Raw genomic sequence first — 121,896 nt, forward strand, 5'->3', positions numbered from 1 at the left:
CTCCCCTCCTTTCCGGGGACACTTCTGGCCCTTACAATGGGCCTTTTGTCCCCTCCCCGCTTTTTGCCAACGTTTAACCCTTCGAGTCTGCTCCTTTTTCTGCCTCTTCTTTCTGTCTCCACTAGAAAACAAAACATGGTTGAAACCGCGACTATTCATTCACCTCCCTCTGCTTCTGTTTTTCATTATGACTTTTGGCTCTGTCTCTAGCTGTGCACTGCGCTGTTTGCATGAATGCGTTGAGACGCTCTTTATGTGCTGCATGTGCTTGTTAGAGAAATGAGAGGTGGAGGATGGAGATGATTCCTGCACTCATTCCGTGCTGCCTACATGAATCAAATAAAAGCCACATAGTCTGGGTGATACTCCAACAGGTCTGATTTTGCAGCATGTGAGTCCACTGGCCTCAGCACAACATGGCAGTAGCCTCTGGCACTTGAGACATGATTGCAGCTCAATATGCTCCTTAACCACAATGGTGTCCTCTTCCCACCAGCACCATTGTGTTTCAGCCAGGTAGCCACGTTTCCAGGAAGCGAGAACACCAAGAGGTTGTCATCACACACTTACTGCCCGTTGATGCGACACAAATCACTTCCCCTGTGTGATACCTGGCAGTGTAGTGAGCAGTCTGTGTACACGAGTGACAGGAGTTTAGGTACTGTGAGACTCTGCTCAGTAACATTGATTATCAAACCCATGATGATGTAAGGACCACAGCTCTGCACTGGCTAGAATGTAATTATACTTGGATCCTTGGAGCTGTCTCTTTCTCAGTGTTTTCAACACTCATCAGCCTGATGTAAATTGCAAATTGATTTTTTCCCCAGCCTCTCATTCTTAAGGACTTAAGGGGTTCAAGCTGGTCTGCAATTGATTGGTCAGATTGCAATTTATTATTGCTGTCAGCAACAAGACTTTTCAAGGGGAAACTTGGCAGTCCACTGGGTAAACTGAACTCATCACCTCTGAGTGCCAAGTTGACAAAGCAGAAACCAACTGAAAGACTAAAATCTCACTATGGTATAGACTAAACTTGTGTGCTGCCCTGCTTTGGGTACGACCAGCCTTGAAAAGTTTCCAAGTTAGGTGTGTATGATTAGGGGGTAGAGATTCCACGGCATCTATCACAGATCTAATTTACAGCCCCCGGCGCTTGTGATTCCGCTCCCATGCTTCACCCTGCACCATAATGGACTGACTGGCATGCTGGACTGCTGTGTCCTGTCCTGGCAGCTAATTGCAGCCAGCTGCCAGGGGTCGGGGAACAAAGGGCTGTTTGAAAAGGTGATCTGTTGATTGGAGAAGCTGTCCACCCTCCTTCTTTAATGGGATGTGCATCACATGAGATGTGGCATCTGTGTACAGTGCTGCCTCATTCTCGCACACATGTCCCCGGGGCCCAGCGCACAGTAACACCAGCCCATCTGTGTTGTGTAAGTGAAGAGCCAAATGAACTCAGAGAGTGAACAACAGGACAGCGTGTGCCTGATTAAGGTGAAGGTGGTGCAGGTCATTTCATGTGGATGGAGAGGGGAGCTCAGAAGAGTGTTTTAACATTTTTATTAGGGTCGTGATTCCTTCCCTGACACTTTTGCAGCCATTTTATCACATAGGTAGATTATGTTAATATTCACAGCACCCAATGAAAGCAGTTACAGACATGTGAGGCGATCTTATCTGGGTTCTTAATCTCTTCACTGGTGCACATGACTTTTTAACTAGCTCTAAGTGAAGGTGGAGGGGTTGTAGGAAGCAAATGTTTCATGTGAGTGGCTGAGTCTGAGCATGTGTTGATATGGAAGCACGTCTCGTTGGAGATAACATTCTTGTCTTTTCCGTGTCAGCATAAATATTTAAGTAAACCTGTCAGTGGTGCTCCCTCCCTCTCAGTGCTCTCTCGGAAGAAGGGGAGAAAAAGGGGAAAAAAGGCACCGAGAGAAAGATAAAGGCCCCTGACTGATGGCTGTCTTTCAGCAGGGCTGTACTCTGTGGCTATAACCAAGACCTCTCACATGCAGACAGGGTGTGTGTGTGTGTGTGTGTGTGTGTGTGTGTGTGTGTGTGTGTGTGTGTGTGTGTGTCTAACACCTCTCCGAGCTGTCTGTCTGATCGAACGGCCCTCCAGGCGTCCTGTTATGACAGCTCTCTCTCCGCCTTGAGAGACCTCATCTGGGGCGTGTTCTGACAGGGCGGCCGCTTGGAATAGCTCTGATGAGAGGCAAGCACAGACCTTTATCATTCTGCTGCTGCTCCCTGTCACTCTTGCTTTCTGTCTTTGTTTCTGTGTGTGCATGCTCTCCGCTGTTGGTTTATGTTTGTGTAAGTGTGATAGCATCAGGAATAATTGCTGTGATTAAGCTGTAACAATAAAACGTCTTTGACACAGTGACAGTGTTTACATGTACATAAATATATAGCTATAGATTTTCACTGCAGCCATAATAATGTCATAATTAAAGTATAGATCATGTACGGCTGAGGCAGATCATGTTTGATGAACTACATTTAAGTCCTCTGATTTAATCTGATATTTACCAACATATTAGAGTCTGGGATTTTCAAGATCCGCCTAAAGAGAAATGAAAAAAACATAACTTTTAGGATTATGTCTGTAACTTTTATTAAATTTCTGCAATGCCAAAGTTGTGGAGTGCAAAGGAGTTTACTTATATGTTTTTAATATAAGGGTTAGGAGTCAGGAGTTGGAGGGGGTGTTACCTGAGGAAAGGCGTTTTCATTCTTTCTGCTCTTCCAATTAGCCTTAAGCCCTTTTTACACAGAGATCCTGCGTGGGGCCGCAACAAAGTCCCTCCATTACACCAGCTTTTCTTTTCTACACAGAACCAAGCGATGGTGGCATTATGCTGCTCCGGTGTGTGATTTTGATTACCAAGATAGCACCTTCTTGAAGCAAATCAGGCGTGACAACCACGATGTGTAACCCAACAGCATCGGCCTCCAGTGTGGTATATAACATATGCGTCAGGCAGCACTTACATTTTTAAACAATAACAATAACATAATATGGCAATGACAAACAATTACCGTCCCGGTTATATGGTGGTTGGAGGAGGAGCTCCCGGACCTCATTGTTTTCCCAATTTGCAGACATTTTTGGTTGCTGTTCATCTTCAAGTTAGCTGCTAACTGCTGGTAGCTGCCTTTTAAATCCTATAACACGTAACACATCGTCAAAACGTCACACTGGTTGCATCCTACCGGCTGTCCCTTTTACACAGACGTAGAATCAGCAGTTATGTCTTCTGCTACTGGCTTAAAGGCACAACATTCCATTCTGTTATTGCACCTTTTATACTGAATGGCGAGGCAGAATAGCAGTGTGACATCATTTTAAAGTGTACAGTTCTGTATGTTTGCATCTTCCATTTTGACTGAATTTATTTCAGCTTTCAGGCATTTTGTATCTCAGTCTCTGTGTAGGAAGTTACAGCTCTGAAAACTATGGGAATAAAATTACTGTAGTTCATGATCAGTGAGTTAGAGTCAGAACGGTCTGATTACTGTGCACACCAATGTTTTTGTGTACAAAAGTGTGGCTGTTCTATAAGAACTGTTGTTGAACACTTTTTTTTTCTCCATCAGATTTGATTATCAGCCATTTCATAGTGCATGTTTCTATAGTGTCACTGCTCAGCAAAGAAAATACTAAGGTGTAATGAATTAGACATGAAGTCATACTATTCTGATTGACATCGTGGGGATGAGATAAGGAGATCAGAACCGTAAAAATGTCCTTGACAGAGCTGTGGCCTGGCCATAGTTAACAGATCAACCAGCACCATCTGTGACAACCCCAGAAGCAATTATCCCCTATCACATCCTTGCTGACCATCTATATTAAAACCTGCTCACAACACCTGAGATTAACCCACACTCGTACCTCTCCTGCCATAATCTTGCCTGTCCGCCAGCCCTCCGTCTTCTCTTACATGGCTGAGCCAGTAGTGTGGGGGCTGGTTCAGGGTCAGCTTGCACCTTGTTCTATGTATTCAGCCATTCTGCTGCTGCCACTGGCCTGGTCTACAATCATAGCTATGGCTGTCATAAAATGTCCTATAGCTGAAAATGACTATAAGCCGCGCTATTACAGGCAGAGGTAGAGAGGAGAAGGGGGAGCGGCGGGTGGCTGTAAAAGTAACATCATGGACTTGTCCCTCAAATGACACCTGAAGGTCAGTGGCCAGCTGTGCTCCAACCCTCTCTTAGAGACACTGCCAGTTGTATTTGCTTTGCTTTCCCTTTATGTTTGATTAATACCTTTGTTTGCATGTAATGCAACATCAAACAATTGTATAAAGCTCAAATGCACCCCTTCACTCAACCTAATTCTCTACTGTTCTCTATCTACTTTGCATTTGCAGAGGGACTTTTCTTTGCTATTTAAATCTATCTTACATTTATCATAGTGGCTGGAACTTAATTTTTCTTGACCCTGATTCCAGTTACAATGTTATGTACAATTTTACCTCAAAGTGCAATGGGTAAATAACTGAACTAAGAGGTCAAGGGCCAGACACGGGCTCATTGCTTAACAGGTATTTTAACCTTGTCTACCACTCACATTGGGTTAAAGTCCCAATAAAACAGAAGTTAGAGCATCTTCTGTACTGAGATGAATTCCCCGGTGAAACAGAATATTTAAGTGGTGTACAGTTACAATTAGGGGTTTAAATCACCAGTTTCATTACGATACGATATTATATTGATTCTTTGGACAATGATACAATATTTTCAGATATTACAAAGTCTGCCAAGATATGATTTTGATGCGATACGATTCAGGGGTCTGCGATCAATATTAGGAGATATTAAATGCCCATTTAGAAGCTGCCACCCCTTTCTTTTTTACTTTTAGCCATAAAACACTTAACACATAAATAATACATACAGTAAAGTTCACTTTAAACTGACTCCATTAACACATAAAACAGCAAATGGGATAAGTTAACCTTCACAGCTTTCTATCAGAGAGACCCTTCTGGAAGAAATCTTTTCATTTTAACCCAAACCATCATCTTTTTCAGGAATATCTGGCTTAAAGCGCTGAAGGAAAACTTCTCCAAACAGTCATAAAACACAAATTAACATCAAGATCATTCAACAGAAGTACAACATTCAGCTCAGTAGTAACTGTCAAGGTTCACGAGCAAAACATTTGTTTTTTGTTGGTCACCCATTATTAGCTTTAGCATGTTTATATTGCATAAGGTGACGTTACGTCATGCTTCATCTTGTGACGACATTGTTTACGTACAGTATACCATGTGCTCTGTCTGTTGATCCTTATTTTCTCCAAAATCCAAATGTTATTAAATAACATTATCCTCATCGTCTTTCTCTTGGCTGTTTGCCATCTGCCTGCGCCGTTTGACAGTGACGCAGACTTTTAAAATAAAAGCATACTCTAAAGATGACGATATAGATTGATGTTTTCACTTTTCATCAATGATACTGGATCATTGATCATTAAATCGATATATCGATCCAGATCGATGGTTCATTATATCCCTAATACGGAGCTACAGCGGAGTCCACTGCTGAGTGGACCGTTGGCTATACGCACACCTCCTAGTTGTTGGATCAGTTGCTGGATGAGGGAGAGATGAATAAATTAGACTTTGGCCACATTGTTTTGAAAATTAAAACAAAGGTTTTGCCCACTGATATTGAAACACACATCTTTTCCTATCAATCTCCACGTTGCTCTGTTAGCTCCTACAGTATGTTGACCAGTGTGGCTAGCTTGTTGCCCCAAGTCTTGTTTGATAGGGTGAACTTTCATTAATGCCCAGAGTGCAGAATGAGTCATCAAACATTTTAAACTGTTTTACCTGGTCTTAGAGGAAGAGAAAAGACAGGGAATTTTATATAAACCTACTGATACTGATTTTCGATATATATTTGGAATATAACAAGAGATAAATGATTGATTAACATGGTGACACAGGATTAAAACTGTGAACATGTATTTTTCATTATATAGGGTCTTGAAGAATTGACAGCCACCGGTCTAGAAACTAGCTGGATAGGTTGGTGAGCGAAGGTAAAAAGCAGAACATTTTAGATGTTTTGCTTTATGATTGTTGTCCCATTCCGGAGCAGCGGAAATCCATCAATAAATCATTACTTTATCTTTGGATCTTTTCAAATGCATGTTTTCACATCTTCCAGCGCACTGCAAAGCCCTACAGTGTGAGAGATTTTCACTCCTTTTCAAGCATAGCAAAATATTGTCAGATGGAAAGATCAGTGGGTGCATGGCCACTCTCTGCGTGTTGTGCCTTCAGCCTAGAAAATGAACAGACCTTCAAAGTAAAGAGGGCCACATAGGCTGTGTGCATGATGTCTTGTGATGATGTCAAAGGGAAAGGTACTGAAATGGCCCTGACAAAGAGCAGAGCTGCCATGGCTCAATGAGAACTGGAGGTGAATAAGGAGATGGAATTGAGTTCAAGCTGATTGTGTTTTTCTTTCACTGCTGGACAATGCTCAGGGCTCCTCTCTCTTTGTGCACTGTCCTTGTGTTTCTAGCTGCAGCCTGTGAAAGGTACATCTAGCCGAGCCCGCTGAGTAATATGGACTTGGATGGAAAGGGAGTCAACATGTTTTTTTCCCACTAACACAAAGTGGTTTTGCACATTGTATCACAGGCCCAGACAAAAGTGTTGAAACTTTGATTTTGATATTGAGGATATGACTTACAAGCTCCATGTTTCTCAGAGCATGTTCTCCTCTTAGCAGGGGCCATTAAGCTATCAAAGATGAAGCCTGTGAAGAAATGAAACATTGTCCAGAGCTGGAGAATTCCTCTGAGCTGGGGGAGGATAGGGAGAGAGAGAGAGCGCTGTGGTGGTGCGTGTATGGGGGGGGGATTAGAGGAGGTTTGGAGGTGGAGGAGAGGGGAGACGATGATGATGGACAGACACGGGGGAGCCCCCCCAGTATCAAAGCAGCAGGAATGTACAGCGGGCTGGTAGGACCTGGAACGCTCTTCTAACCCTCTGATCTGATGTGATGTGTGAAGTGGAGGGGTGAGTCAGAGCTTAGCGCTGCACACAGCACCCGAGATACAGACCAGGGCCGCAGACGTACAGCTGGTTACCAGACTCGGGAAAAAAAGTGGCCACTTTCACGGACTGCAGTCATTAATGTTTTGCTGTGTGGATACATTTTGTTATATGAGCATTTGTTATGCTGTGATGGATGCCCTCTTTTTTGTGTTTTTGCAGAAAAGCACAATACGCCTCAGAACGTCAATAAATCTTTTAACCTTGTGATGCCTCTTGCAAAATCCAAATCCCATATCTATTTAGCAAGAAAAAACACCCGTTGGTCAATGATATTTTCTATTTAACCCGCAGTGATGATCTATGGGCACTACCTCCTGTGTCTCGCTGGTGTTTGGTGGTTAATATGTATGGAGGAATCAGAGTTCTGCTGCTTAATTGACCAGGGCAGCTCTCCATCGTTGCATGGGGTCACGAATTGTGCTGGAGACTCGGTGCCTCCACACCATTTTATTTCCCGCTAATAGACAAAGCCGAACTCCCTCTCCAAGTGTTCAGTCACAATGAGGGAGATACACATGGAGTGTATCTCTTTGACCTGACTCATACTCCTGTGAGCACACAGACAGAGACAGACAGAGAGAGGGAGGACGGTGCTGTCTGTGGTTAGCCATTACAGAGATGCTTAGAGCTTTTACAGTATCTGTCCAATTATGGCTCTACATCCGCATCTGCTTAAGTCCATTTGCTTTTACTTAATGCCCCAACTATTCCCTGATGCTTTGTTCTTTACTCTAAATACAAATCTCTCTATCCATCTCTTTTTCGCTCTCTCCTTTCGTCTCCAGGCTGAGTGGCTCCTTGCCCTCTCTCCCCACTGAACATGTAAGCTGCTTCTCACTACTGGCTGCAGGGTCATTAGCCCACCGGAAATTTTGGCTTTGTTTCTCTTGCCTTTTTTCTTTTTTCTTTTTTTCCCTTCGCCTGGAACAAAGGGACAAACATTCAATAGTTATTGATTTGGAGACATACAACTTTTACTGGAGATCCCATTTAATCACAAAAGCTGATTTATTGTAGGCCCTCTGACAATCCCATTAAATTGCTGTCTAGCTAATCAAGTCCATTCTTTCTCCTGGAGGACTAATCTTTTATAGGGCCAGCAGAACAAATCCTGGCAGTAACAGGATTGGTGGGGAAGAGCAGGTTCAGGGCTGCCTCACCTTACCGTAAATAAAAGAAATCACACAAAATGATGAAAAATATTCACACTGAGTTTGGTACTGTTCATCTACTCTGCTAAATGATTGTGTCTCACTGATTAAATAAACAGAAGATGAGTGATTCTCTTCAAGTGATTCTGTTTAGATAAAAACATTATTTTTTAAGGGGGGTAATAAGTTTACTGCATGTCTTAAAAGTCCTCAGTTAATATTTTTTATTAATGTGATAGATTATCTAGTGTCTCAGAGACAAATGTAAAATGAAGATAAACTTTACAGTTTGACAAGTTTAAACATTATCGATCTTTTGAAGTTTTCATTTTAGACTTTAGGATAATCCCACTGCAATGAACCACTGCTGGTGTTCATTGCATTTCTCCAGAGATGTAATTTTCTTTTTGCTCCGATGCCGATTCCGATACCTGAACTTGCCTATCAGCTGAGTACTGACGTTATGCCGTTGTGTATATATTGGTATATAAGGTAAAACTTCAATTAATAGCCCAGACAATTATTTGCTTAAATCACTGAAATCAACAAACCTATATTTTGGGCGTCAGGAAATACAGTCAAATTATTTATTTAAATCACTTCTTTAAAAATTAGACTTCAAATAATATATCAGTTATGAATCATTCATTTGATCTAGCTCCAACAGACAAGACAAGACAGCAATCACGACACCCAGCATACCGAAACAACACCACTTCATGCTCTTGAAACAATACTTAAAACTTGGATTAATCTTTATGAAAAACCCTTTTGATTCTTTTGTTATGAGGACCCTTATGGACTAAAGGAATATGAATAACATTCAGGGTAATCGAGGAATGGACACATAATTTGAGGTAGACAATAACCTGGGTTTATACATTCAAAGAACTTCTATAAAAAAGAACTGCTTGGCATCCAGACCAGGTGTCTAATTGAGACAAGCCTTTATTTGTCAAAATGTGTGGCCGCACCAGGCCAGTAAAGGGGACTGGATGTTTAATTGGAACTGGGCTTTTAATTGAAGTTTTGGGGTATATATCCATGGATTGCTCAGTAGCCTACGCCCTGGGCGCATGCCTTACAACACTATCCAAGTGTGCAAGACATGATCTACACATTACTTATACACTCACAACATTCTACGCATTATTTCGGTTGATACCCAAAGAGCAGAGATCTGCTGATACTAGAATTGGGTGAATGTTTTTTTATTGCGCATGACCTCTGGGATTACCACTATTTCGCACTCAGAAACAAAACTTCTGATTTGTTGACTTGATACAGTACATCATGCGATACATCTTGCGCTCAGCTAATGTCTAATAACATCAAGTCCTTTTAACACCGATAACTAGATAAATAATCATAGGAGATGTTCATTTTTGGATTTAATAGCTTTATAAAGTCTCTAAAAATCACTGCTGTTCCATACTGGATTACTAAACTTCTAAAAGAGATATGATCTGCACCAGAGTGCACATTAAAAAGCTACAACAGTAACGAAGTGGAGACAACCTCGACAACCCTAATGTTAATTTATGAATTAAGAAGTATCGGATCATTGCATAGACTCCTTTACTCGCCCACATCTGATCCAGCATTTTAGGCGGTATCGGAGGCATTTCTGATACTAGTATCAGCATCAGAATGACTCTACATTTTTCTTTACAATCAGGTGGACTTTACCAGTATGATTTTGTCCATTTTTAAAAGCTAGATAAACTGTATTCATGCTGTGCATTTATCTGCAGGTGTTCTATTACACAAACCTTTTATTTTATGTTTGTCTCATGTGCAGCTTCTCCTCAGATTTGAATGAGGTGATCCCAGACAAAGCAGACCCCAAAGCCTCTCATAATTAAATTGTTCTAGTAAACCTTTATGTGTTACTCCCCTGCATGTTGTGTGTATATCCCTGCTTTATGAGTCACTCGCTCACTGGGCTCCAGCCCATCCACTAAATGAAGTGGAAACCCAAAAGAAATGATGATGAAAACCTGGAGACACATGGCTGAATTTTATGATGCGCTGATAAAATTTCACTAGCTCTGGTGTCATTGGATAACTCCAGGAAAGATACAACTGAAATATTTTATGGCTTTGTTTTCTTTCATTTCATTTCAAAACATACAACCTCTCAGTGTTATTTAGTATCAGTCTTTAAACTTTGCGCGTTTCAGCTTTGCATAGATTTAGCATTACCCTAACTACGGTACTTTTCTCTTTGTGTGGCGCACCAGATTGTTGTGTTGCCATTATGCCTGTGAAGGAAAATGTCAGTTGTAACATTTTCATTAGAGCGGAATGATGTTATTTCAAATTGTATGTGATAGAGAGCTGTAATTGCTTGCTGTTGCAGTACCTTTAGGAATTCAATACTGTCAATACAGTGCAACTGTGTCATTTATTGTTAGTCCGCTGAGCATGTTCCCTTTGATTGTCATCTGCAGTGAAATGCTAACTGGGCTGCAGGGTATCCATCTGCTTTGTGTTTTCAGTTATGGTGCTGTCCCTTCAATATGATGAATTTCTGTAGCCCCATCTTTGTAAGACATACAAAACAGAGACATTTACTCCAGTGTGCTTCTCTCAGCCACTCATCGATCCCAAGGTTAGAGGAACAATGTGGCTCTTCTGCACAAATAGTGTTATATCCACACTCCTATTTGAGCCTGTGGATATAGTTTCTATTACTAGGGTCTGTGTTTTCATATATGCCAGCATATTGTCACAGATGATCATTGGCCTTATTAACAAGATATCAGGTGTAGGTCTGGGTCTGGCACGCCCAAGATACACACAGGACAGAATGCTGTCTCTGCAGGCCGTTCCATAAGTCCAGCTCAGCACCTCTGGACCTGAGTGAAGTGACCATTGATTTGATCTCCCCACTTATTCCTCCATTGACATAGATACACTGTGTCAGAGCTCCTTGACAGAATAAATCTTAGTCAGTCTAAACAGGCTTATTGTCAGCAGACATTCTAAGGTTTTTCCTTTGGTGTTTATGGAGATTTTCAGCTCCTAATTCAATAGCAGCACTGCTTAGCTTTAGATGGCGATTGCATTTCTCCCCTCTCATTTGCATACCAAGAGTGGGTTCCCACTGAAAAGATCAAGGCAATCTATGTGTGGCCAATGCTGGGCTGCTGCCAGGAAGACTCTGTCGATTCCATTAAAGGTGGGGCCAGATGTTTGTCATTACCTTTATTGATAACCACAGGGTCAATACTGTGATTTATTCTGCTGGGATAGGGCTAAGCTTTAGTCACAAGTTTCACCAGGGCCTGATCAATAGTACACAATGGACATGTACAACATGACCACACATGAACTGAGAGCATCAGCAAAGCTGTAAATCTATCACAAAGTTTTGTGGTCAGGTGCTCATACTAACTGCAGAGGAACTATAAAAACTGTAGGGTGTGTTTCATTTCTACTTCAAAGTCCACAGCCCTTGACTTATAGCACAGTGACATTTCATTGTGAAATATTTATACATAGTGTGCAGAGAGGACATTTTACATGTGTTGTGTGGTCGTCCCCTCATTTGTTCTGACATATGGATCATCCCCATGCTTCACGTCATCACTAGATACTCTTAGTGTTGGAGCTCTTCCAAAAAAAGCCCTTTAAAATGGAAAGTAAACACTCTTGGATTACATTCAGCTTTCTCACCATGACATCACTTTCCGTCACAAGACAGATCTGTTGCACAAGTTGTGACTGTTGATTGCAGAGGAGCTGCTTTAAAGGCTCATATGTCTGTTCCAGCCTGCCGGTTAGAGACCAATATAGAGCTGAGGCAACTTGGCTGAGTGCATTAATCTAGGATTTTTTTTCTCAATGTAACACAACAGTTTAACACTTTTGAATTTCAGTCTGAACGATTGTAATATAGTTATTAATTTGTGTGCTGTCTAGGAATGTCAACATTTAAGCGCTGAGAATATTTTTGACAGGTTATGCATGTAAGTCTATAGGGTAATTTTATTACTTTTCAGTTTACTGCACTGTGCACCACCTGGGTCTAGTAAGGGCTAGTGTATTTGGTGACTAACACTAGTAACGCCATCCTGATCAAACAGCATTGCTGTGGAAACACTATGCCCACCCTTCAGTTTCCCCCCAGGTCTCTGTCTAAGTGGCTCAAATTTGAGCAGCAAACCTCCTTTGGCATTGTTAGCTATGTTACCACTTTTAGCTCTGTTAGCACCGTTAACAGCACCAGCATGGCTAGAGGTGCAACAGTTAACAATGCTAAAGGGGTCAAAATGAAGCCGCTTTCTCATCGGGGCTACCTGGGGAAGACCAGAAGGTGGCCAAAGTGTTTCTGCAGCACTGCCACCTCACCACTGGGACAGAGTTACCAGTGGTAATTGTAATTGCTAATGAGCAGCACCACAGCTCCGAACTGACCCAGGTGGTGTGCAGTACAGAGCGGCCAAGGCTCACAGTGGGCACTATATTTCTGCATGTTAACCTGGCTAGCCATCTGTTTGTCAGCAAAGCCAACAGAAAATTGAATAACAAATTGAATAACAGGCATTACCATCACAGCGCCTCTAAATGGATAGTGCTTTGAAATGGGACGCTAAAGCTCATAGAGTCTAAGGAGTGCTGGACTAAAAGAAAAGGCCTCTTGTATTTCACGTTATTTTGTGTTTTCTTCTTAAAAATTAACTGGTTAGTTACCCGTGAAGGGGTGCTGGGCTATTGAAAGCAAAATCAACTAAAACTGACATCCCTACTGTTGTCAGATGAACCTTAGAGCTTTTTTTCTGTGCTTCTACTTGTTATTTACGTGATGTAGTGTGCAGCCTGTGATATCTAATGTAGAACAACAGGATAATTGTGTTGAAAAATTCTTCTAAAGGGAAGTTGGCTTATATATGTTTTTTAGTCTAAACCTCTGTAGCCTGTAAAGTGTAATGGTGCAGTCAGTGGAGCTTTTTGTCCACACTAGTATGTCCAGAGCTGGACATTCCTCTGGTGGCTGTGGTCTATAAGAGGAGGGCACTGACAGCACCTTCTGAATAGACGCTGAGTCGCCGGACTGGACCAAAATGTAATTACCTCTCCCTCACAATGTCACACTGCAGACCTGAGCCTGACAGCAGCCTCAAAATGGAACGCGCTGGGATTGAATTAACCTCCAGCTGGGAACGGTGTTGTTGTGTGTGTTGGTGTGTGGTGTGAACCACACCTACGCCTTTTCCATGCCTGCAATTCACAGATTTTTCTTGAACCCACACTGTCACACTATTATGCAGCACAGGATCGGTTTTCTGAAATTGCTTGGGCAAGCAGCGCTGTTTTGTGGCATTTTGTGACTTTTGGCCCAACCAGCCAGCCACAGGAATCAGCTCAGACCACTGACTAGTGTAATACACTCTCACGCTGACATACTTGGCTTTCAGGTTGTGAAATCTGGTCGCAGTAACACTGAGAATATTCTCCCTCCCTTAGCTTTACAGCCTCATTGCTATGTTAAGCCAATAGCTTCAATAGCTCCAGAGCTATTAGAGTCAGTCTATCCGTGTGAGTGACAGTAATTTGCTGCTCTGAGTATAAACCTTTGTCATAGTCTTTAACATCAAACAGATTATGTGCAGTCACTTATTGAGATTGATTAATATTTTCATGATGTGATTTATTTGCTGGGGAGTGTACAGTGTGTGCTGGCTGAAAGAGCTAATGTAATGTAATGGGGACTTAAATGAGCCATTAATCTGGCAGACCCAAGGGTAAAGGGACAGCACAACAGGGATCCTGGGAGCATGATGTAACCAAGATGTGGAGAGATGCACATGACCGCAAATTATTTGTGTGGTTATTTCATATTTTAAAAAGAATACCTGACATTTGAACTATATTTAGAGGTGGATGGTTTTTTTTTATGAGACTAAATATGCCTGCAAATCATTACATCAATCAAAAGGCTGATAACACATGTATCACTGCTGGACAGTGATTTTTATCTCACAATGTTCCATCTAAAGCAGTTTATTCATAACACAGGGCACAGGGGCGAACTGAGACTTTAAAAGGGGATACCAGGTGCTCTGAGATCGGAAATTGAAAATGGAGATAACACTGTGGAAGTGGTGATACACAATTATCTATGGGAGGCGTTAGGTATTATAAATGACCCTGTGAGACCAGAGAGGGAGGTGGGAGCCAGCGAGCTGTCGGGGGCTTCCTGGCTGTATAATTGAAAATCATTCAGACAGCTGTACAGTTTAACCTTGGAGGACCATCGTCTTAGTCACTAATTGATGGGTTGGCATGCATTGGAAAAGTGAGAAGCATGTGGGTAGACTTCGAACCTGTGTGTGTGCTTTTATGGACATGCTTTACAAAACACTGTAAGAGGTGCTTCATTAAAGTGGTTCAATATCTCTGTGATGTCCCTTGACATTTTCCTTGAACCTTTTCTATCATCCAACCACACAACACATATCTGTTGGCACTGAATCATTGTATTGTGATGTTTTTAACATCGATGTGTGGGCTGATTTCTGAACATCTCTATGTTTGTCTTGAACAACAATGTTTTCAGCTCTGCATTCCACCCACCACCACGGTACCGTCTGATATAACATATAATCCCCTTTCTCAAGTAGCTTGTGTTTGGGACCGATACAAGCCAGAGGAGTCTAGTCAGTGAACTCCAGGAAGTAATAGATCTCTCTGGCCAGTCGGAGCAGAATCCTGTCTCCTTCCTCCATGCCGAGGGCCGGAGCAGTGTGGTCGTCTCTTCCCTCATGGAACCAGATGCATTATTGATGGATGGCTGATTGGGAACTCAATTACACAGAGATTACTGGGCTGGCAGACACTGGGACACCGCTACCCTGTCAGAACGATTGAATTAGAGCACAGGAGAGGAGGGAAAGTGTCCTTCAGAGATGTCTCTCCTCTCTCTGTAGACCTCCTGGGGACGCCAAATGGCCACAGCCTAGTTCAGTCTCTGACAGATGACCTTCCCAACAACTGTAGCTGAAGCTGGGCAGCCAGCTGGCTGGGTAGTGCTGCACAGAGCAGTGAGAACCTTATTACAGGCTAACCAGCGTCTGGACTGTGTGCTGTGGTTGTACATTTCGTGGCTGTGGTGGATTTTTGCATTTGTGCATGTGCGTGCACATGTACGGGTTTGTGTATTCCGCAGTATAATTTGATGTATCAGATGACAGCTGCTCTTCCTTTTAATACTAAAGAAGATGCAATGATGAGAAGGGCTAGGAATGTGAATGTATGTGCATAAATATTGGCATTTCACCAAATCTCATTCATATAACATGGCCCACCTGAATGAGAATTGTGCCTTGCAGGGTCGTATGCTATTACAAGTTTAATGTGAAATCTGGATCGAAGAAGATGAGAGAAGGGGGCCTCGGCATCTGAAATGGAAGCATTCATCTTCCTTTTCTGTTGGTCAGCAAATGTGCTGAAAGGAAAGCAAAAAGCAAGGCGAGAAAAGCTGATCTCGAAGAAGAGAAATCATTTTATACCAGACCACACGGTGAAGCCTATTTCACCCTTTGGTCTGGTACAACTGGCTGTTCGAGGCTTCTGTTTATTGCATTCATCAGTGAAGGTATGGAAGACAGATCTTATGTGCCTTCATATTTCTTCCTCACAGAGCTTTTTCTTAGAGGAAAACTCTATTTATTTCATATGTCATTTACAGATGCACTTTTCTCCTCGTATCATTTGTGAAGAACAGCACATGTGTGATCATGGACAAGGTTTTCCATTCCTTAAGTGTCTTCTTGTATTGTGGCTATGTCAGTGTGTCAGTGAAGAGAACGACTCTTGAAAGAGACCATTGTTCGGGTTCGCGTTGTCAATGGAGACGGGCCATAGCTCGGATTAGGTGGACAACAGGCAGCTTTCACCAGGCTCCCGCTTTGTCCAGTCCTCCAGCAAGCAGGACACTTTAGAAAAGACACCCCGGTGAGCCGTGCCCTGCTCTGTTGCCCCTGTTTCCCTGAACACTGGGCACGAGTTAGACCCTGGAGAAAAGGTTTAATAAGGAGTGGAGAATAGCCATTAGCTCTCTACCAACCTCTGTTGATGGAGGAGAAAATAGAGGGACCAATAGACCAACAAGAACCATTGGAATCTGTGACAATCACGTAAGGGGAAACTAATTCCTTTTCCTGAGGTTGAGCCTGACTGGTCCACCAATTCTGAGCTGAAACTATACTCCATCAACAACTTGGCCTCAGTCATTACAGAATGTAAGAAACCAGAGTTTAAAGAAAATTGGAGTTGTTACACATCATCTGATTTATCACATCTGATCAGCAGACAGTTTCTCACTTATCTAGAGCTGTGTGTGTGAGCTTCTTGATATCTTGCCTTTTCTCATGTCTCTGCCAGGCAAGGCTGCACTAAAGGTGTAAGGTTCTGTGTCCACATAGGTTCTTTTTTCTGAATGCTGGCATCTTTTTTCAGTTGTTCCCAATGAGGAGAGTGTTTGCAGCTGCATGCAGCCGCCTAGAGAAAAAGCACTGCACCCACTGTCTCTTTCAGACCGCTCTAACTTTTCTTGTGCGGCCACTCCAAGCGCTTCTAGTAGAAAACCTCTGAACATTTTAGAAAGGCACTTGTGTAGTCACTGTCACTTCTTTAGCTACTGTCTGCTCCAAAGTGTATCACAACAAAGACAGAAAAACCCATTTGTTAGAGCAGGTTTGTCTGTTGTTGTCCCTTTATTAGCGTACATGTTGCAAGCTTTTTGTTAACTGTGTAGTCAGCCTTCTGTTGATGTAGCATTACGTTAGCTACCAAGCTAACATTTATATGAAGATATCATTATCATAGGAACAAAACCCACGCATAGCTTGCCACCGGTTGTCTGCCAAAGAAAAATGCTATATGGACACGCACCCTAAAACTACACAGAAGCCATGGTTTGGTTCATACCCTGGTTCAATGCGAGTTCAGTACATTGGGGAAAAAACAAATGCACAAGGATTAGCTTCTTTTCATTTGCTTTGAACAGGAAGTAGTGCAAGCGTCACAGACAGACAAAATGCTCTTGCTGGGGACCAAGAGCGTTTTGTCAACTGGCGATGAAACTGAAAAGCATCTTTTATGATATGAAATTGAAATACAAAAGAAATAGAATAATAATGAAAAACAAATGTACACATTAAGATTTTGTTTTATCCTGTTCTGCTTTTGTGTCTAAAGACTGCTTGATAGCAGCAGTAATATGGAGTAAGGGGGTGATCACACAGAAATGAGATGCTAGAGATGCGGACGCTTCGAAGACGCTTGAAATGCTGGAAGCGCTTATTCAATGCACGCTAGCTACTGGTGTCTGATGCTCAAAAAAGTTGAAAATATTTTAACTTTTCAGCTAAAAAGAAGCGTCTACAAAAACGCGCGTCTAAAAAGACGCTGGAAAAACGGACGTCTAAAAAGATGCTTGAACGCCGGTCAGACACGCCATATCATAGGAAAACAATTGTTTTACTGGCATAGCGCTTCTAGCGTTTCATCTCTGTGTGATCGCCCCCTTAGGCCCCTGGTTGTTTATATTCTGTCCGGTGAACAGCACATCTGAGTGGTTCACATAGCCTACAATGGTTGAGCAACACTGACACACCATCCTCCTCTTATACGGAACTCTCTCTACAGTGTTGTTGTAGCTGACCAGGAAGCTGCAGGCAGGTCTTACAGCTCTAGTGTTTTATTTGCATTTGTCTGAATGTGACTGACTCACACACCAGTCACTTCTTGTGCTAACCACAGCACCTGTTGCAAACAACATACAAGTCTCTGGCCGGAACTTGCGCTTGTAATATTTGTATCCACATTATATGCATCAATCTATATGTAATCTGAGAGTCGCTGCATGCACCAAATCATGACCTTCATACTGTGATGGTACAACACATATACGCAAAGCATTACAGCTCTGTATGTACACACACAAATGACCAGTCTTATTTATAAAACTCATATTTTTCTCCTAGTGAGGTCCTTTCTAGTGTCACTGGATGCACTCTCTCACACTCCTCTGTTTTGCATTCAGATGGCAAACATTGATTTCCCTCATGCCTTCCCTGCATATATGAATTGTCTTTTCAAAATTAAATCAATTTTCAATCAATTTCCTCGAAGTCTTTTCTCCCATCTATCAATAACTGCTGGTTTGAGAGGATGGCGATTGAGCCATAATTAAGTGAGATTTTATTCACACATACCTGTACGACTCTAGTGGCCAAACAGAGCTAATTTGAGGTTTATTGCAGTCAACTGGATAACATCCCACAGTTGACTGCAATAAACCTCAAATTAGCTCTGGTAGCATTTTCTGTCCCAAAGTGCTTGTCATTAAAGCCAGCCTATTTTGATTTGTTACTTTTCAGCACCAGCTTGTCTTTGTACCATTTGTAACACTTATGTGACTGTGAACAAACTCCAGGATAAAGTTTCTTTCAACCAGCTGAGTAGGCTGAAAGTGCACAGTGTGCTCTGTGAGTCATTGTTCAGCCTCGTGCCAAAAGAGGGAATCCATTGGAAGATTTTTGAAATAATGAATACATTCATGCAATTTGCAGCTGACCTATTCACAGTGAATAAATGCATGCATTATTTAAGGAAATCATCTTCATTAAGTAAGCATTTTTGTGAATTAATGTCAGTGACTTTAGCGTCAAGTTACAACTTGCCTCAGTAAGCAAGGTTCTGTTTTGCATCAGTTATCATTTTTGATCAACCTGCCCTCATTTGTAGGACACAAGAGGAGTGAGCCTCCGCTACATGTCATTAGACATATATGTGACTTTTAATTAGATTAAAACATGCCTCTGTAGATTCAAAGGGAAAATGACAGTTGTACATTACACAAGTGTGTGCAGACACAACGTTCAGTGGGCGGAAAGGGACTGTGGGAACTCTGAGGTTAAACAACATTTAGTGTCTTATTGATAGTAACTAGTGTTAGGTCCTGCAGCTAGTGGATTAGCTCACTGTCTTTATTTGCAGCTTAAAGTTGGCAGGCTGAAGGGATGCACATGCACAGACACACACTCACACAGACAATCCCACAAGCAGCACTCACCATCTAATTGCTTTTCACTGCCTGTGATTTTAGCTCTTTTCATTGTAAATCAACATGAGAGGCATTAAGAGCTATAGTCCAAATGCCGGCAAACACTATAACTGATCCACAGAGCTGATGTGGGAATCTCCACATCTGGAGTTAATGTTCAACTCCGTAAGGATTGAGAAACAAACCTAAGACACTAAAACAACACAAAATACCCACACAGAATGTAATTGTAATTTGAAACAGCTAAAGCCCATTTAAAATCTAAATTCAACTCAGAGACCTCCATATGTCCAAAAACCTGTTTCCATGCCCTCAGACTGCATGCCTGCATGGCGTGGAAAGTTAAGGTTTCACAGTTCCCAGTGTCACATGTCCCTCTCTAGATTAGCAACATGCATGGACGTGACTAGAGACCCTCTGACACTACAGGCTCATACCAGTGTAACAGAAAAAGTCTATGTGTGTTGTGATGTATTGAGAGATGGATTGCTGTGTTCAAACGTGTTTAAAGTGTTTGTTCGGCTTCTTTTCTCTGAAGCTCTCCTCTGGTCAGAGGTCATGATCAGCAGCATAAAAGTAAAGTGAAAACAGTTTCTCTGTAAATGCCACGAATATAAAATCAAGAAACTTTGGTTTGAATTAGACGCTTTGCAGATGCATAGCTGTAGCTTGAAAGAGAAAAATCAATAGAACCTCAACAAAAACCTGAAGCTTTTAGCACACAGCCGCGTGTTTTTCAAACGCTCACCCACATCTGAAGTGTGAAGCTATTCATCGACCTGTGGAGTCTGTGAGTGTCTTATCACTTCAGAGCGGTAAATCTAATGTGTCTGTTAAGTTTTGTGAATGACCTCTGTGGTGTGTGTGTGTATGTGCTGCGTCAGTATCTGTGAGCGCTGTCAGTGTGTGGAGCCATGCCACAGGGTTTAACCCCTCTGGATTGATCTCCAGGTTGCTCTGGGCTGCCGCCTAATTCTCCAATTTTCAGCTGTTAGCGATAGAATTGGAATAATAAACAGCTGAACCTCCCACTAATAATCCTGCTGACCCCCCCGTCCGTCCGTCGCTTTTTTACACACACACACACACACACACACACACACACACACACACACACACACACACACACACACACACACATTTTGTCCCTTCCTCCACTGCTTGACCAGCCCTCTTCAGGGCAACTGGGGCCGGGGTAGAGTTTCTCACTCTGCCCTAATCTTAGCCAAAACCCCGGCACTCGTTCTCTGCTCTAATGAAATAATATCGGCCAACCTTGGGAGCCTGGAACTGATTATCACTACCAACACACACACACACACACACACACACACACACACACACACACACGCACATTTGTGGATTGTTTATGGATACGATACATAAAGGCATGCACAATCCTTACGCACACTCCTCAACATAGGCAGTGTGCAAACTCAACTTTGTATCAGTGGATTGCTTTTTAACATCCTATTGTTTCTCATGACTCTGTCAGCTTTTAGATGATGTCACAGAAGGGTGAAAATTACAGGAAATTCCATGTAATGTGTGTTTTGAAAAACAAAATTTGCCTGTGATCTTTTTTTGCTTGCAGGCCTGCATATTTGGATTTTGATGTTTAGTTCTCCAATAGTCGCTTTAATCTGGGCAGTTCACACAGTCCTTGCAACAGTTAGTCTCCTGCAGTGAAACCTTAAAGGGAAATTTCAGTTTATTTCAATCCGTCTCCTATCATCGTAAATTTGTTTCAAGTGACTAGTGACACAGAAATAATGGTTAGCATGTTAGCCGTTAGCCTAGATACAGCCGGGGCGCATAGTAGCGTCAGACCTGTTAAGGGTCCATGTCATTGTTTCGACAGCCCATTGGTTCGACATCACATTAGTCCGACTGTCCGCGGTGCTGAATGGCTTGCGGCGGACGTATGGTGCACCGCAACCGGCTTGAGGCGGAGCAGGCTCACGGCTTATGTGTTTGTCACTTTCTTTTTCATTTTAACCCACACCATGATCTTTTCCTGACCCTAACCAAGTGGTTTTTGTGCCTAAACCTAACCAGACCTTAACCACAGGGTGTCATGATGATTTCGGAACGGACTTCAGAACAATGAGTTTAATATGGTCGGAACAATGGGATGTCGAACCAATGGGCAGTTCCCCCTGTTAAAACGTAAGTGAACGGGCATCCCTTCAAGTGCAAAGTTAGTCCACTAAACAAGCTTTTTTCCACAAAGACCGCCTCATATGGTTAGGATACATGTCAGAGAACATATAGAAAACGACATGTAAACATGTTGTCTTACCTTACCGGTGTCCTGCCATGTTTGTTTATCCCTCTAGCTCTGCTTTCCAAAGCGCGGCTTTTGGTTCCCAGATTTAGCTGCAGAGTGAGCGCTCCTAGCTTACACACTGATCTCCTGTATAGGCAGCTGCAGACCCAGAGCCAGGATGAGTCTGAGTTAGACAGGAGTAGCTGCCCGGAGGAAGAGAAGCTTTGCCCAGTCATGCTCAGAAATAAGGTCTGTTTAGAAGTTTTAAATTTACAGCTCACAGCTACTTAATATGATACAGTCACTAGCTTTTATTTGATAGGGCCTATCTAGTGTCACTAAAAAATGTAGCACATTTCTGATCTGTCATTAGCATAGTTGGCATGCATTAGCTTGGAGGGCTAACTTGGCTTGTTTACTATATTACGTTGCTGTCACCTTAAACGTCCCACTGAACCCGTTCAAACTCTCAAACTCTTTATGATAAAAAAGGAGAGGATAGTTAAATATTCATATTAAACAGCCTATTTCCAATTCGACTGACATAATTCAATACAATACAATTCTGTCACTCTGACAACACTCTTTGGGTAATAATTTTACTTTTTTTGTAGGCAGCTTTTGAACATGTTAAACAACACTGTGGATCAGACATCATGTCCGTAGTCAGAAAGCTGACTGTTTAATCAGTACTTAACCTGTTATGATAGTTGCTGAATTATCTAACAACAGCTGATACAGTAAGAGTTAAACCAGGGCTTGACAGTAACAATAACCAGGTTGCCATGGGCAACCAATTTAAGAAACTGGCAACCAATTCTTGGCCTTTGGTTGCCATCAGTGGTAACCACTTTGTTACATAAAAAATATGGACATCAACCAGCAAAATGTGCACCCAAAATATACATTTTTTTGATATTTTTTGCATTAGTTACATTTAAATATTGCTGTTAGTCAGAACTGGAGCCAGGCAACACTGCGCATGCATTGGCACGTTAACTCACATGGATGACGGTTAAAATCAGCAGAAAGGTCGGGATAACCTAAATTTGAAAGGGACTGAACGGATGATCAAGCAACTGGTGTCTGGCAGTATTCATTTTTGAGGGTCAACAGGCGCACTACTGGTCTTTTGTGTACCAGGAATTGAGGGTGGGCATGTGAACAGGTAACACTTTGTATTCAAAGTCTGTAAAGTATCAAATAAACCCCAAACCACAAAGAATTTTGTTCAATTATTATGCTATTACTAAGCTTTTAAACATTCTTTTAGGTCACATTTTCAATATTAAGCTGATGTAAGTCTCCATAGTATTTTTCTTACTCAAAATATAGGCTCGCTCAAAGTTGAAAAATATTTTGAGTTTTAGTAACCAAAAGCTAATTCCTGGATGCCAGCCTGGCAGCTGTTTGTAAAAGTTAGTGTTGAGCCCAGTTAAGCTTCTTGATTTTTAAAAATAAGAACATATTATTATGCAAGATGCTGCAAACACAAAAAGCATCACTGGTTACATCATTTTTGTACATTCTTTTCAAGTGATTTGAGACATTTAATGTGACTGGTTCAAAATATAGTCACCTCACACGACCACACTGTACGCATTTCACAGTTTAAAGTAACTTTGCAGTGAAGGAGGTCTATTCTACTGTACTTTCATGGTAAAATTACAACTTTGATTCCCTCCCTCTCTCTCTGACAAGAAACTATGTCCATAAAGCCATTAAGCGTGATATTCTGCTTAGCTAATCACCCTGTGGGCTGTGCTGCATGCAGATTTTCATTTAACCCAATTAAATATAAGCCTGATTCATCAGTTTGGCTCGATGAAACCAGCTGACCCGCTAACATAGTTCATCGTTGGGCGAACAACCTGCTGAATGGAGGTGTTGAGTTGACATGGCCCGGAGTATGAGGTCAAACACTAGCGTGTTGACCTGTACCCTCTGTCCATTCAGGAGTCATTTTAAGCCTGCCATGGCTCTTTTGTCTGCCTCTCATATCTCTCCATTAACCTCAAACCACCAGGCACCTACGCAGCCCTCCAGCCCTGACAGTAACCCATGTCACACATTGTCTACTGGACTAAATGTCCTCTGAATGTTTTGGGAGCCTGAGGTGTCACAAGTGTGCAGAAATATCTTAATGCATGTCAAAGAAAGGGGCGGGATCTTCAAGACTGACACCTGTCAAAATCAGTCCTGTGACTGGGGCACTGGTCTGTGCAGGCGTACCGTCTCTGTCTAATTCAAACTCTTTTCCAGTCTTATTTTTCTCTGTTTTTGGCTCGTCTCTTGTCCTGGGGCCCTGAAGTCTTTGTGCTCCAGTAGTGCTAGGCTCAGCAGGCTGCCTGTGTCCACACACTGCTGCCTCAGCACTAATAAGGCAATAGAGTGATAGAGAGAGCGCCAGAGTTGTCTGCTTTCAACATCCCTACTCAACCGTACTCTCACCTAACCCCCCACAGAGACACCATTAGCAAATCTATTGAGGATCCCATATTAGGGAAAACATTAAGGAGTCTAATTGTGGCTCTGAACTGGGACTTACTGGGTGTGTTAAGTTTTGTAACCACTCTAATGAGTTGCAGCGTATCCTCCAATGGATTTATTGCCCTACATTCCAATTTGAGCCAAGTCACTGACCACTGGGGCATCTACTAAAATAGCTCAACCCACATGTCTTTGCATTTTTAGAGGCCATGTGTTTTAAAGGTAATTACAGTTTATTACTACTTGGATTTTGTTTTTGTAGTCACTTCAATCTGTACCGACATTGTTCTCACTGAAGTACCCAGGAACACCCTGACATTGTTACAAGAGAGTCTGACAAGCAAGAAACACCAGCTGTCAGATGATCACATAGCTTGAAAACAAGCCAAGATTGCACAGGAAACTGTGCATTGTGTGTCCCCTACATCAAGGCTGGTCAAAGTGGAACCAGGAAGATGGTTGGTAAACTCATGAACATTTATAACAGACAGTTTGGGTAATAATTCTACTGCTCACTTACATTTCATCTTCTATTCAAGTTTGAGGGTTTATTTACAACACTTTAAAACTGATCTTGTGTCCTGATTTCTTTTTTTAAATGTTGGTGCATTCCAAGATCTCACCAAGTAAAATAAGATGTAAGTTGTAATAAACCAAAATCATCCTTCAGAGGTCCAGTGTGTAGGATTTAGTGGCATCTAGCAGTAAGGTTGCAGGTTATAACCAACTGAAACTTCTCCCATGTGCCAAGCATGTAGGAGAGCTACAGTGGCCGACATGAAAACGTGAATGGCTCTATCTAGAGCCAGCGTTTGGTTTTACGTACTGGGCTACAATAAAAACAACATGGCAATTTTGATAGATGAGGACCAACTCCTTTGTAGATATATTCAGGGAAGGAAAATGCAGTGATTCTTGATTTCAGGTGATTATACACTAAAGAAAAAAATTCTTATTTTATTATATTCCACTTCTGCCAATATATTCCCCTCAATCCTACACACTGGACCAATAAGGATAAATGTGAGAAAGTAAAATCACAGTACTGGATGATTAATTTAACGTCAGCCGGTATCCAGGCTGCTCTGTGAGCAAACACTTTCCGTAATGCTGTCACATGATGGGGTGCATGGGATGCTCTGGACACCAAACACAATGTCCCTCTCTATTTTCGGCTGGTCCACTCATGTGCCCACTCGTATGGGAATATATGTGGTGGACTGTGCGCGTGTGTGTGGTATTCTGTAGCTTGTGCAACACAGAAACATTGAAGCCTGACCGGAGTACCGGCTCCGTGTAACAGGAGGAGATGACTTGGCCATGTGGCCCTAAGTGTGGCACTAAAAACAGCCTGACAGCTGTGTGAAGAGTGAATGAATGAAACGGGAACAGCACCTGACCATGAGATAGAAGGAGCTCAGAAACATTTCTGAGTGACAAGAATATCAGATCATAAACACAAAAAATATATTTAACACTATTTATTGTAGTGTTTACTAGAACTACTGCATGTCTTTCTTTTGGAGTTTGTTCTCTCTGAAAAGTTTAACTATGAAAATCAGAAACCTACTCAGCTAAAGAGAGAAGTGCTAGAGTCCGTCTTTTCTTAATTGTAATATTTATTGTTGGCATCATCAGTGTGACAATAATGTTGGTACTACTTAAAATTAATATATAACATATAGTCACGTAACAGTAACTGACTCCAGTAATACTACTTCAACACTGAAGTGGGGCTCAGCTTGCTTGCTGTCTCACCAGGTGAACACACGTGACTACCTTACCCCCCAGAAATTAAGTCCAAGGTTGTCTTATTTCCGGGTTTTGTCCTCTTAACTGACTGAAGTTTTTTATGTGTTGTTTTTTCCCCCAACTGATAAGTTGGTAAGGAGATTGCCTACCCTCATTGACTGTGCACTTTTACATCCTTCTTGTTATGAATTTTAAGACAAGTGAATCCAGTGTGTAGTTTGTGGGAGAAGACTGACCTGGACTATGATATGTAGTCTGACAGTCCTGGATCAGGGTTAATTGAGGACAGGGCTTCTGGAGTGCTAGTGACTGGAGACCTTTCACCAGAGGTTCAGCTAGCTGTTACGCATGTAATATCTCCAAACTGTAGGATAGCTGCTTGTCAAACCACGTAGTCTTGTTTTCTCTTCCTTAACGTGTTAACATACAGAAGATCCAACATTTAGGTTGTTCAAAGGCGCCTTTGAAGAGACTGAGCCAAGGTTTAAAAAAAGTTGTGTAACAAGTAACTTAACAGTTTTTCTGCTGTTAAGTAACTATATTAGTAGTGAAAGAGCTTTTTAATAAGTAATGATCAGATAGGCCTTTTTAAACAGAGATAACTGCTGTAACGTAGGTTTTCCATTACACTGGCTTTGCCTTTTTTACACTGAACCAAACAGCACCAGCATAATGCTGTTCCAGTGTGTGATTATTAGATTGCATGCTGGTGTTCTGGTAGCCAAAGAGGTGTGACGTGAAACACAACATCATCTGCGACATGTGTGACATACTTATGTCCTGTCCTGCTGGCTCCCCATTTTACACATACATTGATTCGTCTCTGTTACTACCTCTGCTGTGGGTTAACAATGGAACAACAAAGCCCCCCCATTCAGTGTTTGTAGGTTTTAAGTTGGGTTTATGTTCGTTGTAGTTGAGCTGGCGCCAGATTCGCACACACCCAAAAAATTACATCATCATGTCTTATGGGTCAAACGGGTAGGCTTTGATAGTTGTCATGGCGAAGGGATGATTGGCCAAGTAGACTGGCTTGTACAGACGTCTCTTCAACTCTTCATCGAGACATCACAGGGACGATCCGATTACTCTGGGGAAAGAAGAGACTTCTTGCCGCAGGGTGTGGAAAAACACGAGAGATTGCTGTAAAAGCTAAAAATGGAAAGAGGGACAACTTGGGGGGACAAAGCCAACATATTCTCACTCCAGCCTTGTCACATTTAAGTTTTGGTCATGGACTTTCCACATCCACATACAACGTGCAAGTTCTACCTGTTACATGCATCATCTTCTTTCAAAAAACACTTCCATTTTCACAGGAAATTTAACATGTGCATACAGTCTCTTTCAGAATAAACACACTACGTCAGTACAACACCACAAATTGCTGCTTTTTTCCTTCAGCAACAAACGCACATGGTTAGGTTGAGGAAAAAAGAACAGGTTTTGGCATTAGAATCTTGCAGGATGCAAACACCGCTCTCTTGGGTGAAAGTCGAAGTTTGTTGGACCCAGTCAACATCATTTCCGCCCTGCCCCCCTTGGATTTTCGCTGCCTTAACTTTCGTTTTTGTCTCGCTGTGTTTCCCCCTGATGCCGCCAAGCGCCGTTAAACTATGACGGAGACCGGCCATATATCATGCCAACATTAAAGGATGTCTTTCTTCGTTGGTTTCTGATGCCACAAGTCACTGCCCAAGTGCTAGATTTCGACGACGTTGGAGGGCGACCAGGCTCCAGAGCGGTACACAATAATTTCAACTTGGAGATAAGTAGCAGTAATAATTACAGTTCACAAATGCAATTTTCTGTTTTTTTTCCCTTATATCATCTTAACTCCTGTTACTAGGCAGCCTACTTTTGTGGTAATGTTCTTCTGATAACGCTTGTGAAGTTAAGGCCCCCGGGGAGTGCACAGGGCTTTGACGCCAATTTTTGTACTGGTCAAACAGTGCAATTACCATCACATGATGCCGTGAGGCCCAAAAAGACTTTTTCCTGTTGATTAATTTGGTGAACGAGACAAGAAAAGAGATTTTTAGAGCATCACAGCACCCGCGAAATGACTTGTTTTACTATCAGAATTGGATCCATTTGGTCTAACAACACTAAGAAAGTCTAGAAGAGCTGCACGACTGAATCACTTTATCCCCATTAAAGTTAGCGGAGGGCTGACCCGGAAATAGGCTAACAGTGCTAATCATCGGGTGATTTCATACCAAGCTTTTTTTGGCTTCATGGCCACTATGCAACTTTCGTTGAAAGAAATGGGGGCCCACCTCCAACACATGCATATTCCTTTATACATTCATGGTTGACTTGTTGCTTATCCACAGAATATCCTGTTTTTGTGCCCCCTAGTGTTTCGGAGCATATTGCAATGAACAACGCATTAAATCGCTGTGCATTCTTGAGCCTACAGAAGCCTGCGCCATGGTGTCTTAAGCGAGTATCAACAAAGCTTAACACACAACAGCAAGTCAGAATAATGATGCAACATTCCCACCTTGAGCAGTATGTGTAAAAGGTGCTGCTGATATTTTTTAAGTAACTTGATTATCATCTGTCTAAGTTGGTCAGAGAAGAGTTTGTTCCTTGTTGTGTTTTCACTACAATCTCACCACTGTTCCTTCAGCTGCTTCTTAATCCTGTCAGGCCAAACCAAACTTACACTGGTCATTTCCCTCCAACCAAAAAATCCCTCTCTCCACTGTCCTCTGTGTCCAAGTTTTAGTATGATCACCCTCTCTCTCTCCTTCAGTACACGATTGGTCAGTCCCCCATCCTCTCTGCTGCCCTCCCCTCATTCTCTCTCTCTCTCTCTCTGCCTACTTAAATACTTTTAGCATAAAGAGAGAGAAGGAGGGGAGGGATAGGGGGATGGGAGATCCATGGGGGAGGGGAGCTGAGTGCTCACTCTGTTGTCACTGGCTGGAGAGAGAGAGAGGGAGGGAGGGAGAGAGAGTGGAGTTGTGTCCCATATGTGGAAAAAAAGCATAGCAGTGCACACACGAGTCTGGTCTGCTCCAGGGATTATCGTAGCGCTTTCAGATCTGATGGAGGACATGCAGGCATGAATAGGTAAGGCTGTCTGTCTTCTCTGCATCTCTGTGTTGATCTGCTGTCAGAGCCCGCTGTTTGACTTGGCTCCACTGGCTGGCTTAAGTTGGAGGAGGACCGGAGCTGAGCGTGTTGTGGCAGCTCTCCTCTTTGGCCACTGACCATGAGACATTTCCCTGAGCAAACCAAACCTCCAAACTCTGCCTTCTCCTCTCAGCCTTTCTCTGAACTGTGCTGGAACAGAGCTGTGTTTGTTTTAAGTGGAAGCTGTGGTTTGCTGCCGTAGCCCAGTTAATTATTCTGGGCTGAGTGTTAAAAGTTGACTGTCAGTTAGAGCAGAGGGGGTCGGAGTCTGAGGCAGCGTTGTACGTGAAGCCTGTTGGTGTCCAGGGACAGCCGTGTGGTCATTGCGTAATGTCCCATATATTTACCATTCCATGCGGTATATGAGTGAACGTAAACTGTTATTGACTCGTGATTTTAAACATACTAAGAAGGATAGAGTCTCTGTGACAACTGTAATCATGTGTAAAAGCAGTAAATGTGATTATGTTGCATTGCTACTGTTAAGTTGATACTTCTGAGTTTATGTGTTGTGATTTTGGTTTTTCAATAGATACAATAGCTCTACATTTTCATATAGATAGACTGTATATCAACACTAACATTTACATGTTTATTTGCTGCTAAAATGTTTTGAAACATTTTAGAAACTGGAAGACAATTTTGGTTATCTCTGTATTGTTTTTACACTATATTTTCTTGTACCAGTATGGATTAAAAATTGTGCTTGGTGTCCACAGAATTGAGAAATAATCCAAATGGCTGCTATGGAAAAAAAACTACACTTTCAGAGTTGCTCTAATCTCATGGGTTTGCTCAGAGAGGTGCCTCATATCAGAATAAAACAATGGAGGATTAAACTGTCTTTAATCTGTGCATGATTAAAATATGACATTTATAACTCAAAGCAGGACACAGATAGACTACATTTCACTTTAACAGGTCATTGAAAATGGACATAATTGGTTGAATTTTTTTTGTTTTTTGAAAAGAGTTATTTGAATTTTCAGACAGATTAGGACAATAAGTGGTGTTATTTTATTTAAATAACTTTAAAGAGTAAATTTTTGTCATTACAGGAAATATTTATTACTCTGTATTTTTCTTATGCAGCTCCAAAAGTGTTTGGTCTGCTAAGAATGCAGTCTTTATTGCCCCAGTGCACAGAGCAATGGTATGCATGAGTCTTTTTGTGAGGCAGATTTAGAAAGCCCTCTTTAGAGGCTGAACGCAGCTTCACAATCAGCTTAATGCCTGCCTATAATGAATACCCTTGTGTGTGTCAATTTGGCAGACTGTGTGCATGCGTGTGTGTGTGTGTGTGTGTGTGTGTGTGTGTGTGTGTGTGTGTGTGAACTCAGTGTTACACTGATAGGGTTCTCAGGTTGTCAGTAATTCTATCATACTCTGGGTGAATTCTGGTCGTGTGTTTGTGTGTGTGTTTAGGTTTGTGTTGCCGTGTGAGCTTGTGTGAAAGGGTTGGTTGACATGTGAGTGTTTGTCCAGACATTGTGCAGCAGCCTGTAACTGCCTCTCTCTCTCTTTCTCTCTCTCTCTCTCTCTCTCTCTCTCTCTCTCTCTCTCTCTCAGGGCTGTTCTGTTGTCAGTGCGAGCTCATGCTAGTGATGGACTACAGCCGGACGGACGCTAACCTTAGCTGGCGTTCACAAAACAGCATTCCTCCTTACTGAGACCAGCTCCACAGAATGCTGAGTCCTATTGTCCCCTATAGTGAGTACACTCTTGTTTCTCTTTGCATGTCACACTGAACAGCCCCACTCGACTTAGTTGGACTTTGCCTAAATCAATGAGCCCCTGCTGCAGAAATAAGCATTTGTGCACACTGTGTGCTGTAGTTTGCAAACAGAAGGAAAAAATCCTCAGCCAACTGTGCAAATGTGCGAGCCTCAGAGCAGAAACCTGACTTTTTCCTTGACGCGCACTGTGGAAATGCTAAACCTCGGGCACCAGCCCTGTCTGAATGTTTCATCACCAGGCGGAAGACACAGAGGGGGGGAAGGAAGAGGGACAGAGGGAGGTTTGAGGGCTGATGGTTTAAGCAGGAGAAACCCCTCCATTCTGCCAGTGTCATTTTACCAATACAGCTCAGGACTTACCACCACACACGCTGCCCCCTGCCCCCCCCCTTCTTTCCCCTTCTCTCCCTTTTCTCCCTTCATTGCTGACCTAATAACTGACGTGTCCAGTTTTGGCCTCCCCCCTTTGCACCCTCCCACCAGGTTTCATTTGAGTCCAGTGCTCTGGCTTTCCAAAACAGCATTGTTTGCCGGCCAGCATGGGGCTGCCTCCACAGCCTCGGCCTCAACAGCCCCTTTTTCCCCAGCTTTTTAACTCGCCTCAAAGGAGCATTATCGGCATGACAGTTACAAGAAAAGAGGAAGAAATCAAACAGAATTTAAAGAGTATTACTTAATAATGGATAGTAAAAACCTCAGATCTGTTTCTCAGTATCCAAAAAATGTATTGCAGAGGATGTGTGAGGGAAGTGTGTGGGTGTGAGAAATCATACTGGGCAAAACAGCCTGATTAAAGCATCATGAGCTGATGTTTGACAGTAACCATGACACTTTGTTTGCTTTTCGTAAATTTCACTCTCTAAATAGCCAGTGTTATTATTTGACTGCTCATAAGAGGAGTGGAATTTGCCAGCCGAATAAGTAGTTGACCTTATGTGTTGTTATGAAACATGTCTCTCACAAGTGGCTCTTGATGATGTTGATTTAATGCCTATTCTCCCAGAACATGTTATGTTTGTTTCCCATTAGAAGATATTTATAGTTGTAAATCCAATTAAGCTGATATGCTCAAATAACACTGATGGACCATTAATTCGTAAGAACACGCATGCATGCATATGCTGCTTCCCATCAAGGCCTGTTCAAGTGTTCGTTCCATCAGCTCCCTGCACCCTGCTAGTCCACACTAACTGAACACACTCTCCCTGCTGCTAAAGTTGACAGCACGTCCAAGAATGTCACAGACTGCTGGTGGAATAGTTAGCATGCCTTCAGAGCCGGCACACTGCTGGTCCTTCATGGGAATCTTCCAGTACACTACGTACTTGCCTTTGTGTGTGATTTGCTTTTATGATCTGGACGCACAATGCTGGTGTTCATCCGCTCTGTCGAGAAGCTTCATGGTTCTTCATTTACAGAGTAGCTCTGTTGTGCAAAGCTTCTGCAGCGCTGTGATCGTTTCAGAACAGCCTGCTAGTGTGCGTGTGTGTGTAGCTAGAGGGAACGTATGAGCGCACACGGCAATGTTAGGTAGTCACGTTGTTTACTCTCAGACCAGTGACACACAAACACGCCCCTGTGCTCACTGGTGACACTGCAGCTCACTGTCTTTTAGTTAAAGACTGTAGTCATGATTCTGCTGAGCAAAAATACGACCGTGAGGGACGTTGCATATGTGCAGGATATGTGAAGACTCTCACCCCCATGTTGGAATCCCATTTGTGGGAATGTGGAGCATTCCTGCTTCCCAGCGTTACTTCTAACTCCTGCTGTAGCCATTTCTGCCTCTATACATAGACGTATCCCAGTGTAAAAACACACACTGTTAGGACAGGTATGCCAACCAGCTCTTTTTGTTATCAGGAGCTCTGAATAATCCAGTCTCAGTGGTTTAGATCCTACATTCAGCCTGTGTGTGTGTGTGTGTGTGTGTGTGTGTGTGTGTGTGTGTGTGTGTGTGTGTGTGTGTGTATGTCTCAGTCTTCTCTGGTGTGTCCGGCCTTGGTCCTCGTCTCCGGCCAGTCCGGCGGACTTGAAGCTGGGGCGAACAACCACGGCCGGACCTGAGGAGAAACCTGAGAGAGATTCCAGGGGCCATGGATACTCCTGGAGGGATTTGGTGCAAAGAATCTGTAATCTGCACTTCAAACACACTCTTAAATCAGTCCCAGGCCGCCAACCCAGGAGTGCCCTAACTCTTGTTTCTGGGGCCCCCGCTGGTGTAGCGATACTTTTTCTTTTAAAACAGCACACACTCTCTCTCTCACACACACACACAGCAACTACACACGGGAGTCCAGATCTGGCAGTTTTTATAGCTCTCCTCTGACTGACCCCTCTCCCTCTCCTTTCTCTCCCTGGCTCTGTTTTTATGTTTTGTGCAAGTGTCTTTGTGAATGACTCGGCTAAGTCATGGAGTAGTTTGTATAGAAAAAAAGAAGGAGTAGATCTCATCCTGGCCCCTGAAGTAGCAGGTTGGAGGGCTCCACCAATGTCCATCCCTATTGTAGGCAGAGTGGTATGAGTGCTGCAGTGGAGGGGCCTGTGAGGCCCTTCAGTAAACACACAGCCCGCTAAAGTGTGTGTGAATAAGAGACGGGATCATTAGTGTGGGGTGTGAATGGGCTCTAATTAGCCCCCAGTGTGTGTGGTTGTGTGTGTGTGTGTCTGTGTGGATGTTTGCATGTGTTTGTGTCCACAAGAAAAGAAGGTTAGGGAACCAGGGTCCTGTGAGTCCACTGGCCCTGTGCTCTGTCTCTCTGAGGGTTCATCAGCTCATTAAGGAGACCTATGCTCCCGTTAAGGGCCCAATTAAGAAGCAAAGGTGGTGAGGCTCATTTGGATGGCAACACTTCACTGGATTCCTGAGGCAGCAGAATTCAGAGCTCGACAATGAGACACAACTTCTTTCACACCAGCACAGCTAATTAGTAAATAGGCACGCTTGAGAAATAACATGCTTTAATCGTTATGCCATTAGGTGTTTGTAGTGCAGTGATCATAAAATGCACTGCCACAGAGGGAAGTGTGGCTGTTGATATATTGAGCTTTCTCTAATTTGTGTGTGTACTAACAGAAAACAACAAATCCCAGAGCTGTCCATGTGCTGCGAGTACAAGCTGGGAGCGCAGAGGGGCTGGGGGATTTGGACAGAAAGGAGGGAATTCAGAATGCTCACTGGGAATGGGGGGAATAAGGGAGGTGGAGAAGCAGGGAATCTGGGAAAGGAGGAGATTGCAGGGAAAAGATAGAGCTGAGGAGGGGGAGATAGAGCAGAGATTGGGCGAGTGAGACAGATGGAGGGGGTGATTGGTCATCACAGAGCCTTAGGACAGCTGTTCTTTGATATATTAGTGGACACAATGCCCTAAAGCCAGCCTGCAGTCACAGAAAATAGGGACCCTGTTTTTCTTGAGAGGGAGGGGGGGTAGTGGGTCTGCCATTTGCGGACATGCGTTAGTAGACACGGGGGATGGGGGAGTTGTTTCTAAAATTACGAGCATGAAGTGACGCATCCAGCAATTATTCCGGAGGCTTTCTAGTTTTGGAGAGTGCTGAGAAAAAGGCTGTAAAATGAGCATGCTCTGAGATGGGAGTTTGCTTTTTGCTGCACTATCATTAGTGATTCTAAACACGTTTGTCAATTAATCAATGTTTAACAAATGCCATCAAGTAGTTTGGCTACTGCTCCTCTCCATCCACTGTGCAAAACAACAACTTTTAATGACAATATACGCTCACCGCTAATGAATTGGAGATTTACCACATAGAAGCTTATTTTGTTCTTTGTCCTTACTATATTTATCACAGACAAGGGTGCGATGATTTCATTATTCTCTTCAAAAACTCAGTGCGATGATGTCCTTCTCTTCTAATAAAACCACATTAGCTGCACACGCTGACAAAAACTATTCTGACAGCTGGCCTGAAACATTCCCAAAGGGGGATAAAACAAAAAATAGAGTAAGTCAAAGTGTCATTCTGATACATGGAGTACAGATAGCTCTTCCCACAGAGAGAGGAAGGTACAGAGGTAAGGAGAGAGAGAGACACGCATAGAGGACATCCCTCAATGCCACTGCAGGAGATGGGCTCCTTCCTCCTGGGATTGGACTGGTGAGGCGTGCTTGAAAAGAGCTGCGTCTGCTCGTGTGCTGGGCAGCAGGTGTGAAAACTCCCCACCAGAGCTCCCGCACTCTTCTGTTATTACATCTTTTTAGGGCCATGAAAGAGGGAGCAGATGAGCCAGAGGGAGCGAGAGGCAGAGTGGGAGTGCGGGATTGTGTTTCTTTTGATTGATAGCAGCCCTGTGACTAACACATAGATTTATAATAATTCTCCTTAGCAACGGCCAATTATGCACGTCTGATAAATTATGATCGCTGTTGTCCGGTGTGAGCATTATCCCTGTCTTAAGGCGCTTTGGGAAGAGGCTTTAGGACTGACCTCGAACTTCCTTTAGCAGCTTTTTTACAATACTTCACACAATTATTCAGCATGTGAGGGGTAATTCTGCATGTTTTGTAACTAAAACATGCAGAATTCACATATCTGATATAATTTTTCAGTTTGCTGCTGGAAACAGCAGCAGCTGAGAAAATGTGTGTTTCATACCAAAGTGAGAGAACATCCAGAGACAATTTTCCACTGTCTCCACCTGCCACGCTGTGAAATGTGGCCGGCCTCTCAGATTGGTGTTTTTATGACGGACCAGGTAGTATGCAGCGGCAGGACGGCAGCAGGCCTACTGAGAATGCCCTGCTTGATATTAGTGTCATAAATCACAGTGAACTTGAGAACAGCGGACTTAAGGGGTTTCAAGAGTGAGCGACAAATCAAGATAACAAACAGCAATAAATAACAGATTCTGAGTGCTGCTCCCTCTGCACGACAAACTCTTGTTTAAAGCTGCTTATTGGATTTAAATGCACAGAAGTGTTTAAAGATTCCAGAAGAAAGACATAATTTCCTCTCCATATTTATGTCCAGCAAGCAGGAGTTTCATCCAATAACTCATTGATCAGCTCGCGCTTGCTGAATACAGAACGACTGATGCAGTCATCAGAGCATCAAGTTTGTGATTTATCAGCACAAATATAGTGTCTGTCACACTCTGCCCTTCTCTCCACTTTCTGCCTGTCATTCCCCTTTTGGTATGGCTGCGTGCTTTGTATTGTAACTGCGTTCATTTAAAGCTTTTCTTTTTAAAGTGTTTGTGAGATGTTATCTAAATTGAATCCCTGACATGCTGACACAACAGCCGGAGCAGCATTCTCAAAACAATTTGACACTGCCCTCTCTGCAACTTTCTGTTTAGAAGTATTGAAAGTATTTTGTTTTCAGCATGAAGTGAGTTCCCACCCTTGAATATTTTTCAGCGTCTTTTACACCTTGTTGAACAGACAGAATGACCCTGTTATTGTGAGGGCTTTGGAAACGGGGGACTCGCCTTGCCTTTTTCTTGGTGTAGCTTATTCTGAAATTACAAAGTTGACCACCAGTGCAGTCACCTGCAGGTCCTAATCATGATAGCTCTTGTTATTAATGTTCTTTAAGATATTAGGAACAGAGCATGATGGGATTATAGATCTATGTACAAGCACATTGCTCTCCTTATAAGTGCCTGTGTGTGGAGGTGTACGGTGAAGTGTAGATGTAGTTTTCTCTCGGTGGGTGGGGGTAGAGCTCAGCCCTGAATAGAGCCCTGATTGGATTGATCCACGGCGCTCTTGTTTACAAGCGGCCTCTTCACAATCGGCACAGTTTAATAGCACACTGTCCCAGAAGGGTTGTTGCATCCGTGTCCGTTTTGTTCCTCGGGGCAGAGAAAACAAAAGTGCCGGGAAGGGAGAAGGGGAAAGCAACCACAGGGGAGCTGTGAAAAGGCACTGGAGCCCTCTGTCTCCGGGCTTCCTGCCAGGATAACGTTTCACCTCACCCACTTATACTTCTTTATAGGAAACCACAACACAGTCCAGAGTACTACCAGCCTTTATAGGTCAAAAACTACCGAGGTTTCACCCCGTCAACATGAGATCCAGTGACTTTGTAGATGACAGATTGGAGCATTTGAGGGCAGAAATTGCAAATGAACCTAACACACTCCCCCTGAGCCATAAGTGGTCTAATTTTAATTTTAGGGCCTCCTCAAAGGAAAGCTGGTTTCTGCTGAAGAGAGCCGTGCCACTGTCTTGATCACGCACTCCTACAATAGGATGCAGCTCACACAGGTCCCTCAATAAATCCCAGGCTGACACAAAAGCTGTCAGTGGACTGCTGCTGAATAGATTAATAAGATTTCCATAATTAGACAGGCCCCTGACAATAGGATCCTTCAGGCTTTGTCTCAGGGCCAACTGGATTGTCCGAGCTGCGCACGTCTGCTGGACGGACGTCCACCACAATGGCTGCACAGACAGTAAGGCGGTCAGCAGAAGAACATCTGTCTCTCCTGGGGCCAAGAACACACACCCACATGCAGTGGGAAGTTTCATGTGCATACACACAAGGTTTTTATCAACCTCCTCGCAACCAAGTAAGGCCGGCGGCGGTCAATAGAGAAGCAGTTTCCATACATATTTGTGTAACTCGGTCATTGCAACAGATATCTGTTCACCATAAATTCAACAGCACAACTGATAAATGATAAAATATATTAAATACTTTTCCAGCCTGTTTGTGACCAGATCACAGAGACAGTTTTCTTATACTGACAACAACAACAATAGCCTCCAAAGTAATTGAATGTCAGGATTCCTATTTTCAAACATACTGACATCCTTTTCCATTCTTTGTTAATGTGTGGGGTGTTTTTTAAATCCATAATCCTCCTTTAATTTGCGCAAGAGAGTTGTTGGGGGTGTGGCAGGAGAGAGAAATGTCACAGCATTGGAGCTCAAAATACATAAGTAAAAGCTGCAACATTACAATTTGTCATTTGCAAATTGTGCATGTTTTTCTTTGTTGTATGGGATAATTTAAAATGAGGCATCGCACTGAAAGATAGATTGAAGTTAATCTAATGATTGCACTGCCACACACAGTATGTCCACATTGTCCTGATTTCCCACTTCTAATCTTAGCTTTCTTCCTCCAGTGAATTAATCTACATTGCTCTGCTCTGATTTAAGCAGAAGTGTAGATTAGAGCTTGCTCAGTTTATTGTGGAGCGCTGCTGCTCTAAAAACCACAATCCAGCAGAAGGCAAGATCTAATTACATGGAAAGGGCTAAACTGCTCTGCAACCCTGCTGTGTTCATCAGGGAAGTGAATGGCGGCCTATCACTCATCTAACTCACAGTGTACATGCAGAAAGAATCGTTGAGTTTAATGCACTTTCTTCAAGAGACTCATAGAAAGTAATTACTCTCAGATTTGACAGTGAATTGGTTCCTCAGGTATGGGCAGCTGGTCATTACGTTGGTCAAGGGGGTAGTGCGAGGAGTCCATTCTCTGTTGGTGCTACTCTGATGATGGAGTGGACAGCAGTTAGCTCGCCTCACTGAGTCCTCTAATGTCCGCTCCAGTCCGCTTAGAGAGGACGAAGCGCCTGCTGTCCACTCCTTCCCCTCCCTCTTCCATCCCTCCCTCCCCGCTGCAGGTTTTATGAGCTCCCCTGGGCTCTCATCCATCTCTGTCACACACAGGCCCCATTATTGGGGCTGCTCACAAACTGGTTGGGCTGCAGATGGGAAGGGCCTGCAGGACATATATGGTTTCTGCAGCCTGGACAAAGACCTGCGAGTCAGACCACAAAAATATGTGGTCATCTGGGTGTGGACAAGACAATGTCTTCAGCATGTTTGTAAAAAAAAAAAAACGTGAACCGAGTGTGAGAATGTTCCTTTACATCTCACTGTGGTGGGTGTGTGGGTTGACTGAGGCTTAGGGAAGTACTTGAACTGGTTTGGCCATTGGGAACTTAAGGCAGTGGATTTGAATATGAAGGACATGATAATCCAATGGCCATCTGGTCTGCTGGTCTCATCTGACTGAATAAATAACAGGCATAATCTGAAAACACACATGGGGAGGTTTGGAAAGCGGGTAAAGAAAGAGGGCAAAGTTAAGGAGTGAGTGAGAGCAGCAGCAGCAGCGGAATTGCAGGCTGTGGATATTGAGATTTGATTTAAATGGCAATAAGGAGCCCGGCTCCACACACACACAGACAGCCATGAATAATGAATTGTCAGGCGTCCACTGAAGGAAAGGCAGAGAAGCCAGTAATGATGGCTTTTGCCATATTCCTTTTTACTTCCCTGTTTCTGGCTGGAGTAGTCCTCACCTCGGGGTAAATCGTGACAGTTCAATAATGCAAAGCTATGTGTGGAATGTCAAGCTAATGCCTCAGCAAAAGGTAGCGCTAGTCTCATGAAAATAGACAATTCTATATAACTATTCTGTGAAATAACACACATCTACTTACTCTTTAGATTTAGAAAATCCACAGTCGAGCCTATAGTCACAGACAGGATAGACACAACACTGATAATTAACAGATGCCTTGTGCATTTGTTTACAGGAGTTCTGAGTACATGCATGTCCCACTTATTTTAGATGCAAAGTCAAGTGTTTTACTGGAAAATAAAACCTTTGCACGAGGGGACATGAGGAGGAAACAATTCATGGAACAAAACCTCCTTTTCAACTGCCCTCTCTGCTGTTAGCTCGGCGATGTGCTCAGTGCGTAGCAGCCATGATCAATCAGAGCTCGACCAGTGCTGAAGTCAGCCAGAGGAACAGACATTCCACTTTCCCAATGTTCCATGGGAGACTGTGCTGATGAATAGCACACTATGCTGCATTTCGAAACCCACACCCCCCTCTCTCTTTCTGTCTTTTTCTTTTTCTCACTCTCTCCTCCACACCACTGTCCACACACAAAAAACACACACTCTTTCCCCTATCCCTTCCCCTCTCCCTCCCTGCCTCCCTCCCTCCCTCCCTCTGTCCAGCCGGCCACTGGACCTTTGGAGCTCTGGTGTACGGTGGGTGGGTGGATTGGTGGGTGGTAGGTGGGGGTGCAGGGCGGAGAGAGCAGGCATTCAGAGCAACATGCACAGGGAGATAACAATGGCTCCTCTGGGAGACCTGCAGATGTTAGCAGCACAGGGAATAGTGGTGGGATCTTATCGCTGCTCCAACACAAGCTGGGAAACTGCAAAGCAACACATCCAACTCACCGATCTGCTTTCACACACTTTCTTCCAGCAGCTTTCTCTTTCTCCCCCCCATCTCCTCTTTACCTCCTTATCCCTCTGTGGGAAATGTGAGCTCCTCCTGCTAACATGCATGATGGCAACACTGAAAAAGATTCCTCTCCTAACAGAAGAAAGACCATTTCTTCTTACTGGCTGCTCATAGAGGAGGGGCTCAGAGCATGTGTCAGTGTGAACAGGAAAATTGGGAAAACAGTCATGGAAGAGTGTCTGAAGTGTACCAATTTGACTTTAAGAAATATTTCACTTATCAGTCAAAGCAAATGGAGGGAAACTTTTCTCTTCTTTCCAGTCACAGGGGAGTTTTAAAGATGCTATTTGGACCCAAATGATTCATATCATGACCACAAAGCTGTAAAGATCAGTTTTCTGCCAGAGGGTATTCTCAGTTATTTCCATATTTGTGTACTTACATTAAATTGTTTGTACTTGCAAAAAAGAAGACTGGGATCTGAAAAGAACACCCAAATGAAAATGAGGTCAGCCTGCCTTTTTACGCTGCACACATTGTCGGGATTAGCTATGATACACAAGGTTAACATTACATAGCTTTCACTACTTGCTGATTTTGTTTATTTTGTTGAAATATTTCCAAACATCACTCTTATGCCTTTCACCATTCTGCCTGTAACGTTAGATAGAGTGACCGTCCAGATCCATCATTTTTGCTTTATGGATCTGTGCAGATGTTCTTATATAGCAGTTTATTCACTACATCCCATCCAAAAAAAGTCATACAGGGTTGATTTACATGTATGTTTATATATTAATAAAGCCAAAACAATGTGACCACTCTACAACTTGAATGAATGCTGATACTGATACCCATCTCTAATTCCCACACCTTCAGTATCATATACTCTGTAGTATTTGTAAAGGTGGTGACCTGGTTTCCCTCTTTGCTCCATCTTTCAGGCCTGTTAAAGATGCACTGGAACCCAGAGCATGCCCAGCCTCTCAGCCAGTGGCCTGAGCAGCACCTGGACGTCTCCTCGACCACCTCCTCTCCGGCCCACAAGTCGGAATTCTACTCTGGCCGCGGTCGCAGTGGCTACAACTACGCTTGGGCCAATGACGACATCTCTGCTCTCACAGCCTCCAACCTATTGAAGCGTTATGCTGAGAAATACTCTGGTGTGCTGGACTCACCATATGATCGGCCGCCTACTGTGGGCACCTACCCAGAGCCAGGGGCCTTTGGGGGCCTCACCGTCCCCAAGACTGAGCTGGAGCCCTGGCCACTGACACACAGCACTGATGCCTCCTATTCCCTGGTGCCCCCTGGAGGCCATGACGGTTCCAAGGCTGTAGCCACATCTGCAGGCCCTCCAGGGGTTAGTAGTGTTTCAGTGGTGAACAGTAACCTCTCAGACTCGGGCTACAGCGGCAGCAGCTCCTGCAGCGGCTCCAGCGAGTACCCCTCTAGTTACAATGGCACCTATCTTTCCTCAGGGTACTGTCCCCAACCCAGTGCAGCACTTCCCCCTGCCTCCCTCCACACCCTCCAATCCACCCCCACCCTAGTGCCCAGCTACAGCCCTACCACACCTGTCTATAACTACCCTCCTAGCACGTATCCTCCCCAGACCAGCCTTGCCCCCACCTACAGCCACCCCTCTGCAACTTACCTGCCCTCAGGCCTACCAGCCCCTACTCCCGTTCCCTCGAGGCCCACAGTGGTAGGAGGCAGCTACAGTTACCAGAGCACCAACCTTGGGACATCTGAGTCTGGAGGGACATTAAAAAGAAAAGCATTTGAGATGAGTGTAGAAGAGGATGAGAGTGGGGACGGGTCTCGGTACAGGAAATACAGCTATGACCCATTGAAGACCGGGGGACACTCACCTTACAGTGTGAGTGACAAAACAGAGTGCAGAGGAAATGGCTTCAGTAGTTCAGGCAGCACAGACCCTCAAACCTTCAAGCCCAGTAAGCCCTCCTCTCAGCCCCTGGTGTCTCCCCAGTATGGGGCAGCAGGGGAGTACAGCCCTCCAGCGGGCATGACGGGGGAGAATGGAGTCACAGAGCAGGGCTTCATCCAACAGCAGCCGCACCGCTCCCAGGCCCACAAACGCCCTCCATTGTGTGCTCCAACTGTTGAGACTATGAAGAGCCCAGACCCCCGACTGTTGGACCTTGTGAATGGGGAGTTACTGGACTGCAGCCCGGCACTGGGCTGGGGTGAGCTGGCCGGGCTCACCCATGTCAAGGCTGCCCTGGAGGAGGACCTGTTGTGGCCCGTGTTGAGGCCTAGCACAGTGATGCGGCCACCACGAACCGTCCTGTTGTTCGGCCCCCGGGGAGGGGGAAAGACAACGTTGACTCGGTCTTTGGCTTCACAGTTGGGGGCTTCGTTCTACCGGTTAAGTGGAGCCATGCTGGCCTCTAAAGGGAAGGCTGAGGCAGAGCACATTCTGGGGTCTCTTTTGCAGGTGGCAGAAGCACGGCAGCCCTCAATGGTGTTGCTCAGCCAGGTGGAGGCCATGGAAGAGGAGGGGCTGAGGCAGACACTGCTGACCACCCTGGAGAAAGCCCAGGTGGGGACCACAGGTCTGGTGATTCTTGTATGTGCCACTGGAAGGCCAGATCTGCTGCAAGATGCAGTTCATCGAAGCTTTGCCAAGAGATATCACGTTGGCCTGCCAGATGTGGGGATGCGCAGGCAGGTGCTGCTGCAGGCACTGCCGCCCCAGGGCTGCAGCCTGAGCGAGAGGGAGCTGAGCGCCGTGCTGCAGCGCACAGAGGGCTTCACAGTGTGGGAGCTGCTGCAGCTCAGCCAGCAGGCACTCTCCTCAGCATCTTCCCCCACTGGGGCCATGCATGGCCACCCCACATCCTCCAAACCCCCAGCCTTTACAGACTTTGAGAATGCCTTCTGCAAGGTGCGCCCACACACCACCACAAAAGAACTGGACACTTGTATAGAGTGGAGCAAGATGTATAACCACTGAGAAAGCAGCCAGTTGGCGAACTCGGACTGCGTCATGACCCTGTCTTTGCTTTGACATGGAACGCCTTGGGAATGTTTTGTTGTTTTGTAATTACAGATTATGCAGCCAAAAGAGCCAGAGAAGCTCAACGATGCGGGAGAGCTGACAAAGTTGTTTTCCTGGCAGAAGCATGCCATGGTGTGCTGTTTTTGTTTTTGTATGAATATCCGCGATATTTTATTTTTCCCAAAGAAAAGAAAGATGAATAGGCCTTGTTGAGTGGGGTAGTGTATTAGTCTTTTGGCCAATGGGAAAATCAGATTATATACTATTTGGATACTCTCAGAGATCCTGATTAGCCTTGGTCCGGGACAAAATCAATTATTTGTTGCTAGGTGACGTGGTCCAAGATTATGGATAATCAGGGTTTGGAAAATCCCCCCTTTGACTGCTACTCTCAGGATCCTATTTATTGCCAGTCCACGACCGTGTTGTCCTAATGTTGATTTAGTCATTGGATTGTCGCTAATTATTCAGTACGAAGGGCTCGGGATCATTTCAGCAAAAAACAGTTTTTGACCAAAAAGACGTCAAACCAAATCAGCAGTGTTGCTATATTTCTCAAAACAGACTGGTCCTGAAAATCACCATAAATTAACCCCTCTTGACAGCTTCTCACCAAATCAAAACAGTTAGTCCTTAATATTCTGACAAATAAAATCAAATCAGATGACTTGTATTAAATCCGAACATGCTGCTGTCTTTCCCAGGAGTTAAGTTGTTTCAGTAAAACCTTGCACTTACACTCAAAATGTCTGGTTGTAGATATATTTCACAAGTATCTACATTTAACTCACCAACAGTTCTACACTAAAAATGGTACAATTCACAGACAACTTACTTTTCACTGTTAGGTTGTTGTCCTTGACTTCCGCATACATTTGTTCTCGATCTCACATTCCTCATTGTCTGCAGTTTTCCTGAGAATCACACTCACAGAACAAAACGTACCCACTCGCGCGTGCACACACACACACACACACACACCCAGCTTCTCCTACAGCGTATCTGTTTGCGCTTTCACTTTCTCCTTTTGTTTTCCTAGTATGTAGTCTTGTTTGAAATGCTCAGGAAGAATTTCTTTACCTCAGAAATATGAAATACGAAAAAGAATGTATGTAATCTTAGGGTCTTAGTAGAGGAGCGGCGCGGAGCGAGAGAACGGAGCGAGGAGAAACCTGACAGTCTTGTAACACCCGCTACAGCTGGGCTTTTACCTCGGGAGAGAAACTTGAATATGCTACAAAGAGTAACATTGAATGTAATTCAGGTATTTCAAAGGATATTTGATGCCATAAATCCATGTATTATTATATATGAATATATAAATACGTTTTCTTTTCTGTTCTTTACCCTTTATTTTTATTGTAGTTTATGGTGGAGTGATGATTGTCTTCAAGAAATGCTATGTAGAATACAGAAAATATTCCTTTTTTTGTTGGACAAACTGCAAATCCCCGTCTTATTTCGTGTTTACCTGTATATGCATGTCTTCTGTTTATAGTTTCACAGCAAAATATTATTTGAAAATGTAAATACAATGCACACAATCATACAGTGAACATCTGAGCACAAAATACCTTCCAAAAAACACAACAAATACAAACACAGATGCAAAAAAAAACAAAAAAAAAAAGCTTAAAGATGAAGTCGTGTTATGTAGCTTTCAGCAAATCCCAAAGTTAATGTGTACATATTGTGGATAAACCCAACATGTAGACAATCCAGACAGATCTCTCTTTTTCCACCAGTCCGTCAGTTGTGTTTTAACAAGCTGGAAAAACCCGGTCAGTGGACTGCAGGTACAGAGGTCGTACGTATTAGACTGTTGCCATGGTCCTGAGGAGGTATACACAGAATGATGTAATATTTCCCACTGCCCTTTCCTTCTTCTGTCCCCCCCCCCCTCATCATTATTTTTCTCTTTTTCTCTCTCCCCAGTGCAATCTCATTAGATTGGATTGCCCCCTAGCCACGAGCCCCAGTGGCCATGTGGCGTTGTATCCTCTCCCCACCCCACCCAGCCCTTCCCCCTCCTCTCCCCTTATACCGATTCCTCATGGAGTGGAAGTGGTCTGATTGATGTCCAGCAACCCTATATCACAGTGCAGCCGTCCCTCTCCAGCTGGTGGCTTCAGTCATGCCATACAGCCAGATCAATCAGAGTGACCCCTGCTGTGCACACTGATCACTGTCTCCGAAACTGAAAACACATACAACACAGCCCCTGCCTCAAGGTCCAAATACTGCTCACAATTATTCACGTGTAATCACAGAAATTAAATAATAACGATGACTCAAAGGTACAAGTAGCCGCAGCATTTTGATTTGTTGTTGCTCCCACTTTCTCCCCGACAGTTTGTCCAACAAAACAAGCTTTTATTTTTTATGTTTTGATCTGTTATGGCGGTAACTTTGTTCTTGGTTATTGTACATTTTCTGTAACCATTTCTACCTCATTTTTGCGGCATATTGTACATGAAAGTATTTATTTCATGTCTTTTTTGATGTCTGTTTTAAAAATGATAATAATGTTCTTGAACTGTAATGGTCTACCTCAGAAAAGACTGTATTTTAAGAGAAGAGTATCACACAATATTAAACAGAATTTGTCAATATTGCACTGCGGTTCTTTCTTTTTTTTTCTTCTTCTCTGATTTCAGCGGTCGAGGGGCTGCAATTGACCAGAGTGCACAAATGACAGGATGGTGGTGCTTACCTTATGTCTCTGTATGTGGAGCCTGGCTTGACCCCAATGTTAAGGTCAACACAGTTACTTAAACTGATTGCTAAATCGAAGGCGACATCACAAGGTTTTGGATTTGACTTCGCATAGAAGCCTGTAAACTCAGCAGGTAACGTCAGGGTGAAAAAATAAAACAGTGGGTTCATGTGAAAGTGTGCTGTTAGATTTGAAGCAAGCATTTCTGCAGTTGTAGCTTGTGTGTCCTGCGTATCTGTGGGGTGAAAGATTACATAGGGAGCCGTGTGTGTGTGTATGTGTGTGCATTAAAGATAAAAACAGACAATACTGTGCGTGTCTTGTGTGTCTATGTGCACATACATTTGCCGGCCTGCATGTGTGCGTGTGTTTTTATGTGTGTTGCCGTGTCCAGAACAGCAACAGAAGCAGTGCTAGCACACCCCTGAGGCTTCAGGCCCAGCACCAGAGCACAGAGGTCCTTCATCCCTGTCACTGTCTGTAAACAACTGCCCGTCCCAGCGGCCCACCCCGCGCTATTTCTGGCCTTTCCTGACATCTTTCAAAGCCTCAAAACTAACCGAGAGAAGAAGTAAATCCGAGAAACTCTGGAGGAAGAAGTGAAAGTTTAGGCGAGGCCTGAAACAGGATCCCCAGTTATGGATTGTGGTGTCAAAAGCGGAGTTCAAAACATCTGCGACTGAATCCCAGCAGAACAGTAACGCTGGTGGTGTTGATGACAGAGTAATTAATTGTCTAATAATGATGCATAGCTCTGTTATAAGCACAACCTTGTGCTGCAGCTGCCCTTCATCCTCTGATGAAGGATAATCATTTCTGCAGCTGTTTAAAAATTACTTCCTATCTTTCCCTGTCACAAACTCAATGACATAATCTACAGAACAACATAACCTTGCAAAGGTAGAATAGACCATGTGGAAATGTGACATTGGTACATGAGGAGAGGCTTATTTGTATCATAAATCCTAATTTCACACCACAGGTAAGACACGTAGTATTGAATACACCAGCTGGAGTTTTTCATGTTTTTGTACATTGCAACAAATGAAAAAGATTTACCTCCACAGTTTGATGAACCTGTTTTGTGATAACTGAACCAAAGCGCAGAAACAGTAACTCCTGCCTTTCATGTTTCTGAGTTACTTTCCATCCAGTAAGTGACTGAAAACCTGTTTGTCCTTTTTGTCCTGAGTGATTTCTGTCCTCCAGGAAGTCAATCATTTTCGTCTCCCTGCTGATTGGAGGTAATTAGGCGAGCAGAGTTTGTAATTGGATAATAAAAGATGCTAATGAGCTGCTGTCCTATTTACTCATACTGTGGCAGTGAATAGCACCACACATCCCTGCCACACTTTCCTCATCGCAACACTGCTCTAATAAAAACTGATAGTGAAAGTACATTTTGCAATAATTAAAAGATATACATGTTAATTATCAAATTAATTAGCTTTACATAGTTGGGTTTATAGATAGTAAAGGTTATAGGGATAAATGGTCGTATAGTATGGTTTTTATGATCTGATGATGTCAAAGGTGTTTAATGACAGTGGAAAGTTTTTAGTCACTGCATCGAGCTCATGGATGTGTTCAGTATTTATGCATTTCTTCTGTGGTGATTGTGATTAAAGAATATTTTTTCTGCGTGCACTCTACATAAATATCGTGTTCATGTACAGCCTGAGTTAGAGGTGCCCTGTTGCAACACAGTCGCCAGAATAGATGTTGGCGTTGTACATTTGCAAACCACAAATATGTGAAATTTGTATATTTTATGTGTAGCAATATGTTGAAACTTTACCTTCCTTTATGTTTCAGTTTTTAGTGTTATGTTGAGGCAATGCTGTGGTTAAGCGCAGGTACAATAACTGCTTGGTTCGGTTTAGAAAAACATCACACTTTGGCTTAAAATACTGTTTTTGTCACACAAACATGGCTGGAAAAGACTCATAGAGTGGTCCGTCTCACCTAGGCCTCACACCATCCACCATCCACCATCCACACCTCCTGATGAGAAACTCAGCTCATATTCAAATGTCTGAACTACACCACTTTAGAAATGTGGCTATGAAACGTATGAAACATACAAATGTAACCTATCTGTAGTTTGTAGAAATGTATAATCCTAACATTTTAATAGCGACTGGGCTGCTTGACAAAAACTGACAAAGTTATTTATGGTAACAACCTTCATAAAGAAAAGGTCGTTCTCTGATCTCATTTCACATGGACACAGTCCTCTCTACCTTTGCCGTGCTGCTGGTCCTCCATTGTCCGGGCCTTGATACTGACAAGGTTGACATCAGAGGAGAGCTCTGACACCGGGTGAGTTAGGACTGCCAGCTGTTAGCAATCAAGTCTATTTTGAAGTCAGGGACACATGGACCCCCAGGGCCAAAGCAGCAACTAGCCCAAGCCCTCACCACCCCCCCAACCCTGCCTACAACCTCCAAGCCCCCTGGTCCCACCGATAGCCAGCACAGCTGTATTGGTTCCAGATGTTGCAAAGCTGCAGTAAGGGCCCTTTACCTAAGAGGACCCCGAAAGTGATGGTGGACCTGCACAGGGAGTGGAAATGCAGCAAAGTATAACACAAGCAGCTGAAGAATATGTTTCAACACCAAACCTGAGCAGCAGATGTTAATATAAGAAGAAAAGAACCTGCATTTCTTGAACTGAAAGCTTTTACACAGTATCCTCAAACTCTTGTCCTTGATGGAGGAAGTGCTGCACATTGTAACAGAGAAAGCACAACCACTGCAGTCTGCTTTTAGAGAATGGGATCAATGTCATTTAACATTAGATAGTGGCTCCCTCTTGGACGGCGTTGCTGTCATCACAAATATTGGCCTGAATACTAAAGAGTCCGATCTTAATGGTAACTGGGACTGAGTCCATTGGCCCTGCAACATTGGGCGATTTTAAACCGAGTGGTGTAAGATCTAAGGAGACAACATGGAAAAAGTGAATCACCATCATCAGATGAAGTCTGCAGCTTCAAGCCAGATAAATAAACTAATCTGAGATCTGGATCGAGAGAGGAAAACAATGGCACAATGGAAACTACTCAGGTTGATAAAGAGGAAATGATCAAATCTGTGCAGCTGCATTGTTTCTGTGTTGGACAGGTCAGTCAAAACTCTCAGGAAATTGGGTTTGACAGGTGGAATGTCCCGGTTAATATCTTGGCCTGCCCCCTCCCACACTACTTAAACGTGATCACTGAATAAATAAATAGTAAATAGGTACATGGGAGAATAAACAGATTGCTGTTTAGGAGCAACTGAAACAGACGTGTCACTGTGAGAACAGCAGCACAATCTGATGTCGATAGAAACAGATGAAGGCGTTAACATGAAAGTCTTCATGTTAAATTAGTTTTCTTCATGTTGGGTAGTCTGCAGATGATCGTGTGTGATTTTGCTATGATGGCACCTAATTTCAAACAGGCCATTTTAAAAAAAAAGAGGAGGCTTTAATGCAGGTCTATACCTCCCTCATGTGGCCAGTCCAAGAAAATTTAAAACCAGATGAATGACCACACTGTCCCATGAATCTACTCAGATCAGACTCCAACAGATAACTCTACTGTTAGCTGAAGTTACTGTGGTATTTATTGTGCTGTAAACTTCATCACCACATACACAGATATAGCCAAAGTGATGTGATTTTATTTACTGAACTCACAAACAGGATACAGCGTTAATCCTTAAGCCCCTTACCTCATCTTATAATTGGTCAAAGGGCTTTAAGACATCTAAACTAAGACTGCAGCCATGAATTTGCTGCAGATATTTTTCTGTCTTGGTGAGCTGCTGGTCTCTTAAAGTGTTTTTATCAATGAGAGTGGAGGACTTGGAGGATGGTGCATCAGCTTACAGACACTTTGACTGAGCTGTTTGCCTCTATGTGATCCAGGATATGATAAGCTGATCTTTGTTATACTCGTGCTGTGGTTCTGAAATTGTATGTGCTGCTGCCTGTTTTGACCAGGACACTGTTGAAAAGGAGATTTTTTAATTTTTATCTCAAAAAGTAGTTTTCTCTAAAATGGATTTTAAATTAAATAAAATCTAAAAATTCAGCTGATGGGATTTTAAAATTACCAAGTGCAATATGACAATGAAACAAGGTGTGAACTATGTACACTGCTATAAAACACAACACACATTTACAACACAGTGCCGCACCTAGAAAATTTAGCGTCCTATGCAATCTTCCCCTGCGGCCCCCTCTATAAATAAATAAATAATATTACTATTATTATTCGTAGCATCTTTTACTTACATTAATTTTCTGTATTGCTAACCAGAACAAGAGCTAACAACACACACAAAAAGAAATCAAACAATAAAAGAATACAGTATGTGCAAAATTGTAAATTTCGTCCTCTTGTTGTTTTTGTATGGCAACCTGGCGCTCTTCTCATTTTGTCTTTCTCTAATACTCTCCACACACACCTTACTCCATCATTTCCCTTATATTTCATGTAATAAAATAAACAAATTAATTAAATTAAAATACTAGGCTACTACTACAACAAATAAAATGTTTTTGTAAGGTGACCTGGATGGTGTCTGCCTTTTAATTTCCTCTAATACTCTCCACACACACTCCACTCCCCTATTTCTCTTATATTAGATATTTCTAATGTATGAATAAATAAAAGTGGGGGGGCGCGATCTTGGTGCCGTCCCCTCCCTCTGTGTGGCACCCTCAGAAAAACAGCAAAGCAGCACCTGAACTGAAACATTTAATACAGGAGCGCCCCCTGCTGGCTCTACATGGGAAACACTGAAAAGTTACATTAATGTCTGCTGTAAACAGTGTTACAACAATTAACACAAACACACACCACGAATGAGTGAACACAACATTCGGTTAAAGTGCAAACAACAACAATTATAAAACATAAACGGGTGCATTTTTATAACAAACACAATAACACATCACAAATATGTGCATACACACAATAGCACACACACATGACTGGGAATGTTTCCGTGGATTTCATGGTCCCCCTCCACCCCACAGGTCAGCTTACTGCCACGCCATATATCTGTCAGAGAGGTAAAATCCCGAGAACTGCCAAACTTTCTCCGCAAGTCTGCTGATTTTCCGACAAATATGTGCCGTTGGGAGAGTATCCGCTTTGCTGGCACTGCCATGTGCAGATATGGTATCATATGTCTGATTTCAGACTTACTGGAAGTTACAGCGTCTGCTGAAATGACTCAACGTCACTCCGCCCACGTCTCCTTCTGTGGAAGTTCACCAAGCCTGCTGGGCTTGGTTATAGTTTCTGTTTCAACGGCGGCAGATACATACCAAATATATTCACTCTATATTATGTTTTTAATATATTGCTGAATTTCTGAGAGGGTAAAGGCCACAGAGTGAGTTATGTGTAGTCCTGATAGTGATGAGAAACAGACCACAGTGCAGACAGATGTGAATAAAAAGGGTGCACATCTGTACCCAAGCATATTGTAGCTCACCCTGCTGTGTGTGAGTATGAGTGTGAGTGTGTGACCGCCCCAACGTGCAAAGTGTGTGTAGGAGCCTACATCATCATGATACAGTAGCAGCCCCCATGCTGTCCGGATGACTCTGTGTCTCGGTCATGTGTAAACTTGAACGTGAGGACAGGAAGTAGCGCGCGCTCCTCCGTTACTGACACATAGTGCACAACAGGGAAGTAAGCCTCACCTACTTTTTGTTACGGTGTTAAAAGTTGAGCTGCTCGCTGCTCAAAGTTGATTTCTCCTCGGTTAAAGGCGACGGTCCAGCTTTTAAACAGAGGCAGCCTTACAGTGCGTAATGGAGGCAGGGTACGATCAGTAGGACTCTCGGACTGAAGGAGGACTTATGAGACAGAGGAGGAGGAAGAGGCGACGGACAAGACACATATTCAATGTTTTGAAGTCTATTTTGAACTGAAGGTGAGTGTTGTTGTTTGTTGTCTTGATATGACAGGTAAACAGCTGATGAGGCCTGTCAGTTGTGAGAATATAAATGGGGCTGTTGCGTCTCTGGCATGTTTTGGTTACCAAAAAAAAAAAAAAAGTTGCAGGATGTTCTGTCGGCCTGAAATACAGCCTCGTATTATTCTACACTTATGCAAACACCTGTGAGTGATTGTGAGGTCGTTTTTCTTAATTTCACCAGTTAAAAAGAGGCTTTAATGATAGCTATTGTCTTGTAATGCACGACATGTTGAAGGGAATTATGTAATCATCTTGATCAATTTAGTCCCTCCCTCCACACCCCGGCCCCACATAAGCACTTGTCTGCTGCACCAATAAACCCTGTACAGCTTAACACTGTTTATGTGCCTAGAAGCTCAACGTTGGAGGTGATTAGATATTAATATTTTAAGAAATACAGGTTATATTAAAGTGTTAGATCCCCAGAAAAACATGTATTGAGTATCTTACCAGACAAACATCAAAGCAAAATATCCTTTTATTACTCACATACTGTTTGAACAGTTACGATAATAAATAATGAATAATACATTTTAGAATTTAATTATTTTTTCCAATTTAACTGCAACTGATGTAGTTTATTTATTTCGTTTTTAAACTTTATTTTTACCTGTGTTTTCAGGGGGCAAAGGTTGGTAAGAGTCAGCACAGGGTTTTTCAACATTACATTCTTTTATGTATACTGACCATTTTTTCCAGTATTTTACACATTAATTGCAGTCTTAAGGAAAAGGTGATATAATCCATACAGTGGCTATTATTTGCGTAAATCACTGAACCCAACAGGTTTATATTAGGGACAGGCATGTATATGGGACAGGTCTTTAATTCCTTTTAGACAAAACTGTTGCTCAGCAAAGATGGAAAATATGGTCGAGTTGTTTATTTGAGCCAATATGAATATTATTTGTATAAAAATTAGGCTTCAAATAACATATCATGTGTCATGTTATGATATCCATAACTTGGATTAGTTTCTATGAAAAACACTTTTGATTGGTGGACCTTTGCGGACTAAAGGAATATATAAACTTACTGGATAATCAAGGAATGGGCACATATTCTGACAGCTTCAGAGGAAAGTAGTCCCCACTTATTTTTTCATCATGCAGGTAAATCTGAACATCATCAATATGAAAGTGGTCTGCCATTGATCTGCCACACAACCTCCAGTATTCATCACGCCCCTGTGACCCCTCCTGTGTAAATCTGATAATAATTTGATGACTGAACCGACACAGGTGTCTGCTAACAATTAAGTTTGGTACAAACACACATCAACGCAAACATGAAAGGGATAGTTAGATAGATAAACGCCACTTACTGAGTTTGCCAGAGACAGAGGTCAACCTGCAGAGCTCTGCTGTTGTTAATTTGCAATGTGTGTATAGTTTTAACTAAAAAGTTATAACTGCATAGAAGGTAGATTCTGACATATGGTAATCTTTATGATAATGTTGTTCATTTAAACGATTAATATTCCTACTGTTACTAGTAGACCGGTCACCACGTACTTTAATTCGCTGTCTATCAGCTGTCAACAAGCGGTGATCTGTTGGCAGCTCAGTCAGTCAATGTGACAAATCTTCTGCTGTGCAGAGGATTGTGGGTCAGAACAACCAGAAAAGCATGCTGGCCTGCATACTAGAAAATACAACCAGATGTAGTAGAACATCCTGGTATTTTTGGCATACTGCATTTCACATACTATGTATTAAGGACATAATTAATCTTGTTCTGGCATATTATATAGTATGGTGGTATGGGTTTTGGAACACACAGCAGGTCTTCATTCAGCTCTTCACTGGTAATTCTTTATTTCCTCTGCAGCAGTTTGTGGAGTTTGAGTAGGCAGGTGGATAATGGATAATTTATTAATTACATTAACATCGTAAACATGGGCGCGACTGGTTGACTAATGGCCCTTAAGGATGACTATTTGACGGTTAGAAAAATTCTTAGTGTGGGGCAGCCCTAATTTCAACATTGCTCCCAATGTGCGGTCCAGCTCCAAAAATAGAAAATCAGACTGTGGTGGCAGATGTTGATGTATTGGGGGGCGCCACAAATAAATAGATGCAGTTTAAATTTTAACACCTTGTATTTACAATGTCACTTGTTTCACATACTGAGGAAAAAGACATTTGTAAAATTATTATATTTTCTTAAATTACTGAGATTACAGCTCAGTGTGGTCAACACAGGTTACATGTATTTTATGAGGGCTATTAGATTGAGTCAGAGTCAATCATGACAACTTCAGAGTTAAAAATAGCTAAATAGTCAAGTTGAAATGTTGGTCTGTATGAAGCTGATTCTGTAAATATGCACTCAGTGACTTCACAGTGGGTCTTACTCAGTCAGGAAAAGCGTTTGTCTTGTTTTTCCTCTACATTTTTGTTGATTTGTGACAGGAACAATAAAAAATATACTGTTCCAATCGCCCGGATAGAGCGGACACACTTTGGACTCCTGTGTTAGCTGTGAACACAGTCTGACAGCTGATACTGGCGCCAACTGATAAGCCGGTGAATCAGCTTTCCAATAATATGTTTAGTTCAAACTAAAAATAGCATGGTTGAAGAAAAATAAAAAAAGAGCCAGTGTATTTACATGTTGTAAATTTCTAAACTGTGATTGTCTCCACTCTGAGGTTTAAAGTTTGAGTTTGAGCGTGACGAATGACAGAAGCATAGTTGCTTTCTAACTGGCTAAAAAGGCGCTGTCCCAACGGGCCGCGCTCTTCCTTTGTTCTTTGTCCTTTGTGATATTATCAGACCTGCATGCACAGGTGAGGTGTTCACACCAGAAAAACACGTCATGAGGGGTATGTTAGTGCAGCTGTGACATTTCCTGTGTGTTTAAGTTTTGCTTGACAGAATCTGAGTGATGAAAGCCGTCCAGATTTCACAGAGCCGACATCAGGGAATCATAAAAAGCAGCTCTGCTCAGTTCATCCTAACCAACGTAATGCAGTAGCTATTACCAACAAGGTGAGGAGAATCATGACCACAGCACAGCACAGCACAGCACAGCACAGCACAGCACAGCACAGCACAGCACAGCACAGAGAGTTAAGGTGTAAGAAAACCTAAAGACCTGAAATATCTGTAGGCTAACACAAGTCAGTGGAGAGACTCCTGGGAGGCAGATGAACAGAAAAGACAAAACACGCTGCTGAGTCCTGCCTGTACAGACAGATAATAGTTCATACTGAGCAGCCACAGCTGTTTTCCCAAATGACTCAGCAATCCTAAAGATCCACTCTCTGTCCTCTATTACTGCACTGTACCTCCCACACACAATGAAAGAGAAAGGAAGTGTGTCAAAGCTCTTTGGTGATATTAAAGGTTATAAGGTCATGTTCCTGAATGGCGAGTATTAGGAATCTTGGCATTGGGTGCTTTCCCCTGTTCCCTTCTTCTGTCAATTCAAATCATTCAATTTCATTTACAGCCCAGTATCACAAATCACACTTTGCTCCAGAGGGCTTTACAACATACGACACCCTCTGTATTTGGACCCTCACAGTGGATAAGGAAAAACTTGCCTCCCTAAAACACCCCTTTCACAGGGAAAGAGCAACTGACACAGGTTCACTCTCCCAGGACCGACAGACAGATGTGCAATAGACGCTGTGTGATCAGAATAGACTGACATAATAAAATTACAGCATAGACAATGACAGACTTGATGCAGGCGGCCTCTCTTTCTCAGAAAGTGCTCATGAGTCAGCAGTGACTTGTGCTTTGAGCTGTGTGAACAAGTTAGACCTGCAGCTACCACTGTTTTCATTAAGGAGCAATCTGACTGGTTGTTTTGGTTTTGTTATGATTAATCCATTGATCCCTTTTTTTTCCCCTGTTAAAGGGGTTTTTTTGGGGAGGAGTTTTTCCTTATCCGCTGTGAGGGTCCTAAGGACAGAGGGATGTCGTATGCTGTAAAGCCCTGTGAGGCAAATTGTGATTTGTAAAATTTGGGCTTTATAAATAAATAAATAATAATAAATAAAATTGATTGATTGATCTTTAGATAAAAAAGATAGTGAAAAATCATCACAAGTTCCCACAGCCCGGTGATGTCGTTATATTGCTTGTTTTGTTAAACTAACAGCCCCCCAAAGTCATGAAAACTCAGTGAAGCAGAAAATCCTCACATTAAGAAACTGGACCCACAGAGCTGATGCTCAAAAATGATTTGAACAATTAATCAGTGATCAGAATTGTTTAATTGACTAATCAAAGCTGCATCATTTGTCAGTTAATTTCTTTGTCTTATGTGACAGTATCTTTTGTGTTTTTGTCTGCGTTATTTGAAGACGTCACCTTTTGGTCTGACGGGTGTTTTTCTCTGTTTTCTGTGACTTTATATAATAAACGATTGATTGACAAATTGAGGAAATAATTAGCCGATAAATCAGTGATGAAAATAATTGATAGTTGCAGCCTTATATTTGCTGATTGTCAGTGAAGAGAGGTTTCAGGTAGTGTGAGTGTGAGCTGGTAGAAAGTGAGGGTGTTGGAAAGTGAAAGTGCATTTATTTCTTTTAACAATAGGAGTCATTATTTATCCTTCAGTCCTATCATGGGTGTCGTTAAGTTAAGAATTCAAAATAATGACATGACAATGGTCAAATTCACCTCCACTGATTTCTGAGAATGCCAGTGGAAAATAACCAGCATTGGTTTGACTTTCCATTACGCAGTGACATCATTTGCATTAACCTGATGTGTGAATTCTATACACTCTAACAGATGTTATCATATAGCGTGATGAGATTACTCTTCTGATTATTGTGAGGTTTTTTTCACCTTACCTTACCCCACCTTACCAAATTTGTAATTGAGATTCACAAATACAACTGACTGACTTGAGTCTGTTTTAAAGGGAAAGTGTACATTAACAGTGTTGCGTAATAACAGACACTAGTTGCACTTGATATTCTTGATCTTTATGAAAGTTTTCACTCACCTGTTGCATAGCGGTCCTACATTTATCATGCTTGCATGAAATATATGTCACTAAATCTTTTTAAAATTATATTTTTGTTTGGATTTACCAAAACACTTAGCAAATACTGTCGTCACTATGACAACATATAGAGAAAAAACAACACCAAATGCAAAAAAAGAAAAGGAATAATGACACACAAGTATTAAAATGACCGTGTCTCCGATTGTAGCTTGAATATAAAAACCTCCTGTTCTGCCACTAAGTGAACATTTCACTTGACATGTTGCTTTTTTTAAATTTTAGACACATCATCGTAAAAACATTCAGGACACACAGGGAGAGGAATGACGTCAAATCAGTTGAAGTGGTTGTGGGAGCAGAAAGCAGAGAGAAGAAACATTCAGGGCTTGTAATGTTAAGTGATTTCCTTTGAGGAGGTTTTCTGGCAGGATATGAGCCCACCAGGTTTTATGGTACACCAGGGAGATGCTCTATTTTGGCTTGGGAAAGAGACCTTAACAAAAGGAGGGAGGCTTTCAGCAGGGCTCGACAGTGCGAGCGTTTCACCCGCATTTGCGACTAAAAATAGGTGTGTGCGAACTGTAAAAAATATTTAGGGGCACATTTTTTTGTCAATAAAAAAATATGATAATCTAACCGCAAATGTTGGAGGAACTTCAGCCGCCTTCCCTCTTCCCTTTTCCCCATGTGACACGGTTATGGGCAGTTTTCCAAGCCACTGTCAGCACAATGAATATAAGTCCCACTGTTGGCAGCGTGGAAATCAGTCAAAGTGTGGAGGAGACGGACCAGGTTTAGCGGCGGACCTCTGGGGAAGACCTCTCCCCTCTCCCCGCAGCTGCTGGGCAGGGTGGAAATAAGTCCTGCAGAGTTTCAGAGGACCTGGAGAATGTTTTAGGATAGTAATAACATTATGTAAGATAATCATAATAAGATAATATATATAAGATAACATTAAAGACAAAATTAAATTGCAATACTTTTTCAAAACTTGATGATTTTACCTTTCTGTACATTTTGTATACAAATTCATTAAATAATTTTGCTTGTAAATGTCTATTCTAAATGTCTATCTATCAATTTACATTGTGCCCCTAAAGTTCTTCGTGCACTCCTTACTTTTTCAACTTAGGAGCACATGTGCTCCTTGGGAAAAAAGTTAGCGTCAAGCCCTGCTTTGTGCACCACTGACAGTCTGGTGGTTTATACTGAATGCATCCAATATGCCTCAGTTTATAAACATAAAGGAAAATCTGCCATCTAAAAGTGTTTGAGCACTAAATGTGCAGAGTCCCAGTATAGGGCCCTATGAAATCTATTTTATTTTTTCCAGGTTTTGTTGTTTTACCCAGATTTTAAGTTCTCCGTCTTATTTTTTTTTTTTTTTTGATTCTGTGCTGCACATTTTGTAATCAGTGTCTGATCTTGTTCGATGAATACAGTCTTCACAATTTATAAAGAAAATGTTTAAAATTAATACATATAAATGAGTTTAATTTCTCTTGTTTAAATCAGAGAAAGTGCTTTGATACAGTCCTTAGATAAACATTTCATCCTTTTGTAAAATAAAATGCGTCACAGCTGAGCTTCATATCTGCTCTGCTCCTTGTATTTTTCTGGATGACTTAGCAGTCACAGCGGGCCTCCTCCGCATGACTGCACGGTCTAGTAATAATGCTAATCATCAGGATTGTTTTAGAGACCCAACATCAAAGAATAAAGTACTTTCCCCTAACAATTTAGTGGGATTTCTTGTTTATAAGGCGGTCCATATGCTGCTTGATAGCAGTGGCTGATATGACCTGCTGCTCTAAGCTTAGAGAGCGAGGCGCTTCTGGCCATCTACTTTGTCTGTCTGGTGCAGATCCAGTCAGAGACTAAAGAGCCCACAGCTGGAGAACATGACCTCAGGAAGTCCAGAGTACAGCTGAGGTTTCTGCTTATAAGCACCTCAGCCTGATGCTCACAGGCATCTTATGAAGAACTTAGTGGTGAGGAAATACCTTAATGAAACACCTGCCCATATACAGGTGCTCCTGTTAATGAAATGCAACAATATAATAATAAATGCTTTTCTAATTTACCTATTATGGGGCTCAAAGGTCTGATCAAGTCTCACCCACTGCAGCTCCTGGCTGCAAGAGGCAGCGATACTGTATGATTGTTGTGGCTAAAAGAGTTCACAGTAACCATGTTATCACAATCTGTAGAAATTTAAATTAAAAAATGCCCCTCAAATTAAAAATATGCCCTGTTTGTAAATTAAAAATGTGGTAAAATTGAATAGTCATATTATACCTAATGTCCTTTCACTCTTACTTTTGTAGCCCTGCTTGATCATGGCCCAGTGGATACACATGTCCCAATTTAAGTCAAATTAAGTTTTAACTTTGTTTACTGTGCACTTTGTCGCATTTTTTTTGCAAATTAATAACACTTAAAACATGAATGTAGGGAGGTGGAGAGAGTCCGCAACCATAACTGTACAAAACTGTACAAAAAGAGCAACTGTACTGAATGTATGGCGAAAAAGCGACCAGATAGATGTTAATAGAGGGAAACAAAGCAAGAACAAAAACAAAGGGAAATGATTTAAGAGGTGCTGGATTATTTACATTATCAATATGTATATTATTAACATGATATCAATGTTTGATTTTTTAACACCGGTATATCACAGCACTCCTGCTGTAGACATAGTAATTACTAGAAGATTTAGCAAGAAATTTTGACTTCTTGAAATCTAAACTGCCATTTTGTGAAAACTGTACTAGTCATGTAAATGCCCATTAGGCCCAGTAAAGTCCCGAATCTTGTGAGCAGTTTAAAAATCATTTTTCTAATTCAAAGTGTGGTGATTTGGTATGGCACCAAAGTAGAGTGGTTTTGAGCTCTGTTCATGTCGATTTCCCATTATTTTCTATGGGCAAATTTATTGCATTTTTTTTCTGATTTTTGTGAAAACAACTTGGTTGATCTCTGAGAAAGTCATTCCTGATCATTCCACATGTTTTGTGAATGTGTTGGCAACACTGCAGGACAAGTAGCATGCCAAAAAAATGCGATGGAAGGATAAGAATATTAAGAAATAAGGCCAAGGATGATGTATGGGTTGTTGTTCTATGATATGAGGCAATAAGAAAGGCATTCATGATTTTGATATACACAAGTACAACTCAATTTATGTCTCCTTTCGTTGGCTTAATCATCAGGTATTTCGAATAATTTTACTGAGGCAGTGGTCCAGTAGTGTTGTCACCGATACCAATATGAATTTCAATACTTTTCGGTACTTTTTCCTAAGGAAAACTCCTTTTGGATACAAACCTTTAGAACAATAAATAGTAAGGGTGTAACGGTACCAAAAAAAAATCATGGTTCGGTAAGTACCTCGGTACGGACGTCACGGTTTGGTTGCTCAAATGTTTCACCACGTTTGTGTTGTCTCGTGATGTCTCCCTTTGCGAGGCAGACTTTCTCTTGCCTTTTTTCACATGTGCCAGCTGCGAATGTTGATACAGGTGTTGTCATACACACCACTTGTGCAGTCTGTGCTCCAGTAGGAACAAGGAAGGCGTTTGTGTGCATAAATGAATTAAATAAATTAATGAATTGAATCAATTTAAAAAGTACCGGTATTTTCCAAATGCAGCATAGTACCGTTTGGAATACTCTAGTACCGCGGTACTGTTTTAGTACCGGTATACCATGCAACACTATGGTCCAGTTTCTCTTACAGCTCTCAGGCTGCAGGGCTGAGGGATCAAATACTTGCCTGGGTCGTCTGCCAACATTATAGAGAAGTATTCATAACAATTAGACTGAGAAACCAAGGAAGCAAATGTAGCTACAGGTGGCTCATAGCTTGGCTGTAAACTGTTATGTGAAAGTGCTGCCAAAACAGGCCCCTGATTATTGTAAACAGCCAGAAATATTTCCCCTACCTGTGCCAGGACCTGCCTGTTTATGCTGGCATTGACTGGGAGTGAAACTGTGCAACACTGGTTATGAAGCAACTTTAAGAAAGAGCTTACCCAACATCACCTTAGCTGCCAGAGAGAATGTTGGCAGCAAGAGGCTGTCAGTGTGTTAACTCGTATGAACTCTAGTGAAAGCATGCAATGATACCATAAATACTTGTCTTGGAGCCAATGCAGTTTAAACAGCACATCTGTATTCAGGACTCTGGAGTTTTCCCTCTTATGGTGGTTGTTTACTGTCGAAGCTTCTCAGCGAGATTGACTCTATTTTAAACTGAGCTTTCTCCTTCCAAGTTTTATTGGGTGGCATGTTGTCCAAAGTTTAATTTTACATTCTGTCAATAAAGTCTAATATCAGAGGGACTAAACTGCAATGACACAAAGCCGATCAGCTAAGCAAGATGTTACATCTGTCAGTCTTTCTTTTGACAAAGCAACAAAGTGGAAGAGCAATTTGTTGATCTTATCTGAGGAAATTCAATGTTAGCGTGTTATATTGTCTACAGCCCTGGTTAAATATTTACATTTTCAGCTCATTCTAGCATATTAAATTGAACACAGCATTAGTTCGAGTAGAGAGATGAAGTTGTGATAGCTTAATGTACAAATTAAACAAAAGAGATACAACATTTTACCAGAGCTTTAGATGTGCTGCGAGGCATATTTTGTTAGTCTCTATGCTAAGCAAAGCTAATCCTTTCCTGGCTCTAGATTCACATTTATCTGAAAGACATAGAGAGTGGTATCAGTTATCTCATCTAACTCTCAGCAAGAAAACTATGAAGCATATTTCCCCAAAATGTCGAGTTGTTCCTTTAAGAAGGGATTAGTTGTCCCAGCACTTTATCTGACTGAGCCTGAAAGTATTTAGTGACATGAAGCTGTTGTTCTAAGAAGACAAATAGCTGTTGTTCTATCACAGTTTTCTTCCGTGTTCCTTCAGTGTGACACAACGGTTATAAAATGTTGCTCAGTGTTGCATACTAGATATCATGACTTGCCATAAGGAGAATTTGATTGGTGATTATCTCTGCCACGTGAGCCTGGAGGGGATTCTGTATTTGGTTGTGTGTGTGTGTGTGTGGATCTGTCTGTCAACAGCTCGCAAACAAGCACCTCTCGTGTTTTGGCTGGAGAAATACCTGTTTTATTGACGGCTTCATATCGTCGTTAACTGCTGATTGCTTACTCCTCTTAACCGGCTGGTAGAGGCTACAAATTTTCCACAAACAGGTTCGGCTAACAACAACAAGTCGGCCACATTATGGCTTTCGTCGTGATTCACTAACTAACATCTGTAGAAAAGTTTGGTCTCGTTTTGAACCGGAGCAACTGATTAATGCTATATCTCATATGTCATGATCCACTTAAGTTAGGCAGGTTACAAGATGAACAAATCTCTGACTCAATTTTGGCTCTGATTAACACACAGTGCGTGTCGAAATGCTGTTTTGCACCGTATTAAACATTAAAGTGAGTCGTGTGCTCTAGTATTTTCGTTTGGTGCAGTCCTTGTGAAGTGGCTCATTGATCTGTTTGTTGCAGTTCGTCCTTTCTGTGAGCACCGACCTTCGCTTGTTGAGGGGCTGAAGTGCAAGAGATTCCTTCAATTATGATTAAATCACTACTTTTGTTATCTTTGCTGCCATCTGCCACCAGCTGTCTGGCTGAAAGGGCGGAGCTAAGTACTCCAGTCAGTTGTATCCTTGGCGGCTGACAAACTTTCCCATTCCGCAGCTAAACAGTACAGTAAAGTATGTTTCTGAAAACATCTGAGGTGAGAAATAGGCAATGCAGTAACAGAATCTTGATTCATATTTGATCAGCGCTAACTAGTTTGACAGTTTGACTGCAGTTCATGAGCAGCATGATTGACAGCTGCGTTAGAGACTCCTCGACTCTGATTGGTTATTTTCATTCACATGCAGTTAGGTCATTAAAAAATGCTGTAAAGCAATAGAGTAGGCAGTGTGTGTTTCTTTTTAACGTATTATCTGTCTCATGTACTTCTGGCACTTGATCGTGCTTGTTATTTCCTGTTGTGTTGTTCTGTAGCCCACAGGCAAAGTTAAGTCAATTTACAAATGACATAGATCAAATATTTGTGACTGTTATTAAATATACATTCATCCTCATAATTACACCCTATCTCACTCACTGAAACTCACTGTGGCATGTCTGCTGGAAATACAGGAATTGTCTGTGGTAGCCGTGATCAGCTCGAGTGGCTGTGGCCCTGCCTGGTGGAGATCTGCACTCTACTTTTCTAGTTAGATTAGCTCTCTTCTCACCTTTCAAAAGCATGGTGCATGAATTGACAACACCTTATAATGTATCTGTTGTGTAATTAAGCCAACATGAACGCAACTCAGACCAGGAATGAAACAGGAAACCACTTTAAACTTACATTATGACAGAGAAATTACTACTACAGAGAGATACCCAAGCTTTCAGAGACAGTTTTTACACTGTGTGCTTCTCCCCACATGTAGGAAGCTGATAAAGCTCACAGGATATACTTGGTTGTTGCCAGCAGCAGATTTAAGACACATCTCCCCATAGCCGTGGTGTACATGTCTACCAGATGTTGATCGACATGCAGTTAACAAATCCTATGAAAAGACCAAAACCAATGTCGTCTATTTCCAGGCCCTGAACGTGGCTTATTACTCTGTGCCATAGACGACCACTGATCTCCAAACACTGTTAAAAACATGTTTTGCTTTTAAAAAAAGACTACATCATCAAATGGAAATGCTCCACTTGTCCTTGTGGGACCTTCACTAAATTGTATAACAAAGCTTTGTGGGCTTCCCTTGAACAATGTTCAGCTCCACAGCAGTCTGTGCTGACCGTCCTGCTGTTAGGACAGGAGGCATTATTGAAGTTAAAAATGAAACGAAGTATTTGCTAGCCATTTTTAGATTTACATCTTTGGGAGGGACAACTGTGCGGTGGCTGCAAACCAAGTATGGAAATAGGAAAGTGCTTTTTTCTTAAGAGAGCCTTTTTCTATTATTGACTAAACTGGCGACTTCTGACTTAGTGACATATTTTATGGATATTTCATCCACCCATCCATTTTCATTCGCTTATCCGAGGCCAGGTCGCGGGGGCAGCAGGCCAAGCAAAGCACCCCAGACGTCCCTCTCCCCAGCAACACTTTCCAGCTCCTTCTGGGGGACCCTAAGGCGTTCCCAGGCCAGATGAGATGTGTAACCCCTCCAGCGTGTTCTGGGTCTGCCCCAAGGCCTCCTACTAGTGGGACGTGCCCGAAACACTTCCCTTGGGATGTGCCCAGGAGGCATCCTGATCAGATGCCAGAACAACCTCCACTGACCCCTTTCGACGCGAAGGAGCAGCGGCTCTACTCCGAGCTCCCTCCAGATGTCCGAGCTCCTCACCCTATCTCTAAGGCTGAGCCCACCCAGGATATTTCACATTATATTCAATGCATAATAATAACAGTACAGAACAGCTGATAACTTTACAATTAACCCAAAGAGTGAACACAATAACTGCAGGAAGTTTGTAAAACGAGTGATCTGGACAGCTTTGAGCAGATTGTGTCCTGTGAAATTGCATCGGAGATGAGTACTTTTAACAATTATTCATATTTAATAGGCTTCATTTTTAACAATTTAAGTGTTCCCTGACACTTGGTCACTGTTCTGTTAAATGTTTGGCTATTTTAACTGCGGGCAGCCTGGTGGTGCTGTTATCAGCATAGTTGCCTCACAGTAAAAGGGTTGTGAGTTTGAATCTGCCTGGGGCCCTTCTGTTTGAAGTTTGCATGTTCTCCCCATGTCAGTGTGGGTTTTCTCTGGGTTCTCAGGCTTCCTCCCACAGTCCAAAGACATGCGGTTAGGTTAGGTGTGAATGGTTGTCAGTCCTTGTGTGTCAGTCTGGCAGCGTGCCTCACCCAGTAGGATAGGCTCCAGCTTAAATGAGTTTAAATTAACTTTGTGAATATAGCTTATGTTCAGGTCTTCACCTTGTCCTTATTCTGAATTTCTTTAAAGTTTATATCTTGAATAATAATCTTCACTCTTCAAATAAAGATTTTATTTAGTTTTCCTTTACAATAATGAATGAAATGCCAATTTTGTTGTTTTCTTACACCCCTTAAACTCAAGAAGGCCTTGCAACACCCTGTGAAAATATGGCGACCTTCAAGTTGGGAACCAGTGGTATAGAGAGACAGTATTAAGCTTTGTTAATCTTGGTCTTTCCATAAGCGTTGTATAATAATAATAATAATAATAATAATAATAATAATATGAAAAACATAAAACACCGCCTGTCTTATTCTTTAATGCCAGCATGGCGTATGAGCAAAAATATGTCCTGTTTGTAAGTTAAAAATGTGGTAAAATTGAACAGTCATCATACCTAACGTCCTTTCACTCTGTCTTTTGTAGCCCTGCTTGATCATGACCCAGTGGATTCACATGTCCCAGCTGATTCCGTGCCTGTCGGATGAGACGGTCAACAACCTTTATCCCCCAGCCGCCTTCCCCATTGAAGTCAGACACTTCTTAGCTGAATGGATTGAGAGCCAAAGATGGTATGAAACGCACACTCTCACACAAATACTTGACGTACTCATACATGTACACTAGAGCTGCAATGATTCATCTATCAGTTGTCAACTATTGAATTAATCACCGACTAATTTGATAATCACTTTATGGGTTTGAGTCATTTTTTAAAAAGAAAAAAGTGAAGGTTCTCTGTTCCTGCATTTTAAATGTGAATTTTTCTGGTTTCATTACTCCTCTATGATGGCAAACTGAATATGTTTGGGTCTGAGGACGTCATTTTTTCTTGGTAAATTGAGAAAATAATAGATGAATCAACAGTGAAAATGATTATTAGTTGCAGCCCTTATGTACACCCAAACAGCTGCACTAAAATGCTCGCATATACACAACATTTTCATGCTTGTTGCATATTGCCTGTGCTTGCTCTGCGGCCCTGTTTGTGTGGATCTATATGCATGTGTGTGTGTTTACATTGCACATACTGTATAAGCATTGGGCATGTATGTGTTTGTGTGTGCTCACAGGGATGACTTTGTGCTGGAAAAGGTGGAGCAGGAGAGCCAGGCTCAGGCTCTGTTGGACCAGACCATAAGCATGCTACAGTCCATTGCTCAGCAGAACGCCAACGTGGTGGACAGAATGAAGTTGATGAATATCAGTAGGAACATGGTAGGGGAACTGTGTTACTCTCTAGCTCTAAGATTAGGATTAAGTTTCCGTTCTGGATACCGGACAGGCTACAGTAAGACAGTGGCACTCTTCCTGCTGTTTTCAGTCAAGGTTACACCCAGTTAAATGCAGTTTCTTCAAGCCAATATGTATATGTATATATATAATACCAAGCAGCTGCCAGTGGTTGCAGCAGTTACTGAAACCACCGAAACCAAAGGCAGGAAGATGGTGTTTTTTGTATAGAAGAGTTTGTGTTTCTTATGAGTAATGTGAGGTGTTTGCTTGGCTGTGTAGAGGGTGAGAAGTTGCCCACAACTTTCTTTAAATACCTAAGGAAAAACAGAAGCCCACATACATGCAAAAACAATTAAATATCTAGATGACACAACCATTGTAGGCCTCATCTCCAGTAATGATGAAACCCAGTACCCCACTGACGTGGCCCAGGTGGTGCGTAAGCAATGACCTCATGCTCAACACAGCTTAAACCCAGAGACTCATTGTTGATTTCTGTTGCATGCCAGATCCAAAACCACCCATAAAAATAAATGGAGACCTCATCACCACAACTGAGCTTCCTTGGAACACATACTGGCAGTAACCTGAAGTGGAAAACTAACGCTGAACACGTCATTGCAAAAGTTCAACAGTGAATATACTTCCTGAGACAGCTTAAAAAAATTCTGGGTCAAGCAACAAGTTCTCATTATGTTCTACTCAGCCATCACATCCTCTGTGTCAGTATGGCACAGCAGCATGGACAGTCAAACAAGGAAAAAACAACAATGGATTATTAATCTGTCGATTTTGTAATTTTTTAGCCTTTTAGAGTCCGTCAGGACTCTGAACTCCTCCCTCTAACTCCTCCTCACTGCTGACATGCATTACCATGATTGTCTGATGTTGTCCATTTATGTATTTGTGCGGCAGAGAATAACATACCGAAAACAAATTCCAGCAGCCTAAGGTCATCAGGCTGTTAAAAAACAATCTATCTGATCTTTTGGTTTTACTGACCAGAAGATAATAAAAAAAGGAAAAGTCTTGTAGGAATTTATAATAACTGAACAAGCTTCTTGTTTGTTGCCAGTAGAATTGTTGTGTTTGTGACATTAACTGAATTAGTGCTGCCCCCAACTGAAAATTTTCCTAGTTGACCAATAGTCATCATTTAGGGCCGTTAGTCAACTAGTTGTATTATATTATTAATTTAATTATTAAGTTATATATTTTGGGCGGGGCAACACAATGGTTTGAGTTGAAGGTGTGAGAAAGAATAGTATCAGTAACACTGTTAACACTGTGCTACATTACAGAGAAATACAAAACCATACTAATGATCCTTAATTAATATAGGCCTATGTTTTATCTACAAGTGCACGTCACACACTGAGTGAGCCGCCTGTTAATGACGCTGTCAGCAAAACACTAGTGATTGTGCTAAGTGGCTAATGGGCATGTAGCTACTGACATGTTTCAGATGATACGTCATGTTTGTAGTCGACCAATGAAGATGAGTTTACATATCACCTTGGGTTCGTCCTTCACCTTCTCAAAATGATCCCACACTTTGGATTTCCTGCCCGACATGTTATTAACTAGCTTGTGGAATAACCGCAGGTACCAGCCTTGGAAATTAGGGGCCATACACACACGTCTTTAACTGCTTGGAAATTGCAAGGTCAAACACTGGGTGCTACTCTTGTGCTTTTTTCAGTTAGTTGCGTCTGAACTTGCTAAGCAACCTCAACAAGCATCGTAGAGCCTATTTACCTGAAATCCTGAGTGCAGAGCTGATCCTTCTTCCAGGTGCTGTTTATAAGTGTGTAGGCCTATTGTAGTGGGACAGATGTAAAGCTCTGGGTAGCCCTGCACTACAACTTTTTCGTATTTATCAGACTGAATATTTAAAAAGGAGGGGAAGATATCTGTCGGCTCTGATTGGTTTGTAATGTGACTTCTGTCTGACTGCTGAGCGTGGCCTCTTCCTGTGTCTGTCCTTTCAAATTAAATTCCTACATGGTCCAGTCCTAAGGTTTTGATTTATTTTGACAAGGTGCATCTCCTAATAGAGGTTCACGTTTTTGTTTGTTTGTTTGCTTTTTTCTGCAACTAAGCCACCAATAACATCTTGCCGACTAATGACATTTCTGGTTGACTCTTAGGGGGCAGCCCTAAACTGAATACACCAGGGCATAAAAGTAGCTACACAGTGGTTTTATGGACTGTGTTTGTGAGATGTGATTGTGATAAGACGTGCTTGTTTTACAGAGCATGTTTCAGCAGCATCCTCTACAGTTTGGAGTGATGGTCAGGGAAATCCTCACGAAGGAGAGGGTTTTGCTCGGCACGGTAAGACCTTTTAACAAAGACTGTCTGTGCTTAGTTTATCTGCAGCCCTCACCCTAACAAGCTGTCTGATCATTGTGAAGGGCCCGGTGAGGCTTGATCTCAGAGTGTATAATAGAAATGATGACAGAAAGTACAAGTTGGTGCCATTATGAATACATAGACAAACAGGAAAGGGCATAATACTACATACTACTTTACAAACAATAGCCTTACAAAGGACTGTAACAGGGGTTTTGCATTATAAATGATACACCTGTAGATATGCAGACATTTTTCAAGGGCGATGTTACAGGTGTAGATTGATTTCCTAACTTCTAGGCAGCCACTGGTTCTGGTGCATTTCAGTGGTCCTTAAAAGTAAACTTTCTGAGTCTTGAAACTTGTCTGAGAAAGTTGTAACTTTTTAAGTAATATTATACGTCCTATTTACATACGTATGACTATAAAGCAATGAACCTCCATCTGTCTGCTTGCCCCTATTTTGAGAATGAATGCTTTAGAAGTTGAATGCTTCCTCGAGCGGTTCTCAACAAAGCTATAAAACATAGTAACTCACTGCTGCCTGTGTGTACACAAACAGAGGGAGGTAGGGAAGCTATGCTGCTGTCAGAGGAGCTGCTGACTGAGTTCACTTTGAGCAGCAAGTCGCTGTGAGGGCGGCTGTGGCTCAGAGGTAGAGCGGGTCGTCCTCCAACTGAAAGATCAGTGATTCAATCCCCGGCTCCTCCAGTCTGCATGTCGAAGTATCCTTGAGCAAGATACTGAACCTCAAATGGCTGTTCCATCGGTGTGTGAGTGTGTTAAAAACTGAGTAGCAGGTGGCACCTTGTATGATAGCCTCGGCCACCAGTGTGTGAATGTGTGTGTGAATGGGTGAATGTGACCTTGTAGTGTAAGAAGTACTTTGACTGGTCAGATGATTAGAAAGGCGCTATACAAATTTACCATTTAAAGCAAGCAGCGATCTCATACCGTGCCTGAAATCTCGCGAGAACAAGCAGCAGCAGCTGGAAGGCAGAACAGGACAGTAGCCTGAAAAGTTCATTCATTTATTTTATAAAAGATTTATAGAATAATTGCTGACTTTTTGTCAGGCTTCGACTTTGTGGAGGAGGAATTTGATTTTGCAGAGTTTGATGGCCGCCCTTATTTATTTGAGCCAGAATACACTGACGAAGAGCTTCGTGAAACTGAAGAACGGAGGAGAGAGAGAGAGAGAGAGAGAGAGAGAGAGAGAGAGAGAGAGAGGCGCAACAGGTAGAGGACGAGAGAGGAGGAATGGCTGCTGCAAGGCTGTGTAGCTCTGGAGATTGGTGGTGTACCTGTGGATGCTGTGCCCCAGTGCCCACAGAAGAGGAATGCCTCTGTTAGGGCTGTGCGATTATGGAAAAAATCATAATCACAATTATTTTGGTCAAAATTGAAATCACGATTATGCAAACGATTATGCGGCACACGTGATGACTTATATTGTTTACACGACAGCATGTCATTTCTTTCTCTACATGGTCGCATGTTTACAATTCTCCTTTGCTCTATATCGTGCACGGCGGAGTTCGGCCCCGATGCGCGAGCACACACACACACACACACACACACACACACACACACATAGACCAACCTCTCTCGCTCTCCTTCTGCCATTTTCCACACGCTGTTTTTGAAATCTTACGCGATCACCTGCCCCTCGCATCATTCGTAGTTCACCTACTTGACTGGCTTGTGGATTGAGAGGAGGGGAGGGGGCGGTATTGCACATGCGCGGCTTCCGTAGCAGACAAAATAACTTCTCCAGGTGTCCGTGACCAAAAATCGTTTACCCTCAATGTCAGTAAATTTGAAATCGTTTGACCTCAAAATCGTAATTGCGATCACCAGACGATTAATTGCACAGCCCTAGCCCCTGTTGCAAGGAATGTGACTGGTTGCAGCCTTATTTTCAAGGTCTGGATGTGACCGAGGACGAGACACCTCCACCTGGAGTAGTATCCAGCTGGGCTTTATCTAGAGCTGGCAAGATTTCAGGCACGGTATGAGATCGCTGCTTGTTCTCGCGATATTTCGGCCGCGCTTTGGAAAGCAGAGCTAGAGGGATAAACAAACACGGCAGCACACAGGTAAGGCAAGACAACACGTTTACATGTCATTTTCTATATGTTTTCTGACATTTATCCTAACCATATGAGGCGGTCTTTGTGGATAAAAAGCTTGTTTAGTGGACTAACTTTGCACTTGAAGTATGCCCTTTCACTTACGTTTTAACAGGTCTGACACTACTATGGGCCCTGGCTGTATCTAGGCTAACGGCTAACATGCTAACTATTATTTTTATGTCACTCGTCACTTGAAACAAATTTAGGACGATAGGAGACAGGTTGAAATAAACTGATATTTCCCTTTAAAAAGGTCTGAAAACTCATTGAGTTTAGTCAGAAAGCGGCAACGTTGGGAAACAGTGCCACACAAGATTTAGTAATTGTACAATTACAAATACCACACTGTGAAAATACTCCACTACGAGTGAAAGTCCCACATTCAGAAGCTTACTTAAGTATTAACTAAGGACTAAGTATTATCAGCAAAATGTTCCTTAAGTTCTTAAAGTAAAAGTGCCCATTGTGCAGTAAAATGTTCCCAGTCAGTGTTTTACTATTATATATGATGTTTTTGATTTAATATTACTGCTGCATTAATGTATATGTTGCATTGCACTGCTGTAGATGTTCAAGGTTGTGCTAATTTGAGCAATGTATCTGTACATCATATATGTTTGTAGTGTGGCTGTCCTGTGAGAACTATGTATCTCTAAAAAGCCAACTTTTCATGGAATTATAAAAACAGCCCTGTTTTCAGCTTTGTGATGAAGTATTTTCCAGCTGATCCAAAAGGGTTGTTAAGTAGTTTATTTAGCTGTGGAGGGAAGAGAATTTTCTCAACCTATAAAGGAACGCTTCATCCTTCAGTTCATCACAAACATTTAAAATCAACACATGCAGAGATTCATGGTTTTCACTGGACAGGAAGAGGATGAAAAACTGTAATCAAGAAAGTAACTAAAGCAGTCAGATAAATGTAGTGGAGTAAAAAGTACAATATTTACCTCTGAGATTTAGTACAGCAGAAGTGTAATGTAGCAGAAAATGGAAATACTCAAGAAAAATTTGTATTGAAGTACATTTCTTGAGTAGATTTACTTTACTTAACCTCTGTGGCAACTTGAGGGGTTTAAACATGCACTGCACTCCAAATTATGGGAACTGTAGTTTCAAAACTGAGAGTGTCATTATCCTCCACAATGCAGTGAGACGAAGAATAATAGGAGGAGTTACAAAATTTAGTCTGAGGGGGCGGTCCCAAAGTGTCAGACTTTAAAAAGCACTGACGGCATGACTTGTGTTTCATTATTCTTTTTAAACATTGCATTACGTAAACCATTTTTTCTGGCAGTGGGGGCTCATATCAGGTATTTGAAAGTGTAAGTTGTTGTGACTGCAGTGAGAATGAACTTAACTTAACTTAAGATTCTAGATGTTCCACTTAATAATACTTAAAAAATGAAAAATACTTAATTTAATTTACTTTTTCTGTCAACAGTTGTGATGCCAGCTTTAATAAGTGCATTAAGTGCTGTTCTATGTCTGTAGCCCGCTCAGATGCCCAACCCTCCACAGTACCAGCAGTACTCGAATAGAGAGACCTCGTTCCCCAACATGCAGGATGTAGACTGCCTGGTTCTGAAGGTGCTGGAGGTCCAGGATATCCGACAAAAGATGCACCAACTGCAAGAGGAGCTCAACTGGGAGAGACAGAACTATGAGGGTTTACAAGGTGAGAGACACTAACACGAGGCAGGCTGAACAGAGCTCCTTTCAAAGTAACGCCCTGATTCATGTTCGTATGTCTAAAGTACAATAAACAGACACACCATAGTTCTAAGTGGCAATAAGATCCGGTGCAGGAACTGAAGCTCACGTAGGTACCATTACTCACAGAAACTGAAATGGAGTGAAGATATGTCAGTTCCTCTTTTCCCAAGATTGATTCATGGTTTTATTATGTTCAGTTTAGTTTAATGATTTTTCACCATTTTTTTAACAGGTTACTGATAATCAAGACTATACTCAGCTGATTAATTAGTTGTGAAAATACTTGTTGGTTGCAGCCCTACTCAATCTTATTCGTATTGATTTCTGAATTAAATTCAGATGGAAATTTAGGAAGGAAATTTAGTGACATCCAGCTTTAAATGTCAGGAAGTCAGTATCAAGATGGCCAGTGCTGCTGAGATCAGTCGACAGATAGAGCTCTGAGTCACTGGTGATGACATTACGTCTCTGAATGGCCTGACAAAGAGGTTACGTGTAAATATAATGTAAAAAGTTGTGGGCCATGAATGGATCCCTGAGGCACCCCTCAGGTCATCACTGTCCCTGGCTGTGTGTGTGTGTGTGTGTGTGAAGAGTGGCCATTGTTCTGAGAAAACAACACTAAGTGAGTAATTTCGGTCATCCATTTGACAGGATGTGTTTTTACGTTAGGGAACAGTGACAGTGACAATCCCAATAACATAAAGACCTCTTTGGAAATGCAGACACGAAACAAAACCCACACATCCTGTTAAATGAATGACTCAAATTACTCATTTTCGGTTTTGCCGTCATTTTGGAACAGTGACCATTATTTCCCATTCAGGCGTTTAGACAAGTTGGTCTGGTTGTTAGTTTGTGTTTGTTTGGTAGCACCATATGACATTAATATTTGTTTGCACAGGGCCGATCCAACAGAACGGACTGGATGCAGCAAAGTCAGAAATCCAGAAACTCCAGAATCACATCCAGCAACTGGAATATAATGTGAAGGCAATGGCCACGGTAGGACTGGCAATATATTGATATTATATCTGTATCTTGATGTGAGACTAAATATTGCCATGGATTTTGGATATAGTAAGATCTGTAGTTTTGTGTTTTCCTGGTTTTAAAGGCTGCATTGTAGTACAGTGAAGTTATTTTCTGATCTTAGCAGACTGTTCTAGCTGTTCTATTATTTGCCTTTACCCACATAGTCTTTATATATGAGGGGTATGAATCACAAGTTTCATCACAAAACAATTATTATATTAATTCTTTAGATGAGGTTACAATATTCACTCATATCTTAAACCTGCCTTGATATGGTTTTGATTTGATACGATTAATATGAGATGACTCATTGTCTTTTTTTTTTGGTCTGATTGCCACAGTACGCCTGGCGCTAGGCTACTAGCACTGATTGAATGTTTAGAAAGGAGGTGCTTGGATGGAAATAGTGACACAGACGTGGCCTGAGAATTTTTAAAATAAAGGTGTATCCCCAATTTGCATTGTTGATATTGGATCATTGATCACTGAATCAATGTATCGATCCAGACAGATGTATCATTACATCCCTAATATCCACATTACTGACGATTATTTATCAAAAATCTCATTGTGTAAATATTTTCTAAAAACACCAATAATCAACCCCACAACGTCACAATATCGTTGGCAGGGTTTTTTCTCAAAACTATTGTGATATATGAGCTGCGAGTACCATCATTACTGGCACCTTAGAGCAGTGGCTCTCAAACAGTGTGCCACAGCAGGTGCACTGGTGTGCTGTGATGCAAACTCAGGTGTGCTGTGGGATTTTGTGATAACCACACATTATTATGCAATATTCAACCGGGCATATACAAAAAGTTCTGAATGATTTTTTAACTGGCTGTATCAGTTTGTTGTGAGCACCCATTTACTATAAAGAGACAAACTACCTAAAACAATCTGATTGAATTTAATTTAAAAAACCCTCACGAGAAGCTATTTGACTCTGTTCGTGCAAGGGAATTATAAGTGTGCAACGCATTACATTATCTTACATTATTTCCTGTGTAAATGTGTGTTTTATTGGTCCTTTGGTGTAATTTTAAAAAACTTAAAATTGATTTTTAAATCATGTTGTAAATAAATATTTCATCAGTAATAGTTGGTTGTTAACTTATATTTGATATTAGTAAATAAAAACAAACATTTATGTCATGATAAGAGTTATAATACATGTTACAAAGGCTGTTGTGTACAGATATAAATACAGGTGTGCCTTGAGATTTTGGCTTGCCCTTTGGTGTGCCTTGGGCGCAAAAAGTTTGAAAACTACTGCCTTAGAGGGATATCAGTTTGTTTTTTGTATGTAGATTGCAACAGCTGTTGTATGTTCAGAGCGTGATGCTGTTCAGTCATAGTTTGATGTTACGTATCACGCTAAAGTAGACGATCATTAAATATGTCTCTTGGCTAATTTATGGATGAATAGTGTTTATTATTTTGTATGTATGGAGGTGTGTGATATTTCTGTGTTTGTGCATGTTGTTTATTGACATGCATGTTTGCCTATGTGTGTCAGTGTAATATGTTTTGGATCTTGGTTGTTATAGAAGCGCTTCCAGCTGCTGAAGGAGTCTGTGGACTGTCTGGACCAGTGTCAGACCCGTCTGCTCAGCAGGCTGAAGGCGTGGAGGTGGGAGCAGCACAAGGCCGCCATCGGACACCCCTTTGACGACAACCTTAACCCCATGCAGACCTGGTGAGGCCCACCCTGCTCCACTTGTTCCCTTGTACAAGTATTGACTGCATTTTGTTTGTTTTGTTGTATTTCTGTTCATCAGCTTTTTTATGGGAGTCCGTGGCTATGAGGCTGGAGGGATTCAGCAACCAGCCTGATAATTCTTTATGTCAAGCTTTTAAATATAGTACTCAAGTTATTTTCTTTGGTAAACACGTCATGTTGTATGAAATGATGAATCATTACATAAACATGTATGTTCCACTGGCTGTTTAGTTTTTGCTTTCATTCTTTCTCCCTCACTGCCTTTATGTATTTCCTCTCCATATGTATTTTCCCTATTTGTGTTTTTTCTTTCCATTTTCATTCTTGCTCCCTAACTGTCTGTATGTATTTTCTCTTTTAGGTGTGAGCAGCTGCTTGGCGTGAACGGAAAGCTGAGACAGGAATTGATGCTGATAGGGGAGCCATTTCCAGAGCTCCAGGAAAGGCTGGGGCAGCTTCTGCAAGTTCTGATTCAAAGGTAGCACAGTCATGTTGTTTTCTTTGGAGAACTGCCAAAGAAGATAAATGTATTTACCTCAAACTTCTTCTGCTCCTTCACTCATAAATAGCAGCATAAATGACGTACTTCCATACATCTTTGAAAACAGGAAGCGTTTTTCCTCACTAATGTAACTGATGTCTCCTCCAGCTCTCTTGTGGTGGACAAGCAGCCCCCTCAGGTCATTAAAACTCAGTCAAAGTTCTCAACAACAGTGCGATATCTGCTGGGGGAGAAAGTCGCTCCCGGAAAACCTGTGGTGCTGAAGGCGCAAATCATTAATGAACTGCAGGCCAGGAACCTGGGGAGTGTACCTGGGTGAGTCATACACACAGCACAATAGGGAGGGCTGCACGCTGTCAGGAGGGAGGAGAGCCATAGAGCACATTGCTAATTGGTTTTCATGGTATTCAGTACTTTTTTCCCCTCCATTTCCCTTTATAAAAAGAAAGTGTTGTTGCATTTTTTTCTGGTTATTATTTTGGTTACAGTTAAAGGAATACTTCACTCCCTGAATTATCATTTGTATTTCAATTGCTCACCCTGTGTTACATTGAATTTGTGACGTTAACTTTGTTTTTATCACATGCCTCCATGGTGAACAAAGAATCCAAAAACTGAAAATTCTTGATGAATTGAAGTCATAGGGGTCCACATTTAAAAACAGCAGAACAAAATCAAAACATCCATTAACAAACTCTCATACACCAGGTGCCATATAATCCAAGACTCATTGTTCCAGTTGTATGCTTTCCAAACACATACAACTGTAATATTTAAAATGCTTCCACATACACCTGTGTCGCACATGGATGAGTAGTGCACTTGAAGAACTTAATAGAGTGCACAAGCAGAATAACTAGAACCTTAAATAACTAGATAATATGAAAGCTTTGAGGTATAAATTTGATTTGGTTATTGTGAATTAAACCATTAGCTAGATGCAATCTGTCTCCATTATCATAAAATATGGTTTAATGTAGTAGTATATTTTTTGATGTGCAATGACCTAAAAATGTGCAATATAGAAATAAGAGATCCTACTTGGTTTTGCTCTTCTGAAGGTAATATAGTAAAGTGGCTTTTTAATTTGTAGGTTTTTGTTTAAGATTTATAGTGAAAAAAGCCACCGCTCATCCGTAGGCAAAACACTTAAAGAGGTGCTTGAGCTGAACTTACAGCCTTAAACAACAACAAAACAGCAGCCGCACACTCAAACACTGTGCATATATCAGTGATATATGCATATATGCACAGTGTTTGAGTGTGCGGCTGCTGTTTTGTTGTTGTTTAAGATTTATAGAAAGAAAAATGGTGGCTAAGACTCAGTTTGACCCCTTTTTTTAAATTATAGAACATTTTCGTTATGTATTCGTGAAATTGTGATACTGTACCTCATGCACGACTGACTTTGTTGTTGTATATCGTTATTATTTTATTGTCTTATAAGCCCAAAATGTTGAATAAATAAAATCAAACAATAATGTTTACCAGGATAACCAAGAAAGGCAATCCAGGTGCTCCAAAATATGAGAGAAAAATATCAAATAGGAATTAGTAAAAAGCCTTATTTTAGGATAAAAAGAAAAAATATAATAGTAATAATTAATAGTAATAATAAAAAAAATAAATCAGCAACAAAAGTACATGCATTTAAATGTTTCCAGATATTTATTGATATTGATATTTTGATTTTAGCTGTCGATTTTGGAGTACCTGGTTCGCCTGTTCTGTTTATCCTGTTTTCTTCTCCTGTTTTCGGAGAGCACCCAACACATTGTTGATCTACGGTTTAGTTTACACCGCAACCAGTCATATTTTTTTTTTCTAATAAAATTTCACACTTTGGAATGGGTTCAATTTACGTTCTTACTGTACACCACTTATGTGAGAGCAAAACTGACATTGAAACTCTCTGTTTTGCCATCTGCAGCGATAACGTCGGGGAACTGATCAACAATACAGCCATCCTAGAACACAACACAGCCAGCAAGAGCACATGTGCCACCTTCAGGAACATGGTGTGTAGCACTCCAGATTTATCACACCAGATTTTTTTTTTTTTTTTAAGTCTTGTTAACCAATTTTATTTTTGGTTTAACAGTCCATCAAGAAGATCAAGAGAGCGGACAGAAAGGGATCAGAGTCTGTGACAGAGGAGAAGTTTGCTCTCCTGTTCTCGACAGAGATCACCATCACAGGGTGCGACACACCCTACCGGATACAGGTTTGGCCCCTGTCCATTGTTCTTTAAGTGCTTTTTACTTCCTGTTTATAAGGAAAGGTGTGAATTTTGCATTTATGGTGATGATGTCTTTTTCCTTTGTCACATTGCTGTGAAGTTTGATGATACCTTTGATGTTCTGGTAAATCATTCAACAGCCATTTGTGTAGAATTCAGGGGGGAGCTCAGGGGACACACCCCCCTTAATATTTAGAACATGTTTTTTTTCTCCCCCCATAAAATATGAATTAACCAAGGACTTTTATTTTGACAAAATTTAAGACATTACACCATAAACAAGCTTTATCAGATGACTACAGCAGTGATACACTGAGCTGACGTACACCGACACACAACTCAAAACTATGTCATTGATTGTAGATGATCTCGCTGCCGGTGGTCGTCATTGTCCATGGTAGTCAAGACAACAACGCTCTGGCCACCATCATATGGGACTGCGCTTTCTCTGAACCAGTAAGTGTCACATTGTCTGTCTGTGCTGTTGTTAAATGCAGCTTTATTTTAGTCAGCCGATTCATGTGGAATAGATAACTTTGAATGTAGATTAAGTGAAGCATTAATGTTTGATGCTGAGGCTGTGTCTTCATCACTTGTTCTTTGGAAGAATTGCCTCCATTATTTTAAATTCATTTGGACTAGAAGGGCACTCCAAGAGGCCAAATGCCCTGTCTTGCAATGTTGAAGGTGCAATATACGACATTCAGTACATTAAGGAAGTATTTTTTATAAAACTAGGCTGTCTATGCTGTAGAAAGATGCAAATACTTTTGAAATTGGTGCCACATGACCACAGAAAAACAGAGGAAAGGGGCTGTGGCATTTGCTGTTGTTCAAGAGTTTGATAGGAACTACCAGAATACAGGACCAATAAATAATGTGAATTGCTTGTCCAAAAACAATATGGTGGCTGGCTGGTAAGAAAAGCCCCGTTTCCACCAAACACTTTCAGTATGGTACCTTTGGAATCAAAAGTAACCCTTGAGATATGGTACCTAGACCTGAGTGTTTCCACTGCAGACAGTACCTTTAAATGTGGGCGGGGTTGTTGTCACTCACTTTAGAAATAGCGGGTTTGTGCATTCAGTCCTTCTAAGGCAAACTCAGGGGTTTAGTGTTGCTAGAGCCCACAGGAACAATGCTCTGCAACGCTTTCTTTTTCTCCAGGTGATGATTTTGATATAAGCATTTTACATAATCTGGTTGAAATTAAAATATATTTTTAACAGTAGTAGATCCACTCATTACTAAAAGTTTATGTCATCCAAGAGAGAAAATAAAAACTAAAGTAATGGTCAAAGTTGTGACGGTGAAATTCAAGGTTTGCTGATGGCTTCACGTTGTCACCTCATGCATTGAGTAACATTACAAGTAAACATTCCACCTTACAAGTCGCCGGCAGTCGGCCCAGTGATTTAAGTTATTTTCTCCAGCTGCTGCAAATGGCAGCAAAACGTCCTTTCATTTTATAGTTACAGTTTGCTAATAAAACTCTCCACAGTATGAACAGTGGTTTCATGAGCCCTCAAAACCAGCCACAACTGAGCACAGTGACCATCTATTGACCAATCAACAGACTGCAGTGTTTTTAGCTCCACCTTTTAGCACCAGATCTGTGTGCTAGGTACCCCAACAGAGGGGGGACCATGAATGGGGACTGTTAGGAACGATTCCATTGGTACCATCCACAAAAAAAAAAAAAAAGAAGTTTCTGAAGACATTTGAGGTGAGAAATAGGAAACGCAGTAACAGACTCTCGGTTTATGTTTGATCAGCACTGCTTGGTTTTAACACTCAGTTTTTACAATACAGTATGACACCCACTTTGTGTTCTCAAATGATTATATTATAGCTAAACAGGTCACTACAATGTGTTTCTGAGGACATTTAGGCGAGAAAGAGGCAACACAGAAACAGAATTTTAGTTGATATTAAATCAGTACTGTACAGTCTGAGTTTGAGAAAGAGAAAGAGAAATACAAACAATCTGTAGTTCAAGCAACAGCCTTAGAGCCAGCTAAAATCCAGTGGATTATGCTTTTTGCTTGATATGAGCAGATCTGGGAGCTGGTAAGATGGAAAGAAGTTTACCACAGTTCATTCATACATACTACCCACATTATTGCGATACAAAGCTGAAAAAATTATCCCTTTAAGGTCTAGCAACAATCCAACAGCACCATAAATTACATTTATCCATTATAGAAAATTGATTTAATTAAAAGACAAAAGACTTACTCGTTTAATCGGATGAATCACTTTATTTAAATCAAGAATTTTGTTGACATTTTCATAGGGTGATGACATCACAGAATATGACAACAGACATTTGAGGCTTCAATCAAAAACCTCAATAGTACGGAGCCCCTAAAGTCCCCAAAAAAGAAAAAAAACCCTATCTCGTGCGCACGAGATAAGCTAAATCAAGCGCACAAGATACTAAAATGTGCGCTCGAAATACAATTATTTCCCACATTGAAAGCCAGTCAGTACCATGGCTGTGTACTATTTATAGAGAAGGTTACGTTACAGCGCAGCCAGGCAGCATTGGCTCTCTGCCAAGTTTTCCAGCGCATCCGCTTGAATACTAAACTGTATTTTGTGAATACAAACTATATGCTGATGTTGTAAATAGTACAGGCTATAAATAATAAGGCACATCTAAAATGATCCTCACTAATAACAAATAATGAATTATAATGTAGTTTAATAAATCTATACAGTGCAACCACTAGATGACTGCCGACTGCTGTCCAGTCCAGTACACAAGACACACTGGTCTCTGTGAGCTCGTACATCATCTCCAGGTAGAACAATTACTCTAAAACACTTGTGGATATTTTAGTCTTATATCCATGGACGTCGGAACTATTTTCTGGGGGGGGGTCTGATTGGTCAGTCGCAGCATTCAGAGGTCTGATATTACTGTGTAATGACCGTGAGTCATGAGTCAGTGAGTGACCTGTCTGAGCTTTCAGCGTGGGAAATAATTGTATGTTGAGCACATGTTTTAGTATCTCATGCACTCGATTTAGCTCATCTCGTGTGCTCCAGTTAGTATCTCGTGCGCACGAGATAGGTTTTTTTTTTTTTCTTTTTTGGGGACTTTAGGGGCTCTGTACAATAGAAGCTTTGAATGTAAAAAAAAAAAAAAAAAAAAAAGACATTTGATATAGTCCAAAAACCGAACAAAACATTCTTGTTTATCACACAGAGTATTGTATGCAGCTTTACCACTTTGCCATGTCGAGTTGGAAACAAGCCACAGACTTACAGTAATGTGCTCTTTGGGCCTAGACAGGCTTCCTGTTTGTTGCTTTGTTGACTGGAAATAGTCTGATGTGGTCTGTAAGAAATACATTGATTTTTTTTGAAGCGCCTAACCACTCAAACAAAATGGACATTGTCTACACACTTGTGCTGCATTTGTATTTGCACTTCCTTTTTTTCTCCTCTCAGCTTTAGTTTCTTTCACTCTTCCCCTGACATCACTATAGATCCATATCAGTGTTGTTGCCCTGTCAACCTCTTTGTCGTTGTCATCAGGACAGAGTGCCGTTCATGGTGCCGGAGCGTGTGCCCTGGAGGATGATGTACAGCACTCTTAACAGTAAATTCACCTCTGAGGTCCAGACACACCACAATCTGGACCAGTACAACCAGCACTTCTTGGCCCAGAAGATATTCGACAAGCCTGACTTTGCTGACGACTTCAGCAACATGATGGTTTCCTGGGCCCAGTTTAATAAGGTACACGCAGGTCCTCTCACAGAGACGTACCCAGGCTGACACACACTTAAAGCTCACACAGCCTCTCAATCTTACAGGAGGTTCTCCCGGGTCGACCATTTACTTTCTGGCAATGGTTTGAAGGAGTGATGGAGCTGACCAAGAAGCACCTGAAGACCTACTGGAGCGAAGGGTGAGGAGACTGCCCTGCTATTTTCACTTTTAAATCTTATCACCCTGCTACAGTCTGTAATATTACCACATGGTTGCAATGTTTTCTTCCACTAGGCTGATATTTGGTTTCATTGGGAAGCAGCATCTCCACCTGATTCTAAAAGACAGGCCCAATGGGACGTTTTTGCTTCGCTTTAGTGACTCTGAGATCGGCGGCATCACCATTGCATATGTGTCCGCTACTGAGAGTAAGTGTTAGTGTGGCCACAGACTTTTTTGTCTCCTCCCTCAGTTTCTTCAGTTTCCTGTTTGGACTGTGATGATGCAGGTGGCATGGTGTGAGGGATGATACATGGTGATGAGGGAAATCGTACATACATCTTTTATATCTGTTATTTTTATTTATGTGAGGGAATTTCAAGATTGTATTTTATTTCACCATTCTTTAACACCCTTCCCCATTTTGTAGGGGGTTCTTCTGAATTAAAACAAGTCAACTTTTTTTTTTTTTTTTTTTTTTACATTTTTCTAACTTTTTTTAAACATTTTTTACAACTTTTTTTATGGCAGAAAATACGACACCTTTTAATGATTTTTATGTCATACTGTACTATATTATTAAATAGTTTACATACATACAATGTTGTTACATTTTGACTCTTTTATGACATACTACTTTAATGTCATTTTAATGGCATACTAGACAATGATGTGTCATAAAAGATTTAATATGGAGCCAGAGTAACATATTTGACACAGACATATGACATAGTATGTCATGAAAATGTTCATTAAAAAGTCATTGTATAGTAGGCTATAAAGCAATAAATATGAAAATCATAGTAAAGTATATTATAATAAAATTATAGAATGTAATTAAAAATGTTCATTAAAAGGTCATAGTACAGTATGTCATAAAAATATTCACTAAAAAAGTCATAATATAATATGTCATAAAAAATTTGTAAAAAGTATTTAGAAAATTAATATGTCATAAAAATGAATATTAAAAAGTCATAGTATAGTATGTCGTAAAAAAAATTAATAAAAGTCATAGTATAGTATGTCAGTGAAAAAATTCATAAAAAGTCATAGTATAGTATGTCTTTTAAAAAATCATAAAAAGTCATAGTATAGTATGTCATAAAAAAGTTCATGAAAAAGTCATAGTATAGTATGTCAATAAAAATTCATAAAAATTCAAACTATAATATGTGGTTAAAAAAATTCATAAAAAGTCATAGTATAGAATGTCTTAAAATAAAAAAATCATAAAAAGTCATAGTACAGTATGTTGTTAAAAAATCATAGTATAGTATGTCAGTAAGAAATTCAGTAAATGTCATAGAATAGTATCGTTAAAAAAAATCATAAAAAAGACATAGTATAGTATGTCGTCAAAAAAAAATCATAAAAAGTCATAAAAATATTAATATGTCATACAAATGGTCATTAAACAGTCATAGTATAGCACGGAATAAAAACATTTATAAAAAGTCATAAAAATTATGTCATACAAATGTTCATTAAAAAGTCATAACATAGTATGTCATTAGAAACACATAAATAAGCATAGTATAGTATTTCACACACACATATGCGCTGACACATTAAACTTATTTTTCCACCAGATGGGGGACAGAAGATCCAGAACATCCAACCCTTCACCAAGAGAGATCTTGAGATCCGTAGCCTTGGGGACCGCATCCGAGACATCAGCCACATAACGTGCCTGTATCCTGACTTTCCGAAACATGAAGTTTTCAAAAAATTCTACACAGGTATTTTTCTTCATGCACCAAGTCAAATGTATGTTTTTAGGCTGAAGTGAAAATGGACAGCTAACAAGTTCTGTTTTTACTACTGTGGTTTTAAACAGAGCCTCTACGTGTTGATGGTTATATCCCTGCGACTCTGCATACTAAAGTCGGCACGTAAGTGACCTTGTTTTATTTCCCCCACAAATAAACCATGCCATTTGATTTACTTAAAGTAAAATAATTTTAAGGGATCATGTTTGTGTGTGTGCAGGGAAGCTGGCTCAGCAACACCCCCGGCTGCCGCAGAAAACCCTCACAGCTTCAACGTGTAAGTGTCACATCTACACATTTCTCTCCTTCACTTTATTTCCATACCACCAACTCACTTCCTGTCATTCATACTCCCTGGTGCTGTGTCTTACCACCTCAAGGGAGTTTCTTCAACTTTGGCACAAATGATTAGATTGGACTCGATTAGACTGATTAGATTTTGATGGTCATTGGTCAAAGATCAAGGTCGCTGTGACCTTGTCTGTCTCATACTCTTTCATGCAATATTTCAAGAACACCATGAGGGAATTTCCTCAAATTTGGTACAAACGTTCACTTGGACTCAAAGATGAACAGATTTGATTTTGGTGGTCAGGGGTCAAAGGTCAAGGTCACTGCAACCTTGCATCCATCTAATTCTCATGAATGCATCATCTCAAGAACATCTCTGGGGAATTTTTTCAAATTTGGCACAAAAGTTAACCTACACTCAACAATGAACTGATTAGATTTATGTGATCATAGGTCAAAGGTTGAAGTCTATGTGACCTTGTCTGTCTCATTCTTGTGAACCTTAATGGAATTTCTTTAATTTTGACACAAACGTCCACTTGAAATGAAGAATAAACTGATTTGACTTTTGTGGTCAAAGGTTAAGATCACTATGACCTCATAAAATATGTGTTTGGCCATAACTCAATATGCTAATAATAACAAAACTTCACACAAATGTCTAATAGGATAAAATAATGAAGTCATGACATTTTATTTCCAAAAGGTCAAAGGTCAACTCCACTGTGCCATCATAATAGTCTGCATAAAACACTTTTCTGGCCATTATTCAATGTCATAACTCAGGAATAGAAGGGGAGACATATGGTGACACTAATCTTGAAACTGTGCTGATGGTATAGTAGATCTTCCATGCTACTGGGGGGTAGATGTGTGTGAAGCATCCATGTTTTCATAGACATGGATGCAAACTGTAGGAGAAACTTGACAGGTGCGTGGAGGCATACAACCACAGGGCGGTAGTTCTAGTTAGTTATCAGTCTACAAAGGTGATGTTGCAAGACTTGGTGGTACACTTGGGCTTCTTTGTTCCATCGTCACTTCGTTGGCTTGGACTTCGTTCGTACGTCACATTGTACACTTACCTCACAATTTAATGCAACATCATCCTCCATGAACTCTGACGAAAGAGAAAACGGCTGAACAAATGAAAGGTAACTCTTCTTAACACCAGCACAGCAAAATTAATGTGCTGATGTATGGCTGCTGAAAAACAACACTGTCTGAGGACATGGGATGCATATTAGCGTTAATATTTCAGCCATTTTGAAATAATGCCACAGTGATTTCTTGACTTTTAAAAGTCATGAGCAAAAAGTTTGGCCTTTAATTTGTAATTTGACCAGTGTCAGCTCCTTATTGATTGATTATTGAATTTATTTGATGGATAAAAACACAGATAACACTGCACTGCAGTCGTTGAACATGTTACAAATCACAGAGGATGTAAACACAATAAAGCCCATTGTTAAGCCCATTGTGGTCCTCTAGTAAACACTTAACACACCAACAAGAGAGAACAACACATCACCATGACAACAAGTGCAGACAATACAATCAACACGTAACCACATGGTACTTTTTAATCAATCAGTCAATCAATTTTATTTATAAAGCCCAATATCACAAATCACAATTTGCCTCACAGGGCTTTACAGCATACGACATCCCTCTGTCCTTTGGACCCTCACAGCGGATAAGGAAAAACTCCCCCCCAAAAAAAACCTTTAACGGGGAAAGAAAACGGTAGAAACCTCAGGAAGAGCAACTGAGGAGGGATCCCCCTAAACATGTCTTTAAAGATATACTATGCAGGATATTCCTAAATAAACAATGCGTAGACTCTTACAGAAGTATACCCATTCAGTCATCACTGAACGCCAAACAAGAGTGAATCTGGGGTTTGCTTTTGCTTTTAGTTTCAGTGGCGAGCATGTTTATAAACAGTAACTGACAATTCCTGCAAGGTATACCTTTAAGGTCACGTGAAATAAGCTCTGTGAAATACTCTGTTTCAGATTTGTGGACAGATTTACTGCTGCTTCTTCTGGCAAAACATGCCAACTTTAGTTTAGTTATTCATGAATCTTAAGGTTTGTGTTGATAGGGCTGTCGTCGTTTCTTCCAGGCATCAGTTCCAGCAGCCCTTCAGTCCACAGGAGTCTATCAATCAAGACATAATGGATACTGCACCTAACTCTGTGGAGTTCAGTCCAAGCCCTCCTGTTGGCTTCCCGGTACACATGTAGGTTTTCATTTTCTAGGCATCTCAATATTGTTTGATTTTTCCCAAAAATAGTTTGACACGGGGCGGCACGGTGGTGTGGTGGTTAGCACTCTCGCCTCACAGCAAGAGGGTTGCCAGTTCGATCCCGGGTGTGGGAGCCCTTCTGTGCGGAGTTTGCATGTTCTCCCCGTGTCAGCGTGGGTTCTCTCCGGCTTCCTCCCAAAGACATGCAGATTGGGGACTAGGTTAATTGATAACTCTAAATTGTCCATAGGTGTGAATGTGAGCGTGAATGGTTGTTTGTCTCTATGTGTCAGCCCTGCGATAGACTGGCGACCTGTCCAGGGTGTACCCCGCCTCTTGCCCGATGTCACCCGCGACCCTCAAGAGGATGAAGCGGTTAGAAGATGAATGAATGAATGAATAGTTTGACATGGTGTTGAGAGGTCACAATGTGTATGTGTCTATTTTCCAGGCCCGCAGCTAGCCCGCATATGGATCTAGACTTAGACACTTTTCTCCAGACTCTGGAGAAAAACAGTGTCTAAACTCCTGGAGGCAGACAATGGATAGAGACCAGAGCCACAGTCATCTGTCTTACCGTCATGTTAAAAACCACCGCCTTGGTTTGTGCAGACTTTCTCCCTACACTTCCATCATCCATCTACAGATTCATCTACTTTTGAGTGACAACAAATGTGATTTCCCTGGGACTCAACATGTTGAGCTGGTTCTACGTGAGAGCAGGAAATCATTTTTAGGACGTCAAACTGAGAACAAACGAAAAGAATGAAAAGTGCTGTCATGGCAGTGCGTCGACCATCCTTGTTGTGTACCTTTTTGTCGAACACCTCTTCTGTCTCTCACTTGGTGGTAGGTTTGTTGATGTTGTTGATCACCGCAGTCGGCTACCAGAGATTGTTTTTTGCATTTTTGTTTTTTTATCGTGACAAGGCAAGTGTATTTGCATTTCCCTTTTGTATATAACCCTTCCCTCTGGTGGCAAAGTCTCATCAATAGTATATCACGAACCCAGTCTTACAGTTATGCACAGTATGCATGGTAAAGACTTCATAGCCAATGTTTATAAGACTCAAATGTAAGAAACAATAAGCTTTTCCATCACTGTTGACTGTGAAACTACACCACATTGATGGACACAGCAGAAGTGTTGATGATAGTGGTGGTGGTGGTGGTAAGGGCTCTTCATATATCTGCCTCCCTAAAGACACCATTGTTTGTATTTTCTGTTACATGTGTATATTTTTAAAGCTGTCATTTATTAATCTCAACCAGTCATTTTGGCCCTTTTCTTCTGAGTATGCATCAAGTCCCTAATGCAAAAAATGCTCACCGTCTGTCTTCAGTCTTATAGAGTGATACAACTCATAAATGCAGTGAAAGTAAATGATCAACAGTATATTTCCATACCTATATTACTATGTAGATTTTCAAAATTAGATGTTATTTTATGTTACTACATTCATGTAATTTTGTTTTGAGTCTCACATAACATGTTAATGTGCCATTTAAATGTATTCTCGGTGTTACAGGCTAAAAACATATGGATATAGAGTAAAGTCATTAGTATAATTTTATTCTGATGAGGGGATTTGGGAGCTCTAAATCTAATTTTGCTCTGATTTTAGCAGTTTTTATCTTCAGCTAAATGTAGAAATCTTCCTTATTAACCAACTTTTGGTTTAATGAGAAGCTTTGTACTCCCTACCATCACTGTCAATGCTGTGCATGTGATTACATATTGGTGTACTGGATGTACCATGCGGCATGTAATTTTACTGGATCATAACCTGTCATATCTTGCAGAGTGACTTTTGGATAAATCACCCTGAGGCTACTACAATCCGTATAATCTTTCAACCGTGGTGTCAAATAAAATCTCAGTTTTTCTCAAAATTTAAAAAATATTTTCGTGAATTTATTTACAAGGTATTAACTAGCCTATCTGTCTTAAGCCAACTTTGACTGATATCACAGATGTTTGTGTAGACATTTTAAAAGCTGCACACAGAGGAATATGTTCAACAAGCCACTGGGGACTGAATTGACTCTTTGACTGTCCTTGTGGTACCGCAGACATAACCTCATCTGACTTGCAAATGTTTATGGAAATGGTTACTGGGTTTAGTTCTCAGATGTGGCATGAGTATGTCATAAATCAGGGTTGTCAAAAATATGAACTGTGTGCCAGAACCCGTCCACCAAAGGGTCAAACCCGGCCCTCTGGACAACTTTGCACATCTAATTCTGATGTATTTGTAAAGGCTAAGATTTATCAGGTTTCAGGAGGAAGTTAAACAGTAAGTAGCCACTTCATGTAAAATATTGCGTCATAGGCTTTTCCGCCCTGACCACAACACAGTTCTCTGGAAACGCAATGGATACCCTTTGGCAGTTATATTTAAAGATACTGAACACTGTGTGAGTCAGCAGTTTCGGTATAGTACTGCCAAAACTTTCGATTTGTAAATGGTTTGTAAGGCAGGGGATAACTTAACCTGCTTCCTCAATAGCGTCCGCTTTATTTTAATGTAGTGTGGTGACGCCAGCATTCCTGCACATGAGTGGAAATGTATGGAAAAATGCACATTTAATGTCACTGAGTAGTAGACTTATGAAATGTGGAAAAACTGAGCCATATTGTTGAAATTGTACTTATTTTTCTGAAGACATCTCAGGCTGTTCACCATCTGTTTTATAAAGGGTTTAACATTTTCAGAAAGCACTTGGCCTTCTTTACACTACAAGACAGGGGAAATATTTAGGTTTGAGGTTGAGATTGAGTTTAGTTCAAATTGGGCTGTATGTGGCTCTTGAACTCAAATGAATTTGACACCCCTGTCATAAATGATAATTGTTGCAAACATCTAAGATTTGCTTTTTTGGCAAATGTAGTCTGTTCTGTGTGGGACCATCTATTTAAATCTCATATTTCTCTACAGTCTAAAAGAAAACAGACAAAGAAATGATTGGAAACATAAGAATTTTCGGATATTTTTGACATATAAAAATAATAAATCAATGGCATTGCGATCGGGAAGGTATGCCTGGTACCAAAAAGGCTGTCCATTGAATGAAAGCATATTGGTGTATAACATAATCGGCATCACTTCCATAATCCATCAGCCAAAGAAGAGACATTGCATAACTAGCATATTATATTTCCTATCCATCCAGTTTCAACAATCATGAAATGATTTTTAAAAAAAAGAAAACTTTACACTGTACATCACAAAGCTTTTCCATTAGAACACAAATGCTAATTTTCAACATGTCACTAAAATGTAAATTCTACTCAACCACTGCCAGGGAAATCACACTGAAAAAAAAGGTTATGTAGAGGAAGCAGAAAGAGAATCAGCTTACATGTCTGGTTCGGTAACTGCTCGGGTGAAATTTGTCAAAATGCTAACTTATCTCCGTGCCCTGTCCCCTTCCCTCCATCCCAGCAGCTTTAGATGTCCCCTCATTAGAGCAGAACAAGATGGCTGCCTCGTAAACAAAGGGAGGAGGTAGGGTGAATGAAGGAGGGATGGAAGAGAGAGGGGACGCCGGGCAAATGTAGAGCTTCAACTTCAAAGTTCATTCTCTCTTGTGTAGGTTGTATGAAAATAAAGGTGTACATTTATCACCCTGTACAAACACACTAAAGATTTCAGTCGCCTCGCAGTGACCTTCTCTCTTCTCCCAAATATCGGAGAGGGGCTTGTCCAATAAAACTATCTCACTCCCAAAGAGCCGCCCAGCTCAGCATAGAAAAGAGAAGGCACCAGGTGTTTGCCAACACCAGCAACAAGCCACCACACCTCATGCACTCTTTCATTTTCTAACCTCGAGTTGATGTAACAAAGACCCTTCAGTCGTGTCAAACAACACAATTCAACTAAAAAAAAAAAAAAATCTTGTTCCTCATGACAGCTTGTCAGGTTTGCTTTCTTTGTTTTTCCATGGCAGACACGCAAAAGTAAAAGCAAACCAACTATCACACACCTGTACATGAATCTGTGATAAGCGCTGCTCTAAAAGCAAAGCTCATGCCAGAAGTCATTTAAAATGTAACCCAACACAAACACTGTATAAGTTGTCTAAATGTGGTGCAGATTTCCCACTTATAAAGCAACTGATTTGGTGGCAATTAAACCATTTCAAGTGTAACTGTAACGTCATTGAAGACTGAGCTCAGAAAAGACCAGATGGTTTTGTGTTTTGTGTTTATTTTAATATAAATATGAATGTGTGTGTGCTTCATTAGCTGAGACACAAACTCTAAACTGATTAAATTTGGCTTCAAGACTCGAAGGCAGAAGTTATTTTCATTAGATATAAAAAGGGGATCAATCTAAACATGGAATCTGTTGAACTTTTGCAGGATCAGTTAGGGCGTGGGAAAGGTTGCATCTTTCCCTAAAATATGCTTGTAAAATAAATAAAAAAAAAAAATCATGGTACAGACAAAATACTGTGGCAATGAAAAGTGAAAAATAAAAATGATCAATTGAAACAAGCACACACACGCATACACATGCACAGAGACATGCATGCACACCCACTCTCTGTCTCTCTCTCTCACTCACACTCACACACGCGCGCACACACACGTACAACTGAAAAAAAAAGAATGTGAGCCAAATAAATACTGGTAAAGTACAATACGTACATGTAATTTACCCAAAGTTCATTTAACATAACGAGACGAAGGGCAAGATCACACCGGATCAAAATGGAAAAGCATGCAGAAGTCCACTGCTCTACTGTAGCTTCACTCCTAGCAGACTATGAAATAGGGAGAAAAACAGAAAGAGAGAGAAACTGAAAGAAAGATAGCAAGAGAGGCCCCTGTCCTGAGCAGTTATAGCCACCTGGTCAGCTAGGAGTGACTGACTCCCCACACCACAGGGCACAGGGTGCTTCCTTCAGTGGCAAGTCTTCTTCTAACCCTCCATCTTTGTCCTGCAGTCCAAGGGGGAGGAGGAGGAGTAGGAGGAGGAGAAGGGGGAAGAGGAGGAGGAAGGTTGGGTAGAGGTGAAATCAGGTGAGATGGTCGGGGCTGTGGATGCCCCTTCACTATAATTCGGTAGGTCCAGTTCTGGATGCAGAACGAGGATAACAAAGGTGTTTGGGGATCGTGTTAAGCGTGTGCGGAAGCAGGGAGGAGGTATGTGCTCAGAAATGCTGAGTGGGCTGAGGATGGACCGGGATCTGAGGGTGCAGATTGAGGGGTGAGGGATTGCGGGGGGGGGGGGTCAGAAAGCCAATCTTCTTCTCCAGGCTTATAGGGCCTGTGTCTTGAGCTCGATGGGCTCTCCCCTGCTCTCCTGCTGGCCCTCAGCCTCTGGAGGCCGGGTGCCCTTCAGTGTGGCAAGCCTCTCAGAGAGTCCGCGGACACGGGGGAACAGCATGAAGTCATACAGCAGAGCACCCATGGCGCCACCAATCATGGGTCCCACCCAGTACACCTGCCATTAGCAGAAAAAGAACAGAATGTGTCAGTGAGTTTGAAGATGCCACATTACTATGTAAAGTATAACAAGATTTACAGATCGGATCATCATCTTACCCAGTGGTTGACGAAATTCCTGACCAGGACAGCAGGGGCGAAGGACCTGGCTGGGTTCATTCCTGCTCCAGTGTAGTACATCTAAGTCAAAGACAGAAAGCAGGTCAGGGGTAAATAACTGTGCATGTGAGGTGACACAATGATTAGATTTTTATACGAACCCAGTGAGATGTTTGTTCTTACCCCAAGAAGATGCCCCATGAGCACAGAGAAGCCAATGGCCAGGGCGGCAGATCCCAGGCGTCCGTTGCGCCTCTCATCAGTCACAGCAAAGATGCAGACGACGAGCTGCAGGGTGAGGAAGACCTCCATGGTGGTGGCCATGCCCAGGCTGATGCCTGGCTGCAGCTGAAAGACAAGAAGGGGAGGAAAGATGAAATCAGCGATGTGAGTGCAAAAATTTAAAACACAGTCAAGATGATGCAGATGCAGTTTTTTATACACGTACATACACACTGATTTTTTTCCCTTTTAAAGACAATATGTCATACTTGTCAGGCTTGAATTGGCAGCTATGTTTTGTGTACATACAATACTTAATTTGTGATAAATATTCAACAGTCAGTGCATGTGACTAATGTGATGTAACATTTGTGGTAATGGATGTGGTATTCCGGTGACTGGCAGGTAATCTTACCGTATTGAGCGCTAGATTTCCTCTCATGTTGCTGGGCGTGACCCCGTAGAGCACGGCAGCACCAGCCAGTGCTCCCAGACACTGGGCCATGATGTAGAAGAAGGCACGGAACAGGGACATCTGGGAGCCAATCAGGTAGGCAAAGGTAACAGCTGGGTTGATGTGTCCTCCGCTGATGTGGCCGATGGACTGGATGAGGGTGGCAGCCGCCAGCCCAAAGCAAAAGGCAACATGGAGGACATTATGGGGTCCGGTGGTCCAGCGGAGGGCTGCCCCCAGCCCAAAGAATACAAAGAACATGGTGCCGTAGAACTCGGCGAACACAGCCCGCCAGAAAGACATGGACCTGAACTCCCACATGGTGGCAAAGGGTCAAAAAGCAACCTCGAAGCAATGGAGGGATGAAAACAGAAAAACTAACTAACCAACTAAGAGGAGATGCTGTTTCTCCACAATAACCACTGTGTTTCAAACCAAAAAACACAGAGCAGATGACAAAAAAAAAAATCGCCCTCAAACAGAAATTGCCTCTCTAAAGCTAAATGCAACAACACGTAAACTGCTCAACATGTAACTCTCATGCAACTGTGAACAATCTGCTGCTCTGAATTCTGATTTCTGTCATAGAGAGCTCCTGAGTGGAGCAATACGCCAGTCTCTGTGCATCTATGTGCCAACCCCGCTGGTTGTTAGTAGAAGAACATGGATAGACAAACGTTAAGCATGTCCTGCAGACATTCAGCCTCTTTACCAGAGCAGGGGGAGCTCAGAGGCCTTTTTATAACTCCACAGGGGCCACAGCAGCCCTGCCGGGCCCAGGGGAGGGGCCAGCGCACAATACTACAAATCAAAACAAATTCATTTAACCCTTCTCCTGCCTTGACCTGCCTCTGTCTGTAGAAAATCTGGACTAATGGGTTGCAAGCTTAAATGCCAAGCAGCCCTTAATAATTTCTTTAACTTATTTGTGAGGGAATTTGCTGGAGTTTAAGGGGTACTTTTGTAATTATGACTTGAGGTTGAGATTATGTGAGGTATAAACAAAATGTTCAATGCTTTGGAGCCTCTTATATCTCTGCTGGGGACTTCCCTGTCTTGTTTTACTGGAGGGGGTGGAGATCCTGTACCTGGTACCACCAACGGTCTGGTTGAAGTATTATTAAAAGTGGTAGAAAAACTAATTCATAACATCACTGCCTGATCAGCCCCCTTGGGAACCTGCACTGACCTTCAAACCTGAAGACAGAAAAGCAGTGGGCATGTGGTGGGCAGACCCTGTGAGCAGGTAGAGGCTGAGTGCAGTGGGAGTTTTGCTTGATTTCCCATCATTTTGATATTTTCACAACCACAGCGTTAATGTCATGACAGTGTCCACCTTTCACTCATTTTCCATGGCTTTCCTTTCATTGTCTCCTCTGTGATGTACGGGCAATTTCTCTGCTGGTGCTCTGGATCGGTACAAATTAGGTTTGTGGCAGCAGAACTGATTAGGCACAGTGTTACTTTGTGTGTGTGTGAGTGTGTGCTGGGCGGGTTTGGAGGCTCAGGTCAGATAAAGCGGTGGAAAATCCACGGTTGGAGAGGAAGAGGGGAGAGCAGGCCTGGCATTGAGCTTCTGCACTGGAGCATCATGCTGACCAGGGCAGCCAGCGGGACGGCCGCAGCCCTCTGAAAGGATTATGCTGAGCTCACTGCTTTTCTCCTTTCATGCATAGAGACAAAACGCTGGCAGTAACAGTTTCTGCTGGTTTCTATGATCTGTTTGTCTTGCCATCACTGTTGAATCTGTGTCCAAGAGTGGCTATATGTATTTACCTCTGCACTCACACTCCAGAGAGCTGTGCTGGAAAGGCATCAGAGGAATATACAAATATAATCCATGCACAATTTTAAGTCTTAAAGATGTGGGTAACTTTGAAAGTTGAGATTTAATGTGATCTATCACATCAGCCTCATAACAGCCTGACATTTGGATGTTTTTTTCAACACTAAACAACATGAAAAACACAAACACAACAGTGGTAGTACTTTTTTTGAATTAAAAAATAAAAATAAAAGTGTTGATGATGTTGTCCTGATTCTGACAGTTTATTAGTTTGCCAGTTGGTGCACCTCTATTGTGATGAGTATTATGTCCTTCTCATGACTCCCTCAGTCAGTGGTAAGCCACCTTTTGTGGGTTTAAGCCCACAGTTTAGTTTCACAGGGGATGGTGTTGAAAAGGTGCTTGCATTGTGTTTTCCTGCTCCCTGGGTCCAGACTGCTGACACGTACATAATAACATGCAGCCACTAAACATCTCACACTGGAGCAGAAGCTCTGGCCTCCACTCACCACACTGTGGTGAACACGTGTATTGCAGGACACATGAGGTGAAGAACTAAAACATACAGTATCAACATTGTATGTTAGGCTTCAGAGGTGCTGATAAAAAATCCTCAGCAGAAGGGGAATATTTATGCTCTACTCCCTTCAAATGATTGATTTATATAAGTGATCAAGCATCCTTGTCATCCCATTACAAGAATCTAGGGTTCTCTTGCCCGTGAATAATCTACTGACTGATAATTAATTCTAATAATAGATCTACTGAGCATCACCAAATCAGGAGGTAGCATCTTTGCTCATAACGTAAAAGGGAAGTATGTACTATAGTTTAGAAAAACCACACAGCAATGCAAAAAATACTCAGGAAATCTACAGCATAAAGGAATTCCTGGTTTCTATTTCCCTTTTGTGTTCAGTATGAAACCACAGAGAAGATGGGAAGCCCCTGAAATACCCCGTGTAAAGTCAGAGAAGTGAGAGCAGAGTTCTCTGAATCGTTAGCACTACTCAGTGGTTACAAAGTAATATTTCACTTTTTCATGGGAACTGGTTAAAGGGTAGATTCATATTTTTTAAAGTTTAAATATAATTTCCACATGCTCATATGTAAATTAAAAGTGCAATCACTCACTATAATTGTTCCCCCTTTCCATACTGGCTGTGAAGAAATGTGGCTAGTTTATGGCCGTGTTTGGTTAGTAGTAGCTACGTTTAGAGCAAAAAGGTCACTGTTAGAGCTAATACTAGCCAATCATTGATATTCTCTGAGATTACGGTGGGAAATTCACAAGTAAAAACTCACAAATCTACCACAAGAAAGTCAGGAGACGTAGTATGAATAGCAACAAAGTACATTTAGTCATGCATGGATTACTGAATGGGTAGGCCTACCAGGGGCCCACCTGGCCCTCATCTGCAAAATGTCACTCAGATTACTGTAACATGTACCGACCAGGAGGAGACTTAGAATGTCCACGAAAATGATCTCAAAGACACATAAAACCACAAAAAGATGCATAATCAGGGGCGTAAATATGCAGACAGTGCAGTTGCACTGCGGCCTATGGGATGGAGGACTCCGATTGCCACCTGGAAATAAACCCGTGATCAAAGAGCTCATGTTAAATGAAAAATAGTGTGATTTTCTATATATGCCCTCAAAAAGGCAAACCCATCTTCATCATTGTTTCCTGTTCTTGTAAAATAGAATCAATCTATAACAAATTACATGATTATTGTACATAAACTATAAAAACTATTTAGTTAAACTAATAACTTCCGATTTTCTTTTGTAGTTTTTGTCATACATATAGTATGTAATAATGATTGCTGGATAATATCTATGCTGATGTTGTACAGTAGCTAGCTGAGGTGGAAACTCTCTCAACACTGACAAGCTGGGCACATCTGCAAGTGGATGTAACATAAAAGCAGCTGTTGGTAAAATACATATACACCTAAAACTCTGTGTGTGTGTGTGTGTGTGTGTGTGTGTGTGTGTGTGTGTGTGTGTGTGTGCTTCATAACTAATAACTAGTCCACACTGGGGCCCATCCTGACTACCTTACGCCGCTGTGCATAATAACTAAAGTCTGCATGTCTTCCTCTGTTTTAGGAGAGGAGGCGAGGCCTTCTGCATATCTGTGCCCAGGGGCCCACTTGTCTCACAATCTGCACATGCATTTAGAGAGGAAAATGTGATGTGTGAATGGGTGAAGCACAAGATATTCACAATCCACACAGGAGGCTGGGGTTGAAGTCTTGTGTGAGTCATCACTGGCCTATTAATTATAGTAGTTATTTAGTTGACTTATCATTTTTCAGTTATTAAGATGTATACAGCTGCTGAATGCATGTTGTGTACATAAACTTAAGCAGAATAGTTCAATAGACCCTTAAGTGTATGTGTCATGTCTCATTATTGCTAGGACACCCAGGAATAAATACACCCAGGTGAAAATAGCCACATTGACTTTTTTTTTTTTTATACCTGGGGTGCAAAAAGCATTGCTGGCTACAGACACCTGGGTGCCTCTGCCATGATGCTATATGTAAATAGTCACATTAGCTCTTCCACCCTGAGTTCAAATAGCATTGTTCTTAATTAACTTCTAACTTCTAATTTTTGCTCACTTGACACCAAACTTGCTACAGAGCATCTTCAGACTGTCCTACACAAACGATCCACACAGATTTTTGATTTATCCAAAGTTGAACCTACAGTGCATCAAAAAAAAAAAAGACAAAATTTTGGAGTCATGGTAGATGATGTTTGGAAAATATCAGAATTTTATCTCAAAAACTGAATTTTTTACAGCATTTTGTATTTCGCTCTCATGCGAACAATTGGAGTCAATGCAAAAATGGCATTTTTAAACATCAGTTTTTCACTTATGGAGCCAATAAATCATTGTTAAAAACAAATTACCAACATCTCCATGCTGTCTAGATGCAATATGTGTATTTTCGGATTTTTGTCTTAATAACTGAATTTTTGACAGCCGTTTGAAATCTGCCTTTACACACTAACAGCTGCTGTCTTGCACACAGGTGACTGGCTGAGTCAGTTTGTGAAGCTACATGTGACATTACTGTTTGCCAATTAGCTCAGTGAGATAGAGGATGGCTCTTGGTGTTGAAGATTGTGAGTTCAAGCCTCAGCTTGTGCAACATTTCCATGTGAGAAATCTACCCAAGCTTTTCATAAAGGTCCAGTCCCATGCCAGATCCAGATGTCCTCAACTGGAAACACAAGACAATAGTCCTGATGGTGGCGCTACAGCAAGCATCTAAATTTCAAAACTTTCATAACAAATCAACCATATGTGCTACAGCTTTGGAACTTTCACTTTGAAATTTGCTTTTCCATGGCATGGATGCTACTGTCTGGCACCCTGATGCTTGACTTAGTCAATTTTTGAAGCCACACATGACCTGTCACTTGCCAATTTGCTCAGTGAGATAGAAGATGGACCTCAGTCTCCGAAATTGAGAGTTCAAGCCTCAGCTAAGGCAGAACGGACATTCTAATGTGAAAGTGCTATGTTCAGGCATCATGCTATGTGGATTAGAGACTACCAAGGTTAAAATAATTATGATCCAGGCAGTTTTGCGAAGAGACAAATACTCTTTATCAACACTTTTCCCTGTTATCCCTTGTCTCTTTCCCTGTTTATTTGTCTTAGCTATCAGTCAATATGCAGAATCTATCCAATAGCTTTTACATTTAAAAAAAAAATGTTTTCATTGTTGTCACCATGGATAATGTTTAGCTTTAAGCTAGATCAGGCCAGTTTCTTCATAATTGCTAGCAGTTAATGTTATTCTTACTTTCTTGTTCTTGAGTTTTTTCTTTCCTTTGTATATTATGAGTCTGATCACTTCAACAACTCATCCACAATTTGAAGGGCATGCCATAATTATATGTAACTTCTATGTTGTGATATGCTTTGTTTTAGTGTGTGTGTGTATTACATGTTTCACATGGGCTTCTACATATACCACACACTCAGTGTTTTAATAGATTGACTTCTTATCAGAATAAAGAGCTAGAAGAAGTTTTAAACATATATACTGCAGAGCTGTCTCTTGCTAATTAGCTCAGTGAGATAGAGCATAGTCTCTTATGCTTAGAATGCCACCTTTTTTTTTTTTTTTACTACACTCTGCTTGTTGCTCAGAATTGCCTAATTTTGCCAAAAATTGCCCGGCCCAGCTATAATTGAAATTGGAGCTGTGTTAGGGATCTCTCTGTGGCCAATATGAACAATTACAGTGACCAATATTTCTTTGTGCCTGTGGACATACAAGTAATGGTTTTAAGATAGATCTGGAAAAATGAAAATCAATCTTTTATACATTGTTTGATGCTGTAACCACATTCCCACAAAAATAATAATTATTTACTCAGTGGATTCTTTCTATGAAACTTCAGTGATGAGTTAAGATATTTTGTAACTTGAAATAGTGATGCTTAATTAGTAGAGCCTTGTGTTCAACAGTCTTTAACAGTTTATTAGAAATGTATACTCAAACTCCCACAGCATAAGACAAACGCAAAAGTGTTCAACATGTGTTGAATCAAACACACAAGCCTCCAAAGCATAGATCTGGTGTATCTGATTAACAAATAGAACCTGTATCGTTAAACCTATTCAGGAAACTCTTGGTAGACTACATAGGATTTCTGCCCTCACCTCAGTATGCATATGGAAGAAAATTAATCTTTGTACCTGCTACAATGTGCAATATGTTTTGTACACTGGCATAGAGAAACAAACTCGCCTTAGCAAAGGTATGATTATATGCGAAGATTGTACCACTCCACTACCATAATCTCAACACAAGCTGTAAGTTGCACAAGCATATCTGTTTATTTTAAATGCTGAAGTATGTTTTTAAAAAATGAAGTTATTGTTAAATATTTGCAGATGTTGGCATACATTGGAAAACCCATTTCAAGCGGAACGCCTGCTCTTTAAATTAACAAACAAAATAAGTGCATTTTACAATACAAACATTAAAAGGGGAAAATCTGTCATTAAAAAAATCTACTTTTTTTGGAAAATAGGCATTTAGTTTGTTTTTCATTAGAAATCACAATGTTCAATACTTTGCCAAAAAAAAAGAAAAAAAAAGAAAAGAGAGAGAAGGTGTAAGACATTAGCACATCCCATTACAGTCATTTAAGTCAACGAACAATAACATTTTCATTTGAACAGAATTGTCCATGCAGAACAGAACAGCAAAGCACAGCACTGTATGTCGCTATGGAACTCTGTGCATGTCTGTATCCCACAGTCACTCCCTGTCACTCCCTGGAGGGGTTTCGCTTTGGAAACTGCGTAGAGAGATGAGGTCTCCTCTCCAACATGGCTGCCAACTCATGTCTAGTCTCTCTCTTCAACCAACTTATAGCCTGCTTTGTTTACTACTGAGGTGGCATTCATGTTCATCTACTCAAGGTCAGGCAATTCTGGAATAGAGACAAAATTAAAAATGTGATTAGATTTGAATCCAATAGTTCACCGATCAATAGTTATGACATAAACACTAAGGCACAGAAAAAAGCATTTACAAATAGTCCACAAGAAATTAAATAGAGGTGATAACACCACAACAAACTTTGGTCCCACAGGCTTTTTGAATGTCGTGCAGCCATATTCAAATTAATACTTAAAACATATTTGTTTGTGATTTTATAGCAAAAATTAAGTATCTCTTATTTAACTTGATGTATTTTACTGTCGGAAAGATGGTCGTTCCATAAAACTGGGCTGTCTATGCAGTAAAAAACACAAATACTTTTGAAATTGGTGCTATGTGACCAAAGAAAACAAGAAAAGGGCTTTGGCATTCGTGGGTGACATAATCCGAGGTTGTCTGTTTTGATGCAGAAAACCATATGGAGGCCGGCAGGTACCAATGATCTGGAATTACAGCTTATGAGTGTACTAAAATATGTTTCTGAAAACATTTGAGGCGTGAAACAGTCAACGATCATCACTGCCTAGTTTTACTGTCTGTTCAGAGTTGGTCTGCATTTAAGAGAGATGGGCAGCTCTGTTTCACAATCTGTTTCTATACTCTGTGTCCGTGGTGGTGGCATACAAAAATACTGAAGTATAAATGATATGATATGATACAAAGCTGGTTATCTGGCGTGGAATCAAGCCCTTTCTAACATAACATCTAATGGTCAAACAAATCCTCATTGGGTAGGTTTTCGGTTTTCCTTTTCAAGATTCAGATATTCGTTTTCTTTTTCTTGGAAAATGACAATAACAAAGTTATAAATCTGTGTTTCAGACACATTTATTTGTGGCAGCCGGCCACAACATCAACATTAACTCCCACAGCTTTTCTATTTACTTTTTTACTATTTAAAATGGACCGTTCAGTGTGTGATGTCAGCCACTGCTGCTGTGTTAGCTTGTGCCAAATGCAACGTGTGTTGTATGCCCAACAATAGCCCCTTTTTCACCAACATGTCCAGGAACTTTTATTACCAGGAATTTATTTACCTGGGTAAAAGAATTCCTGGTAATCTGTATGGTTTGCGTTTCCACCGCACCTCAAAGTTCCGGAAAATCTATGATAAGTAAGATGCAAGTAAGTACTATGACAAAGTACTGGCTTCTTACTAGCTAAGGTTTAACTTCGCTTACAGTAACGAGTGTAGCTGCCGTCAACTCGAGTCATTTTCGAGTTATCTTAACTTCGTTTCCACCACTGCCGCTCAGCTGTTCACCAGTTATCGTGTCGTGTAGGCGTGTGAGTTTGTGTGTGTGTGTGTATGTGGAGGAGATCAGCACCGACACAAAAGAACCGATACCGTTAGTGCTTATCGGTACTACGGTCTTCGAGTACCAGGTTTTGGTACCCATCATTAATCAAAACACAAACGAAGTGGAGCTTGTAGAAATTAAATAAAACTTGCAGTGGCTGCCCGTGCCACGAAGTGTGGAACGCTGCAAGTGTGTGTCCCACCAATCAGCGTTCTTCAGCACACAGCACCACCCCTCAGGAATTCAGGGTAATCTGAAAAATTCTACCCCACAACTAGGTACTTTTTCAGGGAAAGTTTGGGGTTGTGGGAAAGTTATTTCCCCGGGTAATTTCGGTGGAAACTTGTAAATGATAAAAGTTCCTGCGGTGGAAAAGGGGCTAATTGTATTTGAGTCGGGCCCCTAGCTACCTACCTACCCACCAGTTAGCACACGTAAATGAGCACCCTGCTGAGCAGCATCCTTGTCTCCCTGACCTGTATTGCTGGACAATCACGTAATGACAGTGGTTGCCCTAAGCCTTAACACTGTTTGTCATTGTTGTGAAATTAAACTACTATTGAAAAATCTCAGCCAGCTTAATTTAGGCAATAGCCCACCATTACGCTTAACAATGAGTAAGCTACTCTGTTATGAATTCACACCATCTCCCTCCAACTCTGGCAGATTCAGCATCTGGAGATGGACACAGAATTGATTTCCCACTTCCACGTTTCTTCATAAACCAAAACTCAGTTTGAATTAATGTTTCCATCTCCCACACCACAGCTCTGATAATTCATCTAAACATATCTGGCAAGTGGTTTGATGATGCATGAAAATGTCCTGCACAAAGAGCGCAGAGGAGGAAAGGAGAAGTGCGGAGTTGTACAGGACTTCTCCAGAGGCCAAAAACTGGTATTCAGAAAAGTCCTACCATACTACATGGGATGACTTAATCTTTCCCACAAACACTTGATAGCTTATTTAACAGATCTTTAAGGTCATATTTGTATGCACTTGGCACTGCCTAGCATTGTGTCTGTCTTCTCACCCCATGGGATTCAGTGACTACTGATTATAAATTACCTGATAGCTCTTTTAGAATAGTACTTACTTTCATCGTCGCTGTCTGCAGATTCATGCTGCAAAATAAAACAAAAACAATAAAGACAATTTTTCATGCACTGCTTTACCTGGTTCATGTCAAATGGATAAAATTTTACAAAACACCCCTTATCCGTTATTAAGAGTATAAAGCATATAGAAAAGTACTATATGTGCTTAAAAAAACACCCATACCTCTTCTTCTGCACCATCTAAATCCGGTAGATCATCCCCTCCCATGTTGTTCATCATCTGGAGAAATGCACAGGAGGCAACAATCAACATGTCAGCACTGGAGTATATCTGGACCCATACTCACTTTAGGCACTGTGTGCGTTTAATACACCTACCTCTGAGAATTTGTCAAAACTTGACAAGTCCTCATCTGATTCATCCTCCCAGTCTTTCCAGTTACTGAAGTTCACACTCAGCCAGTTGCACTAAGTGAAGATAGATTTAAGTGTTTAAGTAAGGCAATGTTTTACATGTAATCAGTAGTTGTGTTTTTTAATGCTGATATCTATTTAGCTGTTTAAAAGGTAGTATATAATTATCTGAGAATTTCCATGCCTTTAGTCATAATTACCAGGACAAGGCAGTCAGATGCAAGTTTTATTAATATGCATCTTAAATAAATCAGCGTAAACTGGCAGTACCTGGTTTGCAACTGTACCGCCAGGTGATTAATATCTGGGCATTGACAAGTTGTTGTTTTTTTAAATTGAAACTTACCTTTGTCTTGTCTTTGGTAAGTCGCGGCCATGATTTCCCAGCCTCTGCTTTTCGTAAACAACACAACACAGACCTGTCAGTGCGTTTGTGTTTGGAGTCCTGTGTGGAACAGAGAGAGTTTGATGAAGGCTTTAAGGGAAAAAAAAAATACATGGTAGAACTGCAACTTTGTCTACAGGTAACAAACATACTTTGGGGTCAATCTCCCCGAAAAGTTCCACCGAATTATGCTGTTTGACATTATCTGCTCCACTGACACAGCTGTAACGGGAAAAGAAAACAGACCATTATATTTCCTTTACAACTGCCAACTACTTTTGTTGTCATTCTGTTCATATACCATGAACAGGCTCATATTTTCTTCAAGAGGATTCTTGGGAAGATAATAAGGAATATTCCCCTTTAATGTACTATAAATGTAACTCACCTGAACTCAAATTTGGACTTGTCAAAAATTACTTTCACATCTTTACTGTCCTCCACGCAGAACTCTACAAAAACAGTGTCCCGTCTGTCCCACCACTTGGCTGTTGCAGGCTGCCTAAAGACAAAGAGTAGAAAGAGGGATTAAGTGACAATACTATCCAACATAATTTAATGCAGGTTATGTAACGTATTAATTATTCAAGAAAAAAAGAGTGCTCTGCTTATTAACATTGGTTGGACATGTCTTTTTTTTTTTTACATCAAGGGGATATTTATTATACTGTGGTGGTCCATGTGTTTAGGCTGCAGTGCATGTAAGCGTCACTCATTCATCTCTGATGAGCATGAAAGTCCAAGTATTCTTTACCCCTTTACCTAAAGACAATACTGTGTTTCCCTAAGAACTGGTGAACAAACCCTTTAATGTAAAAGGTGCACCTGCTATCTTTACCATTACAGATAGTACAAATGTATCAGAGCAATAGGCCAATTAGATTATCAAACTGAGAGGGAGTCGGGTAATGCTAACGTTGCATTAATAGTAAACTATATGCTTATTTGGTAAGGGCAGTGAGAACAATATTTGACAGGATGAGTGCTGTCTGTATAACGTGTACCACTGACAAGCATGTGAAAGTTGGCATTAGCTTACGTTAGCTTAAGTGAAACCTTCCGAGCTAATCATGACACCACGCTTTTCGGTGCCAACATTAACGTTACCCTTGTGTTGCTTGGCATTAGCCTGCTAGCAAATGATAACGGAGCTGATGTAAGAAAAACTAGCTCAACTAGAGTTTATAATCTTCTGGGGCATGGTGGTGCCAAATTAAACTACGTTGAGGGAAAGTTAGCTGTCAGTGGATTTTAGTATTGACATCCGTGTATGACTGCGCCGCTAAGGCTAACTCGTGTGCTTAACGTTAGCTCAGTTAGCTAAGGCTAGCTGGACGACCCTCAGTATAACGTTACCACCAAGACTGGTAGCTAGTTAGCTACCTTAGTTAGTAAACCCAACACTTACATCTTCACTGTTTTAGCAAATAAAACTCCCTCGTCGGACCACGGTTTAGATAATAGTACTACCTAGCTGTGGTGCCCGGCAAAACTGATATTGAAACGTAAATAGTTAACTCCAGCGTTAAAGACAGATGCGTCGGTGTGTCTTAAAACATCGCGTGTTTTCCATTCTCGTGACGTAACGTTACACCCGCGTTCCACGGGCGTGTGCACAAGCACTCAACAGACCGAGGCGGTCGGAGACAGTTCTAGAATGAGCAAGCTCAGTGTTCCAGAGCAGCCCGCGAGCTCCACCACGTGTTTGGTTCCATAGCAGACAGTGGCACAAGGTGACTAACTGATGGCTATATTAACACTGGCATGATTAATATGAACTGAAAAATGGCTGCAAGTTGTTAATAGCAGGTTTCCTTGAATCCTTCCACTTTTGTTGAATGGGAGCAAAAATTCAAATCCTTTGAAAATACTCCTAAATAGTCCAAGCAAAAGACCTGCACTGAGCATGTTTTTCAAAAGTAAATGTACCAAGATATTCTCAGCAAAATGCACTTAACAAGTTTTTAAAGTAGGCTACTCAATGCAGAAGTGCGTATGCGACTAGGCCTGCCACTAGCCTGCATTAGGCTATAGATCATTACCTATAAGTTTCATTTACATGGTTGGGGGCATCTCATTTCAGCCATCATAAATTTTCATGTAAATTCTTTATTTGTAAAGTAGTATATAAATCTGTCAAAAAATGTAAAGTAGGTTACAATATTTGCCTTAATCTAGTGGAGTTTGATAATAAAGTGGCTGGAATAGAAATATCAAGCAAAATACAGCTAACTCAAGTTAAACTTGAAGCTTGTAATGTTAACTTGTGATGCTTAGACAGAGGTGTATGGTGAGCAGGTGGTGAGCTGCTTGCTAGGATGAGTTAACTGAAGAGGCTTGGTTGGTTTGTGGAACACCCACCTGATGACCCTGTAGACTGGCTTGCACTCTTAACATTCACACAAATTCATTTTGATACCATGTTCCTTAAGGCAGGTGGAAGGGACACAATTCAAGAAACATTTCCTCTCCTCTTCCTCTCCCTTAGATCCAGCTCTCCATTGACCCAGTGTGAGCTTAAGCACCCCGCTTCAAAGTGCTATCTGTTTAGAGGTGGTAAAATTTCAATGTGTTGTAATGTAAAGGTCTTGGCTTTTATTTTATTTTCTATTGCCTTTGCTGACAGACAGCTGGCTAGCTGCATTAACATGAAGTGTTCACCGCCCACCCTCCGGACTCCACTGCTAAGCTAACATTACCTTTGGTTGCTCTGCACAGTGCACCAGCTGGGTTGGGTGGGAACTAGTATTAGCTAGCAGCACCACTCATTCGCATGAATTACTGCTGGTAATGCCGTCCCGCTGGCTGGACAATGTTGCTGCAGAAACATAGTGGCCACCCTCGGTCTCTACTTACCAGAACCTGGGGGGAGATCGGAGGGTGGGTACAATGTTTCCATAGCAACACTGTTGGGTCAGGACGGCGTTACTAGCGGTAATCACCGAATGAGTGCATCGCTAGCTAGCTCACACCTGACCTGTCTGGTGCGCAGTGCATAGCAGTTAAGGCTAGTTAACCAGTGGTGACCAAAATTTGGGCAGTTGGCACTATTCGTTGTGTTAGCATTTTAACACAGCTAACTGGTTGTCTGTCTCCCACCAGATCCGGGTGGCGCACAGTGTAGTAAACTGGCGAGTAGCAAATATGTACAGGCTGACATGTGTTAACAGTCAAAAATATTCTTAGCAGTTACCATTTAACCAACCATTCATAGCCTATCCGTAGTTTGACCAGCAGGTAAAAAGTCTGTGTGGAGAGGTTGAATGCATTGGTCGAAATGCAATCTTGGAACCCACTGACTATCATTTGACGATGACTTAGCTTTATATTAGCTTTTCAATAATGTATCTGCATTCATATGCAGATATTTGGTTATAGAGATTAGCCAAAATGATGGCTCTCAGAGGAGGACGTTTTGGATCCACCTTGCTACATTGGATCAGCTAAATGTATTGGCCCTCGCTCCCAGAGGGTAGATCGTTGTCCGACAATAGCCGATGGTTTCTGAGACTGGGCCCACCACTGTAGTTTAAACTGAGCAGATAATGTAGATCTAACACTGTGTCAAGCCACCGAGTATCTACTCTTTGTTGGGGTCAGAGCAGAAGGTAAAAGAAGCTTATGAGTTAGGTCAGGGCTAGTGAAGGAGTCCCTTGTTAGATCCTCCAAAGTGGCTAAGACTATGGAGAAAATAAATGAAACACGTTCCTCTGGTGGCATGAGTTAGAGGAGGTCATCAATCCTCCCCAAAAAGATGCTGCTGATTGAGAGAGTGTAGTCTACTTTGACAGTATCATGGGCACAGTAGAGGACTGAGGGCATTCCTTCATTTGGAGATGATTAAATAGACAAGGACTTTTATTGTTTGGTTGTGGGTAATTTCACAACAGGGAAGAGCACAGATGCAGTGGTGGAAGCCACCATGCCTCCCTGCACAGCCTGCTTCTCAACCAGCTTATTAACAGATGTCATTTTAGCCTCGCTCTCAGCCATGATATCAGAGTGAAGCTTAGCTTTATCACTTTAGACCCCCCCATATGAGCAGAGGCTGTCAGAGGCACCTGCTGCTGGAGTTTGACTTCTCATGGTTTTCTTGATGGGCCAAAACACCTAAGCAGCAGGGAAAGACAGGGAAACTGTCAAATGACTTTAAAGACCAACAGGATCCCTTTGGGAACAGCTTTAGGCAGTTGGACTTGGACAAGAGAGAAGATAGGCTGAGAGGCAGTGCTACTAATATGAGGCTTGGCAGCTGTCGATAGAGCAAGTGAACAATAGCGTGAAGGCAGGGAAAGAGAGAGCAGCTTGGATAGAATAACAATGCAGGAAGCTTCTGAATGTGTGGGACATGAGTGGTGATGTCAGAAAGGATGGGTTGAAAATATTTAAAGAATAGGTGTTTGACTCAGGTAGGAGTGACACATGCAGTACAGAGGAGGGTTTAGTGGATGGGTGTAGGTTACTGGTGACAAATAATCTTTCTTTCTTTCCAGTTTTGACCGCCTTGTGCCAGATGTGTGTTTCAAGGACTAAATGTAGTGCCAAAATAATGGCAGGCCTTGTGGGGGATAGTGGACACAAGGGAGGGAAGACACTTTGGAAACGAGAGGCTGGAGGTAGTCAGACAGAGTTTTTGTTGGCCACAGGAAGGACTGTAGTTGAAGGACACAATAAAATAGCTCAGTAAGGCTGGTTATAGGTTCTGATACCTTCAATGGGGAACTTCACCTGTTTTCAAAATTCATACATATTATTCCTATGGTCTAAGACAGTCCAACAACATACCGTAAGTAAACATGAACAGTTCTCCCAAGTCCAAAAACTAGAGTGTTTAAACTCAAATTTGTGATGTCATAGGGTATAAAGTCTGCAGCTACCTCATACACAATGAATTAGGAAAGATATTACATATCAGTGTTTCCCAACTGGTGGGTCGCGGTTCAAAAGTGGGTCACGGGTCCATTTTGAATGGACCGCAAGTAACTCATGAACATGTCAAGTGCCATTTCCTGCTGTAGAGTGAGTGACTAACAGACAGCTGCTTAACAGAGACAGCAAACTATCTGGATAACATGGCTGACCTCAAGTATGATTCTGAATATATGAAACTGTGTGGACCTTGAACTGATGACTAAGGAGAAATCTGGACGCAGTGGCTGGACCAGTTGGGAACCACTGTTATAGATGACACTGAGAGCACCCAGGGAAAGGCTCTGAGTTTATGGGTACATTTTCTGTTCCAAATCTGAGAACACTACAATAGAATAAAGCTCACTTGGGTATAACAAAGGAAAACAAACATTCTGTGAAACAAAATTAGGCTCCCATTTATTGTCTATGGAGCAGCACCAAAATTTATACCTATGACATCACAAGCTTGAGACTTACTTCTCTGGTTTCTGGCTTTAGAGTAGCTCATGTTTACAGATATTGATTGAACTTTTCTAGGCCATGAAAATAACTTTTAGGTGGTGTTTCCTGTCATGGTATCGACGGAAACAACACAGTAGAAGTATTGAAACTTCTCCAATCAAACCATATATGTATTTGATATTTTCTGTTCCGAGTTTTAGAAAAAAATGACTGTATGGTTTTGACGTGTGATTGACCAATTACCACAGCAGCTAGAACCCATTCAGCTTGCCGAGATGTCACCAAGATGTTCCAAAGTATGGCTATACTACATGCATGTGGTGTCTGGTAGCATTTTATGCAACTGAATGCTTCCATTCTCATTATGGGAATCAAATAAAGTTATAAAAAAAAAAAGGCATCGAATGAGGTACTCTCTTGGTATCAGTATCAATCTGAGGGTCCTGATTCTGGTACTGGTGTCATCATTTTTTAAACAATACCCAGCAATACTGCTCAATCCCAATTTAGCCTATTTAGAAGAGGGGACATGAAGCCTGGATGAGAGTGACAGACAAGTTTTCAGGATGATTGCCCATAACAGCTTTGTGTATTATTAAAAGTAGAACCTCAGTAAAGCAAACCAAACTAGCAGCGTCGATCTCTAAACTTAATTTCTTTCAGTAATCCAACATTTAAAAAGTTGTATATCAACATCATCTACCTTATAATGCAACATTCCTCCAGATAGATGTACAGTAATTGTGTTATTTCTCTCGAAAGATTCCACCTGTACCTTAAAGCTGCTGAGGAGAGTATCTTTACAGTGAACTAGTCTCATGAATTAGTCATCATTAAAGAAAAGAAAGACATCAGTGAAACCTGAATTACCTCCAGGAGCTCTCTGCAGCTACAATGTGATTTGAATGGGGAATTAAGCATAGCTTGCTGTGTTGCTGTCTTTTCTACCAGTCACTCTGGCAGATAATAAGCCATAATTTGGATGCATTATTGTGGTGTTAAAACCTAATTTCCTCCCTCATTGTGGTCCAGTTAACAAAAGTTTCCCCACTGGCCTGATTGTAATGATGCAATTTACAGAGTTTGTCAAGCGTACTGTTGAAACTCTGGCTGTGGTGAAGGAACAGTTTCTGTAGACTCACAAGTCAGTCTTTAGACGCTTTGCTTAACTAAAGAAGGCGGAGATCTCTGATTGTCTGGTGGCGAGACTACAGTTTCTGTAGCTTAAGACAGCATAACTGTAAACAAAAGAAAATAGTTATACGTGTATTCTTAAGAACAAGGAATTATCACAAACTAAAACACATACTAATTTATTAATTACTAAAAATTACAATTACATGATTTGAATAACCACTCTAAAATAAGATATTACATATTTTATTTCTACAAGACTTTGCAACTCTTTATTTTACAAGATTTTATTTGTGAAGTGATTATGTCAACCAGACACAAATCATTTTTTCTATATACAGAGAAAAATGAAATAGAGAAACCCCTGTGACTTGAGAGCATGACCACAGCCACCGGGAGAGGGGGGAGGGGCTTTACTGGCATATGACTAAATTTTCTGATTCACAGCTGGATGTCCTACATTTATATAACACTCATTTGACGTAATATCTAAAAAAAGAAATCAATGAGTCTACAGTCAGAAACTAAATCGGTTTTAATGGACTCACTCCAAAAAGTGTCACGATGACGTGTCCTGTGTTCTGATCTGCAGCTTAGGAAAGTCGTCTGTGCATAGAGATATAATTCTCCAACATCAATATAATAGCACATGTTAAATATGTTTTATGATTTATGGCTATGGCTACAATGAAAAAGATGAGTATTTGAAATGTTTTAATGTGTAGTGCTGTCAGTAGAAGAAAGGCAAACGACATAGTAACCTTAAAAATGACTCAGATAACAATAAATTACGTTTAGATATTAGCTAATGCTGACTTGGGCCAACTATACATTTAGATAAATGCCAGGTCTGATTATGCGGAAATGAAGACACAGTGTATGAAATGTTTTGTTGAGGAATGATGTGAAATATATGGTGTGATGCTGCTGGCCTCAGCTCCTCCAGCAGAGTGATCCAGCGTCTATGGGCCTTGACAGCCAGGGCCAACTGTCACCTCCTGAATCTAACCAAAAACCAAAATAGAAGGGGAGACAGATTGTAGCAGGGCCTCAGTGAAAGCTTTGCTGGTACATTTTGTCCTTGCTGCAGACTGAGAGGGGTTCCTACATTTTCTAAAGCCCCGGTGTCAGCAATGTTTTCTAAAGAGAACAGAAAAACTTATCAACCCTTTTTATTTCTTTTTCTATTGAAATTTAAAACAAGAATAATAAAAATTCACTGCACTCAACAGCATTAATAATGGCTTAATTATCACAGAGGTTCATATGAATCAGGCTCAAGAATTACTTTGAGAGTTGTCACTATCATTCATTTGTGGGTTATTAGACACATTGATGTGAAGTCATTATTAAGAGATATATTGCTTTAGTAGATCTGTTCAGTGAATCACTATTAGACAGAGAACACGTGTCCTGTCATATGAGCTCACTTGATGCAGCCACTAATTCAGGTGTACATGTAGAGGTGTATATATGTATATATATATATATTGCTACTACGACTACTATTACTGCCACTGCTACTACTACTACTACTATAATAATAGTAATAATTATGCGCTTATTTCAATAATATGGAGATGGAGTAGACAGTACTGATTGATTGAAGATTTCCTGGAATGACTTTCTCAGTCAGAAGTAAACTTGTGAATGCAATTCTGTTTTGCAGCCAGCTCTCAATTATGACATTTCATAGCTGAGAGCACTAAAACAACAACCTGAATTGCGAAACGACTGGAAAAATTCTGTTGTTGCCCAATATGTTGGTTACAGCATCTCAAATGTATTATCCTGGCTGCTTGTCTGGGTTTCTCTCCACACTGAGTGCTTTTTAGGTTTTCCTGGTTGTTGGTCAAAGAAAATGGGACACCACTGTAGAGCTGCAACAATTAAACAACAAATTGATAATTAATAGCTGACATAAGACAAATGATGAATCAGTCTGAGTAATTTTTAAAGAAAAAAAAAAGTCAAAATTCTCTGATTCCAGCTTCTTAAATGTGAATATTTTCAGGTTTCCTTACTCCTCTATGACAGTTAACTGAGTAGATTTGGGTTGTGAACAAAGAAAACATTTGAAGACATCATCTTGGGCTTTGGGAAATACTGATTGACATTTTTCAACATTTTCTGACATTTTTAAGACCAAAAAATTGATCGATTAATCAAGAAAATAATCAACAGATTAATTGAAGGGTTTTTTAGGGTAAAGTGACCCCAAAAATAAGAATTATTGTGTTTCCGTTACCTTAGAATGACTTTATCTACAAAGCGAGTGGTGCCTCTTCCATGGAGTCTGCCATGTTACCATTTGTCTACAGTAGCCCAGGATGGACAAACCAAACACTGGCTCTAGGTCGGGCCATTTGTGTTTTCGCATCAGCCACTGTAGTTAGCGGATGACACTAAATCCTACACAATGCTCCTTTAAGTAATTATGGATAGGCATGGTACTTTATTAATTGCAACAGGAAACTGACCCTTTGCTAAGTCCACCCCACCAGACTCAGACTGGTCAATTATATAAGATTTCCTTCATTTTCAGGCTGGTTTTGTGGATTTGGAGCTAAATGTTGTGCCTGGGGCACGTTGTGTATTAATGATACTCGTTACCTGGAGAGGTTAAAAAAATATATACGTTTCTTCCCTGTTCCCAAACTAAAATCAAACCCTGAAAAGTGTAGTGTTAGCTAGCTAGCTACTGAAGATATAGCCTACTGAATGTACACACATGCTGCTTTTGCTTTTTAATGATTACAACACTGGTAAAAACACTGACCCTGCTGCACAGGAACCAGTGAAGGGAAGCAGGGAAAGTTTGCTGATATTCAATCAGCTGTGTGTCATTGCATTGTGCAGAGATAACCGTTGTTTGACTTCCTCTGGGGATCCCTGCTTAGCTAAGAAACAGAAGTCACAAAAGCCCTAAATGATATTGTCTGTCCCTCTCTCTGTCTCTGTCTCTCTCTACCTAGTATGTATGTTACTCTCTATATATAAATACATAAATAGTACATAAACATAAATATATGTAACTATTATTTATAGATACATATATGTACCTACAAATATGTACATATATGTATATATATATATATATATATATATATATATGTCTCTTAATAGATACAAATGTATATATGTATCTCCTTTTATTTGTCTATATATGTATATATAAATGAATAATGGATGCATATAGTTATGTGTCTTTAAAAAAAAATATATATATATATATATAAAGGAGATACATATATATGTCTCTTGTTTATGTTGTTTTTGTATACACACACACACACACACACATATGTACACACATACACATGCACATATGTATCTCCTTTTATTTGTCTATATATGTATATATAATTGAATAATGGGTGCATATAGTTATGTGTCTTAAAATATATATATATATACAGTACAGGCCAAAAGTTTGGACACACCTTCTTATTCAATGCGTTTTCTTTATTTTCATGACTATTTACATTGTAGATTCTCACTGAAGGCATCAAAACTATGAATGAACACATGTGGAGTTATGTACTTAACAAAAAAAGGTGAAATAACTGAAAACATGTTTTATATTCTAGTTTCTTCAAAATAGCCACCCTTTGCTCTGATTACTGCTTTGCACACTCTTGGCATTCTCTCCATGAGCTTCAAGAGGTAGTCACCTGAAATGGTTTCCACTTCACAGGTGTGCCTTATCAGGGTTAATTAGTGGAATTTCTTGCTTTATCAATGGGGTTGGGACCATCAGTTGTGTTGTGCAGAAGTCAGGTTAATACACACGACTGCCCTATTGGACAACTGTTAAAATTCATATTATGGCAAGAACCAATCAGCTAACTAAAGAAAAACGAGTGGCCATCATTACTTTAAGAAATGAAGGTCAGTCAGTCCGGAAAATTGCAAAAACTTTAAATGTGTCCCCAAGTGGAGTCGCAAAAACCATCAAGCGCTACAACGAAACAGGCACACATGAGGACCGACCCAGGAAAGGAAGACCAAGAGTCACCTCTGCTTCTGAGGATAAGTTCATCCGAGTCACCAGCCTCAGAAATCGCAAGTTAACAGCAGCTCAGATCAGAGACCAGATGAATGCCACACAGAGTTCTAGCAGCAGACCCATCTCTAGAACAACTGTTAAGAGGAGACTGCGCGAATCAGGCCTTCATGGTCAAATAGCTGCTAGGAAACCACTGCTAAGGAGAGGCAACAAGCAGAAGAGATTTGTTTGGGCCAAGAAACACAAGGAATGGACATTAGACCAGTGGAAATCTGTGCTTTGGTCTGATGAGTCCAAATCTGAGATCTTTGGTTCCAACCGCCGTGTCTTTGTGAGACGCAGAAAAGGTGAACGGATGGATTCCACATGTCTGGTTCCCACTGTGAAGCATGGAGGAGGAGGTGATGGTGTGGGGGTGTTTTGCTGGTGACACTGTTGGGGATTTATTCAAAATTGAAGGCACACTGAACCAGCATGGCTACCACAGCATCCTGCAGCGACATGCCATCCCATCCGGTTTGCGTTTAGTTGGACGATCATTTATTTTTCAACAGGACAATGACCCCAAACACACCTCCAGGCTGTGTAAGGGCTATTTGACCAAGAAGGAGAGTGATGGAGTGCTGCGGCAGATAACCTGGCCTCCACAGTCACCGGACCTGAACCCAATCGAGATGGTTTGGGGTGAGCTGGACCGCAGAGTGAAGGCAAAGGGGCCAACAAGTGCTAAACACCTCTGGGAACTCCTTCAAGACTGTTGGAAAACCATTTCAGGTGACTACCTCTTGAAGCTCATGGAGAGAATGCCAAGAGTGTGCAAAGCAGTAATCAGAGCAAAGGGTGGCTATTTTGAAGAAACTAGAATATAAAACATGTTTTCAGTTATTTCACCTTTTTTTGTTAAGTACATAACTCCACATGTGTTCATTCATAGTTTTGATGCCTTCAGTGAGAATCTACAATGTAAATAGTCATGAAAATAAAGAAAACGCATTGAATGAGAAGGTGTGTCCAAACTTTTGGCCTGTACTGTGTATATATATATATATATATATATGTATGTATGTATGTATAAACGAGATACATATTTATGTCTATAAATGTATACACAAATAAAAAGGAGATACATATATTAATGTTACTATGTCTTTTAGACATATTTGTGTCTAAAAAGACACACACACACACACACATACACACACACACACATATATATATATATATATATATATATATATATATATCACACACCACATGCAAGTACATTATTGCTGTCAAGTCGGTGTACCCTGAGAGACAGCTTCATTTGCATTATAAGTGAATGAGTGGGTATTCCCTGGATGGCGCGTAGGCTGGACTCTAGTGTGTACTTAGCGTGTACAGAGCGTTGCTTTATCATTAAAGCTGTTAATCACGACAAAAGTATGATTCACTCCCAACATGGAAAAAAAATAAAACACAAACCACCATTTGTCAGCCAATCGTGTCAGCTCAGTGACGAACTTCCTGGTCACACTTTCCCGTAGGTCCCAGTCCCCTTATTAATGGGTATGTTTGCTCCTGCACAGTCAACAGGGAGGACGCGGTCTGACAGCGGACACACCGACTCACAATGAGAAGAAATAACAAATTATCTGCCGGCAGAAAGCTGTCACACAGTTAGCGTGGTCGGAGCCAGATAAGAAGAGTAACTACAAATGCTATTTACTGTGTGTTACGCCTAGCCCAAGGACGTACGAGGAAGGCAAACACAGGCGAGACTGGGGACGAGGTGCAGGATTTGGATAGCGTTTGCCACAGCAGGAAGGGGCTGCTGAAAAGCTAAAGGGATATGAGCTGGGAATACGTTTGGATATCATGTCTTGACTACAAAAGACTAATTATCCGCGGATAAACTGCAGCGGCACGTCAGAAATAAAGGCCTCCTCTGATGGAGCACTGTGCTCTTTAATCCAGCCAGAAACCTCCCTGACAGGCAGCGACGAGCTACGGCAAAGGGTGAGGTACTGAAGTAATCGGGGGGAAAAGCACTTAGCTAAATGTTGACGCCAAATGTATCACAGGCTAAGCTAATGTTGCGAAATGAATTTCCCTTGCTCCTGCGGAGAATGGCTCAGTCACAATATCGGCGAGCAGCTGTGATAATGTTTGTTCCAGTCCTTCAGGTTTTCTTCCTCTCTTTTTCTGTTCAACAGGACGCTTTATTCACTATTGAAGGGATTTATGGGATCACAAGGTAACCTCTCAACCTGAACAAGTGTCACTCTTGTGTTTGCATGTGTCTGTCCGCAGGCTTTCATGTTCTCAGCGTATGACGGGCTTTAGTTTCCTTTGTTTACAGTCTGAATCTCTGAACAGCTGATACGTCCTCCTGCTGCCTGTTGTGTGTTGCTCTGACTTGGTGCAGCCTCTGCGAATAGCTGCCCGTGTAGAGAGATTACATTTACTCAGTCATACACAGATAGGCTACACTGCAAACAAAACCACCTAAATATACACATGGTGTTGCTTTTCATGTGCATTACCAGAGCTATAGCCACGTAGACACAAAAGTAAAGCCACCACAGCCAGCAGGAACAATAACACTCCTGTAGCCATGTCTGAGCAACATATAGCATCATTCCCCACAATGCATTTGAGAATAGCAAAAAAGGCTAGTGCATAGCCTAAGGGAGCAACTTCTATAACTGGATTTACAATCACAGCAGTGCAAATTGTGTTTAAACATAATTTGTTCGTACAGTAATGTGCTGATGTTCTTCTCCATGCAGTTTCCTCTGATGAGATGAGTGTGCGTGCTGGCCAGGGCAGTGATGAGGTGCTGGTTTCACAGGCGGTGTGGGATTACCTGGCTGCAGCTGGGCGGCCCTGGCTCATTGACTTCCAGCACAAGCAGGGGATGAGTGCTGGTATCATTAGGCGAGGGGAGAGAGGGGGCTGCTGCGCCGTGAGGCTGCAGCCGGTGGAAGGCTCCAGGAACGGTGGGGCCGGTGTGATGGATGGAGCCATCTCCAGCGAGACACGAAAAGCCTTCATTGACTTATGCCGCTGTGCCCGCAAAGAAATGAGCAAACAGGACGGGGGATCCAAGAGGAAGAGGGCTCTGCTGCCCTGCGTGGGAGTCCTGGAGCCGAACGGAGAGGGGAGCCTGCTTCAGCCTCCGCCTCCCCAGCCTCGGCGCTCCCAGAGACAGCAGCAGAGGTTCAGGAAGCCTGCTGATGAGGAGGCCTGCGCCATGCTCCACGAGGCGACCCAGAGGAAGGACCTGGACTCCAGCTTGGCTTCCCACAGCGAGGCAGAGGACAACAGCACTTGTTCAATCTGCATGGGGGACATAGTGGAGAAGACTACCTTGGAGAGATGTGGCCATTCATTCTGTCGCTCCTGCCTGGATCAAGCATTTAAGGTGAAGAAAGCGTGTCCTGTGTGTCGGCTAGTGTACGGCCAGTTGATTGGGAACCAGCCTGCTAATGGTACCATGATCGTAGAGCGAGATGCTGATCTGGAGCTTCCTGGCCACGAAGGATTTGGATGTATCTGCATCATTTACAGCTTCCCTCCTGGCCTACAGGCGGTGAGTAGACCAAGAGCATGTGCACATGCTTGTCTCGTTCCTGGAATAACTGTTAGTTTTAATAATCATCTATGGGTGTGATTAGTTATTTGTTTTGTTTAAATAATACAACTCATCAAACACTAGGTATTAGAATTTAATAGTTAATTGATTTTATGTCTTTAGTCAAAGCACCTATGTCACTAATTTTACATGAAACCATGAGATCTTTTTAAATAATCCAGCCCCTTTGCTTGACTGCTTTGCTTCCTTTTTATGACTGATATCTTGTTTTCTAATCTTTACCTGCACTTGTGTTACATACAGCAACTTACATCCAGTTTCAGAAAGAAATACATTAAATTAAAGGTACAATCACTGATCCAGTTGTAAGCAACATAGTCATCTCACCACCAAAACTCTGGATCTGAACTAGCTGACACTTTTGAATTTATTAACAGCTCTGTATTTGCAAGTATGAGTTGGCAAAAACAAAATTTATCCTTTTTTTCATTCATTAAAAAGACTTAAAAGGTATTGAATTAATTAATCTAAAAATAAGGCCTCAACTGTTTTTAAAATCTCTTAAATCAATCTTCAAAAAGTCTTAAAAATGCTCAGACATGGGAAGTAGGATTTTATGAATCTCTCTTTTTCTGACATTGCATTGTAAAAAGATTTAAATAGCTGATAACATCTATATTTTTTTTAATAAATTACCAAATGTCTTTCGTAGTAATGTCACACAGATCAGTACTGTGGAGCCAGCAAGACTCATGTTTTGTTTCTGGCCACAATGCTCAGAGCAGAGGATCCACTGTCTGTTAGCTAGCGGTCACTGTTCCCTAGACGACATGGGGAAGGACAGATTCAATGAGAAGTGGCTATTTGGCCAAGATTTTGTGGCATGACTGAAAGCAGTACAAGGCTTGGTGTATTTTCTACAACACATTTTTTTTCAAACTCAGCACAATGGGAATCAAGGCAGTGGAATCCCACACACATAGTGAGAATCATAAAATCACCAGGAAACTCCCCATCAAACTTCAGGTGTTTACCACTTCTGTTCAACCCTCGTCTCCACAGCAAAATGAAGAAGTCATGTTTTATGATACAATAAACAACTGAATAAATTGTCCCTAACCATGAGAGATTAATAATAGGTCATGGTTTTAATTATTGTAAAATTGAGCTTGAATTTCATTCCAGTTGACATTTTAAAAAAAAGTCTTAAACCTGACTTGCCCTGAGTTGGCAAGAACTGAACTGAACTGGTAAAAATTAAGGATTGGCACTTTAAGGAAGATTGGTGTTGCATCAAAGGGACTTTTACCTTAAATGTGTACTCAGGTGATGCAAAATGGCCCTGTGGAGTTTCCCTGTAAACATCTACATTCAGTACTCATCAAAATGCCTGTTTGTTTCCTTGAGGTCTAACAAATATGTAGAGCGCATTTTCTTCCTCATGAAATATTTGCAAAGCTGACTCTTTGAAGGTATTTTAAATCCTGTGTTGTTTACATCCGTGTTTACTACTCGTTTGCAGTGTTCGTCTCCCCTGCCTTCACTGGCACATTGCAGCATATCTTGGCACATCACTGGCACTTGTTAATCAGCGGCATAGTATGACACCATTGGAAGAGCTGTGTATCCACCCACGTATGCGTGCATGTGCTTCCTTTAATATTGCATCTGAATATTGCATCTGACTAGACTTTCTTGTCCATTCTTTTGATCTTACACTTCCCGTAATACGAGGAACCAGTGGTATCTTTTCTGTAGCCCCACCCTGGTAAATGCCAGTGTCTCCATGACGCCACTTTATAACACAGGCTCTGGGATGTAACACAGGCCTTCTGTTGTAAATTCATCGTCCAGGGTGAGATAACCTCTGATTATGTCAACATTTTTTCTCAGACTTTACAACACTCTTTCCCAAGGAGACGTCATAAGGCTTGTAACAGTCTGAGTAGGAATTCCCCTGAGAAGTTTTGTAAACTGACCTTCATCTGTTTAAATCAGTGCAAGTTCCTCTTTCCCATGAATTAGATGAATTGTTTTGCATTGAAGGAGCTGCTGCATAAAAACAGACATGTCACAAGACACTTAATGAATAAGCAAAAAACCCACTTGCAAACATGCTTCTCACGAAAACATGCAGCAGACGCAGTTAAATATACAAGACATGACATGGGTAACACAGTCGCTGTAGGAGCAAAGAGTTCCAGACTCTAGAAGACAGACACAAATGTCATTAAGCCATTAATGCCCCTTTAATCTGATCTTCTGTTTAACAGCCAGAACACCCAAACCCAGGTGTTCGGTACCCAGGAACAGACCGTGTGGCCTACCTCCCTGACAGCCCTGAGGGGAACCGCGTGCTGGGCCTGCTGCGCCGGGCCTTTGAACAGCGCCTTATCTTCACCATCGGTACCTCCATGACTACGGGCATGCAAAATGTCATCACCTGGAATGACATTCACCACAAGACCTCAATATGGGGCGGGCCCCGCTGGTATGTATGGCCTTTTAGCTGGAAGCAAACGGCCACTGAAATTTGATTTGGTCATAGCCTCAACAGCCTCCCTAACAGGTGTGGTGTCTGTGGAAAGGGCTCAGTAAAGACTGACAGATGTAATTCAAGCTCCTGACAAGGAAATGCTTTCAGTTGATGTCCTTGGCTTGATGGCACTATTGCTGCGTGAGCTCATACTGATGCTGTGATGGCTTTTTTATTTCTCCTGACAGTTTTGGCTACCCAGACCCCACTTACCTGGTGCGAGTGACAGAGGAGCTCAGAGAGAAAGGCATCACGGCAGACTGACAGCATGAAAATGACTCTTCCAAGACTTTGTAGGACTTTTCCGAGTGTCCTTGAGGTGGACGTGACTCGGCTCCAGGTTGTGCTCTGAGACTGCCCGTCCCTTAAAGGATGGCTGAAGATGAGGCCCTCAGCAGACAGGCGTCTAATGCTGCAGCCGGGCGCACATCACTCCACTACTTGTTCCTCCGTTTGTTCCTTTTTCCTCCATAGTTCAGCTTAACCCAGTGTTACAGGTGGAAGAAGATACTCTGAGTGCAGTGCATTCTTGTATTACACAATCCTCTACCTGTCACTGTTGGCAACAGGGCCCATATCTGGTGCACTTCTTTAAGAGCACCGTGGCGTGTTGCACTTCATGGTACTTACATATTATTTAGGAAATCTAAGTTAAATGTTATAAAGATAGTTTATGTTAAATTAATGTTTATTTCTACTCTGGGGATCACTTTTTTTCTTACAAGCACACATTCTTGGTTTTATCTCCTCAGAAATGTTAAAGTAAGTCTCTAAGTTGTTACTAATTACCTGTTGTAAGGATAGTACTTGGGTTATATGGCAGAATAGCACTGCTTCAATAGAACAAATTCATTTTCAGAAGTTATTGCAATCTAAAGCACTTACAGGCACTTTTGTAAGAGGTTTTTTTTGTTGTTTTCAGTGAAGTCATTGTTTTTGCTTCCTCTGTGTGGAAGAGTGCTCGGAGCAAACAGGTTCGTGCAGCTATCAGCTCTTAGCTCGGTGGCTACAAGTTGATGTCAATTGCTTGGAACTCTTCATTTGCGTGTGATCGTCATTTTTCCCTCCATGTTTTACTTAAAGAGGACGAATGTTCAACTATGTCTCATTGCTGCACTTTTTTATTTTATTTTTTTTTAATTTTTTTACACGCATTAGGACTTTCCCTTGGGGTTTTTTGCCATCAGTCACTCCTGTTATTTCAAGATGTCTCCCAGGTGTTGAGCCCATTACCTCAGTTGTTGGCAGTGAGCTCATCTAATTACCAGATTTATGACGATGTCAAATATAAAGGGCATATAGACCACTTAAACCAAATCAAAGGCACAAACGCTCTTTAAATATCTATGCCTCCGTCCCTGTCGAACTGGGAGATTTGCCTGCTCACGTTCTCATTTCAAATGAGGGAACTGCTGTAAATTTGTTTCTCTAAATAGAAAATCTACCATACACAGTTTAAAAAAACAAAAGAAAATGTTGTGGGAACACTTGATCTGATTTAGGGTGGGGTATTGATCTCATTTTGTTGTGCCTTTCTTATATTCTCTTTTGATAAAATTCAAGCATGATGTTACTAATGAATGGTAAGCAGTTTGGGCGTATTTCGGTGTTATTTGATAGGTAAACAGCATTATGTTTGTAGCTATACTATCTGGCTTTAAGTACAACTACTACACAGTTCATGGAAATATGTATACTAATGTGTATTAAATTAGCTGCTCCTCCATAAACATTCTTGTACTCCAAATGCTGAAAAACCCCTCAGACTGATAAAGCTGTATGTGTGAAAGTGCTTTGCTAAGTGCAGTAACCTGCTTGGCTAGTGGTACATTTGTCATTAATTTGACTGGTCAGATCCATACATCAAATACCCTTTTTATTATGTTTTCATCCCCTTTGTATTTTAGTTAAGGGACCAACTTAAATATTTTTGGGACACAGGATTGTAGTTCACTAAAGCTACTGTGCAAACATTTCTATGCATTACACGACCGAAGAAGAGCCAGGAGAACGGACCGTCGGAGAGATTACACATATTACAAATTGATTGTTAAGGAAAAGTTTGAGTTTTGCTTTTCTAATTGTGTTGATTCGTACTTTGTTGATATTCAGAATAATGTGCTTTACATTTTAATACTTGAATAAAAAGTTATGTTTGGGTTTGTGTTGGATATTCAATGTAGGCCCGAAATAAACCAGGTGCATCACAAGAAACTGAATATTAAACTTGTGTCCATTTGGAGTGAGTCGGGGTTGTCGCCTCTAATGGAGATTTGACCTGAGCTGCTCTGTAATATCTTGAGTCAACATGATGAACTCTGCTAATGCACTGTGTGCCATCTAGTGGATCATGACTGGAGTGAGCACTGCTAGAAAATACCTTACCGTGTACATTGAACTTTATTTAGTAGGATCACTACCTTCACAAACGGGCAATTATATTCATCTATATTTAATTTTTTTAAGTCTAGTCATGAATGTCAGTGGATCAACTTTCCAGTGAATCAGGTCCCCACATTTCCTGTCTGCCACCCACTGCCAATTAAAGCCACAGATGACCAGTATATAATAGAATAATTGTAATAGAAATAATTGTTAGGTATTCTGTGCTACTGCAAATTAGATTTGGGGTGTGCCGCATTGGACACAAGCAAAAGTGATTATATAATTTATAAATACAGTGAATTAGACATAGCCACCAATACATCACAATTGGTACCTGTTCATATTGACTTTATGAAGAACAGCCTATCTGTTATGGCCCAGTACTTGTAGTGTCAATACTTGGCTAGTTGAAAAATTACATTATACCACTTGTTTGTTTGGGTGCA

General features: G+C 41.4%; 5 protein-coding genes across 9 annotated transcripts; 3 read left to right on the forward strand and 2 right to left on the reverse strand.

The window, feature by feature from the left end:
• Positions 1–28,784: 28,784 nt before the first annotated feature.
• fignl2 (fidgetin like 2) lies at positions 28,785–45,536 on the forward strand. The gene is made up of 3 exons (XM_049581124.1): positions 28,785–28,914; positions 30,547–30,687; positions 40,847–45,536. The coding sequence occupies exons 2-3, from the start codon at positions 30,663–30,665 to the stop codon at positions 42,880–42,882; spliced, it is 2,061 nt and encodes a 686-aa protein (XP_049437081.1). The 5' UTR covers positions 28,785–28,914; positions 30,547–30,662; the 3' UTR covers positions 42,883–45,536.
• Positions 45,537–51,219: 5,683 nt separating this feature from the next.
• Positions 51,220–87,675, forward strand: stat6 (signal transducer and activator of transcription 6, interleukin-4 induced). Its single transcript, XM_049581123.1, has 20 exons — positions 51,220–51,582; positions 65,003–65,148; positions 65,650–65,794; positions 68,069–68,149; positions 71,794–71,977; positions 72,920–73,020; positions 74,604–74,752; positions 75,138–75,254; positions 75,426–75,593; positions 77,209–77,296; positions 77,380–77,502; positions 77,881–77,973; positions 81,064–81,267; positions 81,345–81,439; positions 81,535–81,668; positions 83,052–83,201; positions 83,300–83,354; positions 83,452–83,508; positions 85,651–85,767; positions 86,225–87,675. Exons 2-20 carry the CDS (start codon positions 65,015–65,017, stop codon positions 86,295–86,297), a joined length of 2,268 nt encoding a protein of 755 aa, XP_049437080.1. The 5' UTR covers positions 51,220–51,582; positions 65,003–65,014; the 3' UTR covers positions 86,298–87,675.
• Positions 87,676–88,693: 1,018 nt separating this feature from the next.
• mipa (major intrinsic protein of lens fiber a) lies at positions 88,694–92,694 on the reverse strand. Its single transcript, XM_049581132.1, has 4 exons — positions 91,965–92,694; positions 91,511–91,675; positions 91,328–91,408; positions 88,694–91,226 (listed from the first exon to the last, which is right to left on the reverse strand). The coding sequence occupies exons 1-4, from the start codon at positions 92,322–92,324 to the stop codon at positions 91,041–91,043; spliced, it is 792 nt and encodes a 263-aa protein (XP_049437089.1). The 5' UTR covers positions 92,325–92,694; the 3' UTR covers positions 88,694–91,040.
• A 5,597-nt stretch (positions 92,695–98,291) lies between these two features.
• On the reverse strand, positions 98,292–103,998 carry ptges3a (prostaglandin E synthase 3a (cytosolic)). Its single transcript, XM_049581135.1, has 8 exons — positions 103,845–103,998; positions 102,825–102,938; positions 102,589–102,658; positions 102,398–102,496; positions 102,016–102,105; positions 101,861–101,917; positions 101,676–101,703; positions 98,292–99,267 (listed from the first exon to the last, which is right to left on the reverse strand). Coding segments are annotated over exons 1-8 (480 nt in total). The 5' UTR covers positions 103,847–103,998; the 3' UTR covers positions 98,292–99,247.
• Positions 103,999–104,075: 77 nt separating this feature from the next.
• Positions 104,076–121,225, forward strand: dtx3 (deltex E3 ubiquitin ligase 3). 5 transcript variants are annotated; one of them, XM_049581127.1, is made up of 5 exons: positions 114,449–114,955; positions 115,148–115,188; positions 115,724–116,526; positions 118,803–119,020; positions 119,254–121,225. In XM_049581127.1, exons 2-5 carry the CDS (start codon positions 115,176–115,178, stop codon positions 119,327–119,329), a joined length of 1,110 nt encoding a protein of 369 aa, XP_049437084.1. In that variant the 5' UTR covers positions 114,449–114,955; positions 115,148–115,175; the 3' UTR covers positions 119,330–121,225. The 5 variants fall into 5 exon arrangements, with proteins under 5 accessions (XP_049437087.1, XP_049437084.1, XP_049437082.1 ...); XM_049581125.1 differs by having other exon boundaries at positions 114,449–114,950; XM_049581130.1 differs by lacking the exons at positions 114,449–114,955; positions 115,148–115,188 and adding an exon at positions 104,076–104,169.
• Positions 121,226–121,896: the final 671 nt, after the last annotated feature.

The sequence above is a fragment of the Epinephelus fuscoguttatus genome, linkage group LG7 (assembly GCF_011397635.1).
Source record: "Epinephelus fuscoguttatus linkage group LG7, E.fuscoguttatus.final_Chr_v1".
In the NCBI taxonomy this organism is placed as follows: Eukaryota; Metazoa; Chordata; class Actinopteri; order Perciformes; family Serranidae; genus Epinephelus; species Epinephelus fuscoguttatus.

Coding starts and splice junctions, on each gene's coding strand:
- fignl2 (XM_049581124.1), top strand. CDS start 30,663: ATGCTGAGTCCTATTGTCCCCTATA. Junction 30,688..40,846: donor GAGTCCTATTGTCCCCTATA/GTGAGTACACTC, acceptor TCCATCTTTCAG/GCCTGTTAAAGATGCACTGG.
- stat6 (XM_049581123.1), top strand. CDS start 65,015: ATGACCCAGTGGATTCACATGTCCCAGCTGATTCCGTGCCTGTCGGAT. Junction 65,149..65,649: donor TGGATTGAGAGCCAAAGATG/GTATGAAACGCA, acceptor GTGTGCTCACAG/GGATGACTTTGTGCTGGAAA. Junction 81,268..81,344: donor CCTGGGCCCAGTTTAATAAG/GTACACGCAGGT, acceptor TCAATCTTACAG/GAGGTTCTCCCGGGTCGACC.
- mipa (XM_049581132.1), bottom strand. CDS start 92,324: ATGTGGGAGTTCAGGTCCATGTCTTTCTGGCGGGCTGTGTTCGCCGAG. Junction 91,676..91,964: donor GAAATCTAGCGCTCAATACG/GTAAGATTACCT, acceptor CTTGTCTTTCAG/CTGCAGCCAGGCATCAGCCT. Junction 91,409..91,510: donor TCATGGGGCATCTTCTTGGG/GTAAGAACAAAC, acceptor TCTTTGACTTAG/ATGTACTACACTGGAGCAGG.
- ptges3a (XM_049581135.1), bottom strand. Junction 102,659..102,824: donor AAGTCCAAATTTGAGTTCAG/GTGAGTTACATT, acceptor TTCCCGTTACAG/CTGTGTCAGTGGAGCAGATA. Junction 101,704..101,860: donor TAGATGGTGCAGAAGAAGAG/GTATGGGTGTTT, acceptor TTTATTTTGCAG/CATGAATCTGCAGACAGCGA.
- dtx3 (XM_049581126.1), top strand. Junction 116,527..118,802: donor TCCCTCCTGGCCTACAGGCG/GTGAGTAGACCA, acceptor TCTGTTTAACAG/CCAGAACACCCAAACCCAGG. Junction 119,021..119,253: donor ATATGGGGCGGGCCCCGCTG/GTATGTATGGCC, acceptor TTCTCCTGACAG/TTTTGGCTACCCAGACCCCA.